Below are 144,179 nucleotides of genomic sequence, written 5' to 3' on the forward strand. Positions count from 1 at the left end.
TTTCTTGATTTGAATTTTATTTAAGACTTTCAATATTAAATTAAAGTTCAATTAATTAAAATTATTAAAAACTTTTTAATAATTTAGCATTACTCGCTCGTTAGATTATAATATAAAGATATTTTAATGTGATATTTAATGTTAATTAAACAACAAACAAAGCAAACGATTAGGAAGCCTTTTGATGAATCCGAGCTTTTTAATTAATATAATATCCATATTATATAAGGTTATAATACTTATAATAATATTTAATGTTTTTTTAGAGTCTAAAGGTACTTCGAAAGTTATAATACCAATTAATTTTTAACATTTTAGAAATTAGTAACCTTGTTATGGAACGTTACTTATAAAAAATACTAATTTATGAACTTAATTGTTGTGTTTCATTAATTTTAAATTTTAAAGTCGATGTGGTAATTATTACCGTCTTTATGTAATTATTTTGGTGAAATGATTTTTTTTTAAACTTTTCTATCTGAAGCATTTAAAAAAAGCAGTTAGGCATTTAGGAGGAAGAGCAGGAAGATTTTTTGCTTTGTAGTGAGGTTTTTCACCGTGCCAATATTCCCGGGATAAATACATATTCCACACAAAACTTGTGGAAAAAGAAATAATCTGAACTTTAAGAAGAATGAAGCAAATTGTATAAAAAACTTCCTAAAAATCGACCTCAATATGTCAAAATAAACATTGTATACAACGATGAAGATACATCTGTTTATGGAATCTCACAAGGTACGGTACTGGGTCCAATACTATTCATCTTATATATAATCCAATACTATTCATCTTATAATTATCTTATATGTTAACGGGATATTTTCTTAATCACTTCATGATAGTACCTCTTATGCTGACGTACAGTAAAAATCTGGCAACTTCCCAAGGGCGTCACAGTTGAAAAGAGTTTGGGAAACCCTGGATTATACTATGTAAATTGATTAATTATTGAATAAAGTAATAAAAAATCAACATAATGCATATGTCGACAGGTGTGTTGGTCAAACATGGTATTACATATATTTATAAGTTATTTTAAACTTCCAGAAATGTTGATTTTGGATACTAATTACGATAAATCTTTGCCGTTGATGGTCCCTACGAGTGTATTAAAAAAAAATAACCAGTAATTATTGTACATATTGTTGATTGAACAATTTAATCCCAGAGGAAAACCCGGGTTTTTAGGTCTGGTCATTATCATTAGCCACAGTCTGTTCATTGACAATAAATAATTTTAATTTTATACATTTTTTCTTATAGGTACAGCAACCATAAAAGTATGAATTCTCTGTAATTGAAACTTTGAGGGAATTATATAAATGATGCAAGAGAATTGCTTTTGAAATATTTCAAAATTAATGTGAGCCGATCTTCCTAGCTGAACCACGATTTATGGGAAAGGAACGAAGAAATCGCAAATAGCCCAAAATGCCGTTAGCGGCGTTTCGCATTATGTATTCATTGCCCACAAGAAGCCCTCCTGGAATTGCAAGCAATTACAAATGGCGCAAAATGCCGCTAGCGGCGTTTCGCGTCATTTGCGTTTGCTTCGTTCCTTTCCCGTAATTCATGGTTCTGCTCGCACGTTTTTATCATCTATATGCAGAATAAGAGATTCATGCTTCCAAATGAGCATTTTATTTTTTTGTACAATTTGTATAAGTGCAGTAAGATGGATGTAAACTATTTTTTTGGAAATTGGATGCATCGCGCGTTAGGAATCTCAAAAGTTACACATTCAAATACTGACAACGTCAAAATGTATAAACAAAAACAAACTGTGTTTTAAACTGTGTTAGAAATCTGAGTTTTCAAAATAGATCATCTAAAAAAACGTGTTTACCCAAACTAGATCAATAATTATTTACAGATTAACGTCTGTAATAATGAAATTATTCAATTTACTATTTGTATTTCTTCTTTGTATTTGGGAACTCTTTTTAATGGAAGCCGGCGATTAGAAATTGAAAGAAAAACCTATAAACCCATACAGTTTGCCACACGTGTTTTGTCAATCTGCTAAACATGAATATTGTGGAAAAATTGTTATTACGTCATAAAATTTTCGGAAAATAATTCGAATATTTCCATATTCAAGAATTTTTATGATATCAAAAGCAGTGTTATTCTGATAATTAAAATTATAAATAAATATAATACATAAATAAAAATAAAATATCAAAGTTATTTAACTCAACTTTCGGCAACTCAGTGACAACGTAAACTTTAAAAAAATCTCTTTAATTTAACTGTCCACCCTAATGTAAAACTGTTATACCTGAAGCCACCACATATGAACAATTACAGTTTTTAATTCTTCGTCTTACTTCGTATAAATTCTTAGTTTTATTTTTGAACTAATTTTTCCCTAGCGTGCCACTAGCAATAAAAACTTGTTTTGTTATTACGAATTGGTTAATTATCCACAAAAGCATTTGTATTAAATATGAAATATAAGACACTGAATTTTTTTATGAATTTTGATGCAGTTTAATCAATTTTGGTCTTCGCTCTCTTGTTTATTACATTTTTTAGCTTTTGACATAATATTATAATGGTAGCCTACGGAATATATTGTGCACGAAGAAAAAGATTTGATTTGAATAATATGCATAAGAAAATAAAATAATCTTTTGAAATTTGCCGTTCTGTTAATCATAGAATAATCGTAAATTAATCATCTCACTAACTGAAACAACGACAATAAATAACAGACATTTTAATTTTATTTTTAATTTTTTATTATGAAGAGAGGGAAAATGAATTTATATATTAATTTTGTTTAAATGGGCACATTTAAAAACATATGGAAGATTGGAGTCGAGTTCAGACATAAAAAGATATGAAATGATGAATGGAGGGGTGGCAGAATAGAAGAGAGAATATTTTTACAACCAAAGAATATGTGATCTAAAATTCCCACTTCCAGACCACAGGATGTACAAACTGAGAAGTCAAACATATGAATTTTATAAAAGTGAAAAGAAACGGAACAATATCCAATTCTCAATCGAATAATCAATTGATAATTTGTAATATATTGCTAATAAATAGTTAATCACATCTAACTAGATACCTAACTAAAATTATCGCTGAAGCGATGAAACGACTTTTACAGTAAATTTGAGAGTTGTTTTTCAAACTATTAAATAAATTTTATCACTGAACCAAACATTTTTAAATACGTGGGTTTTGGGTAAATTTTAAAACGGGACTCCTGGATTATTATAATGCAAAATGTAGGGATTAACAATTATTTCTACTTCTATTTTGACATCGTGTCACAGCTACACAATTAAACGTACATTTTTAAGTACATAATACTTTATAAACTTAAGCGATTATCAAAAAATCCATACAAGTTGTGAAACCGTAGCTCAAGAAAGAATAGGATAATTGACACGGCTCAAAACCCCAACAATCAACCATTTTCACGAAAAATAACACCCCGACCACCGAACAAAAAATCCCTATAAGCGTCATTTATACCGATTTGAAAGAAAATGTTAGCAATTTTGTATGGGACCTTTGAACTCAGACGGGCCAACGCAAATGATTAGCTGTTTTACAATTTCACCTAACAGTGAAATTTTACTTACCTTGGACACACAAATAAATTATACATAATTTAATATTTTATATTATTATAAGTGTGATTTCTTACCTAGCATCTTATACTGTTCGGTATTATTCGTATCTAATGCCCATGAAATAATCACAAGTACGATTGCACCAATTCAATTTATTTTTACGTTTCTTTGATTCACGATAATTGATCATAAATACAGAATATTCATCTGTACCCAGCCTAAGGTTAACATGAACTCGTAAGCGGGTTAACCACAAACGACATTACTTCTATGAAATAGCTTCAACGAATATCGAGAATATAATTAGCTGTGTTGTAACAAAAGACTAGAAACAATTTCGAGTGGGACGTACCGGACTCAATAAGTTAATTATGGTAAGACTGATGATAGAGGTGAGTTTGATGTAAATATTATTTTATAGCCTTCAAATAATTATAACAATAAACGTGTTGTGGGCCGATCCATGTGTCCGAAGTTTGATCAATATTTCCTGACCGTGCTGAAATGGTCAAAATTTTTCTAAAGTTACAATTATTTTATGAACAAAAAATCAATTTCAAATTTTATGTTTCCATGTAAAATAGATGTCAAAAATTCTTATGTAAATTGACGACCCCAGTTTTCATTCAAATCTATGTATATCAAGCTTGTAGGAAGTTTTACTCAATTGTGACACGTACTTGAAAATACTACATAAAAAAATTATAATAATTTTTTTTTAATTTGTAAAAAAATTATTAACATCAAGTATTTAACCCCTCAGGCCAATTTTTTTCGCTTTTGGGAACCGCTCATATGGTCTCACAGAAAACGTTGTGTCTCACTTACTGTTATGATGAGAAATATCATTAACGGTATATTAGAAAGAGAAAACACCAAGCTTTATATTCAAATCTAGAAGTTAACCACAGAAGAAATAAAATGTACAACTCGAGGAAAAAATATGAAAAAAGTGAAGTGACAATGATGTTTATAACGATGTTGTATTATAAAACGTGTGTTTTATTAGACAAATTCGTTATGTTTTTTGCTATCACTAATTTTAGTTCAGAGTTTAAACGAAAAAATGTACCGTGAGCCCTTTTCAAAACTTTTTATATTTGCGTAGAAATTTTTTATATTTAATATTATATGTTTGTTTATAATCAAAAAATTGTAAGCGATTTCCGTGAACTTTTAAAGCAGTTTTTAGTTTTCAGATACATTCAGAAATACTCCATTTATTTGTATTTTATTGAATGCAGAAATATCTTCTCACAGAATATGCCAGAGACCTGAGAGGTTGAATATGTATGAAATAAACAATTTATTTTTTACAGTGCCTTGTTATTTAGTTATTTTGTGATGGAAAGTATTAAATTATGTCCTTTTAGGAATATTCCTCCAAGGATATAAAATGATGACAATAACACCCTTTTTTCCACAACTTAGTTTGAGTTTATAGTTTATGCAAATTGAATAGGTCATTTTCACTGTTTTTTTTATTCTAGAAAAAAATTGCGAAACTGGAGGCACAAATACTTTATGGTCATTTATTTGCAATAAAAGTTTATTCGTATATTGATTAAATTGGACCTTATAAACAAACATAAATTATTTAAAATTTATTTTTTGTCCGTGCACGGAGAAAAATGAGTATGGGTGATTGATTAAAATTATGTTTAAAACGTGATGGCAAGCCATTTCCTACAAAAATATTAGTACATTCAGAATATATCGGAACAAATAACGTCATTTTATGCAGCTGCTCTTATCCTGATAAAAAATATTTATTTATTAATTTTCGGGAAATCAACAGTTTAAATTTATTTCAGTTTAAACATAAGTATTATAAAGCCAAAATAAAACCAATTATGGATTTCCTTCTTGTGACTTTACTTCTACTGAGACAGCGTAATAAGGAATAAGTAAGTAATAAGTAAATTAAATTTGAAGGAAAGGAATATGAATTGTAAAAATTTATACAAAACAAAAGATTACATAAAACGAAAAATTTACAAAACAAAACATTTAAAGCCATGGAGAGAGGTTGTAGATGTACATCAAACATAATAGAAATATAAACAATAGAGACACAACATTAATATTCTTTTATGGACCTCTTGTATTTGGTAAGTTCGCAGCTGAAAATACCATCATGGATAATACGCTATTGTAGTTATTGCATAGTCTGTTCAGGCAAGAATTCTGCTTAGAGTTCGTTTTGCATTGATCCACCCTGAACAGGACTTTTTGAATTGAATCTTATTTAGCAACTCTGGGCATTGAATATTATTGTTGACAAATGACAAATTGCGACAATATTACAATTTTTATGAACACATGTTCCGACATCCTCATAATACTTTCGTGTTATACTGATTTGTTAGGACATCTGTCAATGCATTCGTTAAAGGCCCGCAGTCTCGTTTTTAACAGGAGTGCGAATAATTTGACTAGATGTTTAATAAATTAGTAATATTTAATACGTGTAAGTTTTCTCCGTATAGGTAGTTGAAAGCAGGTTACATGCGCAACCTCAGAGTTGAATACTAAAAGATTTCCAGTCCCCTCACTTATTCGGGTTTTGTGCATTACCAGCACCTTAGGCAAAGAAATGACCAATTGACGAGCATTTAGAAATGCGTGACCATGGCAAATTTCTTCATATGACTGAGTTTGCGTCTGTAAACGTTCACAGGCCCTTTAAAAGTTTTGGTCCGTTCAATCTGGTCTACATATACCAAGAAACGGTAGCACGTGTCTTGGTATATAAACAGTTCCATGAAAAACGAACACTTTTGAAAATTTATATAAATTCATAAAAAAGTTAAAAAAACCTAACATAAATTTGTAAACTTTTCTATAACTTTGTATCACCTTTGAAAAGTGTTCTGATTTGGCACTGTTCTGATTTTTCCGGTTACCAAATAAACATAAGATCTGCACGTAACGCTAAATAAGCGTTTCTTCAAAAGGAGAAGGAAATACAACATGAATTTATCACCCCACATACCTAAAGCTTTCAAACTAACAATAAAAGAACGATTCAAGAAATTTGTATAAATATGTCGTAAATTAGTTTTTAGATATCTCCAAAAATGTAGAAGTTTATGATCTTTCAAAATGAACATTTGTAAAATGTATGCAATTGTGTTTCGTGACGTCACACACAGTACAACTCGTAATTCGAATCGCATTGCTGCATTACCACCGCACGTGTATGTACCTTGATGTCACATTTTTCGGACGGCCAAAAAATCTGTAGGTATATATCTTCGGTACCATTCTGTATTTTCCAAAAACCTAAAAGTTCTTACCTCAGAAATTATATAACATGTTAAATTTGCAAATAAGTAGGAGATAGGATTTTAAAAAGCTCCGTAGCTCATGGTGGAAATACGTACTTTAATAAACTTTTGCGTTAACTTAAACAACCGGATAGAAAAAAAAACTGTTTATATTTCAGGCAGCCAAATTTATAAGCGTTCTGGGTTATTTATATTGATTCACGTGCAGTTACCGGAACGTAGTAAATAAAATAAAATATATATGTATACAATTAAACCATTGTATGGGCTTCCAATAATGGGCCCTTCACGTCACCTACTCTGTGTAGGCCCGCCCAAGAATAATGTATAAACGTACTGGGTTATTTAGATTGAGGCGCGTGCAGTTAACGGAACGTAGTAAATAATATAAAATATATATGTATACAATTAAACCATTGTATGGGCTTCCAATAATGGGCCCTTCACGTCACCTACTCTGTGTAGGCCCGCCCAAGCCTAATGTATAAGAGTGCTGGGTTATTTAAATTGATGCGCGTTCAGTTAACGGAACGTAGTAAATAAAATAACATATATATTTATACAATTAAACCGTTGTATGGGCTTCCAATAACGGGCCCTTCACGTCACCTACTCTGTGTAGGCCCGCCCAAGCCTACGACACTGCAATGTATAAGAGTGCTGGGTTATTTAAATTGATGCGCGTTCAGTTAACGGAACGTAGTAAATAAAATAAAAAATATATTTATACAATTAAACCGTTGTATGGGCTTCCAATAACGGGCCCTTCACGTTACCTACTCTGTGTAGGCCCGCCCAAGCATAATTAATAATACGAAATTCGTCGAGGTTCGAACAAAGAGCCCGTATCATTCATATTAGAGAGAGTGAGATTAAGATATGTATAATTTGCCCTAAAAACTTGCAAAACTTGATATTCAACGGGTTCATGTGCTTTACTACTAGTAGAATTATGAACCTAGGAGAAAACCATTACTAAACGTTGTTGAATCGAGTTCACATTTAATATAAGATCAAGATTTTGAGTGAAATCAAACAAGCCACCGCAGTAAATATAACTGCTGGGCTATAGTTAAAGATATGATAATATAAGCGACGCTTGTTGTGCCTAATTTCACTTTTAAACCGCCCAGAATCACTACTACACCATTTGTCAAGTGGGTAATGGAAGATACCAAGATAACACAGTACAATCGCAAACTATTATCAAAATCAAGTTCAATAAAACCAGTTTTCAAATGCAGGAAATTAGTTAGTAGCCAGTGGCCATGTACAATGTACATGTACAATGCATATTCAGCACGACCTATAAAACACAATTACAACGTATAAACAACACAACAATCTACCAGTTCATGATTAAATTCAGTCCTTAATCCTTGTGTGAAGATCAACGTTGATCAGACAAGTTCAATTATATAGCTAACAGCCATGTACACTACAAATAAGTTTATTGGTGTGAACTGTTAAATGTTTACCCATCTTCGCTAGTTTTAGCGTTCATATAAAATACATTTATTTTGCTTTTGTTACATTATTGCGTAAGTAAACAAAATAGATCTTTTCAATCCTCAAAATGGTGCGAAATCCCGAATGACCCGGATATTTGAAAATCATTCATGTAGAAGAATTAATGACAGTTCTTTTTTTGTTAATGATAAACTGATGTTTATAAGACAAGGTTATTCATATGATTTAAGATTTTCAGGGCCAATGTATAGTATTTTTGTTATTTGTTTTTGGGGTGCTTTGCCGTGTTGCGCTAACCCCTTCTTTAGCCAACGTTTCGGATAGCATTTCAGTGTTCATCATCAGGGCAGATGTGTTATTTTATAGATGTGTTATAACACATCTGCCCTGATGATGGACACGGCATGACACCCCAAAAACAAATAACAAAAAAAAGGTTTTTCATGCATAGCACAAAGAATAACAAATTATTATAAGCAATAATTAGTCGCTCAAAAAATCCATACAAATTGAGAATATCTCCCGAGTAAAAATAAATGCCGCCGACGGGAATTGAAGCAGTAATTGTTGATTGAAGTCAAGAGCATCTGACCGGACATCAGAAGGTGCTGGTATAATTCTCGTCGGCGGCATTTATTTTAAATCGGGAGATATTTTCAATTTGTATGGATATTTCGTGCTTTTAATAATTTGTTACTCGCAACAGTTCGTTAATTGTAAATAAATTTATGATTGGTTTTATTTTTTGCTAATCGCTTTGATGGTTTCTTGAAGCTGTTATGGACGCTTGACACATCTAGATCCCCTTTTGCTCATCGAAATAATGCGTCTCCTAAGGTTTTCGGTCACTCAAACTTTTTTGAATTGGAAAAGTCTGCTATATTTGCTGTTCTAATCTTTTACTTGGTAGCGGTTTGGTACTTAGTAATAATGAGATTTGAATGCCTTTGCTTGGCTCTGGACGTCGGTTCGTGAAGTACAGATGTGCCTCTGAAGAACTGGTGAAGTGAACGTTTTTCAACAGGGCGTTCCGTAGATTGTACTTCCACGTTCACATTTACCCAATACAGACTCCTCCAAACTGTCTGTGGAACATGAATATCACAATAAACACATTATAAAGTGTTGAATTAACACGCATGGGAATGAATTCAACTTTATATAGATTGCGAAAATTGTAAAAATCTCCATGGGTTGGCCAAAACTCTTCACGATTCCATACTGTTATTGGTCATCTGCGTACGCTTACATATGATAAATTCATCGTTTATTTATATATTCAATGTGTGTGGCTAAATAACTAGCAATGTGCTGGCAATGATCTTGCCATACGATGCGGTAATGAGAACATGAGTATGGAAGGAGTGTCTCATGTCTGCCTTGCGTCTACAGAGCTGGGATAAGATTTTTTGACGCCTTTGGCAATCATATAAAATCACTCATCAGAAAACCTTTATTGTGCTTTCTTATTTTTTCAAATAAGAACAACTATTAAAATATCTTCCAGCCTCTCAGTGCACATACATGCCTTATGTTATCGAGATAATTACCAATTAGGCTTCGGCATGATGCTTTGCAAAGCTATACGGTCACGACTTCAAATAGATATTTATTTATTAATTGTTTATTTGCGCAAAACCGTGATTTCAGTAACAATTGGGAATGTTACTGTTTTTTTGCAGGGCTTTTAGAATGCTTGGATTTGTGCTATGTAACTCCAGGCATTTCTGCAGTTCTGCTGTGGTTCGTTTGCTATATTTTAGCTTAGTACGTAGTATTTTGGAAAGTGGCTCAATAATATGGGGACCCGGGGTTGCTACGTACACTACAATGGTGGAGAAAGTACAACAGAATTTTCTACGTTATCTTTATCTTAGAGACTTCGGGTACTATCCCTGGCTATACAAATCGATATCGATAGTCTAGTCAACAGGCGGAAAGCTGCGTTGCTGATGATGGCCTATAACTTGTTGAACGGTCACATCAACAATCTAGAAAACTTGAAAAAAAAAATATTTTACGTCCCTGATAACTTCGCAAGAGCGCGTAGGCACAAACCATTCATTCTTCCGAGATGTAGGACTAACTTACCATTAGCAATGCCTCTCGGAAGAATGATAGTCCTTCTAAACTCACTAGCCTCTGATATCAACATTTTCCACCTGAGCATTAATAAATTTAAATCGCCAATTAGGCAATTATGATTTTGTATTTGTATAATGTATATGTATAATCTTTGTTATTGGAATTTTTTATTTTGTAAAAATGCATTTAAAATATAAATATAAACAAATAAATTTATCATTAATAATACACATAAGAGTACATAAATCAATTACATATTATGTTATGAATAAGGTGTTATAAATATTTATTTTATATTTCAAACCGGCGCGCGCCGCCTTTAGGCTAGACTTAGGTTATGCTGTGTAAAAAATATATCTAATTAGCTTTTTAGTTTTTCATTTCCTTTTACTGTCGATTTTTTCTCTTTAACAATCGTTTCTTCGATCTTGTGCCGGTTCTGCTGTCTATGAACTACCGTTCGTGTCAATACGTTATTGGTAATAAATACATTCCTCAAATACGTTGTTGTAAATCTCAAGTATGTTTACATCGAGCATGCATGTCATCGGAGCTAGTTGATGTTGGTATTTATTTACTTTTATTACATAATGCAAATCATTTACGTCATAAGCACGTGTATCCCACATAATTAACAATGACCATCGACTGAGCAATACCTTCTTCCTTAGATAAACGCATCAGTGTATTTACCATTTGTTAATAATAATGTATTAATCCGCTTATTAGATTATAAACAATTACAAACAAATAAATTGTTTATAAAAAAATCAATAACCAACAGATGTCATTCTGAAAAATTCTCGCAATATTATCGGGAGCTTAGGATCACAGAAACCTAACTAAAAAACGGGTGTTTTGAGTTAAACTTGGTTTCGGTAATGCTGTAATGATATGGTATCACTAATATTTATTAGCTCTATCTCGTACATACAGCCGCTTAAGAGATACAGTTGGGTATATGAGCATTCCAATCTTTATTTTCGTTTATTTCAGAACCATGTTTTTGTAGATAGACCCATGTGATCCTAAGCCCCCAAATTTTATGTCTGAAGAGCTGCAAATACCTTTGCAAAGAGCCGCGGTCTGTTGACCCTTGTTTTATCAATGTTTTTTTCTCAATTAAATCCACCTTTCAAAGCTTGTCAAAGTGACTTCTGTGCTGCGGTTTGTTTACATTAAAAGGAACACATGTAAGTAATGAGGAAAACTTACAAAAAAAACCTCGAGAAATTCGAAGCTGTTGAACTCCAGTGGTTCTCAACAAATAACGGGAATTTTATTAGGATCATCATCCGCAATAGATTACGGACATTATCCATGCCAACGTCTGTAAAAAACATCTTAATTAGCATATTATCTAAATAAAATTAGGTAGGTAAGGAAGTTAGTGATTATATTCAGAAGACGAAAATAACTTTGGTTCTGAGCTCGGAAGTTACAGGATAAAAATCGTGGAATTTATCGTGTAAATTACATCAGTAAACTGACTTGTTTTTGTTTTTGTTTGTGGAATAATACCTACTCTTAGTAATCTGATACCTATACAAACAAATGGTAAATATCAATGGCTATAAATAGCTTTGGGTAATTATTTATTTATTAATTTAAAAAAAAAACATTACATATTACATATTGCAGTGATCTTTGGCTGTCCAACTAGGAGATTAACCTGTTTTAGGACAGTCAGAAAAAGGCAGATTTATTAAATGCGATTCTTGTTTTGTCTAGTAAGTGTATTGACTTTTACTTAATTATTGCACTTTATAAATAATTAAAAAGTTTTCTTGGTTGACACAAGAAGTTGCTAACTATATATTTTTAATGTTATAAACGTAGAAAATAGACTAAAAGAATATTCAAATATGATAATTCAAAAATAGCAATATAGTAAAAAATTATTGACATGTGAGTTTATCAAATTGAAATTTTACTTTTTATTTAGATGAAATTAATAAGCTAGAGAATCAAAAATAGATAAAAGAAAGAAAGGAAATTAAAAGAAAATAGAGAATAAAAATAAGCAAAAAAATAAAAATAGGGAATTAAAAAATATGCGAAAAAGAAAAGAGTTTATGTATATATAAATATAAATATTAAAAAAAAGAAACTGTAAGCTTTTCAACCATTCTGCGAAATCTTACTTTTGATTTGGTGAAATTGATGCGCCAGAGAATCAAAAATATATAAAAAAGAAAAGAAATTGAAAGGAATTGTAGAAATAGATAGAAGATTAAACAATAAATTAATATTTAAAAACATGTCTGCTTTTTCTCCATTCCATGAAATTTTGTTTTGATTTTGTTGAATTAATGCTCTAGACTCTAGAGAATCAATATATATATAAAAAAAAGTTATTATATCTGATATTGTACCCAGCTACCTAAGACTAAACCTCCCCCTTCCATTGTCCCTGCTATGTGTTTTTCCAATCTTTTTCTTAAAATTTCTATTATTAACTAACTAACTAACTAACCATCACACCGTTTCCCCGTAGGGGGAGTCAGAGAGGACGGACCGTCAAACAACTCGGTCTTGGCAGACACTTCTTGCCTCATTCACATTAATACATACTCTTCTACTGTTCTGACTCTGACATGGCCTGCCTCAAGTATCTGATTCACTTGATAGTGCCATATCTTCCTCTGGCGTCCCCGAAATCTGGTATCATTCACATTTGCGTCATATATTCTCCTTACTCTCCTTTCTTCGCTCATTCGCTCTACATTCCCAAACCATCTAAGCTTCCCTTTCTTAATTTTACTCATTACGCTTACATCAGCCTTGCATTATTTGCGGATCAACACATTTCTCAGACGATCATATATGGTTTTACCACACATACGCCTAAAGGATCTCATTTCTATAGCACTCACTCCACTTTCATCCTTTCTCTGCCAGTTCCATGCCTCACTGCCATACATCAGGGTAGGTACCAGCACCCCATCGCGGACTGCTAGCTTCGCTTCTTTGGACAATTTTTTTTAGCGCCAACTGTGTTCAGTCCTCCATCAATGGATTTACCTGCATTTACCTTTCTTTCAATATCTCTTTCAGCCTTCCCATCTCTCGTAAACATACTTCCCAAATACATAAACTCACCCACCTGCTCCAAGTATTCCTCATTCGCAACTATATTGCACATTGTTTTCGCACTCTCTCTTTCAAACACCATGATTTTAGACTTATTCTCGATTATTGACATAACTATAATCCAACTTTTTGTTCTCTTGGTTTGCCTGTATTTTGAAAATTTACCATACATTTGGTTAATTTATTATTTCACCGAAATATTTGCTCTTTAGCAAAAGATCGCTCATTTCCATTTCACCAACTTTGTAGGTATCATATTAATACAAAATGTCAGTCAGAGTAACTGACACTTTAAAATATTTTAACTATACTTAATAGGAATATTTTTAAGTTTCACTTTACACACTGGATGCATAAATCACATTGCTTACATCTTGAATCGCACAGCAACCCACACAAATTCACACAGATCCGTTAACAAAAAAACATCACTTTTGTATCGCAGAGGGATAAATTTATAATTGTTTCAAGTCTATTCCAAGCCACCTTGATTATACGATATGAGCAAAATTTTAACTAAGTGGTTGCACAGTTTGATTGGAGAAAGCGGCAGCTAAAGACTTATAATTTAGAAGTCAATACTTAAATTTAAAACAAAATAAATAGATTTGAACTTGAAATCAAATCGTCATTTTGAGCAAGTTTTAGGTACAAGATGTTCGCTGGAAATGATTTTTATATGTATAATCGCCGCATATATCCCGATATATTGAAATACACCATCATCAATTTAACCTGACGGAAGGTAGTGGAATCGATTTATGACAAAAGAACTACCGAAGACGTGTTTCGGTTTGTGAAGCCTTCTTTTATATGGAATTAACCATGTTTTTGACCCTTAAAATCATAATAATTTTATAAAAATTTCATAAATCCCAGCTTTTCAAAAACTGATTCAATTAGTATTTTTAAATGATAAAGTAACGTTTATATGACAAGGTTTTATGCATAGCATAAAGGATAACAAATAATTATAAGCAATAATTAGTCATACAAAATACTATTACAAATATATATTCACCCTCCATAATACAGGGTCATCCCTAGCATGGAGGGTGAAATATCACAAAAACCATATGTACCCTATAAGTCTTGTATTAATAAAATAAAAATAAATTGAAAATATCTTCCGAGTAAAAATAAATGCCACCATCGGGAATTGAACCCTTGGAAAAATAATAATAATATTTGACAAGTCAAAAATATTTCACCAATAAATGAAAATATCATATATCTCGACGCCATCTAGTGAGAAATTTAGCACTAACAAAGCCTTTCCTACAAAAAAATAAAGTTGGTTGTTTACAGGTGAAAAAATATAATAAGCAGTAATTGTTGATTGAGGTACTAGTACATATTGAATCATTTGGCGGGTTGGAAATAAGCCGACATAGCTCAGTGGATACAGAGCACCTGACCGGACATCAGAAGGCACGGGTTCAATTCCCGTTGGCGGCATTTATTTTTACTCGGAAGATATTTTCAATTTGTATTAGTATTTCGGATGACTAATTATTGCTTATAATTATTTGTTATGCTGCTTCAATTAGATTTATAATTCTTTTCCGATTGATTGTTTTTGAGTAAATTGAACTTATGTCACACAACAAACATAAATTTTGGCAAGCCTATTTTAGTCCTCTGACCTACTTGTCGACTATATATAACAAGATAGAGTGAGCTGAAGTTCTATTATGTTTTGCTGATTCAGACATTTTCTTCGATATTTTATGCAGATTCAGATAAAACGTTCTGCACTTGCTCAAAAATATATTTAGCTAACTATATTATGTATCACTTATGTTTCTCTTTATCTCCCTTGTAACTCTCTTTGTGTCTCTTGTATCTCTTGTGTCTCTTGTACATCTTGTGTCACTCTTTACGTCTCTTGTGTCTTTTGTGTCTCTTTTGTCTTTTGTGTCTCTTTTGTCTCTTGTGTCTCTCGTGTCTCTCTCCTCTCTTTATATTATTTGTCGTTTAAGTGAGATTTTATTTAATTTTATATTTAGATATTATGTATTCTTTGACTGAGAAGGTTTTTGTTATTTTATGTACATATTTGTATATTAACTAAGTTTTTGTAACAGTATTGTTCTCATGTATGTGAGAACATCTGTAAAACCCTGTATAAATAAATAAATATATTTTAAAATACATTTTTTACATTGCATTCGATATTGAGATTTTCGGAGATACACAAAATATGTCGATTAAGGCAAGGAATAAAATAACTTTTTTTTTGCCTCAAGCTAAAAAGCATAATTAAATTTAATAATTTTATAAACTCTCAATGAAAATATGAAAATAGAATTAGAAAATAAAAAAGATAACGGTAGCAAATGGGACCCGAACCCAGATCCTCTTGTCTTATCGGATCCAACTTTCTATCAATTGAACCACTGAGACCGAATTAAAATCGGTCATTTTCATTTATATCATATTTTAAAGATTCCATATTTTTGTACGAAAAAAAAAATAAAAACTCTCAAATATATTGCCAAGCTTTCTCTGAGTGTTATTGATATTGTTTTAATTAATAAAGATTTCAATGAGTTTATTCCTACTAATAATTAAAGTACTATAATAAAATGCTTTGTGTACATCACTATTTAATAAAAATAATCGACATGTTGTTTTCCAAATATGTCGATTATTTTCATTACAAAGTATTTTACTGTCGTAAAATTAAAATGATTCCACAAAGTGAATGTGCGATCATTGAAGAAAATAATAATTTATTTTGCTTAGTTTTTTTTTTGCAAGAACTCTTTTATGAATGATTGGTTAGTATTTGTATAAGGATGAACAAGGCGTAGAATTAGAGTGATCAACAATTTTGAGAATAGAGGTAAGGCGACATCTATCAAATTTTGTTTTGCACCTCTCCTTTTGTATAATCTTGTATGGGATTTAAGGCCAGCATCCGATTTCACGACTTACCCCATACCAAGTGCTTCAGTCGACAAACAGACCCTGCGTGGTACGGTCTATTCCTCCGTAGCTTCTAGCGGACCACCTGTCGTATACTCGAATGTGAGATCACCGCACTCTACAGTTCACGTTATCTCTATTATACGAGTAATTATATCAGTGAGAGGTACTACAGTATACACAGTGCATCGTACATCACTCGCTGACCGCTTCCAGACCCCGTGTAGAACCTAACACGCTCTGGGGTGAGTTGAGTAGTTCGCGTGGACCTTACTGATTTCGTTTTAACTTGATTCAAAGGTAAATAAAGCTAATTTGTGTTTTAAGGTGTTGGTTAAATCGATTAAAAATATACATTATTTAATACGCATTTTTAAATGTGCAAATTTATTGACTTGAATTCAGGGTTTTTTCTGCTATTTAAAAATATGCAGAATTAATGAATTCTACATTAAAGTTAAAGTTATAAAAGTGATAATCAGTGTTACGAGAAAACTAAAAAATAAAAAAAATACTATCTATAATGCATGTTTCTTCATACATTAACTTCTGCTATTAGAAAAGAAGTAAGTAGAAGTAAAAATAAAAATATCCAATGAAAACATAAATAATATTTCGATTTTACTCCTAAGAAATATTATTTTATTATTAAAAGGAACTCATTTTATTGTAAACTGTTATTATCGTAGTTTCCATGTATGTGCCTATCCCACTTGGTAAAAACATTTTTTGTTAAAAAAAATCAAATAATACAACAAAAAATATGAAGGTTTTCATCAAATATCCAAAAATTTACCGTTACTCATTAACTAACTAATGTTTTTTTACTAACGGTAAAATAGTAAAAAAACTTCACAAAACCTGCTGTGCATTTTTTTACTGGAAGAACGAAAAGCATTTAGTTTGAATTTTAATTGGAGGAATTTCAACCATAAGCAAGTTATTATACGTTTCAAAGTTTTTAGGTTTGTATAGATAGATGATTAATACCCATGTGGGTAGAACTCTTGATTGATGGATAGACAAATGTTTGAACTTCGCAACGGTAACATGTCAGTAATATCTCATCAGAATATACTAATCCTCAGGGTCAACAATCTCCAGTGGGCTTTATGTGGAAATGATTTTGGTCTGGGTGGTAATAATGTTAATGATGAATGAATATTGTTGATGATTCGTAAGATCATTGAACGTACAAGCGAACGATGGATTACTGTAATTACTTCTTAACTAATTGTTTTATAATTTTGACTTGAGCATTATTCAATCAAAGTTTATTTTACATATCTGTATATTGCAGTTGGTATTTTTAAATGAAAAACTCATTTAAATTTGAAAAAAGAATTTGTTCAGAAACAAAAAGTTCATGTTGAAATCAAATTCAATGTCATAATATTTCAAATGAATTACAAAGATGTTGCGAAATAATTTAAACGTAAATTCATCATCTAATTAACACCGCCAACAGTTGCGAAATAATCAATTATTACTGAAAATGTACATTGCACTTATATTGCACTTATGTCGACGAAAATGAAACTTTGAACCACACACCCACTTTACTCAAGGTCATTCAAAATTGTCGAATTGGCGCACGAAGGGCATTAAATAATTCCTAATTTAAATTATACAAAGAAAAATAATAGACAATCATAAGCAGATGATTATAAAATATAATTATATTTTGTTCGACGATGTATAGTGAGTTCAAATTTAATAACCATGACAAAGCCATATTTAAAAAAAAAATAATTTCCACAGTGAGAAAATTGAGTATTACTAATTTATTAACAATCTCTTCAAATTATTGGTAATCTGGTTAAAAATTGGTTTGCAGAGCGTTTCCTGATTCTTTTAGTAAATTCCTAATACAGACCTCGTGATAATACATTCGAATTTTACTAAAAGTTTATCAGGAAACTTATAAATTCATTCGTTAATTTGAAGAGATTCTTAATAAATTAGCGACACTAATTTTTCTCCATGTAATGTAAATTAGTTCAATGATCTTTAAGAAACTTTTTCCTTACGTTTTTAAAAATTACTTTTGAGGTATTTTTCCAGTTATATTGGTTATTAACTGTTTAAACTCGATCTGTCTGCACAGTTTTATTTTACGTTTCGGTTTCGGTTCAAGATGGTTTTAATGGTTCAGTAAAGATTCTTTTTTCAAATATAAAGTCGTCGTGTTTTATTTAATTACTGATTTACAAATCTTATGATTTCAGAAGAAATTTAGGTTTTTATTTAAAACAAGAAAATTAGAAACATTATTTTTTGGATGCAAATGCACTGTACACATAACTACTACCTATTAAATAAGATGGATATATCTTTTGGATTATTTCTAAAAATTTGCATTCAAATGAATAATATTTTTGCAAATAAAAGTAAACAAGTAGTAATCATATTACCACAAACATTTGTAAATCGGCAAAATAACTTGTCAACGTCGCTATAATAAACAACGCAAAACAATAACGACTAGCATAAATATCAGCTGTGAAGAGGCGGAAGATAATTTTATAAATTATTATGAATACATTCACGTTTATGTTCTCCAACAAACGTAAGTTAGAAATAGAAATCATATCCAAAAGTTGTTGTTCCACAAAAATAATAAAAGTGGTTTTGTGTGAATTGCCACGAGTGCCAGGAGCGCATAATCAATCAAAGGTAAGCGAAAGTAAGTCTTATACACGTGTTATAGGACTGCCTACATAACGTTGAATAAAGTGCGCCGGAACACTTTCATAAACAAGCCTTGAGCGTTGAGCTACATTCTTCGGATGCTCGATCTATTCAACATTTCAACGTCTTCGTGAACTTGCGCTTGAAAAATGTGCGTTTCCGACTGTTTCGGTTGTGCAACCACTCCCGTAGATCAAGTTCCTTACCTCGAGATGCTGCAGAGATTGTGACGGTGGATTTCGGCTCACTTACCTCATTTCTCGTTCAATTTAAGTGAAAATGAAGATTTTTTTATTAGAAAAATATGCGTATTTTAAAATGTTAATTCACAACATTTTACGGTTTTTCTGTTTTCATTTGTAAACTTTTAACGCATAGGAATTTGATTTATAAGACAGACAATAATTACGTATATGAACAGTATACATATAGATGTAATTTATTCTCGTTAAGTTTGTTACTTTAGTTTAAGAGTGAGATTTTGATTTTTAAATATTTCTTGTTATCAAATTTTATTCTTACACGCAATCCTGCATATTTTATAATAATAGTTCCATTTTAAATTATTGGGGTATGTTGCGAGGTTGAAGGTAATGTGGAGAGGAAGGAGACGGGGAAGACGAATGTGAACAAGTACCTGGCTATGACGATCAGGTCACCAAACACTGCTATAGCCATTTCAAGCAACGTTTCGCTTATGAATGGTGGTCTTTTTCTAGGGCGATACTGAAAGTATATAGAACGTGCCGCAAATATACGATGTACCATTTTGATGTCGTGATTTGAACCCGCGACCTATGGATTTGTAGCCAAGCATCGGAACTAAACCACGGAGGCCAAAAAGAGACCAATTATTATGATTGTTATAATTATTTTTTAATGCATTTATGTTAACATAACTAGATCTAGAAAAACGTTATGCATAGAAAATAATATTTTTCTTTTTCTCATTTTACAGTGCCACCAAGTGTTTTTCCATGACTGCAAGTTTCCTATATTTTCGTTTTTTATTTTATGGCGGCACAATTCAAGCTGCCATCTTTGATACCTAATACCGTAGATTGAACTATACTAAACTATAAAGCCTCCAACTAATTGTATTACCTACCCATTGATTTGCACTCATTACAGTTAATAAAACGCAAAAAATTACGAAGGGGTGAGAAAAGTTATTAACAATTTTATTTTATATATAAAAAAATGTATATTATACTGTTAAAATATATTTATACAATTTTTTTTAAAAATATATGTATCTGGATATTAATTAATACATCCCTAATTGAGAATAACTCAACTCAGGTTTAGGGGATAGTATTACCACGAGTTGAACACACATGTATAGAACAACAGATATGTTTATTATTACAAAAAAATATATTTTCATGTAAAAATGGTATATGTAAATTATACTTAAATATATTACATATATATTTTATGGTGACCGGATAAATCATCAAAATGATAATTCATCACATCTTTAAAAAATTGTATAAAGTCATGGAAAGTGATGAAACAAAAACTCGGTTAAGTAGGTTAGGTTGGGTTAGGTTAATTTTTTTAAATAATTTTTTAATGACTTTATATCACTTTTTAAAGGAGTGTTGAATAGTCACTGAGTTAGCATGGAACCATATTTTATCTATGGACTTTTTCAAAAACATAAAATATTACATCATACAACGAAATTAGTTTGAAATTAAGTGTATTTTAAGGTTATACTTAAATTTTTCATATTTTTCTCAATTTGTATTTCTTTAGGGAATTCGTTAAAACATTTAATGGCTGAGTTTGTGTAATGGTGTTGCGCCGTTGTTGTATTGATTTTTATTTATCCTGTGGTTCTCGGTCTGGTACTCAATGACTCTTTTGACAGATTTTCTTAGTAATGCATTTTTGATAGATTTATTTTAATTGTAAAACTTAAAATTCGTTCGATATTCTTATTTGATTTTGGAATTCTTTTAGTGAGTCTTCTTTGGACGATTTTCAGTGGGGTTGGTTTTACATGATCCACTCCAGCCTATTATTCCATATTGTAGAATTGATTGAGCTAATACGTATAATGGGTTTCTGATGAATATTTCTTAGTTTGAGGAAAATGTAATAAAGTTTATGATACTTTTAATAGTTTTTGCAATACGTTCTGTTCATTTAATGTGTTTATCTATTATTTATGCCTAAATATTTAATATGATTTGTATTACATCGTATAAATATTGTTATCTTTCAGGTTTCATCCGAGCAGGAGTAGAATCTACAAGAATCCAAGATGGTCACAATCATGGACTCATATCGGCAATTCATGGAGACGAAAAGTGGTCAGTATTTAATTTTCAGTATATAACTTTAGATTACGATATTTAGTATATTATATAAGACTGAAGATACTTATTATCAGTGTAGGTAATTATTAAAAAGCCAGAGTTATAATCACCGATAGATCAGCTTTTCAAGGGAGAAACTAATTATTTGATTGTATACTTAACTAAACAGCCTCCTTAATAATCATGTAAACGTCATAAAAGAGCTATCGTTGTTTGAAAATTGTAAATCGATACATATAAAGCGTATAATATGGAAGTGGATATTTAATTGAACCAAATATTTGATTTCAATTATAATAATCATTTATGTCGCTATTTTCTAACATGAACTTAACCTACAATTTCATTTCTCGAAAAATACAGAAACTTTTACAGCAGAACCGGATTATGATTCATTTTAGTTGTACTGCGCAATCACATTTTTAACCGTACAATTACAAAAACATATCGCCCGCAGTGGCGTGGCCGGCGTGGCGACCTACTCCCGCCCTCCCGGCGTTATTCATAAATTTTGCTCAGATATTTAAAATAAATCTAAATAACTTACGAAATAAGTTTATTTAATTATTACATGAAGCGGACACGCATTTTGTAGGTATTTTATAATCACATTTATCCAACTATCATATTTTATTTAGTAATGACAATTCTGATTTTGACGGTCGTTGTTGTCGGGATGGAGAAATTAACTTTCACCATCAATTGCTGGAAATTAACGTAGAATTTGCTATATTAAACGATTCGAATTACGCTAAACAAATTATGGGTATTGGTTGAAAGTTATAATAAAATTCATATTCCACAATCGAACTTCATAACCGTGTGACGGAAGGTTGCAGAAATAGCTTAGTGCAAACATATTTTCGGTTACATGTGTCGTGAATGTTTTCATTTCACATTTTATGGGTACTGCCAGATTGTTTATTGTTGTCAGTTTATAATTCGACAACCCTTTAAAATCTAATAAAAGTCAACTTGTGATGATTAAACATTTTAACTCAACTCCCATATCTCTTACATGAAGGTTACCCCAAGGATGAACGTCTGGGACCACTTTTATCTGATGTATTTATGAATGGATTTGTCTCTTTGCTTCCCTGTATTTTTTTGCTATACGCCGATATCCTTAAATAATATTATCGCATCAAAAAACTAATGACTGTCTAACGTTACAAAGATATATTAACTTGATTAACATGATACAGTCCATTGTAACAAAAATGGAGCTGAACATTAGAAAAATATGCCACTTTATAAGTAAACATATAATAAACAAAAATCAAGAGTTCTGCGAATCACCTTAAATTCTAATCTCATGTTCCGTCTACACCCTCAAGAAATAACGAAGAAAGTAAATGAATATTATCTTATAACTAGAATAACGAAACTAATTTAAAATTTTTAGAGGTATTTATTATTATTATGTAACCCTGGTCGTAGTACACTAGAATATGGTTCCCCGATCTAGTTCCTTCATTATACCGACATGTTGTAAGCACTTTGTATAAGCATACGAAGTACTAAAAAATACACAATCGAATCAGAACTAATGTCTAAAATAAGTCGCAATGTAAAAACCAGGCCACACACAAAATATTATGATATATTTAGATTAGATACATTCAATAGCAAAATAGCATTTTTCAACCCTCTCTTTCGCGTGCGTCGTCTTTAAAACAAAAATGGTATAATCAACAAAATTGACATATTCTCCAACTCACCTATTTAATTTAAATAAATCTTATAAAAAATGTTTTTTTTTAATGTAATTATTACTCTTGATTTTACTCTCGTTACTATTATTTTATTTTTATTCTACTATATTGTAATATTTATTTTATTTTTGTATCCAATACTCATGCATGATGAGAACATTGGTAAATGGATTGATGACCATACTTATATCAAAATAAAAATTATTTATCATCACTCTGTTAAATGTTCCTATTTAACAATAAATAAATATATACTATATTAATGTAACATTACGTCTCTTTTGAAAAGTGATTGAATTTTTGTTTAACTGGTCATCCTGACCCATGTCGTCGTGCGGTTACGTGGGCTGTCCAGGCAGTAGCCACGCCACTGCTTAGTAGTAATTTTAACATTAGTATTCATTGATTATAATACGGCAACACTCCATAAAACATAGTGGTTTATGTCTAGAATTTTGTTGTTTGTCTTAACATACACGTTTGGCAAAGTTAGATTTTTGCTATAAAATATAATGTTATAAACGTTGTTGAATTTTGACCCTTGGGGGTATATTTTTGCAATACGACGCGACGTGTATTGCGTCGGAATCTATTGAATCGAGAAAATTTATCAGCATCAGCATCAGAAAACAAAATAAAAGCCTACCAAATTATTGGATGAATTTTTGAAAGATTTTTTCCTTATAACATTAATTATAGTTATATGTATTCGATTCTCGCTGCAACGCAAATAATTAATTAAGAAAATTATGTTTATTTTATTTTATTTATACACACTGCTTGTACACGGAAAAAAATGAATTGCTAATTTATTAAAAATCCCGTTAAAAAGCGGACAGCAAACCGTTTCCAAATAAAATTTTAGTACTGTGTTCATGCACTTGCGCTTTCCGTGTTATTAATGCGAGATATAATGATTTTTATGAGCTCCAATAAATACGTTCCCTTTTTACCAAAAGTGTTGCATGAAACCTATCTATTATGGACTTAAATAAAACAGTTTAACGGCTACCGTCACAACAAATAAATTCATTAATCTAAGCATTTGAAAGGAGTTTTGTTAAATGTGTTATAATCTTACAAACATACAGTAGGCCAGCTAGGGCGAAGCCTTGTTGCAGCCACTAATAATATAATTATTAGTAAACACAATATGTTATTTGCTGCAATTAACTTAAAAATATTAAATAATTTCCGGTATCCCTCGGTAAACTAATTTAAGTAATCAATTATTATATATTGGGGTGTAATGCGCAATACAATTTAAATAATCCTTAAGGCCATCTGGAAAACCACATGCCTACAATTTATTAGTCATCTCTAATTAGCCGTCAGCCGCGAACCGTTTAATCTCTTATGAATGCATGGCGAATCAATACTCAGTACGTAATAATGTAGTTTGTAAGTAATGATGTAGTGTTCGTACGTAATAATGCAGTACTTTATCAAGGTGTGCGTGATTCACACGTGTGCTTGTGGAATACTCGTGTTGTTGTTGAACACAAACACCAGGAGTAGATATAATAATTTTATAAATTACAGTATTGTTATTGAAGAAAAGTCCTTACGACAGATACAATTGAAGAAATCGTAACACATAATATATAAAAGTAATGAATTGGACTTTGTATTCCACACTTTATTTGAGATATAGCTGAGTTTTTTACACTACTTCAGGGCAATTTAGAAATAACGTAAAAACACAGCTGATCTACCCATGTGTTTGAAATAATTCAAATTGGTGGTTTGGTTTGAAAATTTTGTCGCCTAGAAATGTTTCAGATGCTTAAATTAAATACTGCGAGTAGAATACATCTTGGCCTTTGAAATAATCGAGTATTTTTTAGATTTTTAGATAAGTCTTTTTATAATCCCAGAAAAAAATAATGTATAAGGCCTATGAAAACTGCTTTAAAGTTCAAAATCTCCTACTTACGAACCCATTTTTGGTTATAATTTTATTGTATAATCTGGCAAATGAAGTTATTTAAAAATTTAAACATTAATGCCTGAACATCCACAAAATAAAATAAAAGGCACTCTTTGGCCATGTTTTTTTCTTGCATAAATCTAAACAGGCGGATGGTGTTAAGCGGGAATTTAAACCTTATCGCCATCTACGTAAGGGTTGTTATTGATAGCGGTTCAATTTAAAATATTACACGCCTTAATAATAATTACATAATTATAATTATTATTACACCACAAAGTAGGTATTTACAAAAAACAATGCTTTACAAACATAAATCAATTTCTGAGATCTTATAATTGTAAAAATATTTTTTCTTCCAATAAGTTATTATGAAACATTTGCGTTCGAAGTAATCCAAAATCTGCTTTTAACATTTAACACTCATTTCAACGACGTTGTTTATTTTGTCTGTCGATATTTTTCAAAAAGTTAAAAAAATTCTTTCCTCAGTATGCTCTAATTAATACAATACATTTGTAAAAAAACATAATATATTTTTTTAGGAGAAGACCTCATTTTTTCATGGGTTTCAAAGTAAACCTAATAATGCTTCTTACGAAAATTATCCACGATACATTTATTGTAAAAATTTAAAAACTCAAAATTGGCCAAAGTTGCCACATTGTACGTTACTCGTTGATACGCCGTTTAATAATAAATAATTGAAAAATACTTATTTAAATTTGTAACACTTCCTTCTTACTATATTTAGAAACGTCATCTACTTGAGCATTATCAATGATTATGAACAATTATTTATTACAATAAATAGATACGTACCTGAGATATATCACTCATTAGTTATTACTTTTATGCATAACTTCAGAAGGTAATAATGGAAAACTACGTTTAATGCATGATTAATAAAACTTCAGTCAATTTCAAACATGTAAATTGTAAGTGATACATAAATTAAGAAATACTTCGAAGGTATAAATAATATTTTCACTTATTTCACCTTGCAAACTTGGTACTCAATAAATATTCAGCAAGATAAACATAGCGAATTAACAATTCCGGAAGGCTATACACTATAACAGAGATAACTGGATCAGGTGGTGTCCTTGACCAGATGACCAGACTGGTCAGTGCAATCTTGTCTGTCCAAGTACCTCCTCGCAGTGTCATTACCTTAACCGGTATCCATTGTAGAAAGGGTAAGTGGGGTACCACAAACCACCTACCACCCCTCGCCCACAGCAGAACTTGAAATAGATACAATTACGAGCTTCGAAAGTGTATAATTACGGTTTCATCCGAACCGATTATCAATAATAAAAAAGTTGGTCCACTTAAAATTAAGACTGTCAGAAGATTTGATATTAACTATCAGAGATTATTATATTTATGTCCATTAGTATGTGGTCGAAACCTTGTTCTGCTATGAGATACGGATACACGCGTTGTTTTGTCTCTTTGAATAATGCAGTAGTTGTAACCACATTTCGTATTGATAAAAATTGATGGATGGGCATAATCGACGTATTCGTTTCCAATGTATTATATTAATTGAACGATCATTAAAAAAACAATAAGAGCAATCAATATCTGTGTCTAAAAATGAAGGTAATTTTGGCTTCTGCAAATCTATGCCCGCGATTTTTGTTAATATGGACAGAAAGAACTGTCTTCGATACCCCGAGCAATGTACCTAAAGTTTTGGACTGATCCAATATTTGTAGGCATCTGAGTATCTCTTTAAACGGACTTTAAAATTACTTTTTGGAGGTGGGTATGGGTATCGTCACCTTGGGAACCATTTATTAGATGACCAACACCCCTGCTATAGGTAACGCCAAGTGGTTCGCTACGTTTGGTGACTTAGCAGGGGTGGGAGTGAGTTTAGTCTAAGTCTTGGCGGCGCTTACTGCCCGAATAGGGAGAGAGTGGTTGAGGGAGAACTTTTGACCTCTCCAGCCGAACTCTCTCGAACCGTCGCCTTGCACTGCAGTAGGAGGGATGAATTCATACGTCCGTCACTCCTGGCCATTGTCATTGACCGCAGATTCCTACCCATCCCTCGTAACTTTTGTTTAAATCTTTTCCTCTCCTTCCTTTCCATAAAATGACCCTGCACACAGCATCCCCAAAGATGATATAGGCCCTAAGAGATTTTATAAAATTTTAAAAACTATTTCCAAAAAAAATCAGAAACTTTCAATACTATCGGTGTGCACAAATCGATTCAAACGTTTCCTCTTTTACATTATTTGACCGTAATATGTTAATTTTCCGAATACCGTCCCCATACCTAAATTTTTACATTTTAAGTTGATATATTAAAAAAAAGTCTGCGATGTCCGTGTCCGAGAATAAATTTTTACTACTTATTTTAAATTTGCTTGGCTTGACTGAAGTTAATAATAATATTTTGATGATTTTGATAGTGCCGTTTTTGTGCAAAATCACCCCAAGGGCGCTCAAGTTCTTCAAGAGACTTGACTGAAGTTCTTCAAGAGGCTTGCCTTAGGTCCTTCAAGAGACTTGACTGAAGTTCTTTGAGATTTGACTGAAGTTTTCCAAGACGTTTGACTGAAGTTATTTAAGAGAATTGACTGAAGTTCTTTCAGAGACTTGACTGAAGTTCTTTAAGAGACTTGACTGAAGTTATTCAAGAGGCTTGCCTGAAGTTTTTTAAGAGACTTGACTGAAGTTCATCAAGAGGCTTGACTGTTCAACAAGTTGAACAAGTTCTAAAGAGACTTCAGTCAAGCTTATAAAATGTTACTTATTGGCTTAAATATTTTTGCTATATATATTGATTGATTTCTAAAGAAGGTTTCATTGTTTGTTCTAATGTCTCTCTAATTGTGACAAACATAAAGTTAATTTGGCATAAAAAGCAATAGTGCACTCTCTTAACTACCGAAAATGTTGAAAATAGTGTACCAGGTACCTATCAGTCAATGAATAATGTTCAATATTTCTTTTTTTCCTTGCGAATAAAAAAATATAAAAAATAAAAAAATACAGTGTGTGGCAAGCCTACGCACGACGGAAGTGAAACTTTTAGTGTTCTGCTCTCTCTCTTTTCATTTCATTCACTCTTTTTTCTGTCTATTGACATATTTATAAGTAGCATGTGATAAAAAAAAATTAAAAGTTATAAAAATATGGGATTCGAACCCGGGTCCTGCATAACGAGTGTCGAACGCTCTGCCTCTAGACCGCGAGGAGAGGTATCTCGCGCGACGAGAACCGCGTATACAAAGTGTACTCCTCAATTGACTTGATAAATTTTCGTTTTCAAACACGGCAAATGAATATTATCACATAACGTCTCGTTAACGCTTTATATAGGGTTGAATCGAAGATATATCGGCAGTGTGAAGTCATATCTGTCGTTTTTCAAAATATTTCCGTATATTTGTCCGTTTTGGAAAAGATCTATCGTGTTTTAACAGTCTCATACCCGTATGGAGTTTGAATTTGAAAAACATTTCTAAATTTCGAAAAACTCACTTACGGCTGTGTTTTTTACTAAAAAAACTTGTCACGCACGTCTGCGAGGGTAATTAGTCGCGTTATTTGCCTTGATTAGTAATTTTAATGATTCAAAATAAAAATAATTAGTCAAAATACCGAGCGACTCTATCGGCTCGATTTGTAAGCTATATTTCGACCTAAATATCATATAGTCAAAATATCTAAAAGTCACAGCACGAGAGCATTTTATCACTTTTCCTCGTATTAAAAAAATCACAAAAAGAAAAAAAAAATTAGTTAAAGCGGGGATCGAACCTCGGTTCTTCACGACGATAGTCGGGCGCTCTGCCTCTAGACCGCGAAGCTGAGTTTGGAGAGTGACCTAAACTAGGTATATAATATTAGCTAGGCTTCTATAGCGAAATGATCACGGTTTTTCGTGACGGTCATGAGTCGGTTTTACTCCGGTCCTCGAAAATGCATAACGCGCGTAAAGAAGTTTCACTTCAAAAATATATAAGAATAAAAACTGTATTAAAAACTTACAAATAGTAGGTAATTACGTATATGATATTACTGCTTACTCTTTTACCGACATAACGAACACAGATAAATCTTACTGATATAAAATCTTGCTAATTTGTAAAAAATCTGGACAAATTATTCGTATTCCTGTAAGCGGGACGAATGAATTGACATATTTCATTACAAATTATCAGTAAAACACGAATGTGTTATGATAATGTCGCAACACGTGTTAATAAAATTTTTAATATTGTCGCATTTCCACATTACATTTATCGGGAAAAACTTGTTACTCATTTTTCTCCGTGTATAAACCGAATGCTTTTCATAAATCATTCCACGATGTGTCAGCAACTTAATTTCAAGAATTTGTATGAAGAAGAAAATTCACATAATATGAGAAAAAATTAAAAAGGTCATAAAATGTAGTATTGCACGTAATTAATACATTATCATCACACGTACAATACACTGTGGGACTCTTTTAAATCTTGTGTAATACAGTGTTAAAATATACCGAGAAGAATTATGTATCTTTTCATGCTGTTCGTACTTTTCGTGTGATTTGAACAAACAAAGGAATGAACTGCATAAATTTTCATTTACAAATTGTAGAAATTCTCATAAGTATTGAAGTATTGCTTTCATGGTATAAAAAGTTAAGTAGTAAATATCCAACCGACATTCGTCAGGTTTTTTAGAAATTACAAATGGTTTCATGCTTAATATAAAAGAATACGGATTTATTATGTGCGTAATCTGAATAAAAAACATTTATAAAAATCAGATTGGTTACTTAACAACGGGCAAGTTGTTTTACAGACTTAGACAATTTCGACGGCCTCCGTGGTCGAGGTGTAAGGCTCTCGACTACCAAACCGAAGATAGCGGGTTCAAATCCAAGAAAGCTTAAATTTTGTTTGATGAATTTGTATTATTTCACAATTTATTAATTAAAAAATATATATAGTATACTCACCGCACGTTCAATAGTGGAAAATACTCTCAGTATCGCCCTGGTGTAAGACCACCATTCAGAATTGAAAAAATGCTTGAAATGGCTTTGGTCGTGTTTGGTGACCAAATCTGAATAGCCAGGTACTTACCCACCCTCTTCCTCATCTCCTTCCCTTCCACACTACCTACAGGCTTACAACATACCCCGATTGGGGATGCCTTGGTTTCAATTGGGACTCTTGTGCGGTATTCACATTAAAAAATAATAATTAAACTTAATATTTAAGTTCTGTTGTTATTCCATTATGGATCAGCTGATTCACAGAACATTATTTCAAAAGCTTGAAAAGAACTTTCACAGAGCTTAAACATATTTAAAATTATATTATTATTATTATATTATATTTAAAATTAAATATGTTTTAACATGATTTGAAAGATGTGCTATTTTAAAAGTTTCCAAAGAATCTGAACTTTCCTCAACGAGAAGCTTAACACCTAGAACATTTGGGAATACATGTGTACCTAGATGCAACACGACAGCTGCACAGCACCATTATAAATAATTAGGCCCTAATCTATTCAATGATATATCCGATATAACAAAAAGTGAAAAAAACTATTTAAAATTTAAAAAACAACTGACATTACTTTTTACAGAAAATCTACACAACGATCGATGATTTTCAGATATACACTGTTGCAATTTATTTATGTATTCTTATTTTTTTACTTTTTCCTTTTAATTTTTTTGTTGTAATAACGATGCCTACTATTTATGACCACCTTAACTATTTAGAAATATTATGTATTTAATTAGTAAATAGACAAGCTCCCCGGTTAGACCCGAGATTTCTCTACTAATTGGGTAATTGAAATGTACAATGAATATCATGTATAGTAAAAATTAACCTGTTTTACTTTCAATAAAAAACAAATAAATAAGATAAAAATACATAATTATATACTTTAAATTTGATGAGTTGTTTAAGTTCAGTGAAAAACGTCACTAACAACTGGCCATAAGTGACAGGGTGTAAAATATAGACTTTTTTAAATCTCCATTATTTTATATCTCGGTACGTGCATCTAAAAAAGTCATATTTTGTTTTCGATATAATAATGTTACATAACTTTAATAACAAGAAGCATTAGCGCAAAGTTGAAATTTTTAGTGAAAATATTACACAGGTCTGCAAATTGACATTTTTGAATTTTTTTTAAATGGTAATGGTTGAATTATATGTATTTTGGAATGCTGAATTCGAGAATGCCATCCATTTTGACCCATCACGTAGGGATTTTCCGCAAAGTGGAAATTAAAATATAGGCAAAACCCGCCTTACACTACTTCTGTAGGGAATGTTTAAAAGAAAAAATCATAAAATTATACAAATTCAATTAATTTTAAGTCATAATATATTTTATTTACATCATATGCAATTATAAATCTTTATAAAATATGCTTTTTTAGTTTGGAAGCTTCGTTTTGTGCTTTTTCGTTTGTGGGACGTTATATTTTCCCTATGCAGCATCCAGCAGTAGTCGCCCATCATATTTATATCCCATCGACCTTGATACCTTCTCTCCATTTCCTTGATATCTTGGTGAAACCTTTCACCTTGCTTCTCACTAACTGCACCAAGATTTTAAATCTCGGATCAGGTCATTTAATTCAGCTTGAGAAAATTGTTGAGGTCCACTGGAGTCGCCTACTTGAAACTCGTCACTAGAACTTTCTTCTGATTCACTTTCTGATGATGGCAAATCGTCCAGGCTTTGGGGTTCTTGTGGTGTAGGAATGTCAGGTCCGTGAGGGACTGAGCGGAGTGCTGAATCTATGTTTGGGTAGCGAATTTGTTTTTTTATTTTTGGTATTATACCCTTGCACATTGCACGAACAAAAGTAGCAGTCATCGCTGTGGTTTCGAGGCTCTCTCCCAATATATATGATTCAAAGCTGACTAATTTTATCGTCATGAGTTACTAAATGTTTTGTTTCAGTATATAAAACTTAATATTATCTTATAATAAGTTGTAAATAATAAAAAAATATATATTTCCGCAATAAACCCCGTTTTGCGACTTAAGATAGGCAATCCCACAGTATTTTGCGTTTTGCGGAAAAACCTTACGTGATGGAATTTTTTTGATAATTTTCCCGAATTCAGCAACCAAAAATACATGGGAATTACCTCTTATTTCAAAGAAAAAAAAAAACGTTGCAGACCTGTTATTATTCTCGTTTCTGATATCCAGTGAATCAAAGCTTTCGTAAAACTTATCAGGGGCTTCTAAAAATGTTTGGAATTTAATTTTTAAAAGGCAGTCAGATGTGAGCATATATGTAGAAAAAATTTATCGTGTTTTATAGATTGACTAGTTTAGTAGTGACCGGAAGTCGCAGGTGTTAAACATAAGTTGACTAACGTAACTGGAGCGAGTGTCAAAGGTTAATGGATTTATTCGCTTATCTTTGAATAATTATTGTGTAATTTTTATTTCTAAGGTATATTAACCGAATGAATTCAATGCAATGAATGGTTACCGCTGCCGGGTATGGTTACCGCTGCCCCGGGAGTCATTTATTGGATAACCAACACCCCTGGTGCCTGAGACCATGCAGGGGTGCCCAGGTTCATGGAGTGAAGTTTGTCTATGTTTTGGCGGCGGATGCATTTGCCCACCTTCTGCGGGCCGGATCGGGAGAGTCTGTTTGACGGAGACCTTTTGACCTCTCCAGCCGGACTCTCTCGACTCATCACCTTGGGAGGGATGGATTCATATGTCCGTCACTCCTTAACACATTGACTTCCAGATTCTTACCCACGTCATACATTTTCCGTACCAGAACTTCCTCTCTTCCTTTCCCTAAAAATACCCTCCATACAGCATCCCCAAAGACGACATAGGCCCTGAGGGATTTTTTTGTGTATTTTAAATGCGCTGTATATTTAATTTTTTTTTCATTTTCCGTAAAAACAAAAACTGTTTTAAAAACTTGATAAAATTATCTTTCATGCATTTAAAAAAAATTGAAAAATATTGTCAAAAACGCTAACCACATTTTTACTTAAATTTTTACTCCAATCATAGAAAAATTGAGAGAACTCGATATTTCGAAAACGCAATCGTTTTGTTCGGGAAATTTGAAAAAAATAATTGTACCTTCGCTTTTATCTCGTTCACATAATAAAAAAATACTAAATTATATTTAAAGTTAAGCCGATTGTTGCGGTAGCGGCGCGAAATATGATTTTTTTTTATTTTGGCTATTCTTAGGAATTTATTAATGGATTCCAGTATAAATATTTGAGACAAACCGGAAAGAATTATTATTTCTCTTTTGCGTAAATACTTAACTTCGAAAAGTATTTACTTAATACTTAAATATTAATAATAAACATCCCAAAATATAATTCCAAAAGAGTAACGAGTACTTTATGATTGTTTTTTAGTTTTCTCAGACGTTTTATCGAAATAATTATATTTTTGAAAATCACTTGATTGTAGGATTTGTAAAGCTGAAAAAAAATTGCCTTCAAAAGGAGAAATTGACATCTCGAGTACATGTAAATTTTATGATTCATATCTGAACCTGAAAAATTACGACTTCCTTCCTATTTTACGCACGTTGTATTTATACTAATATTACTAATAATGTACCACCGGTCATGAAAAGGATACCCATTCAAAGAATATGTATATCAACTTATAACCAGGCCTCTAAAGTATTTCCACTGGACCCAATCCACGCGCGTAATAATATTATTAAAGAATGATTAATTTGTAAAATAATTTTGGTACCTACATATGATATGTATAACAATATTGTACGTAGTTTCAATTTTGAAAATTAAATGTTCATCGAACTTGAAATTATCGCATTACGCAGGTATATTTGACATTACTTATTTACCCATGCACCAACAATCTAAGTTAGCATTAGCAATTCTAGGTATTTGGAAAGAGTAGGTTGTATTTTCAATTAAGTTTTAATATGTCTTATATATTTAGCACCCTTTATCTGCCTATTTAAATAATAATAATAATAGTATTTGGATAATTTTTATACTGCCGTTTTTGTGCAAAATCACCTCGCATAGTTAGCATTGTTAAATAATTCCATCGATCTTACCATAATTTGAAATCAACTGAAGGTTTACTATGATGTATGAAAATACCGTTATCCAATCTGAAAACAGGTTTTGGTAAAATATACTATGTTGTATGAATAAACCCAATTCCAATCTCAAAACAGGTGTAATTTCACTATACTATGTATAAATAAACCGTTATCCAATCTGAAATCTAATAAATACAATTTTTCACTTGTAGCAAACACTTTGTGGGTATACATAATTATAATAATTAAAATAAAATAACTTTGTTTGAATACCACTTTATTGTATATATTTATAACCCTATAAATGTATTAATTTATAAGGGTTATAAATATATACAATAAAGTGGTATTCAAACAAAGTTATTTTATTTTAATTATTATAAATACAATTTTGTTTGAATGTACCCTAATCCAATCTGAAAACTGGTGTACGTACCTACACTTTACTATGACGTATGAATATACTGTTATCTAATCTGAAAACGGGTACTGGTAAACAATACTATGTTGTATGAATATACCCTCATACAATCTGAAAACAGGTGTAGGTTTACTACACGACGTATGAATAAATATCCAATCCAATCTATCTATCCGTTATCCAATCTGAAAACTAGTAAAAATTCTATGTTGTATTAATGTACCCTTATCCAATCTGAAAACTGGTTTAAGTACCTACACTTTACTACGATGTATGAATATACCACTATCCAATCCAAAATAAGTGTTGGTAAACTATACCTACTGTGTTATATGAATATACCCTAGTCCATTCTGAAAACAGGTGTAGGTACACGCCTCTGCCTGTTTCTTTTCTTTGGTTTCACCGAATTATATTATTTTATTATCCATGTCTATTATTCTTATGTTATTCCCTGACATTGATACTTAAATGAGTTTTATTACTAAATTATCTACCGGTTTACTTTTATCACAATGAAAAATTGTAATTACTTACTAATGCGTAATAGTGCGATCTTTTTCTGTAACATACAGTATAGAGATCATATCTACGTACACAAACATACCACAGGATTTAAAGAAGGAAAGGGCCTAAAAACTCCTCGAATATTAAATAAATATGGAAGCCGCACTCTTGAATATATAATTCCAGTAATTTTCAATAAAATCAATACAAAATTTAAATTTAAAAAAAATAAGAGACTATACCCTAAAATGGTAAAGCTGTGGTTAATGAATGAAAATGTTATGTATTCTTGAATGTTTTTAATGTATCTGCCTACATATCTTGTCTTTAGTAGAATGTTTAATTGGTAGAACGTACAGACAAGCTGCCATGTGACAGGTTTGTGGGACTACCCTAAATTTATACAAATTGTTTTTAATGTACTTCTTCTTCTTCTTTCGTATGGTGGGGGGTCAGAGGGGGACATCTAGATCTGCGAGCCATTTTAGGGCCTCAGGCGTCGCCATGTGGACCTCATCAATCCCGCCGGGGAATGAATGGAGCGGGCATTCGTTGACCACATGTTCGGTAGTCTGCACCGCACCACATTCACACATCGCCGACTCTTTAAGGCCCCATCTGTGCATCATGTGGGCACAGCGGCTATGGGAGCACCTTAACCTATTGATGGCGGACCAGGTTTTGCGAGGCAGTGAGAACCCAGGCTGTCTCTCGGTGGGTCCTGTATGAGATGGGCATTTCCCACGTTGGCCGTTTGCCACTCAAGTTTCCACCTATCTTCTGGGGTGAGAGGTAGTCGATTTATGTACTTAATAAATATTTTTAAAAAAAGTCCAAGTCCGTTATCAAAGAGCAGGTCGCGTCCGCGCTAGTTCGGTGATAACGCCGCAGCGCAGGAATTCGATGTAATTAGGAACGGCCACAATACGTAATACGGCAACAATTTAAAGTATTAATTACTGATGCATTATAAATAAATTAATGTGACATTAAATAGTCTATTTACACGTCAAAAGTTAAACATAAATAACTAGATTCTAATACAGGTTAATAAAATAATCTTGTAATTGTGAGGAATTGAATGACTACCTACGTCTAAAACAGGTATACAAATTATTTACATGTAAATTAGTTATTTATCAAACAATTACATCATTATTTTCTAGAGTTTTCACCAATTTCTCGTTTTACAGGAAGAGACACACCTTTATTAGCCTTTATTAGCCTTTAAGTCTAGCCTTTATTATGTTTCAAGGAATATTAGCAATAGATGTTAATGAAGCATTAACTTATTGTTTCAAGTTAACATGCAAATCTAACAATCTTTTCTGATATCGCATGATATAGCAGCACTTGTTGCCTTGTGTTTATAATATATTTGTAATACTAGTTTTGTTACCCTGCTTCGCCTGGAATTAGATCATTGAGTACTTGGGTGTTTTCGTCAGAATTTATACATTGCTTTTCTGTCATGTTCCACAATTTTGATTAGTACGTATTGTAGAATATTAGCAAGTCATATATTTTTAATATAACATATTAGTTTAAGTTATTTAGTCAGTTAAATACAACTGTCGAATTGTATAAATTTTTCAGTAATTATTTAGATTAAAAGGAAGTGTGTGTTGGAACATGTCGCATTTCATGTTTAATTTTAATGTACGTAAAGTTTATTTGTGTTGTGTTAAATAGCTTGCATAATATATTTATTAAAAATACACAGTTTTAACACATCAGGCAAAGAATCCATTAGTTTCATTCTGTATCGGCATTTATTTACTTTTACCACTCTTTTTAGAGCTTTTTATATAGGAATAGTTTATAAAATCATATGCAATTATATTACTGTTAAAATTACTTTTTTTATGTTTACATATCGATCAGTAAAGTGCCACACAAATTTTAGAGCAACGATTCAAGTATATAAATATTTAATTATAATAATTTCAGATCCCCGCACGGGAGACTGGTGGATGATGTCAGGACCGGCGCCCCTGATCACGGTGCTCATCAGCTATGTGTACTTCTCCGTTTCGGTGGGCCCCCGTTACATGCGCGACAAGAAGCCCTACGACCTCAAGTACCTGCTCATCGTCTACAACGCCGTGCAGGTCCTAATGAGCGCCTACCTGGTCTATGAGGTGAGCCCTTCGAGATTTCATTCATCCCACTGCCGACCTCTGGTTAACACTTCTTGCTAGTAGTCCCACTTTTCTCATCTTGGAAGTTCAATTTATAATTGAATTCTAGCTAGGAACCTCTTGTTCTCTATTGCGTCCGTGGTACACTACATTGCATTCATGTTTATCTCTGACTAGTAGATTTATTTTTCTCCACTAACCTAGGCAGTACATCTCACCGTTGGAATACGTTGTTGCATTCAGTCAACCCACCTCTGACTAGTAGCCCTCCTTTCCTCTTCTAACCTCCGTGAATAAATATGTACTGAAGGTTAGTAGATGAAAGAGGCAATAGAGCTAAATACTCTATACATCATACGACTAGTCTGACGTACGAAGTAAAGCCTTGTTGCTTTGATATATTATGTCCAGTCAGTAGTGGAAAAATGAACTACTAGCCGTAGGTACCTAATAATTTGCTGCCTGTATTATCGTCCTGTTATTATTGTAAACCTGTGTTAAATCTGCTGTATGAGGTGAAGCCTCGTTGATTCATTAATATTCACCGAGGTCAATGAAGATCGAACTCCGTGGCTTTGGAGACTATAACAGGTAGCGGCGCCAGTGAAAACCTATGCGTCCTTTTGACTTTGCTTTTGCAAAGAATAGCAGATGTTAAACTCTAAAAGAGGGAGTAAGGTTCGTTTTAACCGGTTCAGTGCTATCACTCCTATGGGCGGACCAATATATAATTTTATGGTAACATAAACACCTGGCAGCGAATGAGTTAAGTCTCCGTTTAAAAGTTTTCTCTGATATTTTTTGTCTTCATTTAAATACGCCAAAGTTAAGCTGCACCACGCATCGTCTGTTTTCGTGCCAGGGTGTTGGGTACTTCTTGCTATCTTTACTGTCGACCGAGTATTTAAAAAAAGGCAAGGGATAAGTTAAGGCTAAGGTATGAGTCATAAAAAGTCAAGGGACAGTTTCATAAAGCACACATTTAGTTGCCAAACCAGTGAATATTTTTGGTTTCTTGAGTGGCCATCCCAAAATGCCAAATCTAAAAAGGAATAAAATGACTTGGCTAATGAGATGGACATTTGTGCAAGTTTGTAGCATCTTTTTCTCGGATAAGTTTATAGCATTTAAGCAACATTCTTTTTTGGATACATTTTAATGGCATTACCGAATCGAAATGGGTATATTAAATACTAAAATACTCTTTTTATATGTTTGGGTTTGATAATAACAACGTAATTTCAGAAAAATATGTACTTGTTTGGGTGTTGCATCATCATTGAATATCATTTAGTGGCTTTACGAACTAAGTTTAGGTTTAAAAACACATTTAAATATTATTTTAATGGGAATCGTCAACCATCTGTTACATTATGTAGACGCTTGTCATGATTTTGTCAATCTATTAATTAAGTTCTCTGTCTATATCTATCTTTTTGTTTCTTCTCACTTTAACAGGAGCCTAGTCAGTGTATTTATTTATGTACCCTATGGCCGAAGATATAGATAACTCCCGGTCGCGGAAACGGAAATTCATTCGTTTAAGGCCTGCAATCCCATTTTTAACCAAATTACCAATATTTTAAAGAGATTCATAATAAATTAGCAGTACTATTTTTCTTGGTGTAGCAGCCTCCCGCTGTACGAAAAGAAGATTGCGAAAAAGAGTTTCAACTTGTTCGTGTACAGTAAAAAATTATCCTTACACATTGCTTCATTTATATTGTAAGGGAAAAAAAGTCGGATATTTTATATATATCTTATAATATGGCGTGACATTAAAATTAGAGACGTCTGATATTTTTGATGTGAAACTTGTTTAAAATTTAAAACCGACTCTTGAATAGCAAGTGTGGCAAGACGGGACGACGCTGTTGCATGCGACGACGCTTCGTTCGGCCAGCCTCTTGACTCGCTGATTCTTTCAAAGCTTGAAAATTAATATATTCTAAATGATGATATTTTTGAAGTGAAACTTCTTTACGCGCGTCATGCAATTTCGAGGAGTAAAACCAACTCATGACCGAAACGAAAATGCGGGACCGATTAAAGTTCATTTGATGTAGTAAAAGTTTTGAAGTAAAATATAAATGCTTCTTAGCTCATCTCGACAACTGGCGTTGGTGGTGTAATGGTCAGCATAGTTGCTTTCGAAGCAGTTGATCCGAGTTCGATTCTCGGCCATGGAATATTATTTTTTTGTTTTTAAGGAATTTTTTTTTTTTAATGGTTGACCATAATATCAATCCACTAAGTAATATTTTAGGCCTGTAGCATAATTGAAAAGTTAAAGAATGATATAAAATTTTTTATGATGTTAACGATAAAAAAATGAAAAAAAACATAAAATTAAAATAAAAAATGGGCCAACGGCACGCGGTGTTCCCAAGCGGTCACCCATCCAAGTACTGACCGCGCCCAATGTTGCTTAACTTCGGTGATCGGACGAGAACCGGTGTGTTCAAAATGGTATGGTCGTTGGCAAAAGTTAAACAATATTAATTTCTATTCTACCTGCCAATAAATATATGAAAATTAGTATAAAAAAGCCCTAATAATATTGAAAAAATTAGCAAGGTGTGTGCGAGGTTGATAAAAATAATCATTACATACGCGCTTGAAAAAGATCGTAATTACATTAATAAGTTTGTAGGAATTTTTTTTTTCAATGGTTGACCATAATATCAATCCACTAAGTAATATTTTAGGCCTGTAGCATACTTGAAAAGTTAAAGAATTTTATGATATTATTAATTATAGTAATGATAAAAAAAAAAAAAAAACATGAAATTAAAATAAAAAATAGGCCAACGGCACGCGGTGTTCCCAAGCGGTCACCCATCCAAGTACTGACCGCGCCCAATGTTGCTTAACTTCGGTGATCGGACGAGAACCGGTGTGTTCAACATGGTATGGTCGTTGGCAAACGCTAAACAATATTAATTTCTACTCTACCTGCCAATAAATATATGAAAATTAGTATAAAAAAGCCCTAATAATACTGAAAACATTAGCAAGGTGTAAATATTATATACCTAGTTTAACTCACTCTCCTAACTCATCTTCGCTGTCTACAGGCAGAGCGCACGACTGTGGTCGTGAAGAACCGAGGTTCGATCCCCGCTTTAACTAATTTTTTTTTTCTTTTTTTATAACTTTTAATTTTTTTTATCACATGCTACTTATAAATATGTCAATAGACAGAAAAAAAGAGAGAATGAAATGAAAAGAGAGAGAGAGAAGAATACTAGAAGTTTCACTTCTGTCTTGCGTAGGCTTGACACACCCATTTTTTTTATTTATTTTTGATATACATTTATTTTTGTACATTTTAATAACAGTAAAATAATTCGTTTTTTATCAAAAATTAAAATACATGCTTACTTGCATTTTCACTGCCTTAAATAAAAATCAATTTCTGTAAAATCTGCCAGGCGTCCTGTGACGGCTATTTTTTCTAGAATTAATATTTTTTTCTTCAATACCAACTATCTGATGAAGTTTTGAGAAAACTAAAAACTTAATCTTTTATGTAGAATGATGTGCGCATAATTTCTTAGCAATTCAATTACGCATGGGAATGCCTTAAAAAGATTAACATGCGAATCTTCTTTAAAATGAAGCACGAAGGTCCACTTGCTCACCAAACGGTGAAGTCGTATATTTCACATTAAAACATAAGTCCCTCCAAATTATTAACGCAAATAAATGTTTTATATAAATGGGTACGCGTGTAAATGTACGCGCGATTAACCCAATTAGAAATGGGTCTAAAGAAATGCGCGATGAAATTGGCTATGTGAAAATTTGTGTCCAACAATGACTTACATATTTGTTATTATAAATAGGTTGTGAACTGATAATAGTTGCGGTGAAATAGAAACTACGGTTGTGAAATTTTATCGACGCCGGAGCCCACCTTTCTGGTATTTTTACTGCTTCAAAAAGAAACGAAATAGTTCTTTTTACTGGTTTTTGTGCAATATATTATATTTAAAAGCATTTTTTTGTTTATAGGGTCTAATGGGAGGATGGATGGGAGAGTACAGCTTTACCTGCCAACCAGTCGATTATTCCAACAGTACCACAGGAAAAAGAGTAAGTACCTACTTTACCTGCAACACAGTCGATCATTCCAATAGTACCACAGGAAAACGAGTAAATACCTACTTTACCTGAAAACCAGTCGATTATTTCAACAGTAATTCGGGAAAAATATTAAGAACTTTACCTGCAAATCAATAGATTATTCCAATAGTACCACAGGAACAATAGTAAGTACTTATTTTACCTGCATATCAATCGATTTATTTAAAAGTACCACAGGAAAAATAGTAAGTTTTCACTTTACCTACCAACCAGTCGATTTTTCCAGCAGTACCACCCAAAAAAGAGTAAGTAGTTGCTTTTTTCTGTCAACCAGTCAAATTTTCCAACTGTACCACAGGAAAAAGCGTGTACCTACACTATGTTGTTCTACGATTTTTTAATTCTCATTTTGTATTCAAAGTAAGACCTTAATTATTCATGACATTCCGACAGAATATGACGACTAAATCCTCTTTACAGTTTCCACCGAAAGCTAAGGTGTTGCGTTAGTTTCAGAAATATGTAAAATATCTTTCGGTGAAATTGGTTACATTCTATCCCCATTTATCTTCCACCTCACAGCATATCCTAAATGGGAGAGTCGTAGTCTCTCGCAACAAAATTAAAGAAATAATGGATAATTTGAATGATGTCAATTATTTGTGAGGGTCATGTTACAAAGATTTAGTTCGCCAAAATAATCATGAAATATTGTGAATTACAGATGGCGGCCGCAGTTTGGTGGTATTTTGTCGCTAAAATAATTGAACTTCTGGACACTGTCTTCTTTGTGCTGCGGAAAAAGAACAACCAAATTACCTTCCTTCACGTATACCATCACACTTTGATGCCAATCTGCGCTTTTATTGGCGTCAAATTCCTGCCAGGTAAAAAAATACTCATCAAATTTTATTATTGTCACATGATGTTGTTATGGCTATCAACAGCACGTCATTTTATAGGCTGCATTTAAATTGTACGAAATTTGTATACGATCGACCAATGTAAAATAAAGAAAACAACTGAGTAACGTAGGTGGGATGTAGCTACCTACTATTAAAAATTGCTGGTCTTTACGATTGGAGTTTTTGGCACTTGATTTTTAATGGGATTAAAATTAAGGTGAGATGAAGGAAGACTAGATTTGCGTGATTTTCATCACCAAAAATGCTTTATTGTTAGCGTAAACAGTTCAATTACAGTTTCTGTAGTCCATTTTGTTCCCTTCTAATTAAGATCGTTTTGCTTGGCACTCTTTCCCGGTTTTGTGTTCCCGATAAAAGGCTTCAATAAATTACAATATTAGATGAACGGCTGCTCGGCATTTTCGTAAAAAACCTAATTTTAGATTTGAGGCCAAAATATCCATCCAAACTGAATATATATTTAAAGAATTAAAAGTATAGCAATTATTTAACACGTAAATATCTAATCTCAGAACTTATGTCGTCTAGTGAGGCGGGTAACGTATTTAGCGTATTACATCATCCCGAGTTGCCGCCAATTCATAAATAAATGACATATTTTTTTAATGATTTGTCTCTACCTACCAAGTAAATATGATGAAATAATACTATATAAATAAATAAAAAAGATTCAGGACCGGTTTTTTAACAGAATTTGAACGATTCATCAAGTTTCAACGTGAATTTTCATGTTCTGTGAAAGTCATATGTCTGTTATAATAATATAATAACAAAACTTCAAAAGAATTTCACAGGACTTGAAAACTAACAATGATATTTGATAAATTTTTCAAATTTCTGTTAAACAACGCGTGCCTAAAAAAACATTTTGATTGACCTAAATATATACATAATAAACCACTGCTTTACATTGGAATTCAAATATATCGAAAATAATTTAAAATTAAGACTCGGAATGACGTTTTATTATCATTTTTTGTTACATTTTATTCATTATATTAACATAACTGGATGGATCGGTCTATTTAAAAATATTTTCTTTAAAATAAATAAAAAAAATACTAATATTTTTTTTATTTAATAATTTATTTTTTTTCATTAAATAAAAAAAACTAACAAAAAAAATAAAAATCGATAAATAGCTCTCTTCCATACTAGAAATTTGTTTACCTTTAGATTAAAACAATATTTAGTCAGTTACCTCAAATGTAAATATTTTTAAATGAAAAAGCCTCACAGTCTTTCCTCGACGGCGCTACGTATAATAATAAGTTTTCCACAATTTTCTGCCTCCGTCAATAATATCACCTAGTAAGATTACACAGGTAATTTACATTTACTAGTAGCACTAATGTATTTATATATTAGTGGTACTAGTCCAACCGAAAGGCAACCAATTATAACTATATATGTAATTACTCAAACACTGATAACAGTGTTAAAAGGTACAACATTATAATAACTATTTGATGCTCTTATCAGCCTTTTATAGGAGTTTCACATTCATATTTTCATGAGGTTTTTTTATTATTTATTTTTTATTTCGAAACTTTAAACGCCCAACAATAAATGGCCTTATAAGTGATTTTTTAAAGATTTTGTTTTATAAACTAATAACCAAGCGGGCAGTCAATTAATTTATTTATTTATTTACGAAAACCAACAGATGTTTGTACATCTATATATAATAAACTTATAAACAATCCAAATAAAATCTAATGACAGATTTTCACATAAACATCAAATTATAACAAAAAACTAAGGGTCCAGTACCCGTGGGCTAAAATATTTAAAAAAATCAAAATTATTAATGTTAGATCTTCCTATTATTACAATATGCTAGGTGAAGTATATTCGGCGTTGATAGGGGTTATCAATAGTTCGGAGTAATATTTTGAGATTGTGAATTTTAGAAACTGAGTATAGTGATGAAATAATATTTTTGTTATGAATTGAAAGGCTTATTTTTTAAAGCTTATTTATACATTTGATCCTGTCACGTCTTCCCCGAGCGTCCCCGATTTTTCTACCAACCACTTCCACGTCATAATTCAATATCCTTATCAGCTAAACAGACTTCCGGAGAACAAAAAAGATCACGCACTTCAAATATTCACAAGCTATTCAAAAACATTAATATTATCGCGATCGTAGCACGGAACTCTAAATTTGAATTTGTTGGGACTGATAGCCAGTGTTCTAATTTTATGCCCAGTATTTTTGCCATTTTATAAAAGCTTATTTAACATTATGCTGCCTACGCTAACCTTGGGGGTCGAGTTGAAATATACCACGTCTACAATTACACAAAGGCTTTCGATTGCAATATTAGGGGAAGAGCTGTGCAGCCTTTTAATATTGGATTTGAGACTAAAATACTCAACCAAACTTTATGAGGCCAGGACAATTGGTTATAGAAGTAGACAATCCCGTAGAAAGAAGAATGGATAAGATTTGTGACGATTTTGACGCAGACACTTTAGACAGAAAACCGGAGAAACTTAAAATACACTGTTATATTCAGATGAATTACAGTGAACCAAACTCAAAGAGTATTAACAAGTTATTCTTGAAATCTGCTGGCAGTTTTAAAACCAAATCTTTAACTGGATTTGAAGATTGTACAAACGAAAAAGGATTCTCCCAAAGTTTTCTTGACTTGAGGAACAATCGCCCATCACACGAAGTCATCACAAATTTAACTTACAAATTGGTTCCGTATTCCAAATCAAATAGTAGCAGGAACAGCACATTTTCAGATAAACTAGATGTCAATTATGAAAACTGTGTTGTGAATCCTGAAAGTAAAAATACAAAAAGTTTACGATCTTTGAAAACCAAACCAAACACAAGAGCATTGTCTCTTTATGGTGAGGAAAGGCTATAATTTATATTGTTTTATATCTTGTTAATATCCTGTATTAATCTATGTAAAAAAAAATATTTTTTTCAAATATTAAATAAAAAAAAAAAAAAATTGAGTTAAATATTCCTAGAACGCAAGGAAGAAGTCAAGCCTTCTCTTCCCCCTAAAACAGTTGTTGGGAAACAAAACAATTGCCTATGGAATACTCAAAATACATACAGAGTGCATTTGCCTAGCAGATATCATCAAAACAGTAACTAGAATAACAATAAAGTCTTAAGTACTGCAGGAATGAATTTTAGAATAACGAGATCAGAACCACCGCCTCATATTATATATTTTTTTAAATCAAAATGTGTAGCAAATATCTAGTACGGATGATAACTATATTTTATTTGTGTTTTAAATTATAAAATATAGGCCATTGAATATCGCCTTGTTACCGTAGATAAAATAAATGTTTTCGATTTTAATTCGACTCTGTATCTCATTCTAGTGCCAAGATAATGGGCAATAACGAAAGAACGTTACAAACAACTATCTTTACGAATTTTGAGATATTTGTCAGATTTTAATTAATAATGTATGTTGCTTGGTTTGGTTTCAGGTGGTCACGGGACACTGTTGGGAGTCATAAATTCTTTCATCCACATCATTATGTACTCCTATTACCTGTTGGCTGGACTTGGTCCGCAGTACCAGAAGTTCCTGTGGTGGAAAAAATATGTCACCAGGCTGCAACTGGTAAATATAACCTTCATTTTTTACTTTCAACAAAAGTGGATTTGTTCAGGGAAACATACACGAAAAATACGTTAGGTATCTAATCTATTATTTCTCTTGTCATCGTCAGTATGGTCACCCTACGATTGTTTTCTCAAAATCACAGTTTTTTTAATTATTATTTTTTTAAGTATTTTCATAATTCATCCACTTAAAATAGATAACATAAAAAAACATTTTGAATTATACTATTATTGTTACAATAATACATAGTAAATGGAATAAGAACAAATAGTGAAATACATGTATTTAGTATTTCTACATCAATGAAGAGAACTAGCTCTTCAGTTTTGTGTAAATTTAATTATATTAATATCAACATAATCCTATGATTGTGTCTTAGAAATTAATGAAAGTTTTTTTTTTAAATTATAGCCATGAGCCGAAACATTTATTTAAAATTTGAAATCAGAATCTATCCGTCTACCAAAGCAGCATCCTGGAATAAAACATAATGTGATCATCGCTGAATGCTACTTTTTAATTTATGAAAAATAATGAGAGCTCTCAAGGGCAATACTTTTCTTTTTCTTTTATTTAAAAAAATACAAAAATTCCCGGGTTATGAATAACCTGCACATATTTGTATATCTCCAACTACCACCACAGTAAACGGAAAATGAAGCATGTATTGTGATGGAGAACTTAGAAAGCCGAGGAATTGAACACACGACGCCTGGGTGGAACACAAACTCGACCGGTCATTATGTATCCAATATATCCTATATTCATTTATATTAATTTTCATCCGATTTGTGTACATTAGTCTCCTGTACGTAAGTCATCGATTCTTCCCTCCTACACGTCATTTATGAAAACTGAAAAGAAAAGAGATACTGGAATGATGACGTCACGTGTGACCTCTCTCTGGAACTACTATACCAACGAATTTATTCGTGTTTGATGAGGTCAAAGAGGAATAATTAAAACAAAGCTCATCAACTTCTTCTAACAAAAATGTGGGCATGAAAGGAATGGCAGATTCAATCTTTAATGTATTTTGTTATTTTCAGGTCCAGTTCATGATCATCTTCGTGCACAGCGCGCAGGTCCTGCCCAGGACTTGCAACTATCCCAAGCCCATCGCGGTTCTTCTGACCCTCAACGCAGTCCTATTCATCTACATGTTCGGGGCTTTCTACGTCAGGACCTACAGAAAGGAAAATAAAAGGAGAATCAACGACATCAAAGACAAGACTGAAGGAGACGCGACCCTTTCTAATGGAAACAGTTCAATCAAAGAAGCCATTTCCTCAAATGGAACGTACTCTTGTGAAAAGGTTCAAACTATGGTAGAATCTTCGATTCACTGTAAACCAAGTGAACTACACGACAAATTAAAAGAAATCTAAAATTTATTTAAGTGCAAGAAGTTGCATGGTGCTAAATTAAGGTTTATTTTTTATATTGAATGATTTGTACATAATTTTCCTAATTTTATTATTATCTATATTATATTTACTATTAAAGAAAACTGTTTTTAATATTAATATGCATTATTTTAAAAGTTGAGATTTATAGTCACAGTTATTTAGAAGACGCACTGCATTTTAAGACATAAAAAAGCCGAAATAAATAATGATATGGAGATATTTAAAATTTTGATAAAATTGGAAAGCATGCGGACAAATATAACAGTGTACTACACTGATATTAAAAGTGTTTGAAAAAAATAACATCGACGAAGGAGTGTCACCCTGTATAAAAGTAATATTAATTCTTTATTCCGGGCTACATTCAGGGGTTGCGCAATGCAACTTAGTCAACATTATTTATTAATTAAAGAGTTTGAAAATAACAATATCGACGAAAGAGTGTCGCCCTATAATAATAATAACAATTCTTTATTCCGGGCTACATTCAGGGGTTGCGCAATGCAATGAAATCAATATTATTTATTAGCACAACATCTAAATATACAAAAATGTTTGTTTGTTGGTTTATTGCTTTGTTTCCGTATACACTCAAAACTACTCGACCGATTTCTCTGAAAATTTCAAAGATTGTTCTTATTATTGTCGGAAGTGTTCAGGGAGTGGTTTGAATGTTAAAAGAAGTCGGGGACGCCCGCTGAAGACTTCGCACTATCTCTGCACTGGAATGAGATACGGAGTAGAATAAAATTCGATATAATGTTTTTTTTTAAATAGTAACAATCTGGTATACAGTTTTGAATGGTGGAAGTCGGACATACTCGAGGAAGACGTGGCTCGATCAAGTGAAACAAAAACTTATGAAAAGAAAACTTTTCAATTATTTAGATTAATATTATCTCCACCTTGAAAATAGACCCATTTTTCAAGTACACTAGAATGAACAATTTCAAAACTTTACTCCAAACCATTCATAACCCCGAGCAACCCCGGGTAACGTCAGCTAGAAGTATATAAAAAAATCACTTATGTATAAATTCTAATACATCCAAAATGTTGATCTGCGGAGTTATTTCTTAACTTATTTAGTACCAACATTAAATGAGTATCAAATACTTTTTAGAAAGAGTATGACACTTTAAAGAAATTATAATGTTATATTTTCGTGAGTTACATATTGATGCTAGCAACTTATTTATTTTAGATACGTAAGGTCCTAAAGACATGGAAACATTTCTTACGAGCAACCACTGTAAAAAAACCTACAAATTTCTAAATTTGAAAATATATGAAAAAGGCTTCGTGAAATTATTTTCTGAAAAAATTAAATTTAAGAGTCTTTAATTATTATAAAAATACAATGATTAAAAGATATACCTAAAAGTGAAATTATTTTCTTTTTATTTGGAATTTGTATTTAGAAAAATAAGAATGAATAATTTAAAACAAAATATTATGATTTTTCAGAATTTTTTATTTCTAACATATAAGCGATATTTTTTTTACTATATTTTCCTTTAACCAGTTTCTACAGGGTGCGGTGCGGAACTTCATGATTTAAAAAATCATGAAACAAAAAGTATTGAAGAGAGGAAGTTCTGGGAAGAAAAAAAAGATACGAGGGGTAGGAAGCTAGGGATCAGTGTATCCAGGAGTGACGGACGAATGAATAAATCTCTTCCACTGTGGCGCAAGCCTGACCAGTTGGAGAGATCAATTGGTCTCCCCAACCCAGCCTCTTCCGATCTGGCACTCCAAGCAGATGTTCTCAGGCACATTCTGAACACACCTCACCCGACGAACCCCGGCACACTTGCTAAATCACCAAAAGTAGCGAATAACTTGGGGTGACCTATGGCAGAAGTTTTTTGTTTTTTTTTTTTACATTAACTCCACACAGGAGGCCCTGAAGAAAATAATTTCCCTCGGGGCCTATGTCATCTTTGGGGATGCTGTGTTGAGGGTCTTTTTGCGGAGAGGAAGGAGTGAACATGGGTCTTGAAGAGTCCCATGTTGTATTAGGGAGGAAACACAGAGGCCGGCAGTTCGTTCCACAGCCGAGCTGTTGAACTTAAGAACGAATCGTAGAAGCGACCCGTTCTCATGTGACAAATGTCAACCGTGTACAAATGTTGGGCGCGCGTTTGGCGTGTATCCCGACTACGCACCGGTGCCGAAGGGATCAATGACGCTAGTTCCTCAGAGCATCTTCCATTGTAATACCGATAGAACAAGGACAGCATACCTACCTGACGCCTGTGCTCTAAAGATTGCAGTCCGTTTGTTAAGATTGGGGAATCTATCAAACGGACCGCCCGTTTTTGCACAGAGTCAAGGGTTTTTTTCAGGTATTTAGGGGCTCCGGACCAGAGATGGCTGCCAAATTCGACAGTAAGGCGCTAGAAGTGTTGCAAAGCAACAAAGTTGATATTAATATTTAAAATATCTTGACAAACGTATTGAAATTACTGATTTTTACAATCCAGATTGACTTTTTATCCATTTCTTACACTGAAAACAGTTTCAAGATTCTGTATTAATTGAATAACTTGGATTAGTCTTTTTAACCATTTTTTCGCCTAATTACGATTTTGATAAGAATTATGATACTATCCGAAAAAAAAATTGGACTTGAATCCTTTTATCCAAGGTTGGTTAATAAATGAATGAGAAACAATAGAATTGGTTGAAAACGAGTGGAATTTGCCCAAACACAATGCAATAATGAAACACTTGAGCTTTAAAATCTAAATCAGGTTACGAGTTCGTATAATTATTTCAAATATAAATATTTATTAAGTTAGATAGATACTTATCGTTAACCTATTTCACCAGTTTTTGATAATTAATCCTGAAATATTCACATCACTTGCGTAACGAAAATGTAGCTTACGTAAATATTTTCTGTATTAAATTTTCATTTGAAACAAAAATATTATTGAATTTGTGAACAAGAAACGAAAGCAATTCGAAAAAGTTTATTTAACCACAGGTAGATGGCGGTAATAACGACAAAATTATAAGCTGCATATCTTCTATATATATAAATAAAAATGTAAATGATCATTTGTTCAAAATCTTAAATATCCGAAAGATCTTCAACCTTGCTTTTAAATTTGGACACAATGTTGCATTCGAATGTTCGTGCGTTTTTATATACCTATATTATATAGATAAAAGTCTCTATCTGTTGGACGTATAAGCAACACGCGCTATTTCTTCTCAATCTGCACACAAAGGCTGAGCCATAGCAACGTGTTGCGTGGTAAAACTTTTTTTTGTATATAAATTTATAATGTTTTTGAAATCCATATATATATTTATTTATTATTTTATTTACGGTACAAGATGATACCTTAAATACAAATAATTTACAAAGAAAGGATGAGAATTTTTCACTACCTACATACAAAAAAATATTTTTATAATTTTAATAACTATTACTTTTACTAGTTATTAACTTAAATTTACAATCAGGCTGTACGAAACGAAATGTAAACTAAAAACTGTTTTTAAATAAATACGTGAAATGATTTTTTGTAAGTTCTTTCAGTGCTATTAAAAATATTTTCAACATTTGCTTATTAGTTTACCTAAACTACACATCTTAGTTACATGGCGTTGTGGGAGTATAAAAACGAATAGTAATAAGTATATCATATTTTTGTGATATACAGATGGTAATATTACTTTGAAATAAAAATAAAAATTACACAGGCTGTCGTCAAAAAACACTATATACCTTTATAATGAGAGTTGTATCACTTTGTAGATTGAGAAAAACTGTATTGATTTAGTACCGGAGTTTTAGATTCGGATACTTATTTTTTATTGATGATCACAGTGATTACAAAGACCAATGCTTATTGTTGGGAAGTAAGAGCTTCATATAATGCACGCACAGATTGCAGTGCATAGAGCTTGCGTGAAAGTCTGCAAGATGGAGCCAGTGGCCAGTAGTCGCCAGGGCCAGAGCAAAGGCTCTCAGAGAAACTGTTTCAGATTCCAATTAGCCAGCTTCTAGTAAGGGCGACTATCGAGTCACCATTATAATACGCGGAGTAATAATAAATCCCTGATTAATCTAAAAGAACCTATTATTTATAAACTCCTTCCAAGACGAGTTGGAGTCCTGTTTGTACGAACACAACAAGTGTTAGTAGGTTTTGTTGTTGTAGTAAATAAAATTTAAAAAAAATTCGCTTTTAATTATTTTTCCTTCTAATCGCCTTTGGTGTATTACTTTAGTACCTACATAAATTAATAAAAAACATATATTTTTAAATTTACAATTTGATAATACGTATAAAACAAAAGCCATTAATGTCATGATTAGTTTTTTAGAACAGGCACTGCCTAGTTAGTAACTAATGTTGACTGTACCACGAATTATAGAAATAAAAAATTTAAATTTAAAATTTAAATTATTACCACGTACAATAGAAACAATAGATCTCATGGTCAAAAATTTATCAAACAAATAACTACTAATACAACTTATGGGCAAAAAAGCTTTTTATATCATAGTATTAAACTCTAAAATAAAATACCACTCTCACTCAAAAACCTCAACATTATAACATTTAAATCTCAAATAAAAAGCTGGATTCTTAATATAGGGAGATCTGAAATAGAAAATATACTGATATCAAACACAGACTAAAACCGAATCTACAAAACTGAACCATACAAAAAAACACTATCTTACTTATTTTAAAATTATTAAAAAAAAAAATTATACTGCATGATTTATGTTTATAATTAAATCAATGTGTTACTTTATGGTAATATTAATTTCTTATAATTAAATTATAATATGTAAATGACATCCTCAGCACGGGAGATCCCAGTGAGGATATCATTATATCTATATGTTACTAAGAAAAGAAGACAATAAATCATTATTATTATTAATTATTCACGGCTGTATTGCACCTTATCCTCGAATTATTTTGTACTTTTCTTTTTGTTACGTGCATTGTGCACATATACAATATCCAATATCCTATAACATTATTTGGCCTAATATGTTACTAATAAATTTTCTGTATCAAATTTACAGTAATAAATAAAAAATACATTTTATACGGGTTGTCCGGGGAAAAGAGCATCAAATTCGGGGGGTGATTACACAATAATTTGAGAGGTGATTCCACACTATATGAGGTGATTCTTCACTAATTCGGAAGGTGATTTACACTACATGACATTAGGTACCTACAAGTAAAAAGGTAAGTAACGTATTTTCGAAATTCCAACTTTTTGGTAGTTTTCAGGTAAGAATTTGAACACCCTGAACACTCTTGTAAGGGAAGAGTTTTACTGATTAATTATACACAATAATTACACAATAGGGTAACACAAATAAGTAGACAATATTATTTTTTTACGAAATAATATTAAATATATTAAAAATTTAGGCGTATTAGATCCATAAAAAAATTTACATATAAAAATGCAAAAATCAGTCATTTTAAATACATTTACGATTACAAAAGATTTTTTTTAAATTTATGCTGAGGGAGCAGTAGGATTTATAGGCCCTGTTAGGAGTTCTACCGAGCCGAACCCTCTGATATGAAAATATCTGGAGTCGGTGTATTATTTTCCCATTTGATCTGGTGAGTTGACGTGTTTTTTTTATTTTTTTATTTTTTATTTAATAGGCTAATGCCCGTGTTGTGGTAGTTATACATGAAATAATAATAAATATAACATAAAAGAACAAAAATATTATTTTATAGAAACATAAGTATGCAAGTATGAATCATACATGAAATAATAATAATAATATTGTAGTTCTTGTATTATTTTGTATTTATTTCGCTTACATAATGCACTTGCATAATGTTGATTGACTAGATGATCATTTGTGGAAGGGCTTAGTTTTTCCTATGGGGAAGATTTAACCCGGACATAAAGTCGGAAAAAAACTTATGAAGTAGGTACCTAGAAAATTAAACAAAAAATACACCATGTACTGTTTGCGCATTTCCTGAAAGTATATTATTAAAATAAAAATGAAATCTCAATACGGTATTTTCACTGTTGTTATTTTTATGTTCATAAATAAATTTTCTCTTTATCGCCAAAAGACATTTGTTTTTTATGATAATGGCTTTGTTGACGGAACACCGGGCAACATCGGTGACAGCCGACTTACCACCCAGCAGCGTTTTCTACGTCATAATGACGCGGTAGTCACTGGAAACTATTGGAACTGTTTCTGCAGTTTTGTACCGCTTTTAAAATTGCACACTTACTTACACAGTACGATGATGAGAATCAAAAAAATAAAATTTACATTTAAGCATGTTTGAACGGTATTCACAGTTCATCAAAATAACGATATTCGTTAATAAATTATTAATGAAATACATTTTCCAATTCAGCATTCATTCTCAAGCTTCATTTGAATGTCAATATCGTCATTAAATCCAACGTTAGTTCAGAAATAAAATTGTGTTTTAGATCCTATTATTACTAATAATAACCTGATAAGTTCTATACAATTTATATATTTATTTTCAAAAAATACTACAAGTTGGCTGTTCTAAGGAGAACCGGATTCCATGTTACACATTATATATTGTATTTATTAATTCGTTTTATCATACTGTATAATTATAATATCGTTACAGAGCATTAAAGGTATAGGTGTTGCACATGTTGACATTTGTCGAACAATATTATCGTCAAAACGCAGCTGCGGCTGATCATTGACGTAAAACATGAATAAAATGCATATAAAATAAAATGAAAGCACGTGGCCTTGATGTGAGTAAAACATTATGGAAAATAATATTGTTTACCTGGTTATTACCTGTGACGCAACATGACCCGGATAACTAATGTGAAATCACGTGTTTTCTCATAGTTTTAAAATATTTAGTTAAAAAATACTCTCTATAGACTGGAAAATAATTTGGTTTCCATTTTTTTATTTTCCCTGTAGCGCAATATGACTGGATAACGGATGTTGATACTGATAACGATAATGATAGATTGATAACTTAGGGCTTTTTGTATGAAACAAATTGGAACTAAAAAACCATAGATATGCCAATATATAGAAAATAACATTCTCATTCGGAGCTTATAGTATGCACAAATGAAAAACTTTGAATGATTATTTCATAGATTTTCCAGAGTTTTTCATTGGCGGATATACTCGTAGCTAGGCAAACATATGACGTCACAATATTTCGGTTCAAATTTTCGATCGGAGTTATACCCCCCTGACTTATTGGCTGGTTTGGTGGCTGGACCTGTGGCTGGTTTATTAATGGTATTGAGAAAGTACGTCCTGTACGCATCCCCATTTGCACTGTTTGCAAGCACATACAAATATATATATAGACCGGTGGGTTCTTGGTATACCGTACTTAGTTTTTTGTTGATTGTTTACAACAATATGCGAGGAGCGGCCCTGATATGTTGGACAGAATTGCGACTGAATCTACAAAAGATCTATTAAATAAAGTGGGAATCTTAACGACATAAGTGATGTGTAAAAACAGATTTTCCTAGACCTAAAGAAAGCGTTTGACACGGTCAACCATAAAATTCTATGAAAGAAAATCTCTAACGTTGGTATCAAAAACAAAAGTCTCATGCTATTAAAAAGCTACATATTAAATCGCCAACAATCCACAAAAATAGGATCAACTTTAAGCGCTTACGATCTAGTAAAACATAGTGTTCCACAAGTAACTGTCTTAGGGCCACTACTCTTTCTAATCTACATCAATGACCTATGCAACATTATTTTATTATAATTATTTCTGATGAACGTATTATTTAAATGTCAAATGTTTCTAGAGGACCCTTCGAGAAGTTACTAATTCATCGTCTAGAAAAATAAAATCTGGTGCTTACCGCTCATTTCATAGTTGAAATACGTTTTATAAAACTTTGAACCGTTTTACGTAAAACATTTGAATGATAAGATCCTGTTAAAAATAAGTAACTTACATCCGAAGGGATCCCTCTACAAATATTAGAGATGTTAGTAATACATTCATCAGAAATAATTAAAATGTTAGCGTCGAACAAACCCCCGTTATTAGAGCCTTATGTCGCCTTTTCTGTTTTGGTTTTTATGACGAATATTCAATGTAATAACAACTTTATGAAATGCATTCGAGAGTTTTTTTGTTACGATAGTTTGCTTATATACGGTACGATATTACCTCATTTCACAGTTCTTCGCAAGAGGCCACAAAAAAATTCACAAAATATTGTCTTGAATGTCCAGGGCACCATGCACTATGAATAGTATTAACAATAATAATTTATAATTCCAACTTCATTGCATACCGGTTTCCCGCAGAATGCACATCGCACGAGTATTATATAAAACACGTGCCTCACAAGTGTCAATATTCGATTAGTGCTGCAGCGTTCGCTTTTCAGTTCTTTATTTCCGGGGAAGTTTTCTTCAGTTGTAGTTTGTTCGTAATCCAGAATTAAACATTTGTTTCGAGGTTACAACAAGCCATAGTTACTTGTGAATATTCATTAGCTGAAAAAGGCATTGTTCGAAATTTCGGCCGGCGATTTAATAAAGCGTAAGCATTTTTTTTCGGCGGTCGACCAATGAATCGTTTTCATCGAGTCAGTCAGTTGGCTAGTGAACTGGAGCTGGTTACAAGGCAGTGTTCAATAGGAGAGTTGAGCTTTGAGCGAGTGTGATTTATGTGGTTATAGTGCTTGTGTAGAGTGGTTGGCTGGTCGGTCTGCTGACAACAAGTGAAGTTCTGTGTGTCTGACTTACTGTTCTATACACAATTCACTGAAGATGGCAGTGTTGCTTAGAAAGATATTTGAAGGATACGACTTGCTTTTTAATGAATGGAGCGGTGAGTACCTAAAACCCCCAAATCATCATTTATAATTTTTTTGTAATGTTAAGGTACTTAATAACGGGTAACTTCTTACGCAAATTGTTTTATTGGAAAAAAATTAAGACTAGCATTTCCAGATACGTACAATGTAAAAATATTTGAATTATGTGTCCTACCATATTTCAAATCCTCAAATGTACTTGTGCTATGTGGATGAATTTAGTTTGCAATACAGAAAACCCGTGACGACATTGACAACAACGACACAGTGGGTAGCCTATAAAAACTGAATAATTTAATTACTGTAGTAGGTTACTTTAAAAAATATTTAAAATTCATTAGCAGAACCAACTATGCGATACGGAATAACCATTTGGGGAACCCCTTGCAAAACTAATTTTAATTTCTTGTGTACAATTAGTACAAAATTTTGTGCTTAAAGTACTAGTTACATTTTTTTTGATTTCATCGTTGTATAAGCATTTAATTCTCTTGCCGGTGCAGGTTTTATTATGGTGTAGAATATTGATTGAGGTTAATATATCTGACTTCAAATATTAGAGGAAAGTGCAGCACAATACTAGATTTACAAATAATGAACGAACGAACCATGGAGTTGGTTTAACATGCCTAAAAAGTTTAAGATATTACTAAGAAATATATTAAAAAAAATGGGTGTGTCAAGCCTACGCAAGACAGAAGTGAAACTTCTAGTATTCTTCTCTCTCTCTCTTTTCATTTCATTCTCTCTTTTTTTCTGTCTATTGACATATTTATAAGTAGCATGTGATAAAAAAAATTAAAAGTTATAAAAAAAGAAAAAAAAAATTAGTTAAAGCGGGGATCGAACCTCGGTTCTTCACGACCACAGTCGTGCGCTCTGCCTGTAGACAGCGAAGATGAGTTAGGAGAGTGAGTTAAACTAGGTATATAATATTTACACCTTGCTAATGTTTTCAGTATTATTAGGGCTTTTTTATACTAATTTTCATATATTTATTGGCAGGTAGAGTAGAAATTAATATTGTTTAGCGTTTGCCAACGACCATACCATGTTGAACACACCGGTTCTCGTCCGATCACCGAAGTTAAGCAACATTGGGCGCGGTCAGTACTTGGATGGGTGACCGCTTGGGAACACCGCGTGCCGTTGGCCTATTTTTTATTTTAATTTCATGTTTTTTTTTTTTTTTTATCATTACTATAATTAATAATATCATAAAATTCTTTAACTTTTCAAGTATGCTACAGGCCTAAAATATTACTTAGTGGATTGATATTATGGTCAACCATTGAAAAAAAAAATTCCTACAAACTTATTAATGTAATTACGATCTTTTTCAAGCGCGTATGTAATGATTATTTTTATCAACCTCGCACACACCTTGCTAATTTTTTCAATATTATTAGGGCTTTTTTATACTAATTTTCATATATTTATTGGCAGGTAGAATAGAAATTAATATTGTTTAACTTTTGCCAACGACCATACCATTTTGAACACACCGGTTCTCGTCCGATCACCGAAGTTAAGCAACATTGGGCGCGGTCAGTACTTGGATGGGTGACCGCTTGGGAACACCGCGTGCCGTTGGCCCATTTTTTATTTTAATTTTATGTTTTTTTTCATTTTTTTATCGTTAACATCATAAAAAATTTTATATCATTCTTTAACTTTTCAATTATGCTACAGGCCTAAAATATTACTTAGTGGATTGATATTATGGTCAACCATTAAAAAAAAAAAATTCCTTAAAAACAAAAAAATAATATTCCATGGCCGAGAATCGAACTCGGATCAACTGCTTCGAAAGCAACTATGCTGACCATTACACCACCAACGCCAGTTGTCGAGATGAGCTAAGAAGCATTTATATTTTACTTCAAAACTTTTACTACATCAAATGAACTTTAATCGGTCCCGCATTTTCGTTTCGGTCATGAGTTGGTTTTACTCCTCGAAATTGCATGACGCGCGTAAAGAAGTTTCACTTCAAAAATAAATTATAATTAGATTCAAATTTAACTATGCTAAAAACCGTTCCGTGATAACTCAACCCACCTTTAAAAAGTGATTTTAAGTCATGAATTTTAGACGATGAAAAAGCTAAACTAAACTTATCCTGCGTAGGTATGATTTGAGATTTTCACGGCCAAAAGTATTATAGTGATTTGTTTTTGGGGTATTATGCCGTGTTGCGCTACCTCCTTCTTTAGCCAACATTTCTGACAGCATTGCAGTGTCTCTCATCAGATGAGGAGGTAGCGCAACACGGCATAATATCCCAAAAACAAATCACTAACCTGCGTAACTGATTTAAGATATGGTAAACTTGTAGAATTCCGCTGCATGCAAAGGCTCTTTAAAAATACAACTTGACACTTGATTTCAGGTTAAATATCGAATGGATTAAAGTAAATATGTCGGGGTTTAAGTCGCACATGCATGTTTTTAGGGTTTGCTTTGGTTTAATTTAATAATTTGTGCGTATTTCTTAACCTGAGAACTTTAATCTGATCGAGATAAAATAGAACTTTAATGCATCTTTGTCCAGTTACCGCTAAGATTATAGCTCCGTAATAGAAGAAATAATTTATCCTAGGCGATTAAATAAAGCTGCAGTTTTAATCGATGTGTCATGTAAGTCGTATGTGTAGTCATAAAATAATTTTTTAAAAAATTTATTAGTTATGTCAATAATAATAATCTGTTTATCCCTAAATAGTATCAAACAATGTGGCAAACCGCGACTGTCGGTTTGTGCCCTTACATACCCTTACAGCAGATGTTTAGTAATCAAGTGTAAAAAAAAATATTTTTGGGCACTTACATTTGCTAACGCTGGCTAAACCTTATGAGATACATCAAAATAATGTACAACGGAATTGTATAACTTCAAAAGGTCTACATAAACGCCCAGCATAGTATATGTCTATCTCCTAAGGATGGGTCCCATAAACGCCGGGTACAGGTCAACTAGTTATTTATAATCAGTGTAATAATACGTATGGTTGTATTTCTACTGTAATTGAATGTTCTGTTGACAAACAGTTTGCTTTATGTTGTTGCTTTATTACAGTTTAACAAGATGATAGTATATATAATATTATACAATTTAAATCTCAATTAAAAAAAGTTGGATACAAAACATAAGGAGATCAGAAATATAAATATACTGCACAAAAAATACAATATAATATTTTACAATTATTTCAAAGTTTTCATTCTACTACTAAATTTTAATAAAATTTAAATTAAGTCGTCATCACGGGATATGATTATCTCTATTTGTTACATAAAAAGTAAAAATTAAACTTATTATTATTAGTACTTTTATTTTTGGAATAACTTAATGATTAACATATCATAATATCAATTATTTTTATAAGCAATAATTGTTCGCCTGAAACACTCATCCACATTGAAAAAATCTCCTGATAAAAAATACATGACGCCAACGGGACTCGAACCCGTGTCCGAGTCCCGTTGGCGTCATGTATTTTTTATCAGGAGATTTTTTCAATGTGGATGAGTGTTTCAGGCGAACAATTATTGCTTATAAAAATAATTGTTATTCTTTGTGCTATGCATAAATAAAATCTTGTCTTAAAAACATTAATTTATCAAAAAAAAATAATAATTAATATCATAATATAGTATTTAATCATTGAAGACAATATAAGCGATTCTCAAACAATAAAATCAGAAAAGGATACAGAAATATATCTAAGAGTTGATGCAACCGTGTCTTTTTCTGTTTCAAATTTTCGTATCAGAATCGCTATTAATATCGTCTTTAAATTATTGTTACTTTTGAAGAACAATAAAAACATAAAAAACAAAACAAGACACAACAAGGTATTTAAAAAAAAATTAATACGAAGAAGAGTTTTCTTTCAGCGAGAGAAAGCAGAGTTGTTTTCTTTTTTATTAGAGCCATTTAGAGCCGAGAGTCATCAATATTTTTGATTCAAAGTGCTTTGCAATGTTTATGAATCTCGTAACAATAAAATACTGTATTAGTTGGATATATTTATGCTTAGGTTAGGTCAATCAGAAGTTATGTTTTCTCTAATATTTAACCCTTAGGATACGACCAACTACAATAGCAGTTCAGTAAAATCTACTTTAAAAAAAACTAAACTAACTAACTTCTACTTAAAACTTCTACCTTAAATCGACTACCTTCAGGTGCACTGCAATGTGCAGTGTTTGGAGCTACGCTTAGAAGTTTTGAATGCATTTTAATATTTCAAAATTCCTAAATAAAATATTAACATTTTAGATGCCTGTCAATTAGTTAAAATATAATTATCAATACTTTATTTGGCTTTGAGATATTTACAAAATATTAGTCGTCTTCTAAGGGTTAACATAAAATGTATGTATATTGCAAACAATTTTCTTTCGTAATCTGTAGTGTTCCGTCACGCCGTTTGCTTTTGACAGGCCGTGAGCTAACCAATAGTATGGTCAGAATTTGAAGTGTGTAGTTTAAATTCACACACGTCAGCTATAACCACGGAGGGCCGTGAGCCGCACAATCGCACAAAAAACGTTCGTCCTGTCAAAACCAATGTGTATACCATCGCCGGTTATTTATCGGAATAATCCCTTAAACGTATTTTATCGCAATCCAATTCCAAATAACGAGTGGTACCGTACAACGATCACCGTTCCAGTGCTGACAGTTGATTCTCGAGATGCAGATTTCATTCGCCACCCGGTAAGCTGACTGTGAATTAACCTTACGAATTGTGTTTTCGCATTCGCCTGTCATAAGCCATAGACTTCATCCATGCTTTATCTGTGTGGAATAGCCCTTTAAAATACGGCTATCCCAACCCTTGTTCGTTCCTCGAACATGTAGAATAATTGTTATTACTAATTTCCACAGATATTTTACTACCGCCAGAGATAGGTGAACGCAATAATGAATGGAGAGTGGAATGATCCAAAATTCCCTTCCAAAAGTTTATTTACTTTTATATGTTTTCCTTGTCGGTGAATGGTAGTTATTTATGTCAAAATTACGCGACGGAATAGCCAAAAAAGTCTTAGAACAGGTTTCACACTTAGACACGCGTTGATCTACGTAAAATTAGAAAACATATTTGTCATGAGAGGATTAAATCTAATGAATATCATAGTAATAGGCATCAGATTCTCTTTTGGGAAACGTATCAATGAATCAATCGATGGTTTCTTTCAAAGGGCGTAGGAATGCGGTAGCTATGAAATAAAATATACAATGAATGGTACCTATAATACGTGTTGGAATAATACAGCATTCATATTTTATACGGAATTTTGATCAATTCTTAGTCAGTGGAATTCAACGAAATACTATATTTTTATACTACTACACTAGCTGATTTGTACCGGTGTTCCTTAGGGTTATCCTTTTTAAGATATACAATTGCACATTACAGTATTTTGATGTATCTCATGAGGTTTAGCCAGCGTTCGCAATGTAATTCCCGAAAATATATCTTTACGACTTGATTATAACACATGAGAGATAGACTTTATTTTATGCTCTGGAGATTCATAATATAAAATATCTTCTGTACCTACCTATTCGTATGCTATCCGAGGCCAAATAAAGAAAAATCTTTAGATTATACACCATGTTCCACGCTCATACAGCGAAACTTCGGGGGGTTCTTGATAATCATGATAAACAAAGCAATTCTAATTACAAAATAAAAATTGTCTAGTGTAATAGTAAATTTACTTTTGAGAGTAATCCACGCGTCTTTATAACAAAATATCGAATAGCTGACCGAGTGGGAAGAAATTATCATTATAAAGATATGTTTAAACGAACGCTTTGTAAACCTTGCAAAAATATATATGATAACTTTTTTTATTTGGGCACTAACAAAAATAAAATACATTTATAACTAAGTTTTGCGAATAACCACCCTCCAAGTGTCGCGGTAGGGGCGTGGATCACGATGTGTGTGTAAATATTCCTTTTTTTTAGTTCAGTGACGAGTGTATATAGATTTTAAAACAGACTAGACAGATTTAACATAGTTAATAAAAAACATTTCATAAATACAGATATACAGAAGTTAGAAAGTTTACAGCGCCTTTGAGGTGATTTTGCACTAAAACGGCGCTATAAAAATCATCCAAATATCATTATTATTTTTAAAGATTATTTCACTGGTTAAAAAAGGCTACTGAGAAAATATATTTAAAGAGCTTTTGACTATGTTTTTTTTGTTTGTTACTTTTGTGATTTTAGGTTACAAACTTACTGATATGATATACTGTTAATTTATTAAAAATCTAGTCGAATCGGACTGCAGTTTTAAAGTGAATGAATTGAAACAGTTCGTAACAAAGTATCAGTCAAAAAAAAATGATAGTTTGACTGACTAATATTTTATCAAGAAGTTAGCATGCTGTCACTTTTTTAACAAGATCATTTTATTCCGTGTGCTAGTAATGTGTTGTATTCAGAAATGTGCAAAATGAGTACCCAAAACCATTTGAAATGCAAAATGGAAATGGGTCAAAACTTTTCCATTTGAAAATGCAAAATGGGTTTTAGAAAAGCATTTCAAATGCAAAATACCTATTTTCAAAATGCATTGAAAATGCAAAATGGTTTCTTAGGTCAAACAATTAAAATAATTATAGAATTTTTAAAAAATTTTGTCATTTAATAATGGACATCAATGTAGAACAAACATATTAAATGATGGTAAATCCAAAAACACCACGACTACAGATTGTGAAACCACGAAAAATTGGCGCGGGACTAATGTTGCCAACGTAAAAGCATAGAAACTGATATCTCAAGTGTCAAGTGGTGTTGGGATTTACGGGACCTTTTCAACCGAGGATGTCTGCATGGAGGACAGATAAGCCATATTTTGTTTAAAGTTTTTGTCTTTGTTTTTATTTTCTGTTTTTGTTTATGTATTTTGTTACAGATGACACTCATAAACTTCACTTTGACTTTGGTTCAAGATTTTGCTTATGATAGCCTGCGATAAGCGAGCCCTAAGGGTCTGAGACAGAGGTGTGAAATCGTCGGATCACGACAATAGAAAGAATGTATTGGAGCCAGGAAGGAGTCTGAAAGGGTCGAGAGGATGCACTAGGTGGCATGAAAGGCTGGGAGGTGACTGGAGAGACTAAGGTAAACTAGGATGAGGTGATTTTGCACAGCGGTGCTGCCAAGGTCTGTTATCTATGTGAGGATATTGTGTCGGCGCTCTTTATTGGCAGCAGACACATGTCAGCGCTATATTAGCGGCGGACACATGCCTGAACGGATGACGAGCCTCGTGCTGGCACAGTTGGTGGACGGGGTAGTCTCTCTCCCTGCAGCAGCTGGTACAGTTCCTTCGCTACCTAGGACTCTTGCAGCAGAGTCTCCATCTTCTGTCTTCGTCGAGCGTCACAGCGGTGCTGCCAAGGTTTGTTGTCTATGTGAGGATGTTGTGTCAGCGCTCTTTGTTGGCAGCAGATACATGTCAGCGCTATATTGGCGGCAGACACATGCCTGAACGGATGACGAACCTCGTGCTGGCACAGTTGGTCTAAATAACAAATGTAGATCCTAGGAAATAAATTGTACAGCGCCCTTGAGGTGATTTTTCACAAAAACGGCGCTATACAAATTATCCAATTATTATTATTATTATTATTATTATTATTATTATTTACGGATCTAATAAATGATTTTGAATACCGGTGGCAAAGTATGAAAAAAAAATAATATCAGCAACACACGCCTAGCATATACACACAAAATTTTATAAACTTTCGATTCGAAATCATCAATAAAATGAAAAATTTAAAATAGCTTTGTGTGGACCGATATTTTAACACAAATTTGCTTAGTTCTAAGTTAAACCCAAAAGTCTTTGAATGTGAATAAAATTATTTAAACATTAAGGACAAGTTTATATGCCGATTGAGTAATGATGAATAAGATTAAAGCGGAATGTCTAAGGTGCGAATAATATTATTAATAGATTCTGTGACGCCACAGTAATAAAGGATAACACATTTTATCGTGTTTTACCATAAAATAAAGTTTTCATCGCTTTACTTGTCCAAAGGGAATTTGTAAATATTAGTTTATTTATACATAACTCGAAATGCTTTACAGAATAAAAATATACGCAACTTTTGATTGAATCTGAAAATTGAGTTTTCCTATATTTATTCAATAATATTATTTGAATTTATAAAAATCAGTTTATATTAATATTTTCTGCTGTGTAATTATCTATTATTATGTGTTTTGCCTTCTGAAGGCATTATCAATCATCTTAATTATTATTACCGCCTTCAGAAGGTGAAACAACTGTCAAGTAATAATAATTACACAGTTTAGAAACTAGTAACGAATGTTTAGAAATAAATAAATTTTTAAATTGAATAATGTGAACATATAAAAGAAAAACTTTAAATTATTGCGGAGTCCTACAAAATAAGCTTAAAGATAAAAATAAAACTCAAAATTACGATTAAATTAAACCAAATTTGCAAATAAACAAGAGTTAACATATTAGCACAGCAATAATATTTCGAAATTCTTTGAAATATTAATCCCTTTCTAAAATATGGTGAGAATAGTGACAGATAGAAAGCGTTTACATTAAATTTGAATGATTTAAAACAAACTATCTCTAATAAGTATATACTTTTATATTGGGAAACCGATTAAATAATGGTTTAATCTAGTTAGGCATGCACAAACACACCTATTAGACCGAATATACAGCTGACGAATAAAGTATCTGAATCATCAAACTATCTGGTTGACATATTAAATAAAATTCAGAGCAGTGATAATAATAACAGCGGCAAAAGCAGCTTGCTTCATAGGCGAATTTGAAAGAGTTGACAACCCCGTAGGACATTATAAGGCTGTAACGTAATAAGGCTGCAAGGGATGAGGGCATGTTGAGGAATTAACTTATAACGATTTAACGATTCTTACCCGTTGCGTTGGTTGGTTCAAGAACTATGAAATAGATATGTCAGACCTGAACTTTTTATGTGAACAGAGAGATAAAAGTCCTTCGTCTAGCATAGATACCACGACACACCTTGTTAAATACTATTAGTTAGATTTTTTTCTTGTTTGAATGAATGAATGGATGAATTAGAATCTTGGAAGTGGAAATCGACCTAAAACTCCGCAGATAGACTAGTTGTCGATGACAATGAATTCTATCAATCTCTACATATTGGTGGCAAACACTATTTTGAGAGAAAGGTTCAATCCACAGTTAAACCAAAAACAGATATCTTTTTTACTAATTTGAGCGTTATGAAGTGAGAAATCGCAAAATGCTAATAAAACAAATCCTTTCACATTAATGCCGATGGTATCCTTTAATATGTGTCTTGTTTCGCGAAATTGCGATGAATTTGCCAAACAGTTGTTTTTATTACTTTTGTGGGGAAGTAATCGAGTCCAAATGAGCAACAGTTTCTCTCGGGGTAATTTCAAACTTCGTCCCGTTTTAAAAAGGAATTATTAAATTTATGCCAGTAAACAGCGCCCGAATTTTCCCCACGGTTTTCGACGTTCCGGATTCGACACGTGTCCGTAAACGGGATCATAATATTTCAGAGACTAATCATTAATTTCCTATCTAAGTGAATCAAATGTTGTTTTAGGAGAAGAATATAACTCATCCTGGGCTCCAAGAATGTATCTCAAAAACTCAAATACGAGAGTGCAAATTTTTTGCAATTTGAAAATTTCACGATTATCTTAAAATGTAGAGATATTGATTTAGTTACAAATGAAATGGATATTGCATGATTCCGAGTCCGACACAATCAATTTACACTTTTTTTCACCATTATTAAAAAACGGTTTCGGTTCAGCTTGAACCTTGTGTACGTATTGTGTATGTATTTATTTGTACAGTCCCGAAAAAGGTGCAAGCTGATACGAAACAGGTTTGTGTTTTATATTTGTTTATATATCTACTCAAAATTAAATCACTACTTAAATAAAAATTATAATTTTGTTTAACCCTAAAGTGATTGTTACCTGTGAAAGGTATATATAATATTTTAATAATGCATAGGGCGATCTAAATATCTTATTTATATGCACAGCATATTATTTTTTAAATACATATGAATTAACTAACCGACCAACGATTACACCGTTGTGCAGAGATGATAGACCGCCAAACGAATCGATGTTGGCACACACTCCTTGCTTCATTCACATTCATACATATCCTTCTATTATTCTGACTTATGACATGGCCCGACTCAAGTGTTATATTCGCGCCAGATATTCTCTTCACATTCATTTCTTCGTTCATCTGCCCAAACCAGCTAAACGTCCCAATCTTAATCTTAATCAGTACGCTTACATCAGCCGTGAATTCTTTGCGAATCACCACATTTCTCACACATGGTTTTACCACACATACACCTCAGGGATCTCATTTATACAGCATGAAATCTACTTTCATCTTTCCTCTGCCAGTTCCACGTTTCATTGCCATACTTCAGAGTAGGACAATTTTTTTAGGACGCTTATTTGGAATCATTCACAACTATATTGCATACCTAGTGTTCTTTCTCTATGTAAATTTGTAGGGGTTTTTAGAAACAATATTTTCCCTACCCAAAAACAGAAGATCTTAGCCAGATAATTAATATTTTTAATACCCACGCGATGCTACAATTGTGAGGTACAAAGAACGCCGTTCTATTTATTTAGAACAAGTAGAATTAAATTCAGTACATTTAAACGATTCCCTACTTCATGTATAATCTAAGAAAATGAAAAAATTATTTATTTATTTTTATTTATTTATTTATTAGATACAAATAATTACATACATATTAAGGAAGCTTTGGCTGTCCAACTAGGAAATTTTCCCGTTTTAGGACAGCCAAATTGCCTAGTTTAGTTAACATTTGTACACGCTGCTGTTATGAATTATGTTTCCATACTTTACATTAATAGTTATGCTAGTAATATAGTCTATATACATATATATTTATCAAAGTAATCAAAATAAAAACTTTTTCAGACATATTTGTACACCCGCATATTAGTTTTTTTAATGAAAACACCTGATAAATTTTATCAAGGTATATCTAATAATATGCAATTAAGGAACACTGTATCAGGGTACATGATAACATATTGGATTAATTCAATTTATAGTTACAATATAAGAAAAATATTAGGTGGGTTTCTTAATTTCATCGCTGTTACTGTGCTGTGTATTAATTTACATAATCAAGGTACATATAATATAATATACATAATCAAGAAAAATATAAACAAGGTACATGAAAACATATTGTATAAACATTATCAATCACAAAAAAATAATGATCCATTTCAAACCCCAGGACTTTATACTAACTTAAATATTATTACTTTATTGTGTATAACTTCGTTCAAAGTTAATCATCTGATTTCAAATTAATATCTTACAAAAATAAATAATAAAAATAGGGAAAATTAAATAACTATGAAAGATTGCATCAGAATTTATCATTTTTTTATGTGAATACCGCACTGTAGTCACCATTCCTAATGCCCGGAGCTACTGGGATTATAGCATCCCCAATCAATCAAGTTTCATATGCAGAGATTTACCTATAAAGCGTCACTAAATAAAAGTTGTTTTGAATTTCTCAATATTGCGACATTGCTTATCGTTCAAACATGCGTTGATTTGCATATTCATTTTATAAACATATCCCGGTCTGCCCAGCCGGTGACACGGCAGTACTTAATGCTAATAGCATTAGGGCTAATGCACTTAAAACATTTGTGGATTACGTTAAAATGTATCAAATGGAATACGTGGATATAAAATAATTATATCTATATCACGTTGTAGATATACTGCTAATATGTCCCTCTTCCTCACAATTGACTTTATTTTTAAAATTTAACGATATGAAAATAACATATTTTTGAATACCTGATCCGAAGTAGGAATATTTCATTAAAACCTATTAATATATTGCATGTATTGTTGCATATATAAAGTTACCGGAAAATAATAATAATAACAGTACATAGTTTCTAGGTATTCTAATTTACAATTTGATATTGACGATTTGAAGTATGCATTTTTTATTAATAGCTGTTCATATATTACATGTATTGTTGCATATACAAAGTTTCCGGAAAATAATAATAATAACAATACTTACTTTGTAGTTATTCTAATTTAGAAATGTTGACGATCTGAAGTGGGCATATTTTATTAATACCTATTCATATATTGCATGTAAGCCGTTGCATATACAGAGTTTCTGGTAAATGATGGATAACATTTCAACTATAATATCATGATTACATTCCTTCGGTTTCGAGTCACTTGTATTTTTTTTCTTATATTGACATATTAGCCAATTGACCACCAAGGCCTCCATTAAAATCAAGAGAACTCAAACTTATGAAAATAATCGAAAATAAATTAGTTTCAGACTTTTTTCCAAAAAAACTAGAGAGTTAAAAAAACACAGGAAATTTTCTCAATTTGTGACCATGGCACCGATGAGAGTGAGCTAGAGTGTTAATTTTAGAAAATATCCAAAAAGTAATTAATTAAAAAAAACTTCTGCACTTGACTACACATAATGCTTAATTTTTGGAAAAACCTTGGAGTCATAAATCCACAGTTTTAACAAAAACATTGTGCAATTAAAAACAAAATAAACACCTGAAAATAATAAAATCAGGTCAAATAATAACAAATGTTGTCTTGAATGTACTGCCGAAGCGATGACGCTGCATTTGTTCACGTGAACGCTTTGTTATTGTTTGCAAAGTGTTTAGATCAGCAACAAAGGAACGATTTACGTATAGTTATTGTGCACTTTTTAATGAACTATATGTAAAACGCGTCAAAACATATTTAAGTAAAAGCGTTTTCGTATTTAATAGATTCCCATATTACATCTAATTTCTGACAGTTTCTTGGCTTTGTGTAGATTTGTCTGTTACGTTAGGACAAACCTTCTATCGCTGCACAATGCAGCGGTCCCATGCAGGGCTTATAACAAAATTAACTTAAAATAAAAATCAGGAAATTCGTAAAAATAATTTACATTTGTTCAGGATGGCTGAAAACTGCGTGGCGCTCATTTGCCAAAGAAATATTTGAATCACACGTAACAACGAACAAGGTGATTAAATAATATAATATTTTCTTTATATTATTGGTAAGGGTTTTAAAAAAAAGTTTTTTTCCCTACTGAGAAAGAAGACCTCGAAGATTATAATAGGCAGGTAACACCGTGAACACCCGTATTAGGTAAAAATTGTAAGGAGCGAATAATCAAGTAGTTCTATTTATGCAATGAACAGTAAATTTAAATTAAGAAATTTTAAATGATTCATCGCTTGTTCTTTTCATATATTGAACAGTAAATATAAATTCAGAAAATTTATATGATTTGTCACAAAAGTGCCACCAAACAATCGTTTTGTAAAACCTAGGATGGGTTGTTTCAAAGAATTTGAACAATTTATCAAATTTCAACGTTCATTTTCGGGTTCTGTGAGAGTCCTATTCAAGTTCTGTTATTGTATCATTATAGGATAGTTGCTTGAAAGAACTTAAATAATAACAGAACATGAATAAATCTTTCATAGAACTTGAAAATTAACTTAAAAATTCTCTGGAGTAACCCGTCCTTAGAACATATACATCGTTTGTAAATAATATCTAGTTTTTTGTTTTTTTTTTTTTTTTAATTTTTTTTATTTATTTATTTATTTAGACGCCGTAAAAGGCTTTTACAATATACATGATTTATGTTTACAGTGGTTCACGTTTTCGATTGTAAAGGCTACAAATCAAGGAATGTACACTATTTTCACACCAGTACATGTTCTAAAATAAAATAAAAAAATTAAAATAGGACATTGCCAAAAATTGAGTGTGAAACAATATTTTTTTAAGTAAGGATTTTTACTAGGCTTCTTACTAAAAGGATGTAAAAATTTAGGTCCGGAAGCCTTTGCCATGGACAGTTACACAAAACAATTGATAAAAAAAATCCTTTTTTTTTATAGTTTTTAAATTTTTTATATATTCAATATTATTGCTATTGAATATATAAAAAATAAAAATTAAAATGGAGTTCTACAAATTAAACTTAATAGCAATAAATAAATGAAAAAAATCATCGCTCAAAAAAATGTACATACCTCAGACTCTTTACTAGAAACAAATACAAAAAATAAATATTTACTATTCTTACACTCGGAGCTTTGCAAAACAACTTATTGAAGTTTCACTTTTCCAACTAAATAATCCATCATGTCCTATAACTTTGTTCATCGATACATGGCAGGCTATTTACTAAAAAAATATTAGTACATTTAGAATATATTGGAACATAAGTTCATATCATATATATTATCCTGATAAATAAAATGACGAAATGCGAAAATATTTTAATTTTTATTAATACGTGTCCCAACATCCTCAGAACACATTCGTGTTTTACTGATAGTTTTTTAGGAAATCTGTCGATTCTTTCGTTAAAGTTCTGCAGTCCCGGATTTAACATATAAAATGTGTATTTAATATTTTATATCACTTAGTTTTCGAGCCGGTATTTCACTACTTACTCAGGAATGTTATGAGTAGAATTAGGTTGTCATGAAACCTACCAGATTTAAGAGAGGAAATACCTCCATATTAAGCTGAGCTAATATTTATATAAGTCCTTCATGTTGTAACAACAACAAAAACTACTGTATCAGAAATATATCTAAAATCGTAAATTTTGTAAGTGCCCCAGGATAACACATTAAGACCTGAGCCTAAAATATAATTTTGTTACCCTTATTGACGACCAGTCTAAAATATTTGTCGCATGTACTTGAAATACAGTACAGGTACAAATGGTTTGATAAATGACAAAATTCGTTCATTCATCAGACTTTGGTCATACTTCTCGACAGTATAAATTAAAGTCTTCAGATTCCACCCAAAAAAATTATACTTCACTCGACCTACTTTGTAAACATGTATATTTCAAAAATGCCTTTTCCCCTCCCCCTAGAGGGGTGTTTCGGGCGCACTCTACAGATTTTCATTTCTGCGCCAAGATGAAGGTATTACCAAAGCTTCATTGGAAGCACAATTTTTTTCATTTAATGTGAGCATTTCGATACTATTTTTCTTTCATCAAAATGTTAGGTATTCCCATAAAATGCTGCACATTCCTCCAGAATAAATTGGCTAGTTAAAGAAAAATTATACGTACAGACATAAAGTTATTTTTATGAAATTTCAATGAATCATTTTACTTAGTTTGTATACTGTTTTCAAATTCAAAATTCGCCTCTTAAACCACTATGTTTTGATGCTAAAATAAAGGGACCCTAAGATATTATGTCTTTGAATAAAATTTTGAAAATGTTTATTTTCAGATCCCAGAACTGCATCATGGCCGCTTATTGGATCCCCGATTCCGATAGTCATCATCCTTGGTCTTTATTTATATTTCGTCAATAACCTCGGGCCCAAAATGATGAAAGACAGAAAACCCTTCCAACTCCGGGAACTTATGCTGCTATATAACGCCGGACAAGTTTTCATCTGCAGCTATATCGTGTATAAGGTTAGTCCAAAGATCCTATATCCTATGATCAATAAATTTAATAGAACCTGTTAATAATACCTGTCCTATTATTCACTGTAAAATACATACTTAACCTACCTAATCATTTACGATTATTGTGTAAGGTATGCATTTTATGATTATTATGGTTGATGTCGATAACAAAATATTACATAACCTTGAGGGGGGATTTCAGCGTCCTCTTTATTGTATATCCGTGCGATAACGTATATTTTCGATTTAATTATTAATAAAGTTTAATTTACTATTCCGTACTCGAACCAATGCATGGTGGGTATATATCGGATAGGTTAGCCGAGTTTTTTACCTACATATTGTGAGTATTTATTTGTTTACATTACGTGATAACCTATGGATAAGTTGAAATACCCCCTGCGTGCTGTGAAGGTGGTGGCGATTATATAATCTAGGCGCACTTAGGAAATACATATTTCATCAAAGCGACATCTATTGGTAAAGGTCGGAATAATTTTAACATAGTCCGATGCTTTGAGCGCGGTGGGTATATTTTACGTACAAAGTTTGCATAGAGGGCTCGGTTGGAGAAATAACTCAAAATTAATAATACCTATTAAATTGTATACTTTAATTAGATCAATTAGAATCTAATAGAACCTTTATCTAATCATCACTTAAATCTAACTTTAGTAATTCATCGCAATGATGAGCTTGTGCAGGAAGAAAATAATTTTCAGATCTTACCACGGTAATCATTCACCCTGGAATGTAGCTACTATGTGATATTTTTCTATTTGTAGTCCGTCTGCTTTACTTAGCCAGGAGACATGGATTGGTATAAAAGTAGTTGGAAAGTAATATTCAAAAATGTATATTATTTATGAAATAGTCAATTTAATGTGTTATTTCTTTCTTTTACAGTCCTTCCAGTTGGCATGGGGAGGACACTACCGGCTGGTATGCGAACCTATTGACTATTCCTACGATAAACGTGCTATGGACATAGCGAGCTGCGTCAACCTGTACATGTACATCAAGCTGACTGATTTATTAGATACGGTGAGGAAATTACCATAGCGAAAATTAGATCAATAAAGATTGTTGAAAGTGGTAGAAGGTATTTACCACGGTAGTATAGAAATTATATGTTGTAGTGTTACAAGGAAGCTATAATTTTCCAACTCCCCCTCCCACTAGCATTTACTAGGGGGTAGTGGGAGAGTATGGAATATATTTTATTTTTACGGGATCTGTCACTTTGACAGCAGACAGCCGTGTAATCACGGCAGCGCGCTAAATCACCTGACATCTGATATAATCGTTTTTAATTATCGTTTGGCTAGCAGATCATTTGCATATCATATAGGCCACGCCCACACGTAAAATAACTATATTATCTGTCTCGTGTGACATGTCTGTTTGGGATTCTACGGTGATTGATATAGTGATATAGGACACGCCTAAATAACGCTTTGACAGTATAGCGTCGTGTACCATTAGCAGTTCCCTAATAATTTATTCATAATCTATCCAATCACCCCGTGAACGTTTGATAAAAAAAACCTTGTTCAGAAGGGAGTCAAATTGGTTTTGAGCTTTGGGGCCGTTCAAGTATTATGTAAGCACTATAGGGGGGCAGGGGGGTCTTTGCTTTGCTTATTTTTGATGACATGGGGGGTGGGGGGGTCGAGATTGTGATTACGTCAGCACTGCTCAGCAGTAGTTATTTTTTTTTACACATTGTCTATGTTTGAAAACCGAATACATATTCGGGGATTCCCACAAATAATTAATACGTTTAGGTACTCGCTTAAAAAACAGAATACATTAACAGAAAAATGCATATAGGTACCAATTTTTACGTAAGCATGGGAGAGGGGGGGTAAGAGCTTTGCTTACTTTTGGTGACAAGGGGGAAGAGGGGGTAAATAATTGTAATAAATCTGCTTACGTAATACTTGAACGGCCCCTTTTAGCAAATTTAGTCTACCTTGAAAACGTACAAGATGGTTATAATCGAAAATTAGTTTTTACGTTTTGTGGTTTTTTTGATTTTTGACAATGTTGCGTTCGGCGCTCAAGGTCCGTAACTTGGATTATTCATTGGGCCAACTCATAAACAACTCAACAAAAAATCAGAAATACCACATCTGACGCAAGGCAACCCCCCTTTCAGGCGACAAGGTTACTGGACTAAACTGGTCTCTCGACCCATCGCCTTGCGCCGCAGCGGGAGGGATATGATCCCTGATCCCTAAATTCCTACCCACCCCTCAAACATGTTTCCTTCCCAGAACCACACAGCATCCCTAAAGATGACATACAGCTATATATACGGTGTTTAAATAATTAATTTGCGACCATTCAAAACTGAAACACAGTTGGACAAAATAATTATTAATACACTAGCTGTACCCTGCCATGCGTTGCTGTGGCTTCGTCTGTCTGTGCAGATAGATAAATAATTGCTTTTATGTCCAACAGATGGCGCTGTTTAAAAAAAACATGTTTATCCAACAGATTACGATGTTTTCAAAAAAAATGTTTTTTCCTGTCACAGGTGACATCTATATAATATAGGTATATAAAAACACACGCGTATTCGAATGCAACGTTATGTCAACATTTCAGAGCAATCATTTAAGAACTTTTGTAGATTTAAGATTTTGAACAAACGAAGATTTACATGTTTATAGATAAAATTTAAAAAAAAATTTCATCCATTTTGAATAAATTGGCCTTTCCTTCGCTTCACTTAAGACGGGTTGTTTTACAGAATTTGAACAATTCATCAAATTTTAAAGTTGATACTAAAGTTTTATGAAGGTTCCATTCGAGTTCTCAAATTATTTCAGTTTTGTAAAACAACTGGTCAATAATGATATAATAACAAAACTTGAATAGAACTTTCACGGAACTTCAACCTTGAAATTCGATGAATTGATCAAATTCTGCGAAACAACTCGTCCTCAGTGTTCATTGAAGGAGAAGTAGAAGTTCCCTTGAAGAGAGAGACACGTATGTATAATTAAGTAGTAAGGAAGAAAATCCGTGTGTTCTTCGTTGCAATATTTTGGGTTTTCCACTAATGCAATACAAATAATGCATCATTCTTACTCAAATCGTATAGACGTTACCTTGATATTATTAGAAAGGCATTATTTTTGTTAGAAAAACCCGACAGATTACAGCAATATTTGTACCTACTGTCCATAAAAAAAATAATGACTGGCATAATGTTTTGTAATAAACTAGTTTTTTGTACTTACAGAATATTAATGACATAATATTATTGATATTGATACATTGCTATATTTTATGAATGATTTTTGGAAAAAGAAGATTATTTTGAAAAGTTATAACACTAGGAAATACTCAAAATTATTTGTTTCAATATTACTACATGTTAAATACGACCGCTCTCAAAATTAACAATTTTAACAAAACAAAATCGAAGTTTAAACATATTCAAACAAATCTTTCATATTAAAATATTATTTCTGAAAATTTTATATTCTTAGCCCTAATGTAAAAAAAATTGTAACCAAATATATCCAACGTGAATGCCCCATATAATATGTATATACTAATCTTTGTTTTATGTGTGCTGTTGTTCTGATAGATTCCTACAAGAAGTTTTTCTAATTGATATTATTATAGGTCAATAACCACCAAAGGTTTCAATAATGTGAGAATATTCCTTTTTGCCATTTCTTCTATTGCATACTTGGTTAAATAACAAATCAAAGATATATATTTTTTTATTAGGTATGTTTAAACTATGAATTCATCTGTTTGTATCCTAAAATAATAATAAAAAATTGCTAATTTTATCCATCTATTATATGGCTAGTGGATGTATAGCAATCTTGCAAATAGTAATGGTCTACAACCCCACTAAATCTGTGTTGCTAGTATTCAAGTCGGACGCAGGCACTTCAAAAGTATTACCCGTCAGCCTAAAAGACACGAATAACAGAAAAAAAATAAACAGTTCAAAGATGATTCGGATATTGAGCTACAGATAAGATCACTGGAAATTAGGGCAAATATCGTGGGGTTAATACCGAAAATTGGTAACTTACGTTATTATAATATTTTTATTGTCTATTAAATACAAAAATGAAGTTTCAATGTTGTATAAAAAAATGTTGTTGAAAACCTACTTACCGATATAAGAGGGGACCCAAACTTATTCCAGACACAGATTATAGTACATAAACATTAAAATCATCGCTAATTGATAAAACCTGAAAAAACGTAGTTACGTCCTTTTGGAAGTAACCCCACGATATGATTTCTCAAAGATTTAACAAGTGTAGCCTAGATGCAAAAAGGCAACTTTTTAACACATACTGCACCAGCTTGTACGAGTATACCGTAGATCTGTGGACCAACTACAATACTGCATCTCAAAAAAGATTGGAAGTCCGATACAACAACGCGTACCGAATACAATACAACAACGCGTACCGATTATGGTACTGCAGTGCCACTGAGATGGTCGAAGAAGGGCTTGGAATCCAGGAAAGAGCCCTTGGTCCGAGAAGGGTTCGTTCCCGGATCCCTAGCCCTAATAAGAAAATGCTCTTGTGATGGCAGCACCCCACTTCTGGCAGGGTCCCATTTACAAGAGATGGAGCCAATTCCTGATGTCACAGAAGTCTAAAAGTTTAACTTAATTTTAATTTTTTTACTATGATTATAAATTTTTTTCTTTTGTATGAAATATTTTTTTTACAATATGTTTATTTTTACTTTATATTCTCTGTATTATATAGATTGTTCCACCCTCCACGAGACCTGCAATAAACAAGACAAAACAAAAGAATAATGAGACAATTATTCATTTTTAAACTTTGTGCTTTACGATTACGTTTCTCCAATATGACCTCATCAAATATAATTATTTTTTAAACTCTTATTTGCAGGTATTCTTCGTATTCAGGAAGAAAAACAGCCACATAACATTTCTGCATGTTTACCACCACACAGGGATGGTCGTGCTTACCTGGTCTTCCACGAAGTACTTGGCAGGTAAAAACACTTAACATCCTCATACTCATAACTCCGTCTAACTACGTCTTCTCAAACAAACATACTTAACACCATTTTCCGGTGCAGGATCCAGGTAAATATCACATGTTTGAGGTCCGTGCTCATCAAATAAGAGCTCATGATCATAATAAGTGAACAGTGACGGTGAGATTGGCTTTAAAACATCGTGTCTATTCGTTTATGTATTCAGAATAAAGGATCAACTATATTCGTAAATTTATTGTTATTAAGTTTAATTTGTAGAACTCCATTTTATTTTTTTATTTTGAAGTGAAACTTCTTTAGGCGCGTAATTCGGGGACGGAGTAAAACCGAGTCAGGATCGACACGAAAATGCGGGTACCCCCACCACCGCTCACCGTTCACTGTCCCTCTCTCACCATATGCGCTTGTTGAGGTGGGGGAGCCGCTCACGAACGTTCTCTCCCGACACGGGACAACAATCGATGCAGTTTTTGCACGATTCATTAAGGATTTAAGTGCTCATGTATATATCTCGCACTTTAGTTACCATAACCCAATTATCACGACATTAGGAAATGATATTCATGAAATTGACAATGAAAATGGCACATGATTGGTAAATTGTCATTGTAATTTCTTTGTAATTTTTAATTGTAATATTGTTATTTATGTAATATTGTATACTTGTGAATAAATTGAAAATTTTTGGAACTATACATTAATCGAACGTCATTCATCTATAAGAAAATATTAGAAAAAGCAAATCCATGCTTCGTCGTTGAATTATTTAACCTCTAATTTTCAAACTAACCTAAGAGAGAAAATAGAGATGATGAAATGAAAATAGAGAGAGAGGAATACTAGAAGTTTCACTTCTGTCTTGCGTAGGCTTGACACACCCACTTTTTTTTATATATACAATAATATTATTATTGGGTTTATAAAAACAGTTTATTTTTAAACAAGTTCTGCTGTGTAATTATTATTACGCGTGACAGCTGTTTCTGAAAGAGAGTGTAATAATAAAATTAATTTTTTAGACCTAACTATCGGTAGAGAAAATAATAAACATACGTTTGAAATTTTCCGTAAGCCTACGTTTACAGATACGACCATTAATTATAAATCTTTACACCCATGGTCACATAAATTATCTGCCTACCACTCAATGGTACATAGGCTTACTAATATCCCACTTGACAAGAAAGCATACGAGAAGGAAAAAAATACAATCCTAACTATTGCTAAAAATAATGGCTTCAAGGGTAGAGACATTGAAAAAATAATTAATAATAACAAACACAAAAATAACCTTAAATTAATTTACCCAACGACTAATAATAAGACGAATAATAAATTCGGGTGTTTAGAATTCATCGGACAGACATCTAATAAAATTGCCAAAGTCCTCAAAAAGTGTGGTTTAGATATTGCCTTCCGCACAAATAACAACTTAGGATCATCTCTTAAAAACTCAAAAAGTAAGGTACTCAAATTACAAAATAGTGGCATTTATAAACTCCAGTGTGACGAATGCAACGCTGTTTATGTTGGACAAACGGGCCGGTCCTTTAACACTAGGTTTAAAGAACATATAAGATCTTTTAAAAATAATAATAAAATACAATCTCAATTTGCCAAACATCTCCTAGATGAAAATCACTCACTTAATGATAATAATAAACCAACTCCGTTACACATACAAAATAAAGGCCGTAAACTGAATCTTTTAGAGCAGTTAGAAATTAACAAAAACTCTAATAATCCAAAAGCTATTCTAATTAATGAACAAACAAATATAATTCGTTCACCCCTACTAGATATCTTCAAACCTAATGCAAATATGAGTGCACTATGAAGTACTTAATTATGCTATTAAAATAACCCTATGAGTCATCGTTTGGGAATAACTAACATAAAGACATTCAGTCAAATTTAAACATTACACTAATTGGGGAAACTTTGCTGGGGTAATAACCATTAATAATTTTTGATATTTTACTTAGAAATCAATTAAGAAATCAGTAAATGAAATTAAAATACCTACCTAGAAATAATATAAATTTATCGTCTGTAAGTGGGCTACCCACAGTTTGATAATGCCTTCAGAGGGCGAAACAGCTGTCACGCGTAATAATAATTACACAGCAGAACTTGTTTAAAAATAAACTGTTTTTATAAACCCAATAATAATATTATTGTATATATAAAAAAATAAAAAAATATATTCGTAAAAATCTTTGTTTACGAATAAATCGTACGGTGAGTTCTAACTAAGGTCGACAGATATTTGAAGGTATAACAATGTGCATTATGTCGATGTGCGTAACGGAACTATTGCATGATAGTAAAATAATGTTGATCACAAACTCTGGCCCCCGCATACCCGATTTCTACAGATTTATAGCAAATTTCTCTATTTTAGTTTTTAATTAACTATTTAAGTTTTTAATTTAAAAAAAAGAAGTTAGTTTTGAAGATAATATCCATACATTTGTTGTGCCGAAACGTTATTTATATGAAATTCCCTCGATAGAAAAAAAATACAAAAAAACACGTTGTTATAATATTCAATATGTTATAGCCATGAAAAAATTCACAGTGTATCTTTAAATGCAACTAAAGCATTCGTCGAGAGGTTTTTGCTATATTTAAAATGAGTCGTGTTTTATTAAATATTTTCATCATTTTCACTTAATTATTATCGTTTTTTTAATATTGGCGCTCTCCTTCTATCATTCATATTTACATATCTCCTTTTCAGTTCCATGATAAATCAACACAGTGACAATTCAACACACTTTTAAAAAGTGATATAAAGTCATTAGAAACGATGAAAAAAAATAAAATTTAAACCTAACCTAAATACTTAACCCAGTTAATAAAGTTTTTGTTTCATCACTTTCCATGACTTTATATAACTTTTTAAAGATGTGACGAATTATTATTTTGATGATTTATCCGGTCACCCTCCTTTTCATACCATCTTTGAACGATTACTACGGGGTCTTAAGCTATGGAATATTATTTTACTAGCCAAAGTACGATAATTAAAAAATTTGTTATGGTGTTTTGTTCCATGTACATAAAAAAATTATTTTTGAGACTCGTGAGGATGCTTAGAGGTAAAACTAGTTGAACGATGAAGTCGAAGTAATATTTCTTTGTTTTAAGTGTATGATTTCCTATATCTAGCACGAATTTATTTATGAAAGTATAGATAGACAATTATAATGACCCTGAACTAATTCATTATAATTGCATAGTACTGTAGGTCTAGGTCAGTGATGGGCAAAGTACGGCCCGCGGGCCAAGTCCGGCCCGCCAGGATAGTCAATCCGGCCCGCGACATTGTTTTGAATAACCCTACCACAATTTACCAATTGAACAAAATGTATTTTCTACGTAGATAGAATAGAATACTTAACGGTTTCCTTCTCATTGTGTTTTAAGTACGGTATTATTGCATCTAATATTAGTTTGCACACAACCTCGCGCTTTGCAGATCGGTAGCATGGCGAATGCATGGCGATGTGAAGTGCAATGCGTGTGTTGCTCGGCTAAGTTCGGGACGAATCGGGCGCTACCATGTTCGTTTCCTCTGTTGTCAAGGTCAGTGTTCAATCGTTCAATGTTCATCAGTGTAGTTCGGACAGTCACGACGCGATTTTCCGGCCCGCCTAGATAATTTTTTATTTTATCTGGCCCTTTCCTTAAAAAGTTTGCCCAAATCTGGTCTAGGTACACGGAGAAAAATGACTTAATTAGGACCTCATCAAATTATTGCTAACCCAGTTAAAAACGGGATTGCAGTCCATTTCCTTATAAACTTTTAGCAAATTAGTAATAATATCGGCACACGTATCATGCATGCTGGTGTGTTTGTCTTGATAATATATAATGTCCATATCCAAAATGTAAGGATTTTTATGGACACGTGTTCCGACATCGTGAAAATACATATCAGGAAACTTAGGTTTAGGAATAATTTAAAGAGATTCTTAATAAATTAGCAATATTTCTCCGTGTAGGTACCTACCAATAGTTAATTTATAATTTGAAATCATTTGAAACGTTTAATGCAAAAAAATCCCATTTAACTGTTCATTCAGTTTACCAGTACGTACCTTTTAAAAATACGACAATATAATTAATTAGTGTGACAAATTATAGGTAATGGTGCCATACGCCGTGTGGTGATATTTTATTAATCGCATTATAATATGAAGGTATTGGAAATAATCATGAATGTACGATATAGCCTGTGACAGACAATACTATAAGCGCGCTATATACCACACATTCCCATTGGTATGTATGTATTGTATGGCTAACGATATGCTGAAATAGACCAAGCCATGATGCGTATAGCGTGATATATCGCCTACGTTAGGTATGGTACATATAAAGCTTTTAGCATGGGTTGTTCTATAGAATTTGAATAATTCATCAAATTTCAACGTTCATTTTCGGGTTCAGTGAAAGTCCTATTCAAGTTCGGTTATTATATCATTACAGCCCAGTTACTTGACAGAACTGAAATAATAACATTCAAGTAATGAAAAGAACTTTCATGGAACTTAAATATAAACTTTGAAATTTGAAGAATTGTTCAAATTCTCTGAAACAACCCGTCCTTATAAATGGGAAAAAAATTAGCTTAGCTATTAGGGTAGCTGACTCGCAATTTAGATTTTTTTTCTCGGGCGCCCCCGACTTCTTCTAATACTAATACAATCAAACTCGAATATTTCGGCGATATCGGTTGACCGCTTTTCGAATTTTTTTTTCGAGAATTTTTATAAATTCAATTTGTAATATTTCACAATTTGTTTATTAATATATGGTATGTTTGCGGCTCGTTCCAGAGTGGTACATACTTTCAGTGTTGCCCTGGTGACCGGATCTGAATAGCCAGGTGCTTCATCGTCTTTTTTCCCATCTCAGTCCACTCTCCACTACCTTCAGCCTTACAACATGTCCCAATTGGAGATGCCATATACTCACTGGCTCTAGATGGTTAAGAGCAGTTAGGTCTCTTGTGCGGAACTCAAACATATTTTTTTAAAGAATTTAATTTTCAGACCGTTTAAGATGGCGTGACGAATCCTTTGTGTTTTCCTTAGTTTTTTTATAAGTCCGAAAACTTTGTCAATATCTTTTTCTGAGGATTATATTTTGAATATCAATGACTAAAGAAGGCACTAATCTAAATTTAACAATAAAGCAATGACACAAAACGCAGATAATTTTTTGGGTTTTTTTTTTCTTCATTTGTTTGCCGGTTATTCACATGAACAAAGTGATGGATGCAACAAACTTCAAGTATTTACAGGAAAATTATTTTATTTCGGGACCCTAGTTTTTATGGTGTACTCGATGGATATAAATAGGTAATTTTGTTTTTGTTAGGAAGGTGAAGAATGAAACAAATAAAACTTTGATTAAAATTAAATTTATAAACGTCACCACACACCTAGCATCGTTGGGCTTTCGCGGGTAAGAGGGGACTGCGGGTGAGTGTTTCTTAATCAACTAAGAACTAATTCTAAATTTTTTTGAATCTTTGGATACTATCGGCGTGGACGAATAAAATGACTCTGTATAAGTAAAATAAAGGACTAGTAAAGTACTAAATTACTTAAACACACAATTTGATAAAAGGATTATTTCCCTGACGACATTCGTGGTATTTTAGTTCCTCGTGTTATATATGTAATAAGTTCATTAATTTCAAATTTCAAATTTGAAAATATTGTAAGACATGCTTGTCGAATTATTTCTCCACACATTTTTTATCATAACATATTGCTTATAATATATATTCTTCAGTTAACATACATTGTGAACCGTTCTCACACCAAGCGAAATTACCAAGATATTGTTTAGGATCTATGTTAAGGTACGGATACATCTGCAAGCCGAAACGCGAATACGCAGCATAACATGAATTTTAACCGTTCGTAATATAATATATCTTAATACTTTTTCATAATGTACTGTGTATGTCCAAATACGTTAGTAAATAAATCAATAAGCAAAGACACTATATTTGCCTTAATATACTGTGTTTTTGTTTAAGATACTCGGAACCCTGTCTTATTGCCTAGTATTACTGCCGTTTTTGTGAAAAAATAAAAACAGTACGACATTAAAGACTAAAATAAATGTTATACTGCCATTTGCTTTAATAAAATATACAAGGGGTTAAGAAATAGAGAAAATTTCCTCATATTTACTTTACGTCATATAGCTGCCTTTTGTACCTTCCTGTAACAATAATAAGGTAAAATATATAAATGAATACTTAAAATAATAATATTGTAAGAGAATGGTCCCCGTCTCGATAGAACAAGGGAAATAAAAAAGATTATTCTTATCGTGTTATTTCGCAATGGCGTTAATGAGAGTATCAATCACTGTGGAAGTATCAAATGGAATTATTTTTTACATTAGTACATTAGTACTGATGCTCAAAGCGATTTGTAGTTAATCAACATAACTACACAAATTCGTTTAATATTAATCGTAATAACAGATAGCTACTGTCACTTTAGTAATATTCCCAAACATATCAATACTCAGTACGGAACTGTGCCAGCTTGTATCCCTGGGCCTTCGACTCACAAACACGGTGATTTCTAATACCCTTACATTGAGGTATATAGAGTTTATATTCCTTGCAAAATCATTGTAAAATATTGTTCCCGTGCGGGAAGTAGGAAGGGGAGTGTGGCGGCGGCTGTCGATGTCGCCCGAATCCCTCCGATCGCGAACGAACTAAACAAACGGAGTGGCCTTCCTCCCGCACGTAACGTTTGGGTTAACGGCGCGCTAACTTCAAGCCAAAAAGCCAACTTAAACGACTGCTGAATATTGTAAAACCTTATCTACGATGAAAGGTTTTAAACCATTGCTTCCCTTTCCTTTACAGTACGACTTGTACAATATTTCAGCGTTTTTGTTGGCATTTCAAGTTATCGCCAGGGACTTGTGCCCGGCGAGTGCTTGTAACCAACTGAAGCCGGTGATACCTCACAGCAGACAATGAACCGATGTAAGTGGCCCATACTTCGAACTCCAATGCTGGCTCTATCTATGTTCCTCAATGTACATATACGAGATTCATGCATTGCTAAGTCCACCAACTACGAGCACATAAAAAAGGTATTTAATTGATGCTGCCTCATCAGTCTCAGGTGGCCATCTTAAAGTTGTTATTCTAGTTGTAATTTTTTTATTTATGAGATGAATGGGTCACTTTTTATGCGGATCCGTAAACATTAAACTGTCAAATGGGAGCGCCACGCCCGAACCGCAAAGCACTTTTAAGAAAGTATAAAGTTACCGTGCAAAGTCCAACGAGAGGTCCGTTAATGTCTTTTGGGGCATTTGTTTTGGCTAACTATTGATGGACTATTGAAGTTATTTATGATAGGTAACATATCATTTAAAAAAATTACATATCTACTCGTTAATATTTAAATTTTAGAAAACATTGACTTTGTTTTTAAATATTACGATATTTTATAGGTTCTTATATGTGTAATGTGTAGGTATCATGGCGATTAATAAATTATTAGCACACCTTAACCCTTCAGGTTTTAAAATAATTTTACCAGCAAAAGTCCCAACGACATGGTGACTTTCACGGAATTTCGAAATGCTCCCCAGGTAACTAAAATATGCTATATATTGCTCATTATTAAAGGTGTCGTTAAAAGAAATATCATTTTAGAAACTGGATAAAATTATCTTTGCATTGTTTGTATGTGAAATAAACATTGATAGTTATAGCAAATATTTTTTTAATATCACACATGAAAATGTTAACAAAAAACTATCCGAGACATGTTGACTCGGAACGTCCATAATTTTAATCTGTGATCTAAGATCTAGAAATCTGTGATCTAAGGTCTAGAAATCTGTAATCTAAAGAATAGGAATCTGTGATCTAAGGTCTATGAATCTATGATCTAAGATCTAGGAATCTGTTATGTAAGGTCTAGGAATCTGTGATCTAAGGTCTAGAAATCTGTGATCAAAGGGTCAGAATACGACAAATAAAAATGTGACGATCCTCAAGAAAACAATTGAAAATGTTATTTTAATCAATTTGAATGGGATAACTTTTGAAGGTTATACCTATCAGTGTTACATATCATTGAAGAAGAAGGTAACACTAATAAATCTAAAAGAAACATGAAACAGAACAAGACACAAAAAAACGGTATCAAGGATCTCTATCTTTCCGGGACAACGCCTCTAACATTGGCCACATATTTATTTTATTGTTTGCCGTGAAAACCCTTGGAAAATTTTCTGCGAAGAAAGAAACGTCAAAATCAAAGCTCACAGCACCTAATTGATTCAACTTGTATGTATGTATATGTTCCAATTGATTCTACTTGTATGTATATGTACAAATTTAATTTATAGATAAATGTGAACTTTCACAAAATCAATGTCCTAATTCAAAAATAACTACAATACACTTATTTCTTCAGAACTGGAAATTTACATCTAATAATGTTAGTTTTTCGTAGAAAACTTCGTGGTTAGTAAATATATTTGAAATAAAACACCTGTGAATGAATCAATAAATTATTAAAATATTTGTCATTCACTAATAACGTTTAACCTATTTTTAACTAACGGTAAATCGATGTTTTCAATCAAATCATTTCGATTTAAAAAACTTTATTTTTATTCTAAAAAATAATTACAATGACATACATTAATTGGGTTTGCAAGAAAAAATGAAAACCTGCATTATAAACAAACACATGAAACTAGGAAAATAAATGAAATAAGACTACCCTTCAGAAAAAGAAATACAGAATCAAAAGTCTTTGAAGTACGAAGCGTTGAAGATATTTGTCAAATTACCAAAAGAAATAATATTAGACAAATTAAATTTAAATTTGTGAAAATATGTGATTGATTTATATTTTTTTTTAAATAATTCATTGAGGATTGTATTAGGACACAGATGACTATGTAAGTATTTAAAATATGACGATTATATAAATATTTTATTTCATAGTATAAATATATTTTTATAAAAATTTATGGCCTTGCTAATAAACGTGTTTTAAATTTTACGCAACTGATAAGCAACCCTTAATGTAGGGTAAATGGTTTTTTTTATCAGCTGTGTAAAATTTAAAACGCGTTTATTAGTAGGATCGTTAGTTTTTCAAGGAAAGGTATAATTGGTAATTTGGCAGACGGGTTTTTGCTTCAACGACGTATAATATCGTCTATTTAATAAAAATTAAACTGATCATAGATTAGTAATAACCTTCTTATCTTTATAGTGGGATTACGATTTTCAGAAAACCGGAAGATTTAGTAATATAATCATCAAAGCTGCGTAGAGTCGAATGACGCACTGGAAAAATTAAATGATGACGGACGTTCAGTATTTCACGTATTCGATATTCGTGTTACGTAGACGGATAATCAATCGTAATCCTCATTCAACGATCCTTCAATGATTTGTCTGTAAAACAATAGGTACCGGTGGGATCCTGTCATCCTGTGGTAATGACGATCGAAGTGACGTTAAATCATTAGAAATTCGCGGCACATTATTTGACGTTATTGATATTATCGATTGTTATTTATTTTATATGTCTACTTGCCTTTTTGGGTGAAATGAAAATTATTATATGTATTGTAGTTATGTAGCTTTTTGAATCTTGTTCTTTTCTGAGTCTTTGTCTTTATAATTTTGTTTGACAACTTACAAAACCATTGGAATAAACGATGACGTTCCTGATCGTGGATCCTTAAATAAGAATCCATAGGGCGATTACGGTTTTGCGAAGACGGTATTGTCCTTATCCTTTAAATAAACGACTTTTTTGTTGTCATCAGAGAGTACTGGAATTATAGGTAACGAAAAAGTCTTTAATTTTAAAGGTTAAGTCGAAGCTTAATACTAAATCACTATTTTGATTAATCTTTATAACGAATTGGTGTACATTATCAATACCAAAAATATGCTTTAGATAAATTGAAGGTTTTCCTATATTATTTATTTACAAAATAAATAAAAACCAGTTTTGTGCTTGATATCGAACGTTCCTAGACTCCGTTTGTCAAGCAATTTTAATGCCTATACCTACAATATAAGGTATACCTAGAATATACACATTTTTGGCTTGTAGCTTCCTCTTAAAAACAATTCTGCTGTCATACGAGAGAACTGAAACTGTGAAAAATCATGTTTTCAAATAAATAAATAAATTCTACGTAATCAAATAGTGTTACGTAAAAATTATATTTATTTTACGTCAGTACCGCGATTATTTTGATTATACAGGGTGTCCCGGGTAAAGTGCGCTAACTTCGGGAGGTGGTTCTACGAGATGGTAGAAGTAAAAAGAAAAATAACTTTTGTAGAAATTCCAATGTTTTTTTCCCATATAAAAATACCTTTTCACAGAAGAATATTTATTTTTACAAAAAAATCAACCTTTTAACCTAAAAACTACCTTTAAGCGTCGGAATTACGAAAAAAGTTTTTATCTTTTTTACTTGTACTATCATAGAATCACCCCTAGAAGTTAACGCATTTTGCCCCCTTTATGACTTCGAAATTTAAATGTTTTGATGTAGTTTTCAGGTACAAAAGTTGAATTGTTTGCATGGAAAAAAAAAATATTCATCCACGGAAAAATATTATTGTATGGAATAAAAAAGGAAAAATTTCTATAAAAGTTATTTATCTTTTTGGCTTCTACCTCATCTCCTTCCCTTCCCAATCCCTTCAACCTCGACACATAACCCGATTATTGGGGACACTATATTCAATAACTAGTAGTCACTGGCTACAAACATTTGGTGCTCTCACGAGGTGTCAAAAAGAAAAAAGAGGAAAAATACGTAGTACAGCGTTGTATTCCTGTGAAAGAATTGTTTGATTTCGTCATATCTGTAGTGTATTTCCTAGTTCAACTAATGTATTATATATCACTGATAGACAACTATTATCAATTGATATGCCAAAAGTGTAGCGCACGGACATCCTTACTCATTCATTCCAAAACGGGATGGTTCCATCGATAAATTATTCATCCATAACATAAGGATCCAATGTGTCTCACATGTTAATGGCGTCTCTTTATCTCAGAAAACCATGAATATATCGCTTCCATGAATTAATCACGTCACAGCGGTAGTTCTGTGGTTTGTTTAAGCTATAACAGACATTAAATTTTCTCTGCAGATTTGCCAACAATTTAAAGATTGATTGTAAGCCTGCACAAATAACAATACGAATACAGGGGATACATATTATCCATTTTGTTATTTCTTTTGGTTCTATTCATTCAAATTTTTTCCTAAATATAATCTAGTGGGTATGATGCGGAAAAAATATTGAAGAGGTGGCAATTATGATATATTTTCTGATATGTTACCCCTTTCATTATTTCAAAATTCAAAGGAATATTTTTATTATTTAATTTTTATTATACTGATGTGCACGAATATTTACAGAACTTTGGTATTTCAACTAGAGATTATAATTGTAACCAAAATTTGTAAGATGTGGATTTTTTTTTTTTAAACAAAATAATAATTAAATAATTTGAGTACGGATCATTGCCTTTCTAAAACAAACATTCTCAGTTTTAGAGACGATCGAAAATATCTCTTTCAAATAACACCGTTTATAAAGTTAAAAATTACGACATCTTTCAAACATTTAAACAAAAGAAATACACATTTAATATATAGAATTAATTTAATTGGTACCCACTTTATCGCGTGTCCGACTTGTTCCTACAAACAGTTACAATATTGAAAACGACAAAACAAATCATACTTCGAGAGTTCAATGTATTAAAGTTACAGACAGAATGACAACCGAAATTAGTATTTTTTAATGATTTGAGAGTAAAAATATTTTATGGGTTAGCTGGCCGACTGAAAAAGGTTGCTCTTTAACTGTAGGTATATTGCCTGTAGGCTTTTTTATGAATAATTTGTGGCGTAGGTATTATAGGTAGTGACAAACTTTCGGCCTACGTGACTGATTGTAAATCAGGTCCAAAGGAAAAAATCATATTTATTTTACGTCAACATCTGGATAAGGCGTAATAAAAAATGTTAAAAAAGTTAATTAGTCTCAAACATTAGTAATTTTATTAAAGTAATTGAGTTTCAAAGGGAAAAAATACGCAGCAAGTAAAAAAATGGCTCTTTCTCTTTCTTTTGGTATTTAGCAGGGAAAATTAGTCGCTCCACGTGGTATTGCTGTTTGACTTCTAATTAAAACATAAATTATTATACCATTAAAATTATTACAAATGACAACTTGCGGTTAGTTTTCTTAATTGTCATGATATCAAAATGCACGTGAATTAATTTAGCAATGGTTACATTTGTTAATGGTTTACTGTGACTCATGGGGAAGGAAACACAACATTACATTCCATTATTAAAAAAATATTTAAAAGTCTTTCTGCATTGTATTGTACTAACATCTCAGTGACTAATATTGCCCGCTTGGTATTTTTAACTAAGGGTTCAGAAATTCAGGATCAGATATATTTAATCAATGTACTTACAGTTGTTGTCCTTTGTTGAATCGCCAAATACAGCTCCAGTCACATAATTTACGTACATACGAGAGGGGTACTTATTATAATGTTTTTAAATCACTTAACACTCGACACAATTACTAGATAACGAGCAATGTTTTAGAGGAATTCTTTATTGTTTTTCAAACAGTAAGACAAACAGTGTCATCGGCGAAACTAACAATTTTCCCCTGAATATTTAAAAAAAAAATATTATGGTACAATATTTTAGATTTTATAGAAAAATCCAGTAATGTTGGCCTCACTGGGTGGCTTCCCCGTGCTGAGGCCTCTTACCCGTGCTGATGTTGCATTAGTCGTTAATGTACAACAGGAACAAAGACGGTCCTAATATGCTTCCTTGTGGAAGTAGTTAGTTGAGCAATGGTCGCTAAGTATGTCATTTATTTTAACATGTTGCTTGCGTACATTTAGGTGGCTTTTAAAAAGTTAAGTGCGTTTCCCGCACTACCGATTTTTCAAGTTTATTTATTAATTTACTATGTGATATTGTATCTAATATTGTATGTACCATCATTGTCAATTTTTTAAATCATTATTCAAAGTGTTCATCTAGATTTATGTAATTTACTTCTTTATACTAATGTAAATGTCCAACGGGTGTCTGGTGTCCATAAATATCATTAACAAACCAATTAAATGAACATGTGATCTATCTTGATAAACAAATAATACTAGTGTCAGAATGAAATAGTTCTGCTGTTGCAATCAGTGATGAAGTTGAAAAGGCGGAGACTATAAATTGATAAGAGTCAGAAGTTCCGTTAAATTTGGATTAACTTTTAAGAAATTGGTGATTACTTCTGAAAACGGTGTTACTGTGTTCGGTTTTATAATTAGAAAGATATACCGTGCTCCTCATAAAACTTACATTGAGTTACATGCAGTGGCGTCACAACCTCTTGGGCACTTTGTTTTTACTGTCGGGGGTCCTGCCCTTCTAAAAGTAAAAACAAAATGATTTTTCTTCAATTCCGTCAATAAGTTAAGCTGACGTGAATGCGTACACGTTTAGATAATTTATTATAAATTTACTTTAATTTTCGCAAATACAGGTATTAAGAGAAGCAAATTTACAAAAAGTAGTTAACATCATTTATTGCAAAAGATCTAATGAACAATCAAAAAATTAAGAATTGGAAGTGAAAGTGAACCATTAGGAAGATCAAAAAAATATCAGTTATCCATGCTACCTTGGACAGCAAGAAAAACTGAGGTAGTCATAATATTCGCTGTGGTTTGTTTTCTTGCAACGTATACCGACAAATATTATGCTGAATAAAATACACGCTTAGTCAAAAACTAGAAACTGGTAACTCAAAACGGAGGGGAGTAATCGATGTTGACCGGAAAATCAATATCCATATATATGATAGTCCATGGCACATCTTGCTTATCATGCGAGGTATTATGGGGAACTGTGTCTGCTGAATTATAGAATATATTTTTAAATTTTTTGTTTTTTTTTTACACTTTTTTATTTTGGATCGTTACCGGTTTCAGCCCATCGCGGCCATATAACATCGCGGCGGTATAATTTTTCCACTGTGCTATATGCAGGGTGTTAAGAGACGTACTTTGTTTAACCAGTGATTCCAGAAATTATTTAAATTGTAAAAATTATTAAAAAAATTTAAATGAAATTTAAGTCTCCTATGATTTTTTTCAAAAATTTTTTTTTTTTTTAAATCTTTCACATGTCGTCACTGGTCGCTTAGTCGAGTAACCGTCCAGCCCCTCATATCGGACATAGCTGTCTAATTTCTTATGATTTTTTGAGAATTTTTCAAAAATTTAATTGACATTTTTTACTCCAAAGAGTGTCAGGAATCACTGGTTAAAGTAAGTCAAGTACGTCCCTTAACATCTTGTAAACACTAAATTTGGGAGAGGGGTTCTTCGGGGTCATTTTATATATCGATGCGTGGAGGTTACTATCTTCAGCATTAATAGAACGGCTGTAAATATGTTGGTTTCGTCTTTCTTAGTGCCCATGGAATTTCACGCCACACCACTGGCTCCATGGTGGCTCGAAGATATAATATTATGTAATTGTGTCGGCCGCTTTGACTGTTAAATACATAATTTATAGCCGAAATAATAACCTACGAATTTTACTACTACCGTTTAGTACCACTGGATCACTCTTTATGAAACTTCATTTTTCGTGTTGAATGATTATTAAATATACGATGGAAACTGTAATTTTGTACCAAGCACTATTTTGATTTTGTCTAAAGCCAATGAATAAGATCGTGCCTTTTTGAAGGCAGTTATAAATACCCCACTTTAATAATGCATACATTTGCCTTGAAGAAGGCGAATTTATGTACTGGCCAAAAGAAAGTAGAGTTTGTGTTCACAATTTAAGGCACTATTAAAAAATAACTTTTCTTCATATAAAAAATGAAAAGGAGAGGATAAACTTGTCAGGAAGTAACGGATATTTTTGTTAAGATTTAGGCCATGTGAAACTAAAAAAAACATCCTACGATAGTTCAATGTAATATTTTGATTTGCTTTCTAAATAAGCAGCTATTCCTAGTCTGGGAGGAGGTATCTAAATCATTTTGAATGAAATGAGTAATTAATCTTTAAATCTTGGGTGCTAATTCTTTTGACATCATTGAATATTTCTGAGGGATTTTTCTTTTATCTCGATGAAGGAATGTCAGAAGAAGACTGAATTATAATAAATATGCGCAAACTAATAACACCCATTTGAAGGTAATAATGGTTTCAGAAATATTTTACTAACGCACAGTAATATATGAATTATCAGTTTCCAAGACATTAAAAAACCTTTTAAATAAAATTTTAATATTTTAAAGACAATTAAATGTACACCTATTAATGAAAAAAATATTATTAATGAAGGTCATCGGAGTAAAATCAAAGGACGGTGTCAAAGATTAATATTTTTGGACAGTTTATTCGTTGGTGAATAATTTGGCAGTTTTTAATGCTTTAGATAACATATTGATTATAAAAGTCTTTATTATAGGTTAAGTCTTTAAAGAATATTTTTTGTGATTTAAATCTTAGCTATGGTTGTATTGAGCATTTTCACCAAAGTTTGTACATTGCTTTTTTGTCCCCACGAATTTGATGGGTTTTTCATACTTATACGTATTATATAATATTTGTAATATATTTTTACCTGGCACATTTTTAATTTAGGTATTTAGTCAGTTAAACACAGCTGTCGAACCTGGGTATATTTTAATCGATTATTTATATCGAAAGGTTGTGAGTTTTTTCCATTGTATTCAATTAAACAAAGTCTGATTTTGTAATTAGTTATCATCATATTCAATAAAACAAAATGTGAGTTGATAATTAGTTGTCATTGTAATCAATTAAACAAAGTCTGTTTTCGTAATTAGTTATCATCGTATTCAATTAAACAAAGTCTGTTTTCGTAATAAGTTATCATTGTATTCAATTAAATAAAATCTGATTTCACAATTAGTTCCCATTGTATTCAATTAAAAAAAGACTGATTTCGTAATTAGTTTTAGGTTAGTAATAGTGGAAAATCTACAGTGCTTACTTAAATTTGGACGAACATTGAAAAAACCATAGAATTCGTTACTTCCATTCCGTGATCATATTTATTTATTTATTAACGCCTTATAAAAATATATACAGGCTTCTATGTAAAAATTACAAACATTTATTATTAATACTATAAGTTTTTTTTAAATTTATACACAACCGAATCGCCCCAGCAACAATCCTTTGTATTTTATTTAATTGTAGAGAAGTTTAATAAATAAGAGAATAAATTTATAAATAAGAGTAAGTTTAAGAAGCGCACTTACTCGGAATAATTTTTACCCTCATTTAGTATTCTAGGCAATGAGGAGTACATAATATGGTAGTTATTTCCAAAATTTCTGCACCGAAAATAAATCCCGACTTCTAGTATTTGTATCGAATCTGCTATTGGTGGAAACATAAAGTATAAGTGAAATGTAAGGTAACGGAAATAGAATCCGTAAAAATAATAAAACATTTACAAACTTTGGCGAAAACGTCTATTTATTTATTTATGCTGGGTTTTTACAGACGATCTCACTTACGTGAGATCAATCCAGTTATAAAAACTCAGTTAAAATACAAATACACATACAAAGGCACATTAATTCTCATATACCTAAATAAAGATTAAAATATAAAACAAATAAAAATAAAAATTTAAAAAATAAATATGAAATACAAATATTACAGAAAAGTAAGAGCCGCAAGTAACACATAATATTAATCAGTGCAACATATTATTCAACAATAGCAGTTTTTTTTCTGAATCCATACAAATTATCGACAAAAAAATCTACTTTATATCTAGCACACTCAATTTTATTGTACAGTCTACACATTTGGGTCAGAGGGCTAAAATAGGCGATATTATTTTTGAAAATATTCAGGTGAAAAATGCTATGGTGTCTTAAACAATGGGAATTGGGGACATTTATTTCAATATTGCTAAGACATAATGAGGTATCAAGATGGCCGTCGATAATTTTATGCAAACATATTAGGTCAGTCAATTGCCTTCTTATTTTAAGTGTATTAATCTTAAAGTTTTTTTTTTTTTTATGATTTGTTTTTGGGGTGTTATGCCGTGTTGCGCTAACTCCTTCTTTAGCCAACGTTTCGGACAGCATTGCAGTGTCCATCATCAGGGCAGATGTGTTATTTGAGGTTGTTTTTTTTTTTTTTTTCATTTTCTAGATTCTTATATTCCATGAAGTGGTGAATCATTTAAATTTACTGAATTTAAAGTTAATGTTCTTTATACAAATAGAACGGCGTCATATGCGCCTCACAATTTTTACCTCATATGGGTTTATTCAAATATTACCTGGCTTTTATAGACTTAGAGGCCTTGTATTTTCTCGGTAGGGAAAAAATTTGTTACCTAAAAACCCTACTAAAATTGCATGTATCATCATCCAGCATCAGCACCAGCAGCGACCTACAGCGGCCATATACTACATACGTGTCTGTTTGTGTTGTGTTGGGAAGGGGGAGGAAATTTTGGCTGCGCCCTTTTGTTGGAATCCTTCCGCATTTGCCGTTGGGAGTAAGGAAAATCGCAGAAAACCTTACCCAGGAAGGAGCGGCCGAACGTCAACTTGAAACGTTTGCGGCCTTCAGTAACATCGGTATATGATGTCCTGCATTTTTGAGATGTGTGTGTGTGTGTCTGTTTTTATGTAAATATATACTTATGGGAAAATAGAAAATAAACATACATATACATACAAATTATAAAATATTATATAAATATATAAATAGATATATAAACGTTATATATTTAGGAAGGGAGTCGGGAGTTCAGGAAATACCTACTGCTCGCTATTCGTCCGCGTCTAATTCTGGTATGTGCCATATGTGGTCATGGTCCATGAGGATGTGTTTCGGTAGTCTATGTGTGTATCTGAATGTCAAGTCGCTCGGAGCATTGTATTGTCCTATGTCTCGTATAAGTTGATTTTTACTAAGTGTGAGTGATTTGTAAAAGCGTTCAGTCAGTCTGTGTGTGAATTCGTATAGAGTTGGAATTTGTTCTCGTTCGTGTAATCTCTTCAAGTTTGTTCTGAGTCTTGTGTTGTATGTGATTTTAATGCAGAGATTTTGAAGTGTCTGTAGATTCTTGTGGTCTGAGTGTGAGATGCTGCTCCATACGGGAATCGCATAAGAGAGTACTGGACGAATGAGCGAGTAGTAGACGAGGAGTTTGGTTTTGGGAAGTAGCGGACTCCGTCTATTGAAAATTGGCTTCATCATGCCGATCGCTTGTCGCGTGCGCGTGTGTATCTTCGCTTGGTGAGATTTCCAGTTGAGGCGGGAGTCCATGGTCAGGCCCAGATATGTCACTTCATCTTTCCATTCTATGCTGTGTCCTCCCATTTCGATGTTAAAGTCAGGTGTTCTGTTTACACGTTTTCTCGTGAACATGATGGCTTCAGTTTTCGCCTCGTTCAGTTTCAGGCGCCATTTTTTGTAGTATTCTACGAGCGCATCGAGCGCCCTCTGTAGGTAAATAGCGGCCATATTCGCTTTCAGCGAGGAAACGTATAGTTTGACGTCATCAGCGTAGATAGACAGATTGCATCTCTCGTCTCGGGGGATGTCGAAGGTAAACAGAATGAAGAGAAATGGTCCAAGTAAACTTCCTTGCGGCACGCCTTTTGGAATCTCACGCATTGAAGATAGCACGTTCCTTATGAACACTCTGAACGATCTATTCTTTAGGTATTCCTGTATCAGTCTCGTTAGGTATATGGGCGTGTTAGTGCGGTGCAGTTTATGCACGAGCCCGTCAATCCATACTGTGTCGAATGCCTTCTCTAGGTCGATGAGCGCAGCGGCGGTGAAGCGATGTTCGTTAAATTTTCTTGCGATAAATTCCGCTACTCTGGTGAGTTGATGGGTCGTGGAGTGCCTCTTTCTGAAGCCGAACTGCTCGTCTGGCAACGTTTTGTTGTCGTCGTGGTGTGGTACAAGCCTGTTGAGTATAATTTGTTCAAATACCTTGCTCAGCGTAGATAATAGGCTAATCGGCCGGTAACTTGTCGGCTGCGTTCTATCTTTATTCGGCTTTGCGAAAGGCAGCACGGTCGCCGATTTCCAAATCTGGGGGAAATGCCCGGTCATGAGGCAGGCATTGAACAATTTTGTTGTGTAGATGATGGCTTTTTGAGGGAGATGTTTGAGTAAAATGTTATGAATTTGATCGCTTCCCGGCGCCTTGTTTGTTCTCAATCGCCTGATTGTGACTGCAATCTCGCTTGGCGTAGCAAAGTGAATATCTTCAGCGTTTGTTTGCTCTGCTTCCCTCAAGTCTCGTAGAGAGTCTTCTACGATCCGGTCTGTAGCCGGGTCGGAAAGGCCGTCTGTAGCGGCGTAGGCTCTCTCGAACCCGTCGGCGAGTGTTTCAGCTTTTTCTTGTAGCGAAAGCGCCGTCCCGGGGCCGTTCAATTTCTGTAGCGGGGGGATTGTGAAGTCTTTATGTCGCAGCGCGCTTGCCATTTTCCATAGGGAATTATCCTTCGGCGTGAGTGATGCGACTTTTTTGTCCCAAAGTTCGCGCTTGAGTTCTGCGATTTCGGTCTTGATTTCCCTCTGCAGGCAGTTATACGCTGTCTTGAAATATTCGTCGCGTGTGCGGTGAAACATGCGTCGCAGGCGATTTTTCTCCTTGATGAGCGATAGAACGTACTCGGGAAGCTTGATCGTGTATGGGTGTATTTCTTTGAGAGGAATGTGTGTATCTTGTGCTGTTTGAAGAATCTCTGTGAGAGTGCTTGTAGCTGCGTCGATTTCTTGTGGCGTGCGCAGAGTTCCCGAAGTGAGATGAATTCGTTCGTTGACTTCTTTTTTGAATCCTTCCCAGTTCGCATCCTTGTAATTGCGCTGTTTTCTGGGGGTCCTTGAAGTTGTGCCGCCTATAGTAAAGCTCACGGGCAGGTGGTCCGAAGACAGTTCGTCTAGTGTGCGCAGTGGAGATATTGTCTTGACATTTTTCTCGAGTACTATGTCCAGTGTACTCGGATATCTAGATCGTTGCGAGTAGTACGTAGGTCTGTCGGGCGCCATTATCGAATAGGTATTTGTCTGCATGTGTGTAAAGAGCGTATTTCCGTTCGCATTTCCTCTGTAGTTATTCCAATAGTTGTGTTTGGCGTTCAAGTCGCCTCCCATCACAACAATCGGTCCCAGATTGAGCAATTTATTGAGATCTTCTCTCACTAGGTTACTTTGGGTGCAGTATACGGAGATGATGGTATGCGCTCTACCCTCTATGGTGACTTCGATAATCGTGGCTTCAGCGTGCTTCAACTTCGGAGTAGGTATTCTTGTGGACGTCATAGATTGCCGAACGAATATTGCGGTTCCTCCGCCTGATCTTCCTTGTCGATCGTCACGATAAATCTCGAAACCTTGCACTCTCAGCGGTACGCTTGGATTCAAGTGAGATTCTGATAGGAGAATAATGTCGGTGTGTAATTCGTTTGCCAAAGCGAGCAGTTCGTCTGTCTTGTTGCGCACGCTAAATGCGTTCCATACGAGGACTTTCACCGTCTCGGTATTAGGCATCGAGGGTGTCTAGGAGCTCAATCAGGATGACGAGCTTGTCTGCTCTTGTTGCGCAGCGGGCGAGCTGTGATCGCATCCTCAGGAGGCCTTGGAGTAGGGCCATCAAGTCCAGGTTATCTTCAGAAGAGGTGGACGCGCGCACGGGCTCCTGCTGTGGGCGGGGTTGTGGGGGCGGCGCGGTCTCGCGCTGCTCTTGGGCGGGGGCGGTGCCTCCGGCTACGTTGGCCCATGTGCGTCCATCCGTCCTCGGCTGAGGAGGTGGCCTGCTCGGGTTCTGTTCTGCCGGCGGTCGTTGGGCCCTTCTGGCAGGTCGCTGCTGTATTGAGGCGACGTACGCTACCCGCTTGGGGCAGCCTCTGTAGTTGGCGGGATGCGGGCCTGAGCAGTTGCAGCATGCGGCGGGCTCATCTCTCGTCTTCTTGGGGCATTCTGCCGAAGCATGCTCCAGTAAGCATTTTACGCACCTTGCTGTGTGCGAGCAGTTCCGGGACCCATGCCCGAAGTCTTGGCACCTGTAGCACTGGGTGCCGTGCTGTAAATGGTTGCTCCTGTGCTTCTGGAGGCGAATGCGGCAGTGGCACAGGTATTTGACGGCCGCGCGCAGCTGTCCCATGTTAACTTCCTTGTTGAAGTGTGCTAAGTATAAGGGATACTCGATTGAGGCTGTCATCTTGACCACCTTCACAGCTGGGAATCCCTGCGACTCCAGATCCGCCGCGATGTCTTCCACTTCGACGAGCGGCAGGCCCTTGATGACGGCCTTTTTCATCTTTTCTGCTTCGGCCGTGAATGTATGGAAGCCGCGAGCCTCCGCCCGCAGTCCATTGGTGAGGGCGCGATGGTCCTCCATCGTGCGCACGAAGATGTTGGCCGTGCCGCCCCTGTTATACCTGAAAGTAAAATGCTTACCAGCCCCCAGATGTCCTTGCACCGCAGCTGTGATCTGCGCGTGCGTCATGTTCCCCAGGGTCATCACAACCGGGGGAACGCGGTCTCTCCTGCCGGTACCTGCGGGAGAGAAATTATTATTAGTATTGGCACGCTTTATACGCGGCGCGCCGGCGCCTTCGCTTACCTCGGGCAACTCATTAAATCGGTTGCCACACTGGAGCGGTTGTGGTCCCCGTGGGGACATGGGCCTCTTCACGGGGTTGGACGGCCTCGTCCAGCCTCCATCCTGGGGGGCAGCCGTCTCCATCGGCTGCTGCGGTCTCGGGGGCGCCACGTAGGCCGACGCTGGGCCTATCGGGGGGCGCGTGGGGGCAGGACTGGGTCCTGCTGCCCTAGAGGGGCCTGCTACGGGCTCCGTCATCTCCGTTTCATCGGGCGTGGTGGCAGTCGTGGTGGTGGATGGTCTCCGGGTCCTTGGGTCCTCGGGGCGGGGCTGTGGTGCGGGGACCGTATAGCGCACGGTCCCGGTCTTCTTACGCAGCGCAATTTGATGGGCGCCGGGCGGTACCACGACCGGGGAGTCCTCGTGGTCAGCGGGGAGCATCCTCGTCGGGAACATCTTGATTGGTGGTAGTCGGTGCCTCCTTTTAAAAAGGGAGCACGTCTCGGGTGCTTGCGGGCGGTTTGCGGGGGCCAGCGTGGATCTGCGTTGGTTGAGTGTTTTTTGCGTGAAAAGTGTTGCCTTGAAAAAGGCAGTTGGGGGCGCGAGCGCCTGCTCGGGGGGGGGCGGCGGGATTCCTCCGGCCGGCAAAAGTAGCGGGGCCTGGCTGTGAGCTCACAAGCCAGACAAAAAGACTTTCGTGGTTATGTCACAAACCACAAAAAACTCGGATCTATCTCTCTCTCTATCTCCTCTATCTCTCTCTCTATCTCCTCCCTCCATTTAAAATGTGAGCTTATGTATGAGGTTGTGATACCGTGTTGCCAGCTCCAACCCTCTGAGCTAACATTAACGTATCATTTTATATTTAAATCATATTTAATCTTAAAGTATTCACGACGTGCGTCGTACGATCTAAGATGGTCATGTAGTCCACATTTGAAAGATAATAGTCTAAAAATTTTTTTGAACCGATTCTATAATGTTTTCATACTTTCAATAATGTGGATTCCAAATAGTGCTTCCATATTCAAGTTTACTTCTAATTAAGACATAGTAAGGCTAAGGACTCACGCAGCGATTTTTACCCGAGCCCGCTGCGATGGCGGAATGGAGTTTTATTTTCAAAACTCACGAGACCGGAGTTTTGTGCGGTTACGCAGCCATCGCGGTTGCGGTTATCGCTCGCAATCTTGGCGGTTGATTATCGCAAGACGGGCGGTAAGCAAGACGGCCCACTGTGGTCGCCCGGCAACCGATCGCAGAGCGCGCGGGTGCAACTCGCCGCGGCTGCGGGACCGCGACCCGCGCCCGCCTGTACAAGATGACCGCCGTTGCAGCGGGACCCGCAAACAATCGCACACGCCGCGGGCGTAAAACGCGTCGTGAAATGTGCTTTAATTTTTTACATAAATATCTGCATTCTACAAAGGCTGCGGGCCCGCAACCGCGGCGGACGCGGGTGAAAATCGCTCCGTGAGTCCTTAGCCTAAAGGGTTAGAATTGATTGAGGATCTTTGAAAGGTTTAGTTAGTCTATGTTTAGTATTTGTTTTGTGTACGAGTGCGAGTTGAGTATGTAGGTTTATACAGGGTGTCCGGAAACTCGTAGTACAAGCGGGAAACTGGTGAATCTACATCACATTTGGAGTCGATTTTGTAGTATATTTTTTTTTATTTGAGCTTTCGTTATCGAGTAAATCGAGTTTGAAGTTGATTTTTTTTATTTTTATTTTTTTTTTAATCAAATTCTTATAAATTATTACTGAAGATCAAAGTACCCAACTAATTAAAACTATTTGAAAGTAAAACAAATGAAGAAACTCGGATTTGAAGCATTATTTTGAAATCACCCTTCATTTAACCCGGTGTAATCATAAAATATTTCTGCTCTGCAGGGTTAAAACATCTGTTATTCAACCCTAAACACCAGAAAAAACTTTAACCCTAAAATAGACGAAAAATATTTTTTTTTGGTTTTTTTTTTTTTTGAATATGCTCAAATCAAAAAACTTTATGTTTTTTTGGGTTCCCCATGTGGTGTAGATTCTCCAGTTTCCCGCTTGTACTACGAGTTTCCGGACACCGTGTATAATTCGTTTTCCGAACTTTAATCGCCCTTGAGAAAATTGTTGAATACCCATCTACATCACCAGAATTCTATAAAATATACCAATACACGTAATATTATAAAAAATCGCCAATATTAATACTTTTACGGCCATCACTAATTTTATGAACTGTCCGAATTTCTGCCCAAGAAGTAAGTAAGACAACACCTGTTCAATCAAATTGATTTTTAAATTATGAAGCTGTAATTAAAAAGGTTTTAAAGTAAATTTTATATTTTATTTTATTTTATATGATTATAAAGTACCTACTTAGCATATTTAGACTTCAATAAGGAGTGTGTAACAAAGTAATGTATAGAAATAAAATCATAACATCATTTCCAAAAAAGTAAGTTTCTAATTTTCTCGTATTTAGGTAATAAACCAAAACTAAAATTCCTCCGAAATTATTAGATTTGTCAGTAGATACTTAAATACCTACCTACTTATATACCATGAATATTTATGAAACACTTTTTTTTTAACATAAAATATGGAATTGTTCAAAGAAACGTCACAAACTCAACGACAATATTGTTTTTATTATTATTATTATTGTAAAAAGCAATCACTGTGTGGTTTGATATATTTAATAAAATAAAATAAAATACTTTTTGTTTTAAAACCACCAGTTTTTAATAATTTATATAAACGACCAGTTTCGCTTTACTCAAGCATTCTTAGGGTACAAATTATTATTTTTTTTTTAAACTTTCTGAAGGCTGGTAGGTACCATAATGTTGATTATTTCGATTTGCTAGAGGAACCACGCTTATGTGAACTCTCTCGGGATAAAAATGTAGTATCCAAAACGGCCTTGAGCCGGAAACGGAACGTAAAGAACAAATTTACAGACAGATGAAATGCTAAACGGTAAAAAATAACAATTAAAAGAATATATCTAGCTAGTAAAAATGTTATCATTGAAGAAAATGTGATAAAAAGAATTTGGCATTCTCAGACTATAAAAACATTACCATTTGTTATTTCGGCTACTTGCATTATACCTAGCTCTCTCATTAAAAATTTAAGCGTATTAGATCTATCAAAAAATTTATATATAAAAATGCAAAAATCAGTCATTTTAAATACATGTAGGGTAACGAAAGATTTTTTAAATATTTATGTTGAGGGATCAATAGTATTGATAGGTCCTGTTAAGAGTTCTAACGAGCCGAACCCTCTGATATGAAAATATCTGGAGTCGGTGAATTATTTTCCCATTTGATCTCTGGTGAGTTGACGTGTTGTTCTTGTATTTTTTTGTATTTATTTTGCTTATATAATGCACTTGCATAATGTTGATTGACTAGATGATCATTTGTGGAAAAGTGTGTGGAAGGGTTTAGTTTTTCCTATGGGGAAGATTTAACCCGGACATAAAATCGGAATTATAAAAAAAAAGATGATATTAACAATTATCAAACGAAAACCGTGAAACAGAATCAGGAAAAGATTTGGTCGCATCCAGAAATTGGACCCAGAACCCAAGCTTCGCTGGGGCTTTGATCTGACTACTGAGCTAATACGACTCTTCCTTTGGTCAAATTTAACCATATATCAACTAAGAACTACCAAGATTATTTCCATTTTCTTTGTTAAATATTATACATTCAGATAATGTCGGTAGTTATTAATATTATTTGGAATGATTAAATATTACAATTTGACATTTTAATTAATAAATTTTCCCACTATATATATATATTTCCCACCTATATATAGTATAGGTATATATATATTTTTTTTTTAATATAATTTCATGATGCACATTTATATCATTTTCATTCTTTCAATTTTTATTTTCATACATTTTACACACTGATTTGCTTAAGATTGTTTTAAATGTTTTTATGTTATTTATTTATTTATTTTCGGGAAATGACAGTTTAAATTTATTTCAGTTTTTACATAAGTAGGTATTATATAGCCAAAATAAAACCAATTATGTATTTCCTGCTTGTGACTTTCCCTCTACTGAGACAGCATAATAAGGAATAAGAAAATTAAATTTGTAAGAAAGGAATGTGCATTCAAAAATTTATACAAAACAAAAGATTATATAAACAATTATCTTCTGACGTATGTCACAAAGTAGTGAAACTGACCTTTTTATGTGTTTTGCTATACTTTTTGTCTAATTTGTAATCTTCTCCATAATGTATTGGTGAATAACCGTTTTACGGAGAACATGAAAAATAAATAAATAAATAAATAAATAAAATGAATTATTACGAAACAAATCATTTATCAATACATTTATAGACATGGAGAGAGGTTGTAGATATAAATCAAATCATAATAGAAATATAAACTATAGAGACATAAAATTATTCAAAAACCATCAGAGAACTATTATTTTATGGACCTCTTGCATTTGGTATGTTTGCAACTGAATTATTTTTGTTGATTTTGTGATGATTTTTTGTTGATGAATTATTTTAACGGACTTCATAAAAAACACGTCCGTCATAATACGGGCAGGGATTAAAGTCCACGAAAACCTTTACTAAAAAACTGATCTAAGTTAAAGAAACAAAAAAAAACAAATGTATATAAAACACTGAATTGTATCCGGCCATAAGAACAAGATTATTTTAAGTGGCGTTAGCAAATACGTTTTTCATTTATAAATATTTGACCGGTCATAATGGGGTAAATTGGAGAAGGTTGAAAGTATTTTTTTAAACTTTGTGTAGTGGAGTACCTTTTGTATTTAGAGATGAGATATTTTTACCAATTCCATCAAAATCAATAAGTTCTTAAATACAATTGCAACTTTTAATAATTTTTGGTAACCTCGATAAATGATGTTTTCTTTGATCTTTTTTAAACCCTTGATGTTTTCTTTGATCTAGCAATAGCCTTTGATACTGTCTCACAGCATCCTTCTGAAAAAAACTCTTGCAGGTAGGAATAAAAAGTATTCTCTGCTAGTTTGATGCTAACCTTCTCACCCTTAATAATGATAAGAAAATACTTACTTTTTTCCATACATAAACCCAATGTCCCTTAAAACTGTCATAAGCTCACAGAATTATGCCTTAATCACTTCAAAAAAATTGCTCATGCGATAACCTAAATATATCTTACGAAATTAAGCAGGGATATTATTGAAGATCAACTGCGCTGGGAGACCTATATTTTTTCTATAATTCCTACTCTCTCAGATCAATCCTTAACCTACAAATACTAAGGATGGGTTGTGACATAGAATTTGAAAAATTCATCAAAAGTTCTAATCAAGTTCTGTTATTATGTGTATCATTATAGGTCAGTTACTTGACACAACTGAAATAATAACAGAACCTGAAAAGAACTTTCAAAGAACTTGGAAAATAACTTTGAAATTTGAAGAATTGTTCAAATTCTCTGAAACAACCCATGAGAGAGTGTGATATTTGACCATTAGGGATGCGTTCATTAACAAGAACACATTTGCGTACACTTGCGTTGCGTTTACTAAGATTTTGTCTGTGGTTGGTCGGGATAGCTATTTAAGACACGACAAAATTAATCGTACATATCTAAAATTAAAACGTAATCAGATTTCGTTTAATTGAATGCAGAAATGGGAGATGGTAAAATACACTCCCTTTTTTCTTAAAAAATCATTAAAAATATGTACATAAAATACTGTAAATTAATAAATTTGTACATTAAAATATAAAACTTTCCAATATCCTACAATACGCAACTATGAAAAAAAAAAACAAATCAAAATCATGGGACATAACAAAAGCGGAATGTTGAAAAGTGGGGAGGAAGAATTTTTTTTAAAGCGAGGGTTATGTATACCTTAACCTAGTTTTATCTAGAAAAAGCAACGCAACTATTACCTACGCCAAATTTTAATAATAATACAAATATTCAACATGATCAATGTAATTACTAGGCACACAAACACCATATGGACCGTCAACTGCAAATTCGATGTACTAAATTAATTCGAATAGCTGTAAACCGCGTACTAAGTAAATAATGATAAAAATTTGTCACTATAACACTACCGCTAACCGCAAATGATTGGATTTACTTCGGTGTTTATCATTTGAGGCCCGCCTCAAACTATATAACGCGTGACGATGTCGGCTACCGTTCATTTTGATTGCATATGACTCCCCCACGCCCACTTGAAATCAGCGGTTCTCGGAGGTATGCCCTATCTATCCTCTGCCTCATATCTGTCAGCCTCATTAGCGTATTATTACATCTACTGGGTCGTGTAGCTCGGCGCGTCAATTCGAAAAGATTACTGCTTAAAATTTAAATTTAAATAACTTTAAGGCTTATACAATTAATAAATTGACAATATTTAAGTTCAAGTTTTGCTATATTTTGGATGCATGGATAAGTATATTCTTTTTCTGTTTTCTCATCTTTTTTTTAGGGGAGGCACAACCTCTCCTGCCTCCCTGCACAAACCGCCACTGGTACGAACTTTGGCAAAAATGTCAAAACACTGAAATTCAATAATGTCTCTACGCACAGCTATGTAGCTCGAACGCTACTGACGATGCGACGCCGAGGACAGGCCCCAAACTGTCTGACCATGTGGTGTGCATTCTGTCGTAGTTTTTGAGAAAATCAAGATGTTGTTATCCCCAATCTAAAAGTCTGAAAAGTACCTATCCAGAGAAGTCGAATTATGAACAATAATGTTTTCAAAAAATTAATTGAAAGACAGGATAGATAGGTGTTATGGTGACCAAATAGGAACCAAAGTACTAGGTACCTCATATGAAAATTATCTAGGATAATCGATATTGTGATAATACAGAGAATTCAGGTATTTTATGAATTTCTGAGTCGTTTTCTTGAGATAAAAACGTCATTCTCAAATGGCGCTTACACACTTGCCAGCCGAACCGCAAGCCGAACCACGAACATTTATAACGTAGAAAATCATTTCAATATCGTGATACTACGATTCAAATTTGCGTTGCGTGTGTAGGATAAGTGTGCACCTTGGCATGAGAACGTGGTATTGCATTCATTGCGACTTTAAAATTACCGAAAGATAAAATGTCCGATTAAAATTAATTCTTGCTGCTTAAAAAAAAAATTATAATAAAACATACGTACCTAAAGTCTCCATAAAATTAAGAAAAAAATACACCTTATATGTTATTGACATTGATTTGCGGGTTGAAACCACGTCAGTACTTTTAATAGATAGTTTCTGAATTGAAGGTATAAAAATTGTGGCATAAAACAGGTTCAGAGATGACACTATTTACAGATTACACACAAAATAAACGCCAGAAGTTTTAACCGACCTTAGCTGCTTTTTTACTTTGCGTAATAATACATTCACAAAAATGTCAACACATGGTAATAATTACAAAACTTGACTATGCTACATCATTATTACAACTAACATAGGTTTAATCTGTTGAGTGTTGTGTCATCCTTTATGATATTTAACTTCATTTCTTACTTATCAATTTATGTATTTTCATATTTTTGCTAAAATTTTCTTTCTATAGACCATTTCACCTGACTCGTTTTACCATAATTTTATCTACCTAAAAAAAGGTTTTTTTAAAAATTATTTTTCAATGCTTAAAACGAAAAAATGTCAACTCATGTTTTCAACGAAGTTGTATTGTTATCAATTCTTTATTAATGATTATCACATTATGTATCTAAAAGCCTTACAGTTAACACCATCTCAACTCATTACTAGTTTAACTGAATTTTTATAAGCAACCTTAGGATAGGTTGTTTCACAGAATTTGAACAATTCATCATATTTCAAAGCTGATTTTCAAGTTCTGTGGAGGTTCTATTCAAGTTCTGTTACTATATCATTATTGGTCAGTTGTTTCACAGAACTGAAATAATAACATAACTTGAATTGAACCTTCACAGAACTTGGAAATCAGCTTTTAAATTTGATGAATTATTCAAATTCTGTGAAAAAATCGGTCATAAATAAATAAAAGTGTAAATGTTCGTTTGTTCAAAATCTTAATTTCTCAGAGAGTTCTACATCGATTGATTTGAAATTTTATAGTATACAGATGTCAGGTAAAAACATATTTTTTTAAAACATCGCTATCTGTTGGACGTAAAAGCAACACGCCCTATGGTTTCTTTACCTGTATAGACAGACGGAGGCACAGTAACGCGTGGCGGGGTACTGTTAGTATTTCAATAAATGAATATAACACAAGTGTCAATATTAAAAAAATCTTATTATAGGTTTTCTAAATTTGGCATTTTATTTGAATTTTATTTTAGAAAATAAGAAAAATATCATTTTAAGTAGGTTTTTCCAGATTATATGTTTTTCTTTACATTGTCAAAAGTTATTGCCAAATATTTTTTCCGGGTGTGTGCGAGAGAATATTATATGCCAGAAACTCCTATAAAAGGCTAAAATAAATCCAAAGTAAAATATCCATATAAATCACAAGATTTCTATGTAGGAAATTAAATACCCACCTACTTAATTATAAACCAAGTATTTAATGAATTTTATAATTTGTCTAAAGAAATGTCACTTCTTTTTTCAAGCTTTCTTCAGGCAAGTAGGTACCATAATGTGAAAAAATTCGAAAACGAAAACCAAAAACAAAACATATTAGTTAAAACACGAGTGAAAACAGGACATCGCTTCCCTCAGTCGACAATTAGATATGGAGATTTATTCCATTGCGTACTGATTTTATTAGTGTAAATTTTGATTTCGTTATTTACATAATAAATTTAAGTAGCTGGTTGGTTGTTATTTAAAATTGATGTAAAAATGTGAAAATTTCTGATATGATTTTTAATGACTTTAAATTAAGTTTGTTCACGAAAATTATTAGTCATAAATATTGGATTATATAAATAATTGGTTGTGGATGACGTCCTTTTCAAAGGCAATCTGTCTTAAGTGTTCATTGCCATCATCAACCTATTAAATATGAACCTCTCAATTCATCTTCTTTCTGGGTTTTCTTCTGTCCCTGGCTTGCTTGTGTATAAAAGAAAGTCTAGAGTGGTCGTGTCCGACGACCTTGGGGTATGCCGTACAGGATGTTGCGTTAAGTGATTTTAGCACAGTTTTTTTTTTATCCGGTGTCAAGTGACTTCGTTGAAACTACATATTTCAGAAAGGCACAAGTCATCGTCGAAAAAAAATTGCAAATACGATGTAAGGTCATTTCCATTAAATGTCGTATTCGTTTTTTTAATATAGGCCATTATCATAAGCGTTTGGCGTTCGGGCATCTTAATCTCAATATGTAAAAGTTCATATATACATTTTTTGTTAAATAATTTGCATAATTGTTCAACGACTAACAATTTTTTTTGATCTATTTTACTGATTGCGCTTTCTTTTTTAAAAATGGTTTGTGCCACCAATATTATTCTGATAAAAACGAATAACGGCAATATCATGTTTTACGTATAAGCAATTACGTAGAAATATTCGTCGCTTCCCGTACTCTATGTAAATGACGCAGTCTCTAAATTGGTAGTGGCATTATTTAGCTTGCTGGGCTCTATTATCAACGAATTGAAACTATGTTACCTTTTTTTAAGCTTTCGGTTAAAATAACTTTAACCAGATTGGCTCTAAGTCTTTTTGTATGCGTTAATATTTAAAATATTCCCAAAAAAATATGACGACAAATTTTGACCTAATTACCCATTCATTCGCTTTGTTAGATCGTAGACACGGAATTTCTTTTGACAATGATGTAGGTAGAAAAAGTATTTGATGAACAACACAAAGGCTAATGTGTCGAGTTGTATCTGTCAATTATCGCCTGTGAGAATACATGTGCCATACAAGCATAATAATATAGTGAACAGTGTACATCCGTACAGACACCTGCATATTTGCGGTTTTGAGGATTATTCAATTATGTATCTCGGAGACGTGGATGTTTAGAAGATATGCAAATCTTATTTTTGTTCATATGTTTTCTATTTACAGGTGGGCATGGTACTCTGCTCGGTGTCATCAACTCGATGGTTCACGTGGTGATGTACGCGTATTACTTCCTCACTCTGGTGAACGACAAATACAAGAATTCCATCTGGTGGAAAAAACATATCACGCAGATGCAAATCGTAAGTTATGCAGTGAAATAATACAGAGCTTATTAAATATATTATAAATTAGAATTTGGTCATCTGATTAAAGAAGACCAATGGTCAAAATTCAAAGAGTGGAATAGTGTATTCACTATATGTCAACTTCTGGGTTGAGGATATTACATGCTACTAGACCAAAAAACTTGTTTGTATTAGGCATGTTAATTTGAAAAATAAGTTTAAAACCGCCAGTTATTTTTTATTATTTGTCTTTAACTTGAACGATAGTTATATCCTGCTTTCCGCTGAGCGTAATTTTAAAACGCATTCAAATGGATAAGAAGAGTTTTTTTAAATGTGAACAGAAACACGACACGTCGGGTATCTTCACGAGATATTAAACAAAATAAAGCTCTATTAGTCAGGTAGGTTAAATTATTTAGAAACTTTTCAATCGGCCTCAAAAAAAAATCAAATTCGGCAGACTTTCTATTTCTCACGAGCACCCTAAAGGTAACTAACTCTTCGCGAGAACAACACTATAGACACAACACTCTTGCTTGCTTAAATTATTGTTAATTTTATTTATTTTTTCCCGTCGGTCTCTCTCTTCGTAGGCAATTAGAATGTTCAAGTCCCATTGTTGGGTGTCTTATTGGCTTCATTTTTCAAACAATAGGTACACACCATGAAAGGTGGATGATAATTTATAAAAAATAGACCCAAGAGGCGCGTTCAACTATAAATGTCTATGCAAAAAAATAGACATTACTTGTAACATGAACCAACCAGAAGTAGTACAGTCGGGTTTGGACAGTTTTTACGACTTTATTGCCCTCTCTTATGATGAAATCTGCCTTTCTGTTCGTAGAGCATATCCCATTGCTAGCTCTCCCTTGTCAGTTTCATCCATCATTTAAAAAGTATGGTAATTTGTTTTGGGTTAATTTGTAATGAGTATATTACCTACGCTTCAGTGTAATAATCCACGTTTAATTAATCAATAATATTGAACTTTTGACTTTAAAAACTTTCGTTTCATTTTTCAATCTAATTCATCTATTGTAGAAATAAGGTCTCGACTTTTTTGGAATGAGTGACGGTCACCTCCGGGTCAAATTGACTAATGAGTACCTAGCGATGATTTATTTTAGTAATTGCTCGTTGCGATTGCGTGCGAAAATGTGAATAAAGTGATGTTAAATAAACATATTTTAATTGGATGATTTTCAACAGGAAATTGCGTCGCCAAAGCCTGATACTTTTGATATGTTTTTAATGATTTATTTCGTTTTTCTGAGGTGTTTTCCATACCTTTTTGTTATATTATACAACTTAAGCTCAAAGTTTAAAAGTATGAAATCATGGTAAATAACATTAACCTCTTTTTTCAATTTGCAAAAAATTAAACGTTTATCACGACATCTATGAAAAAACGTATTTTTTTAACAGCGCTTGCTTGTAGTTTTATCGTAAACGGGTAATTATTAACCATAAAACAAATTAGACAAACGATTTAACCAGACGTGCGGCGTAATGCATTTATTATATTTATTGCAATTATATAAGTTTAAGAATCAAAGTTCATATCAGGTCATTGAGGCTGCGTGCATACTTGAACTTAGATGGCATTGCCATTGCAGATGTTGTACGTATTAGAAATTTGATATTAATTTGTATTTAAACTGTCAGTGAGGTCAGTGTATTCCATTTCCCAAAGAACGGAGTCAATGTACCGTTATTCAAATTTTATTTTCATACAACTACTAAGTTCACACTAAGGACGGGTTGTTTCACGGAATTTGAACAATTCAGTTCAATTCAAAGTTGATTTTGCAAATTCTGTTAAGGTTCTATTATTATATTATTATTAGTCAGTTGCTTCACAAAACTGACATCACGACAAAACTTGATAGAACCTTCAAAGAACTTGAAAATCGACTTTGAATTTTGTCCCATCCTTAGGACGGGTTGTTTAACAGAATTTACAGAATTTGAACAAATCACCAAATTCCAAAGGTATTTTTCTGTTATTATTTCTGCTCTTTGAACCATCTGGCCAGTAATGATATAATGATAAAAATTGAATAGTACTTGACAATTTACGTAGAAATACGATGAATTGGTCAGAATTTCAACAATTCGCTAAATTTAAATGTCAAAAATTAAGTTCTATGACAGTTCTGATATTATTTCAGTATGGGCCAATTGTTGAAAACGTACTTGGGTAGTGACAGAACTTGTATAGGACTTTCACAGAAATTAAATATTAACTTTGAAATTTGATGAATTGTTCAAAACCCGTGAAACAATCTGTCCTAAGAGTTCCAGTGTTTGATAGATAATGGACCATTATTATTTTAATATACTCACACATACTATAAAAATATATTACAATATTGAACCAGAAATATGTGCTGGCTGGAATTTCCCATTTATGGTTATACACACACACGCCTCAGGGATTTCATTTTTACAGCAGTCAGTCTACTTTCACCCTAAAATATTTATGAATGCAATTTTAGTTTCCTTTACGTGAATGATGGCTCAATAGAATCATTTTTTTTAATCCACACAGAAGCAGTGAATTGATTGGTTCCCTTTACTCACCGTTGTTTTATATTTCGTGTGTATAATTTTTTTTCTAAAATGTATTTACTTGAAAGTATTGGGAAAAATATATATATATTTTAAAGAAACCCAAGACACTGCGCAGAAAAGTAAGGCTCATGGAATTTCTTGTCGATTTCTATGTCAATTGGTTTCCGATACCGACCCAGTGGGACGACTGCTTTAATGATAAAATTATTGCTATTAGCGGAGCGCAAACTACGATAATAATTCAGGAACAATAAATTTATTTTGCATACCTGTATAATGAATACCTTTCGGAGAACAGATCATGAATAGATTTGGAACAGATTTGCAAACATCTCTATGATGACAATAACAATTATCTTTCATAACACAGTTCTTCAACACATTTGCAAACACCTTTCAGGTGACAAATTTGTTCACACCATGTGTGACGATTATTTTTCAAGGGCAGATTTCCACAAACTTATTTGACTATTCTTTTTCGGAAGACAGATTTGCACACATGTATTTGGTGATTATATGTTATAGGATAAAGTAAATATGAACACACTTCTTTGAAAATTATCTGTCAGAAAACAAATTTGCACAATTTTATTTAATGATTATCTTTTATAGGTTAAAATACGCACAAACTTGTTTTGACAATTATATTTCAGTAAAGAGACGGGTATAGTAACCGCCACCTCGAGAAACATTTATTGGTTAACCAACACACCTGTCATAGGTCACCCTAAGTGGTTCGCTACGTTTGTTGACTTAGCAGCGGCTCCTGGCTTCATGGGGTGAGGTTTGTCTAGGTCTTGTGCGGCGGATGCGTTTGCCCACCTGCTACGTGGTGCACCGGATAGGGAGAGACTAGTTCAGGGAGACTTGTTGACCTCTCCAGCCGGACTCTCTCGACCCTCCGCCTTGCACCGCAGTGGGGGTGATGTATTCATTCGTCGTCACCCCTGGACACATTGACCCCTAGATTCCGACCCACCCCTCATACATTCTCCCTTCGCTGAACTTCCTATCCTTCCTTTCCCTAAAAACACCCTCCACACAGCATCACCAAAGATGACAAAGGGCCTGAAAGATCTTTTTTCTTAGGGCCTCTTGTGTAGAGTTAATGTTAAAAAATTGCACGCCATTTGACGATTATCTTCTATAGGTTAAAGTATGCCCACACTTTTTGACAATTATTATTTGACGATTATCTTTTACAGCTCGGAACATGAACACACTTGTTTGACAATTATATATCAGAGAATTGTAGAAATATGTACATATTTTTGACGATTATCTTTCGGAGGACCACTTCACAAATACATGCATGATGATTATCATTTAGTGGATAACTTCAAAATTACAAGCTTGATGATAATCTTTTAGAAGACAATATCACAAATTCGTGACTATTATCTTTTAGACGACATATATGTATCCCAAGCTTTCTCCTAGTGGCCCTATTACTGTACCTTAACGTTTTCGATATCAATTTTTTTTTTAATATCAGGTCCAATTTTTGATGCTGGTTCTCCACTTCTCCGTGCTGGTGGTGACCCCGAACTGCGCCTATCCGAGGTGGGTGGCCGCCGTGGTTGTCCCACAGAACCTCTTCATGATGCTTCTCTTCTTGGACTTCTACAGAAAAGCGTACCTTAAACCTGCCAAGGCAGTTACTGAAAACGTTACCACTAAAGAAGACAATGCTATTTCCGAAAGTTTAGCGGCCAAAGAAGCCTGTAATGGCAAAAACAGCTTGAATGATCTGAACAAGGTGGAAGGAGAAAAAATGACTTCTAATGGAGTACACAGTCACAATGTTGAAAAACTTAAAGTAAATTAAAAGCGCGACTTCAAATGAATGAAATATTATAGAGTTTATTTATTGTGTTTAGACTTTTGATTTAAAAAAATAAGATTTGATCTGTTAAGCTGATTTAAGGAATAAACGTAAAACACTGTGTTACTTATAATGGAGTTTATAGATTGCCCGATGGTTCGCCCTGCTGCAAGCTTTTCCGGCAGGGTGAATTTTTTTTTAAACTATTTAGTGTGTAAAGGTAATTCAAGTAATTTGATTAGCTTAAGAGATTCCAATATACACGGTGAGAATGACAAATAATGTTTATTTTTTAGTATGACAATCTTAACTGAATCTAATTTGTTTGTACAATATTTTTCAAAATCTTCAGTGAAGAAATGGACAAGGAATCGTGCAGTTCGAGAATAGTGCTTGTTCATTTTTACTGATAGTAATATTATGTAGGTAAGAATATTCTTAAATTAAAAACAACAATAGTTATTGCAACGTTTCATACTAGGTATCTACTTGTACACAAGTATAATCATTTTTATTTCGTTTGGATACATTTTGGTCACCAAATTAATTTTCGCCATTTTTCACATTTCTGTAGGACCCTTTTGATATCAGATATTTATTTTAAATAATATTTTTATGTAACCATGTTGGTTTAGTGTACTTAATAAAAATGCTTGTGTTATAACGAAACTACATACCAGTGTTTTATTTATATATAACAACTAGGGACCCGATTAAATAGAATTCAAGTGACCTTGGGCTATCCTAACCCTATCCGTTTTTTTATCAGGTTTAGTCGCATATGTAGGGGAAAGTGGTCACCATTCGTACGCGGGGCACATTCGTACAGTTAGTATAACAGAAAAACTAAACGGCACACAAACACGCCTTTGCCTGTGTGCATAGACATTCCGGCTGCCATGTTGCTAGCGGAGTGTCGCGTCAGTCGCACTACGGTGTATCAGCTGACAAGATGTAATGTGTTTTTGCGCGCGGTGAGTACAGTTTTTAGTACAAGTTTAGTTCGTAATTGTAAGTAGGATTGCTATGTTTTTGACAAAATGGTGATGATTGATTAATGTTAACATTGTTTATTTTGAGCTTTAATTGTTATATTTCTCAAACTAAATTAGAATTTGTATAAAGTTGTATTTTAATTTTGTGCAAAGGCATGGGGTGCATTCGGACACCCAGAAAGGGGGCACATTCGTACGCGTACGAATGCTCCCCTTTACATTTTATTAACCACCAGTATATCGAAATTCAATTTTTATGAAATAAAATATAGTACCTATTACATTTTAAAATTATTGTGCAGACAGCACAATAACATATTTTTCCTTTTATGACGTATTCTACTTCTAACAAAATGAAATTTATAATTAATATTTTATTGCAGAATCATGGTACGAAAATATAAAAAAGGGTACGCGTACTCAAGAAGTGGATGAAGAGTCCATGAATTTAGCAATTAATGATGTAATACAAGGACGGTTGTCGTATAGGAAAGCCGCGTTAAACAAAACTTCCATATTTCGAACCTTTTACTGCAAAAAATATTACAAGTGTATTTGAAAAGCCAGGTATATGGCCGTTCAATGAAATGGCCTTCAGCAATGAAGATTTCGCTCCCATTGACGTGTACGCTTCAAATAATTCGGTAAATGTGTCACATAATCTGGAAACAATTACTGTCGCTCTAGAACTACAACCTTCCACCAGCGTGTCATCGACTGATATGAATGAGTCAGATATTCGTGCCTTCTTCAGCCTTCTTTGCTCCAAAATCCTCAAGAGATTGTTACCGGAACTGGCGAACCTTCCACCTCTGTGGCCGAGGCACAATCTGAACCGAGTTCTTATCTTCCCATAACACCAAAAGTCATAAGACCTTATCCTACAGCCGTTAGAAATAGAAAACCAATAAAGGAAGAAAACCGAGTAAATCCCGTATATATACAGACACACCTTAAAAAACTGAACTAAAAGAGAGACATAGACGGAAAGAATTGAAAAATAGAACAGGAAAGGAAAGCCAGAGCCAAAGCAGTGAAACGTAGTTTGAAGGAACTTAATTCAAGACAAAAGAAAATAGAAAGGGATGAAGATTCAGAGAAATCTGAAGGATCACAATTTACCTTGCGGGAGAGTTCAACATCTCCAGTTGATTTAGAAATGGACAAAGAGACTGATGATCGTGGTATCAATAATAATTTTAATGTAACACCAGCGAAAATCAAAGATAATTGTAATGTTTTGGTAAAGTTTAAAAAACAGACCTCTGTTGTTTATTACGTCGAAAAAGTTCTGTCATTATTCGGGTACAGAGATGAAAATATCTTATCTTCGGAAGCAACCGGGATTATCATGGTCATTTTTTTCCCTGATATAGAAGACATACACACTCTGTATATCAGCGATGTCGCCATGATCATCCCTTATCCTCAACCACGAACGGGCTGTAAAGTTAGAATGGCTAGACTTTTTACTTTTGCAGTTAATTTAAATAATTATAATGTGCAATAAGTAACAAACAAATGTATAATTACCTACTTTAAGTCAAAATTGTCAAAGACTCTACAACGATGTCATACAAAATGATTGTAAACATCTCATTTAGAGTGATTGTAAAGCTTAGAATTATCAATAATCAAACTAAGGATGAACGAATTTATTTTTTGTTATTTTTCTAAAGAAAGATTTATCGTCTATGAGTCAAGTCACATATTATTAAATTAGTTCTTTGATAAATAAATATTTCTATAATAATAAATAAAAATTTAACGAATTTAATTGGTTTTTTAATTATCCTGTATGAATCTACCCCATGGCGTACGAAGGTACCCCACCTACTGTACGAATGTACCCCGTACGTGGGGTACGTTCGTACAAATATCTTATCGTAGAAAAATGGCTATAACTCTTTAACCTTTTGACATAATAGTTTCGGACTTTTTTGTCACAAACTACAATATATTTGTTACACTTGGGTACATAAATTAGATAAATTCGACAATTAATCACAAAGTAAAAAAATAAAATCTAAAAAGTGTACGAAGGGTGACCACTTTCCCCTAATTTAGATGAAATATTATTTTATTACCACCATAAACAATCTGATAAATTATGCGAAAACAGTTTAATTAAAATTATATATTGCTAAAAAATTATAGTTTCCTGATTTTGGTTGAATTTTGATTGAAAGGGCAAGAAAGGAAACAAAGGATAATATGGGATGTGTAAGGTGCTTTTATGAGTGGAAGGGGGTGCATGGACCAGATTTTCTCATTGCGTATGCTCACCGGGAAGTTCTGGCAAAAAATCAGAAACTTTTCTCTGCCTTTGTAGATCTACAAAAAGCATACGACCGAGTCGACAGACAAAAGCTATGGAAGGTGTTGTTAAAGTATGGAGTGTATATTATTCCCACATAGTCATTTTGCGTCTCTGTATGAGGGAAGCGTTGCATTTATTAGGGTAAATGGTAGTTTTACGGGTGGTTTGATATCACAAAAGATGTTTATCAAGGCTGTGTAATGTCAACGTGATTATTCAATTGAAAGAGATCGGATTAAGCTCGCATTTGAGTAATCTGAAAGTATGTTGCCTGTTGTATGATTGATTGCTAACAGTATGGAAGATCTACAGTTTTTCGTGTCTAGGATGAACGAAGTAGGTGTGTATGAAGAATGAGTTAAGGTTAAACGCAACGCTTGTTGTATTCTACGTGTTCACAGATGGCGTTAATTAATTAATTTTGTTTAAATACGCTTTTGCAAGGTATTGCTTTACAATATTAAGACAAATCATTTGTTTGCGCCCGTATATACGCAATATGAATATGAATCAATGGTTTTGTTCGTTTAAAGACTTAATTCTTTCGAGAAAGGCACACAAATACAATATTTTACCGATGATTCAATCCAATATTGTATTTGTATGCCTTTCTCGATAGAATTGAGTTTTTATATGGACAAAACTATTTATTCATATTCATATTGCGTATATGAGGGCGCAAACAAATAATTTGTCTTAATACTGTAAAGCAATACCTTGCAAAAGCGTATTTAAACAAAATTAATTAATTAACGCCATCTGTGAACACGTACAATACAACGAGCGTTGCGTTTAACCTTAATGATTAATATGAGTATATCTTTATTTTATTTGCTTTTACGCCCAGCTGGTCTTTTCCATGGATTTTAAGAACAGAATATATGTAGTGAGCTATAATTAATTACTATTTACAAATCTGTACAGCCAACTTCGTGACCACAATTGGTAGGCTATCTTGGAGATTTTTAAAATAGAAAATAAAACATTTTTTAACCTATTTTCATTTGTTTATTTTACCAGTACCGGTTTCGTCCTATTATGGACATCTTCAGGCTGGCAATTGAAATTCTTTTGTTACAGAATTTATACAAAATTAGGTACACAATGTCAACGTCATGGTAGGTACATTTTTTTTTTTTGGGTTATTAAATTACAATGGTTCTTTAAGGTTAATATGTCATATTTGACATTTGACATATTCATATTTGACATATTAACCTTAAAGAACCATTGTAATTTAATAACCCAAAAAAAAAAAAAATGTACCTACCTTGACATTGTGTACCTAATTTTGTATAAATTCTGTAACAAAAGAATTTCAATTGCCAGCCTGAAGATGTCCATAATAGGACGAAACCGGTACTGGTAAAATAAACAAGTGGAAATAAGTTAAAAAATGTTTTATTTTCTATTTTAATACTATATAATTCCACCACGTATAACAGTGTAATAAATAAACTCATTGGAGATTTTTGATGTTGACGAGGCAGTTAAATACTTCTACCATTCCTTTTACGCGTATTTTGATGAATGTATTCTTAGAAAAAAAATGAAAACTATCCTTAATACCTAAAACTATACTTAACTTATTTACGCCCACTCGTAGATGTTTTTCACGCGAGATTATCATGGACATGGAGATCAAGTTCATACACCATCGGCGGTGGATACGATCAAGTTTGGAATGTGAACACAAGTTATTCAAATTTTATCGTACTAGAGTTAAACATAATATTTGAATAGCCCACAACTATATTTTGAATGTAGAAAACAATGTGGAATATGAGTCATTTTGGAAATATACTAACAAGAAATGTGACAGTTCTTAAGTCACATTAGCTTCAATGATTGCACACATAAAGAAACCGAGATACCGGAATATTTCGCAAAGTATTTCCAATTTGTCTTGTCAAAGTTAAATTTGGATCTAATATGCCAGGACAATTTCTCAAAACATTGCAATTTAAAACGTCGAAACCGAGGATATCAGTTTCGAAGTAAAACATTGAAACCAAAAACATCATTTAGTTCGGATTCAATTCCACCCTTTGCAATTAGGGGATGTTCTGAACCTTTATCCAAGCCAATTAAACGTTTAACTTTAAAATCCACTAAAAAATGGAAAATTACGAAAGTCACCCCTTTCATTCTCCAAAAAAATTCCCCCCCGCCTTTTTGAATGGTGAGCTTCTGAAAACAGTAGAAACCACAAAATATCTAGGACATGTCATTAACAATAAGCTAACGGATTGAGTCAAATGTAACATGCTCAGTAGAATATTTCGGCTCTGTAGTCCACGAGTGAGAATGATGCTCTTCATAGCCTTTTGCATCATCCTGTACACATGCGAGCTCTGGGCAAACTTCAAAAAAAGAACAATGGAAAGGCTTCGGGTGCAATATAATAACGCATACAGATTGATGTTCGGACTTCCCAGGCACTGCAGTGCCTCCTCAAAGTTAACAGAAGGGTGATTTCCCACAATCTTAGATCCGATGGATTCCCATACTTCTCTGCTTTAATCTCATTTTCAATTTTTATTTTTATGTTTAATCTATTTTTTTTATTTTCCTATAATGTAAATATTATCTATACTTATACCCTCTACAGGATGTGTGGGATTGCACTCACCTCCCCGCAACCTGGAATAAAGATTTTATTATTTATTATTTACACAAACATCAAGAAATCAACCACCGACCCATAGCGATTTTTTCCGCACCTACTAAGTTATTGGAAATAGTTATCCATAAATATGATAAAGTTGAACCATTCATGATCGAACAACAATATGGATTTTGACATGGCCGAATTAGAAAATAGAAATTTACTGGTATTTACAGATTGCATAGCGAAGCACCGGTGTGCCACAGGGATCCAATTTAGGACCCTTTTTGTTTTAATTTTTGTAAACAACATAAATAAAATTTTATTTTTCCCTGATGTCATTAAACTTTTCTTGAGAATAAGTTCATTAGAAGACTGCAAAAAGCTCCAGGAAGATATAAATACAGTTATAATTGATAATAAACTCTGGGTTATCTTCCAATGTGTTGAGTTATGTGGTTTACGTGGTAACACAAGACCACATATTTTAATTAAAAAATGAAAAATCTCATCTCTGAAGCACATGGCGACCTAGGAATTGTGTAAGACGCTTAAAATTGCTTAAAATTTCATGCTCATATTGAAACGATCTGTAGATCAGCCACAAAGATGTTGGGTTTTGTCATACACAATTCAAAGGAGTTGACCAACCTTGCAGTTATAAGACTGTTTTACTTTAGCTTAGTGCGTAGCATTCTGTATGTAGATCTCGGGTATGGAGGCCAGAGGACACTTTTACGATTAATAAAAATAACTGTTTTATTTATTTATTAACATGAAAGTTCGGTCTTTATCCATGGCTGTTTACAACAGCATTTGTCTCAGGAATGTTGGGTATCTGTCGCCTGAATTGATGTTGCATTACACCTGATGGTATAAGCTTCTGAACGGTTTATTATGAATACCAGACATGTCCCGTATGATTTCACGCGAGGCCACCAACACAGGCTTTTGATTCTTCCTTAGGTGCAGAACTAACTTACCAATAGTGATGCCCCTGGGAAGACTTACAATGTTAATTAACTGCTTCGCAGGAAATACCGATGTTTTCCACATATTATACAACCAATTCAAGCAAGACGTATTATTTAATCTCCTGTTTGTATATGTCGTATGTTTATTATTCCAAATATCTCTTTTGCTATATAGTGGTTTGTATACTGTTTTTGTAAAATAAAATAAATAAATAAATGAAACAGAACCCTTCGGCAGCCCACTATAAATAGCAGCAGTCAAGAGGAGCAAGTGCAGGAAGCATAACAATAACATGAAAAATCACTATGATCATAACCTACATATGTGTTGATTTAAAAAAAATGTTTATTCAATATTATTCCCATTGTACCCATATAATGAATGGCAATTGTACCATAGAAACAATTCTTTCTCTGGTATCATTTGACTTCAGAAGACATGTATTTTATTTTCTTATGTCACATTCAATAATACTATGATGCTCGTCAAATTTCTAGTTTCTCTACAGAAGCATGTGAAAAATGTCGTCTTTTCAATTTTTTGTATATCCTTTTACAAAAATATTAATAAGTCGTCCTTAAATTCGCTTTCAGAAGTACAAGACATGACAAAGCTACGAATTGCGTCTGCAGATAAGTGAAACACGTAAACATAACCTAAAAAAATAACGTCAAATCAGCTGACGTAAGAACTAGAGACAATAACTTGTCACGTGGTCACACGCTACGCATGCGTAGGACCAGTGTACACGTCGACCCGAGAAGTAGTATTGCGTGCATTGCATGCGTGGGCCCAGTGTGTCATTAAAACCCCGCATTCCCAATTTCTAGCTATTTATAACATATTTATCTTGAACACTTTAAGTTCTTAAGTTTATAAAAAATAAGCACTGCTTATGAAGATAATATCTGTAGAGCCGAAACGGTAGTTATATGAAATTCCTTAGACAGAAAAAAAATCGAAAAGTATGCTCCGAAAATTATTCAAAACACATTTTGTTATTTAACATGGTAAAGGTATGAAAAAATTTCTCGGTGTATCTTTAAATGCAACTTGTGGTATATTATTATTATTGATTGTGAATAGAAAAGTCAGTAAGTCGTGGCAAATTATTTATTTTTAAAACAAAAATAAATAATTTGCCACGACTTACATGAAATTCATGTCACATTTAATATGGTTTTATTTTTATTACTATTAATATATTACTTGGTCATGTCTGTCACGGTGATGTGTTAGATTTAATTTTATCCGCTCATAATTACATAATTAGCATGTTGTTATGATTAATTCACACGGTTCTTATAATTATTGTGGGTACACTATATAATATCGCACATCTTAGTTTGAACATTTCTTAGACAAAACATTTCCAATTTTATATTCTAAGAATGCAACAATGACGGACTTCGTGGTCGACTGGTAAGAATCTCGACTAGCAATCCGGAGGTCACAGGTTCAAAACCCGGCGTACGCAAGTAAATGTTATTTGATTAATTTGTGTTATTTCACAATTTATTCATTTAAGATAAATAGTACATTTGCATCACGTTCCAAAGTGGAAGACTCTCAGTATCGCCCTGGTGTAAGGCCAGCGTTCAGAATTGAAAATTTGCGTGAAATTATTTAGATGTGAACAGATCTGAATAGCCAGGTTCTTTCCCACCTTCCTCTTCCCTATCTCCTTTCCCCCATCAAACCTTACAATACACCCTGATAGGGGATGCTCTACCTCACTGGCTCCAGACGGTCGGGAGCAAAATTAAGGACGGGTTGTTTCGGAGAATTTGAACGATTATTCAAATTTCAAAGTTAATTTTCAGGTTCTGTGAAAGATTTTTTGTTCTGTTTTTATTTCAGTTCTGTCAAGCAACTAGCCTATAATGATATAATAACAGAACTTAAATAGGACTTTCACAGAACCCGAAAATGAACGTTGAAATTTGATGAATTGTTCAAATTCTACGAAACAACCCGTCCTTAAAGAGCCATTTAATAATCCATTTGATTTTGGAATGGAATATTAATTTGCTAGACTGAAAATCAGATTGCGACAGTAACAGCAACATCATTTGAATATAGTTACTTCACAAAAATAGTGATATATGACGAAACTTACGACATGATCAAAATAATAAAAAAACAACATTTCTAACAACAAAACGAAAAAACAGGTCGTGCTGTTGCACGCGTAGGCAAAATGTTTGTAAGCTATTTTCTCCAAAATCTATATTAATTAGGTACGTCTATTGAGAAATAATTTAAAATTTAAAACAGACATAATAAAGCTAAAAGGGTAAGGCCATTTTTTTAATACAAGAGATTTTGAAAATTACTTTTCCACGAGATTTTTAGTGGCAGAGCAGCCAGTTCCTTGGCTCTTGAACCAAATATTTATTTACAGTAAAAATATATAATTTTTTTAAACAACTTTAATTATTGTAAATTATGGCGAGCCACAAAGTTAGTGCTTATTACAAATATGAAATATTTATTTATTTAATTGTCTCTATTCTCTTACATACTGTTTACAAAATAGGGATCAGTTATAAAAAAATGTTAATAATCAGTATTTGTATAGGTTAGTAGTAGTGTTTTGTGAACACCTCACTAAGATAACCTGTTCTGAGGTGTTCGCATGTTTTAGATAAAGTGTTCCTTGAGATTCTCGGGAAGGATAGCAAGTAAATTAAATTTTATTGTATGTGAAATAAGGTATTTGCATTGATGTCTAATTAGTCTATGGGTATTCGATATGGTATTACGTTTAGGGCAACGAATTGCATTTTTTTCTAATACAGCTGATGAGTCAATAAGGCAGTTTACGATCTTATTAAAAAAACATTACGTCGATATTTTTTCTTCGTTTTATTTTCAAAGCGAATAGACAGATATTTCAATTATAAAAATATTTTCAGTTTTTTTGTTGAAAATAGTTTTTTTTAATAATTATATGTTCGTAAAAGACTATATGGGTGTATAGTATTATAAATTAATTAGATAACGGGATTATAAAATCGGTGCATATTTTTAACCGTAAACACAATTAGTCATTCCCTTTGGGTACAATCAATTTGCAAGTATGACAAGTAGATATGTATAGCAGTTCAAAAGTGTATTTATTTATTTATTGTATAATTTGTATAGTGCCGCTTTTGAGAGATATCACCTCAGGGGCGCTTTACAGTTGATGCAGGCATTGCAAAAAATATACATATTACAAAAATAAAGTGAAGATAAGTTAAGTAAAATGAAGTACAGGAACAGGTGACACGAAGATAGAAGATGGAGACTCTGCAGCAAGAATCCTAGGTGGCGAAGAAACTGGACCAGCTGCTGCACCGAAAGAGTCCACCGCGTCCACCAACAATACCAGCACGAGGTTCGTCATCCGTCCAGGTATGTGTCTGCTGCTAATAAAGTCCTGACACACTATCCTCTCAATAAGCTTTTACAAGCACTTTGGGTTCACTGAGGAAACAGTTTTCACTTGTAAGGGTTTCAATTAGTACTTATCTTTCTGGGTTAGCTGATCTCCAAAGCCAACGATTATAAAGCTGCGCTTGAATCACACCTGCCACAGGTAACCGAATTTAGAAACCTTAACTTTCTAAAGCAAAATATGACCTTTTTCAGTCATCACAACTGTGACATCCCTTTCAAGGATCACACATCTGTAATCCAGAGCGGCGGGGTGAAAAACTAACCAATAGAATCCCTCGCCCTAATTAGTAAGAAACGAAGCGATGAGGGAATGAGAAAGTATTCAATCTAAGAACTGAGCAATGAGCATAATAACGATGGTTTGTTATACTATTAAAGTAATTTATCTACAACGCTGTATCACTTTTATTACAGTAGGTACTCACGAATCGTCGGTGGATGAATATGTTTCTAAAACCACTCGCTAAAAGGTATATAAAGCACGCTTAATTGTTAATCACCTCTTTGATAAAATTTAATAACACATATCTACACAACGGTTTTCAGACACACCAAACATATTGGTAGAGTAAACAAGCAATTTAAAAACCGACTACACACAATCCAAACCAACCAGACGGATGTAGCAGTACCCAGTTCTAGACTATCATGAATATTTATTCGGGACTGCTTCATTAAGTTGCATCATAAGGTTTCGTAAGACGGGCAACGCGATTCTCGTCCCAAGTATCTATTATCCGAGTAGCATCTCCCGAAGATACGTGATAAATATCGCATCAAAGAGGCTGTCTAGAGATTGCGACATGCGCGCGTGCAGAGTGTTGGTTCCTACATGACGGGTTCTTATCATTATAGAATTTTAACGACGGGGAAATAATGAATAAGTTGCTTTCTTTAGAACTTGGTTCAAAGCATGCAAATTGATCGGATATCGATTTTAGTTAGCAATTCTTATGATTGTTATATTGCTGTGCATTGGCCAGGTTTTATCTGGGGGCTATTGATACGATGCGTCAGAAGGGTTTCAATAAGTAACCTAGTAATTTACCTTCTTAATCTAGAGTTCTGTGATCAGTAGTTGACTTCGCGTCCAAAAAAGTGTGTCACTAATTTTCTCTTATTCAATAAATTCGAACAAAAACCTCCTCTGAAATCGTCAGATTTGTAAGTATCGGGTACTTAAATACCTACCTGCTGAACAATGTACATAATGTTTGTGCCCTTAACCTTTGCACGTGTCAATAAAAACATCCACATGCACCGCTTTGCCCTATGACCGGAACCTTAGTAAGCCGTTTGATTCATTGATGTACTTTCTTACAGGTGGTTTCTTTGATCTGTGCCTTGAGAATTCAGATAGTGTTTAAATGACTCTTGGCTTTGTTTTGAGAGCTGTAATAGATTCCAATAATTTAGGAACATTTATTATGTTATCTAAAACCCTTGTCCGATGCCAACTTGAGTATAACTCTTCGTTATGGTCTCCATTTTTCAATATTCATTCAGATAAAATGAAAAGATTCAACATTGATTAAAATTACCTCCTAGATAAAATGTCTCTATTGAAACTTTCAAAAAGAAGAATAATCACAGATTTAATACTGTTACAAAGAATTTTACATTTTAAAATTGACTGTCCGGAATTATTTCAATTTATCAATATTTGGGAACATAGGTTCACAAAAAATCATGTTCACAATTTTAACTATGAACTTTGTTCTGTGTTTTTTTGCAACCTTTTTTGTCATTATTTTGTTGGGTTTTTCATTGTTCATATGGATTTCTGTGTTTTTTTTGCAACCTTTTTTGTCATTATCCTTACATTTTTCTTTATTTTATTAATTTTTAAGTGTTTACTTTGATACAAATAGCTTGTACTTTTTTAAAAGAAGAGCCCACTAGGGCGTGTAATAAATAAATTACAAATATTACATTTTTAAAAGGAGATAAACATTCCCGGGTTAAGAATAACGTGACAATATTTAAAAAAATCTCCTACTACCACCACAGTAAGCGAAAAATATTGCTTGTGTAGTGATGGAGGACTTAGCCAGCCGAGGAATTGCGAACGTGCGACGCCTGGGTGGGACCCAAATGCGATGCCAACTCAGCTACTGGTCGGTCGAATAATAAACTTATTTGAATTACTAAATAACTATAGACTTCTTATGCTGATTAGGCTAAACACATAACATTGATGAGACACGGTATTTTTTTGCCAAGTACATCTACGTAAATTCGACGTACGCTAAATACATATATGCACTGCCGGAATAAAACCTTCGACATCCCGTCTCAAAGTCAAAAGCATAGGTACATATAACATTAATCTTGACTGTACAGGACGTTAGACTACTAAGCGCCCCTCAAAAAGATCTTTATTATAACTGACGAAATTTTATTATCATTTGTTAAAATATACCCTTCTTCAGGATTGTGAGGCCCAGGCTACACGAGCGGTTCTCCCGCGCGCCGCGGGAAACCGCTCGAGAAAGCGACCGCGGACATTATTTGGTTCATTCTTCAAAATGGATCCGCCAATGATCACTGCTCTTGCAGCGCTTATTTTAATAGAGTTATTAAAAAAAAAAACGACGAAGTGTTTGGGTGGCACCAATATTAAGTAATCGTTTAAATTCCGGAATATTTCATTTAATGTTTAGTGTATACCGAGATAATCCTCAAAAGTTCTTCACATACTACAGAATGTCTGTGAACTCGTTTGATGAACTTCTATCAATTGTGAGCCATAGTATTAACAAACAAGATACAAACATGCGACGATCCATCACACCTGCAGAACGCTTGGCTATCACACTCAGGTAAATAAAATCACATAATATTATTTATTATTTTATTTAAAAAAAATTATTAATAAAAAGTAGACCAGAGTAATTTATTGAAGAGGTAGGTAAGATATAATATTATAATAATCATCATTTTCTTGTGATGTGTCAGAAGCAGTCTCATTTTGTGGCGATGCTACTCTGCTTATTGGAGAAAATGCTTCAGAATATGTTCTTGAGCCTGAGCTCCCATCCTGGTTTCTGCGGTAAATAAATTCAGACAAGTTGCTGGGAATATCGGGATTTGTATTTTCATTATTTGCGTAGGTTGTTTGCTTTCTTTGTATATTTCTGAATAAACTGGTGATTTGATATCTGGTTTTCAAAATTTTGGTTATTTGAAGAATTGCATTTTTTTCTTTTTGGTTTTTCTTCATAGAAACTTGTCTTTCTCGAGGTGGTCTCATTAGAACATCTGCTTCTATCTCCTGATTTTGTGTTAAAACCACAGGAGAAATATTAGACTCACGTTCGTCTGAAGTACTGGCAGCAGTAGGGCGTAAAAAGGACAAGAGGTCAAAATAAATATATCTTTTTTTTTGTGCTGATTGTCCCGACACTGTGTTGGTTTCTGACTTTACTTCTTTCATATAACTGTCTTTGATGTTCTTCCACTTCTTCATGAGATCTTTTACTGTAAAAAAAAGAAATATATTATATTTATAATGCATCTATTATTTTTTACGTTGTGGCGAGCTCTGAGACAGGCCTATGTTCAGCAGTAGACAATATTGGCTGATGATGACAATGATTTATTTTTTCAGATATTTGGCTTCAGGAGGAACATTCACAGATTTGGAATACGATTTTCAAATTTCACGAAAAACCATACCATTTATTGTAAAAGAAACATGTCAAGCTATTTGGGAAGAACTGGCACCTTTAGAAATGCCAAAACCAAATAAAGAAAAATGGATCAATATTGCTGAGAAATTTTACAAATAAGCGAACTTCCCTAATTGCGTTGGCGCCATGGACGGCAAACATATTAGAATTATTTGCCCTCCGAAAGGTGGATCTAAATATTTTAATTACAAAAAATACCATTCTCTTATTTTATTTGGAGTGGTGGACGCAGACTACTGTTTTACATCCATTGATATTGGTGCTCCAGGTCGAGAAGCTGACTCATTAATCTTCAAAAGTTCAAATTTTGGGCAAAAGTTAATAATTTCTCAGTTAGATCTATCAGAGCCCGCTTATCTTCCTGACAATATAGGACAACCACCTGTGCCTTTTGTATTTGTAGGTGACGCTGCGTTTGGTCTAAACAAAAATGTTATTAGACCATTTTCTTTACGAAACATAACATTGCCCAAGAAAATTTATAACTATCGATTATCAAGAGCTCGCCGTTTTGTCGAATGTGCGTTTGGTATTCTCAGCGCAAAGTGGAGAATTTTTCATTCAAGCATCATGATCAATCCACCGAGTGCCATACCCATTATAAAAGCAGCTTGTGTGCTACACAACTTTGTAAGACGCAGAGATGGGTATCGATTTGAAGACACGATTGAATGTGATTTCGAAGAATACGATGTAGTTCAGGCAGTTGCAGGCCGATCTACTGGCATTACAGTAAGAGATTCATTTATTCGATACTTCAATGGTCCTGGTGCCGTTCCTTGGCAAAACAGGATGATTCATTAAGACGCTGGTTACTAAGATTAAATTTCAATTATTATAACATTATTATTTAGCGTTTATGATTTAAAAAAAAACTGTATATTCGTAAATGCCATATGGTTACCCTGTGATCCCAAAAATATTGGTGAAACTTTTCAAGATGGAGAAGCGTTCATTATAATCGTCAAATTCGCGCACATTTATTCATACTCACGTTAACTGCATCGCAAAACCAAACAATTTCAAGCATATTTCAATTAATAGGAACTGATCTAGAATGTTCATTATCGATACAAAACCATCCTATAAAGTTTCTCTAACATTTTTGAGGTCACCCTGTATAAGAATAAAAAGTATACTCACTAGATCTGTTTTTATCTTCTGGTCCTAAATCATTCCAATGATCCATCATTTGTTGTCCTATCTCCATCCATAACTTTGCTTTTAATTCTCGATTGGCGTAATCATTTAACTTTACATCATATAAAGCAGGCCGATCTTGTATTTCTATTATGAATCGCTCCGTATCAAACATGTTGTAACATGAATCCTTCACGCGCACGACCGACCAACAACGCTCTCTCGCAGGGAATGAGCAAAAGCGGGGAAACCGCTCGTGTAGTATGAACGTGGCGGTTATCCGCTGCGGGAGAACCTCTGCATGCGGCGGTCGAATTTCTCCCGCCCGTGAACCGCGAGCGGCCGCGGCGGGAGAACCGCTCGTGTAGCCTGGGCCATACAACGTTCATAGTAAATTGTATCTGGAGCGGTTTACAGCGGTTCTCCCGCGGCGGGAGAACCGCTCGTGTAGCCTGGGCCTTAGAAAATAACAACATTTTTGTTATTCGTTAAATCGAGATCCCTGAGGTGTTAAAATCATATTGTAAGCTTCATATTAAGCTTGGATTAATTTATTTTTTTTGTAATGAAAAAAATATTATTACCCACTGAAAATAATAATATTTAATGAAAATGATCCCATTATCAATTGAAAGATGGTGAAAATGGATGAAGAAAGTAAAATAAGAACCAACAGACTGGGTAGGACCACGATGTGCACGTGGGTGGAGGTAAACGGTGATGCCCAAGAATACATGACACTATTAAGTTAATTAAAATAATTCTTCTACATTCAAACATACATTTTTTGTTTAGTTATTCACATCTTTTAAGTATAATCTTGGGTTCTTTTCTTGGAAGACATTCGTTAATAAATTAATTTTTAATTGCTCACATTTAAAAAAAATCAACAAATGTTATTTATTATAAGCAATAATTAGTCGACTGAAATATCCAAATTTGTTATCCTTTGTGCTTTGCATAAAAAACCTTGTCTTATAAGCATTAGTTTATCAGTAAAAAAATTAAAATAATTTGACTCATTTGTACAGGAATATTATTAAAAATTGAATGGCCCTGTATATTAGCACTTAAAAATATTGTTTTTTTATTATTTTTTGTCATTAAAATTAAACATATTAATAAGACAAATTGCAATACTACGCTTGATTTTGAAGCAATAATTGCTTAACTGTATATCATAATTACTTATATTATTAAGTACATTAAATCTAATTTGAAATTCCTTTGACATCATGTCGTCAATTTATAAAATGACAATATTTAATAATTTGCTTGCATTTAGCTCATTTTACATTACGGGCCTTACTAATAAATGTGTGTTAAATTTAAAACACCTTTATTAGTAAGGGGGGGGGGCATCTCTTACCCGTGTATAGGTATAATGGAAGTTGCGCCTTCTAGATTTTCTGTATTACATAGTAGTTATCTGAAATTTAAAATTTCTATATTCCTTGCGAAATCTGTTAAGTCGTTTAGAGCCGTAACTAAAAATGAAGAAAAAAACAGGTCTGCATAGATTTCGCACTTCGTTGGGAGCTTAACTCACTACCTCCCAACTGAGGGTCAGATGCCGAAACTGTTACACCATCAAGGCTATCCAAATAACCTGTTACATGTATTTATATGAATAGAAAATGTTAATGTTCGTTTGTTAAAAATCTTATATCATCGAAAGTTCTTCATCAATTGCTTTGAAATTTTGACACAACGTTTCATTCGAATGCGCGTGTATTTTTATATATTTAGTATTACATAGATGTTACCTGTGACAGGTAAAAATACATTTGTCTTAAAACAGCGCCATCTGTATGACGTAAAAGCAACACACGCTATTATTTCTCTATCGGCACTGACTGAGCCACAGCAGGGCGTGGCGGGGTACAGCTAGTTTAAAATTAAATTAAAAAAATATTGGGTAAGCCTATATTGAAACTCGCAAGAAGTATGTATTAGTTAGACCGCTTCAGATGCCCCGACATGTTATATAATTATGTATGTATTTAATGCCAAAGAAGGAAAGTAATGCAAATGGGCCAGTAAAATAGGCAATGAGTCAATTTACATGGACTACAATGTGCCTACTAATATGCACCAAAGGAAGAGGAAGTTAATGACCTTCTGGTATGCCATACTGATTATTTCAATGTCATAGTCAAAAGACCACAGCAAAGGTATTGTTCTGAAGGTGTCGAAATCTGCGGCCATTGTTCTACGAGTCAACGTTTCATAGAACTGCATTCTTAACTACAGATACTGATTATTTTAATGATTTTATACATCTTAAGACAAAATTTTCCGTCGGCAGAATGTTTATAGGAATATTTAGGGAACAAATATGTCCTAGAAATATAATGATTAAGTAAGTAAGTTCAAATATTTCCTATTATTTGATGAAACAGGTAGGTAGGTAATTAAATTCGTCTACACAGAATACAGTTCGTAATATTTACAGACATTCAAAAAAATATCTTCAGAATATATTGCTTCTTTCTCCTGATGTGGGTAATAACCCAATTACTTTATCTTCAGAATCAATTGCTTCTCTCTCTTTCTTCTGAAATAGAAAATCACCCAATTACTTTATATTCAGAATCTATTGTTTCTCTTTCTTTCTCCTGATGTAGGTAACGACCCAATTACTTTATCTTCAGAATCGATTGCTTCTCTTTCTGTCTCTTGATATAGGTAACGACACAATTACTTTATATTCAGAATCTATTGCGTTTCTTTTTTTCTCCTGATGTAGGTAACGACCCAATTACTTTATAATCAGAATCTATACTAATTAATTTATGTAAATACCTATAGTTAAAAAAAACTCAGAGTGTAGATTACAGATACTCTATCTAATTAGTGAACTATTTAAAATAATAATAAGGTGCATACATTTAAATAGTTTTTTGTATTTTTTTAATTTAATTAAATCTTTAACACTTTTCTTTTACATGAATACGAATACAGCACATGAGTCCCAACTGCTCCTAACTGTCTGGAGCCAGTGAGACTATGGCATCCCCAATATGGATATTTTGTGAAAATGAAGGTAGTGCGGAGGGGAAGGAGGTGAGGAAGAGGAAGGTTGGGGAGTACCTGGCTATTCAGATCGGTCATCAAACACGGCTAAAGCCATTTCAAGCACTTTTTCAATTCTGAATGGTGGTCTTACATCAGAGTGATACTGAGAGTATCTTCCACTCTGAAACGTGCCGCAAGTATACTATGTATTATTTTAGTTTAATAAATTGTGAAAAAAAACAAATTCGTAAAAAAAAAAAGTGGGTGTGTCAAGCCTACGCAAGACAGAAGTGAAACTTCTAGTATTCCTCTCTCTCTATTTTCAAATTTAATTTATTCCTCTCTCTCTATTTTCAAATTAACCGTATGAACCACAATCAATTACGTATTTCACTCGTATTACACTCACGACGCAGTATACTAACCAAGCAGCTGATGCTTGGCGTGGCGCAGTTCGCTGGTGTCTGAGAGAGAGGAAAGAAGAGAAGAGAGAGAACGTTCGTGAGCGGCTCCCCCACCTCAACAAGCGCATATGGTGAGAGAGGGACAGTGAACGGTGAGCGGTGGTGGGGGTACCCGCATTTTCGTGTCGATCCTGACTCGGTTTTACTCCGTCCCAGAAAATCCATTACGCGCCTAAAGAAGTTTCACTTCAAAAATTCCTTGCGAATGATGGAATTTGAACCCGCAACCTTTGAATTGCTAGACGAAAGCCATGCACGTCGACCACGGAGGCCATTTGTCTGTCTATAGCGTAGTTAAATAATGATGAATGAAAGACACCGAGATTTTGTCGAATTGATTACATAAGAAATAGAATGGGGCCGAGATGGCTTCCTTACGGTAGACCACTGGTTGCATAAAATAACTTGAAATACCCATTTAGTATTGACGAACAAGATTCTTTTTTTGTCATCGAGGCTTCTAATGCACATAAATGTTGTAATTTTTTGCCTCATCCGTTTTTAAATTACATTTTTAACATATTGTCATAAAAATCCTAATATTCTTTAAATGATAGCTGGTCGTTTTATGTAAGAATCACTTTGAAATGTTTTAAATTTTCATGATCTAACAAATTTTTTTGTGATGTGACATAGAACCAGTTGAAGCTATTTAATTTGGAACTTCACTCTTTGTTGTTTACATTAAATGGACTTTGTTAACGTGTGTTTGTCATCTTCAATTTATTCACATATTAAGTAAATTGAATAATTAGAGAGACCTATCAAACACAATGTTCCTCCCATAAGTGCGAATTCTAATAATGACGATAACTTCAGTGAACCATGGTGTTTGAAACAGTTCCTTTTGGAGCTATCTAAACAATATTCCCTTATTGGTGGAATGATTATTATTTTAAAGTCTTAAGTAATCATTCCATACAATAATATTTAATAGAACATTTATTTTTTGGCTGTAATCTTTAGCAGCTTTTTTGTTTTTTACATTAACCCCAAACAGGAGACCCAGAGGAAAATAATTTCCCTCAGGGACTATGTCATCTTTTCAGATTCTGTGTGGAGGGTATTTTAAAAAAAAAAAGGAGAGGAAATTCAGGTAAGGTAATAGGTATGAGGGTTAGGTAGGAATCTAGGGATCAGTGTATCTATGAGTGATGAATATATCACTCCCACTGCATTCGAGACACAAGTTGGAGAGGTTAAAGGGTCTTCCCAAACCAGCCTCACCCGACCAAGCTGCGTGGCAGCTGGTGGGTGAGGCTTCCCAAACACCTCACGAGTGATGAAACTGGGTACCTAAGCTAAATCACCAAACGTAGCGAACCACTTGGAGTGTCCTGTGGAAGAGGTGTTGGTTATCCAATAAATAGTTCCCGGGGCGGCGATATCCATACCCGCCTCCCAAATCTGGCGTCCAGTCATACATGTTTCCGTTTACAAAAATGCTTCGTTTGCCAACAATTTCCTTCTTTATTCCCATGTTTTCTTACATGAGATGGAATCCATTGCAAACATATGATATCAACTTTCTACTGTAACCACATTATTTTCTCTACAATATTTTAGGCTATTTTCCTATACGAAACACTTTTTATATGATGAAGCGCACTTTTAGAATCACTTAATATTACAATTTGTTTCCAGTTATTGCATAATCCACCGCTTCTTTGATTGCTATCCAATCGTATTCTTTATAGCACAATTTTTATTCAGTTTTATTTGGTGATTAAAATTATTTTTCATTGACATGAAGGCAGTTTCAACTTTCGGTTTTTTCGATCTATCGATATGCAGCTGATTGAATCCTGAGTATTTCTTAATTAACATATAACTTATGTCATTGCTAATTTCATTCAGTAAGAGTTGTCTTTTTGGGTAGGTACTTGAAATCGTCAATCTCAACCGAATTACATTCTAAATTGATTACTCCTACCCGGGTTACGAAGGAGTACATATCTAGTCATTTATTTTTATTTGTTTTTCAATATTAATTGTTTCCTTACAAATTTATATCAAAATATGTAATGGTTTATTATTCTAGAATCTTTTTTTGTATCAACGATTTTAGTTTGATTTGATGACCTTTAAAACCAGTGAATTATTTTCAGTGTTTCAGCTCTAATTTCTTTATTTATTGGACAATTTGTATAGCGCCGCTTTTGTGAGATATCACCTCAGGGGCGCTTTACAGTTGATTATTACAAAAGTCACAAATTACAAAAAAATAAATATTACAAAAATAAAGTTAAGTTAAGTTAAGTAAAATGAAGTACAGGAACAGGTGACACGAAGATAAAAGATGGAAACTCTGCAGCAAGAATCCTAGGTGATGAAGAAACTGGACCAGCTGCTGCAGCGAGAGAGTTCACCGCGTCCACCAACAGTGCAAGCACGAGGTTCGCTATCCATTCAGGTATGTGTCTGCTGGTAATAAAGCGGTGACACAATATCCTCCCATAGATAACAGACCTTGGCAGCACCGATGTGACGTTCGGCGAGTCATTCATTCATCTCCATGTAATTCTGTTCCTGGTGATTATTGAAGTGGTGCATTCTGCCTGCAATTCGTGATAATAAATTATCCTGGGCTTAGCGAAACACTTGCTAGGGCCTTCAGAGTTTCCGAGAATTCCGTTGAAAACATCTGGGGTACATTTACCGATCGATGTTTGTTCATCGCGAGCGAATGTCGATTATTTTTGAGCTAAACTTCAGAATATTCACTTTTCACACTGCACTCAAATTTCATTACTATTGAGTTTTAATAACTGGTTGTTAAGTTTATTTAAAATGTTGTTTAAAAAATAATTTTAAAGGGAAGATGCCACATTTCCCTTAAGAATATTAAAAATGCACAGAGCGGTTGGAGGACGGGTTCTAGGACGTGTCCGGCTGCCACGAAGGCTACAACAGGTAATCTAAGCCAAAATCTTGAAGCCACTTTCCAGGTTCTTATATGAAATGAAAAGGCACTATTTTCACTTTGTAAACATGTAGAAGAGTTCAGTCCATAAAGCCTCCACTTATTCTTAAAGCTCATGAGTTTATCCTCTCTAATTTTTCAAGATTGTTTTTGGCAGAGTTGTGAAAAGTATACTACCATAGTCTAGCTGACTTCTTATAATGGACGTGTATCCTCTCACAGGAAGTAGGTGAATTCAACCGCTTTTTTCTGACAACACTTTCAAAATATTATTCGGCTGATTCAATTTTATACAGGTATTTTTTTTAAATATGTTTATACCAGGCGAGTCAGTAATCCAACAATACACCAATAAACTTATGATAATCCTCGCTCTATAAGCACAGAGTATATTTTGACATTCAATTTATTTTGCCTCTTTCCTATTGAAAGTATACATATTTTCGTCTTATGGATCAATATTTCAAGTCCTTTTATTTTTACAAAACCTTTTAGTTCTAACAGAGGTTTTTGAATAACATTTTCGCATTTTTTTACTGTGGAACTTGAATAATAAATAACAAAATCATCAACGTACTGTCTGCGTTCCACTTGGGGATAGTTTCCTATACCAGACGTTACAATGTTGAAGATGAGGGCACACATGAGATCTCGTTGTGGTAGTCCTCTCAAGCACATTTATACAGCAAATATGTTAGATTCTCTAATAATAAACATTCTTAGTTATTCGTAAATTCGCTAAAAAGTGAATTATCGAAAAACAAAGAATGATTGTTGATCGCAAAAATTCGCTATAATAAGACCATTTTCATTAGAGGCGGGCTTATTGCCAGGTGGCAATTTCTTCCAACCAACCTCAAGTTAAGTTAATCGATATTGACAGGAGTTTCATTCACTTTGCCTTGTATATACTAGCAAGGCCGTTCCAAATATTTTCTATAAAAAATTGCACTTCACACCACATGGTACGGGGTCAAATCTGCAACCAAAAACGAGTTATACCAGATAAGTTAATTGGTTTAAATGCCTGATTTTTAGGCCAAATAATTGGTGACGCAACGCCAACAACCGTGATTTAAATACCAATCGGATTGGAATAGCCAGGTCTAATATTAACGATCTAATATTCTCGATCTATTCTGGATTCTTTAATAAATCACGTTTCCCCTTTCTCCGGTGGGGTAAAAGCTCGTGAGTCGCATCAACCAGACTTAGGCAGAACGGGCATTTTATTTTTCAAAGAGGCAGGACCAACATACAAATGCTCCTACCCCTGGCTATATAACATCTATTATAACGCTTTTAAAACAAATTCCTTCAGAGATAAGTTTCAGTCAAACCTCAATGAATACAAGATCATAATAAGTATTTTTGAACACGATGATGCATTGCAACTGATTTAATAAATGAATATCTTATATGTAATGGAAGGCATTTGATTAATTGTATTTGTAAATATTGTGAAATGTTATTGGAATCACTGTTTTTCACAAATAAACATTTTTTGTTATATTTATGTGAATACCATAAAAGAGTGCCAAATACCCGTAGAAATGGCGACTGTGGCATCCCCAATTATGGAATGTTGTGAGGCTGACGTGAGTGGGGTGAGGACAGAGATGGGTAAGAGGGAGGTTGTTAAGTACATGTCAATTAAGACTTGGTCACTAAACACAAATTGAAAGTTTCGATTCTGAATGTTGGTATTTCACCAAAGCGATGGACCTGCTACACCGGTTACGATGTATAAATCATAATAATGTCAATAGATACCCAACTACAGGCATTTAGCTCAAATAAATCAATAATTTACTATCTCCTATTATAGGAATGACATTAATAAACACTCACCACATTTCTTGCTGTCAAATAAGCGAGTTCAGTATCAGATTAAGACCAACTTGTGAGATATCGCACCGGTTGATGAAGCAGTGATCCAACATTTCAACTCCTTTGCATAATTGATTGATTGTATTTGTAGCAACACGCAATAATACAAGCAATTAATATTTTTGTACAAGTCAATTAAACCTTGGAAAATTACCGTTAACTAATTCTTACTGTATCGGTAACTTTAAGAAACTAAATTTGTTATAAAAATAGATACAAAATGAAACTTTTCATGACATGTTATTGGGTCGAGTTTTACTTTTTTCATCTTTAATTAAAGTGTAATACAAAAATATTTAAAAAAACATGTATATACTATACATATCTACTATACAAAAATAAACTCGCTATCCGCGTTTATCTATTTGTGCGCTTAGTTCATCTAAACTACGAATTTTGATAGGTTTTCACCATCATATATATATATATATACATATAAATATAATACATGTATAATATATTTATAGAAAGTAGGGTACTCGTCAGCTATCTATCTATAAGCAAAAACTGGTACGAGTACAGTAGTATGAAAACAGCAAAGACTGGATTTAAAAACTTGTCAATTTGGGAGGCGGGTTTGGGTACCGACGCCCCGGGAACCATTTATTGGATAACCTCTGTCACAGGTCACTCCAAGTGATTCGCTACGTTTGGTGATTTAGCAGGGGTGGCCGGGTTCATCGGGTGAGGTGTGTTCAGGATACGCATGTCCACCATCTGCGTGGCGTAACAGATTGGGAGAGGTTTTTGTTTGGGGAGAGCCTTTGACCTCTCCGACTGGTCTCTCGGCCCATCTTCTTGCGCCGCAGTGGAAGGGATATATTCATTCGCCCGTCTCTCCTGGACACACTGATCCCACCCCTCAGACCCCTTTCCTTCCCAGAACTTTCTCTCCTTCATTCCTTAAAAATACCCACCACACAGCATCCCCAAATATGACATAGGTACCGATAAATTGCACCGTACATATAGATTTATGATTAATTACTGTTGTTAAAGATGCCTCGTAATAGTGTATAAATAGAGATTATTATCTGCACTACTCTATTACTAAAAGAAAACAGGAAAATATTATAAATGAAATCATGTTGAATCTGTTTTTTTCTAAATAATAGACCATCGTTAGCCCGCCTCCTTCCGTTACACTATTTCAACTATTTTACTGTGTATTTTTTTAATGTGCAACCGCACAACAGTCCCAACTGCTCCCAACCGCTTGGAGCCAGTGTGACTGAAGGTAGTGTGGAGGGAAGTACCTGGCCGTTCAGATCCGGACATTAAACGCGGTTAGAGCCATATCAGGCTAAACCAGGGCGATTCTGAAAGTGTCTTCAACTGTGAAATAACCCAAATTCAAATTTACTTGCGCACGCCGGGATTCAAACCCGCGACTTCCGACTTGCTATTCTCCTAAACGATAGCCTTATCCCTCGACCACGAAGGCCGTCGAAAACAATGAAATATATATTATTTATTTCTTGCATATTATTAAATTTTTGTCATATTGGTAATTGGTTTCTCATATACCATTTTTTCGAAATATTCCGTAAAATTAGTTTATAGTTATTATTAGTTTATATTATATATTTATTATTTGTATGTGTAGACACATACAAATGTAGATGTCATTTTGATGTTCGAAAATAAATATTTTCAATAAAAAAAACACCTCGTCACTGATCACACTGCAACACATCGCAACGGATCATGTGCTATGTCTCGTCTGTACGGTCGTGCTGGAACGATACCTACTTAGTGCGCGTCATATGACCTGATAGGGAGGCCCAGTGGCGTCGTGTGGTTGATTTTTTCATTGTTGTTTTTAATTGTTAAAATATTTTTGGACGGCAACACGACGTCTACATTTTAAACTCCAAATATGCTTAGGAATCCCTTGTTAAAATCCTTCGGGCACACGGAGAGAGCGAAACCCGGTCGGCATTACGTACAAAAAAACAGAAGTGGTGTTTACTAAGTTATTGTTTTATTTAAAATTATAATCTCAAATCACAAAGTATCTTCTTCATACGAACAAATACAACATATCTATTTAACGAAAACTGCCCAACAGTGTCTGTTTCAATAGCAAAATTGTGCATACAAACTATTCTTTTTTTTCTTAGAAAATGGTTAAAATGGGTTACGCAATATAAAGATACAAAGTTTCTTTGCAATGTTATTTATTAAATGCTTTTTAATAATGCATGAGATTATCAAATAATATGTCAGGAACAAAAAAAATCTGAATTAGGCAATATTCTTGTACTTCTTTAAATATGGGTTCATTAAAAAATGTTTTTACACCAAATCAAATGTTCTTATAGCATACAGGTACCTACTTAACCACAAGCATAACAAAAAGAATAACATAAGAAGTTTCTTGTGGGCGTATTTAAACGGGGATCATATTTAAATATGGCTTCATTAAAAATGTTTTTACACCAAATCACCTCAAATGTTCTTAAAACAGACAGGTTCCTACTTAACCACAAGCATAACAAATAGAATAACATAAGAAGTTTCTTGTGGGCGTATTTAAACGGGGATCATATTTAAATATGGCTTTTTAAAAAAAATTTACTCCAAATCACCTCAAATGTTCTTAAAGTAGACAGGTTCCTACTTAACTAGAAGCATAGCAAAAAATAGTAACATAAGAAGTTCCCTGTGGGTTCGTTTAAACGGGGCCCATATTTAAGGGAGAAGAAGTAAGGGCCAAAGTATTCATGAATGTAAACAACGAATTTAAAATTAGTATGTCAGTGTCAGTAATTAAATATGGAATACCTAATGTTATTGCCAATTTATTGCTAGTTGATTTTTATATCTCAAAGCATCTGATTTATCAGGAATGCAATCGAGAACAGATACCATCTGCAACGATAGATTGAGAATAAAGGGGGTAACAGATTACGCAAAACGCATCAAAGCGTTTTATATAACTCCATCTTTACTCTCCATAAAACCCCATACAGACCAGTCACACCTGACATATGATGTGTTATAAAAGTGGGTGTGGCAACGATGACGCGTCATGATCTGCTAGCCAGGCGATATTTGAAAATTTGCGACCTCCTCTTACGGCAGGAGAGGGGGTCAGATCAATTTACGGAGCCGCGTAATCACGAGGCTGTTATCTGAAATGTTAGATGAAAACGTGGCGGATCCCCAGTTGATCTAACCCCCTTTCCTGAGGAATATTATAGCGTAGTGTGACACCTCAACTTATTATACGTATCAGTCGTACCCATATTAGCGTAACGTGTCTTAGGCTTAAACGTGTGAATTATGATAATATAACATAAATTCATCAAATGAAATTTACTTTCGCTCGCCGGGATTTGTAGTCGAACACGTAAAAGGAAGCTAAAAGCCAAAAATGTGTTAATTTTTGGTATACCTTTTATCGTAGGTAATAGGCATTAAAATCGATTGACAAACGGAGTCTAGAAACGTTCGATTTCAAGCAAAAAACTGGTTTTTATTTATTTTGTGAATAATTTTATATGGAAGTAAAAAAATTAATCAAGTGAAACTGTCACAGATAATCTTAGCTATAATACTGTATTTTAAAAAAGTTGTTTCTTTTATGCGTTCATACATTACTATTGAAAAAAATTTTTTAGTATTTTTCCATTTATATTTTTTATTGATTAATTTATTTTTTTATTTGTATTCTACTCCAGCGAAGCGATAGGAAAACCTTCAATTTATCTAAAGAATATTTGGTGGTATTCATAATGTACACCAATTCGTTATAAAGATTAATCAAAATAGTGATTTGGCATTAAGCTTCGCCTCGATAGTTGCAGTCGTTTAGAGCAGCGAACGGGACAAAAAAGGTTCCCAGTACAAAATCCAGTGGCGGCAATAACCATATCAATCCGTACATATAAGAGTAAAAATAGAAATACGAGCAAAACACATATTGTAGCAAAATTTCTCCTCATTGGGCAAAGTAAAGCACTTTTATGCCAAATACGAAATGATTTCCTGTATTATCATTCGCACGTCATACTGGTTGCGATTCTAAGGAATTGAGGTGAGAGGTCGGGCACGTTGGATTAATTTTTAAACCTTAATTTCAAAACTGACGTCAAATAATAACTGAATTAATATACAAGGACAGTTGTCTGGCTGCTCTATTTTCGTGAACAATACAAGCCGAAAGATAATATATTTTGTCACTAACCGGGCTCAGTTTAACCAACTTAGGGAAGTGAAAATATCAATATTTGCAAATTTGACAAAAACATGTGACCCATGTGGAGCAAAAACCTAATACAGGGATCAGTACAACGTGGACAGTACAATACTAACTTGTATCAGCTCCGGACTCACTCTCCCAGCATAAGTACTAGTACTCTCCTAGAACAGTAGTTTGAAGGACAGTATAGTGAACCAAGACATTGTCCAAGAGATAGACGGGCAAGCTATCTCCGCAGGATAGTGTATTATCTCCACCTCCACGCCCAGCTGCGTTGTCTCTCTGTAAACGCGTTTTGACAAGACAGTAGGACAATAGCCAGTCATTCCTCGCATAGGTACGTATATCGGCTCTCGGCGCTCTCAGCGCTCGGATCTCGAATTTCGCCTTAAAAACTGTCGCGAGGCCGGGTTCCCACTACGCCGGACCGGCAGATCTGCCGGAAATCGGACACCGGACAAGAGTATTCACATTACACCGGAGCCGACAAGAAAATCGGACAGTCAAAGTACTCACCTCAGTTGAATTTGGACCTGTGCGCACAATGGACGACGAAATTGTTGTGCTGTGGTGGTATCTTAATAGAAGGCAAAATAAAAGAAAACATTGGGTGCATCCTATTTTACGGGAAAGATTTTCACTTGGAACATTTGAAATATTAATAGGTGAACTTAGAAGTGACGAATCAAAGTTCTTCAATTATTTTCGAATGACAGCAACCACTTTTGACAATTTACTGGGACGACTTTCAATAGGAGTACTAGATACAAGTTTCAGAGAATGTATTTGGCCAGAACAAAGATTAGCCATATGTCTAAGGTTATGATAATTAAAAATGCAAATAATTTATTTAAGTATTTATCTGTACTCAAAGTTAAAGCTTTTTAAAAATTCTTCAAACTTAAAACCCTTCAAAATTTAAGTATTCTTGGGAGTCTTGGGAATTTCCGGAATGATTACTAGATGCTGTTGGCGAAGCTGGAAACGGATTGGAGGACGAAGATGAAGTTGATGGTATAGGTGTTGTTGCCTGTTGATACGTAGAGTATCCAGAGTGGTGTTGATATTGCGTAGGTGTTGCCTGTTGATTGACGCTTGTGTAGTATTGTCCGGTCATCTGATTAGAATCACGCCAATTCCTATTTTTAATTTTTTGCAACATTGTCAGGACGCTAGCTTGAAATTCTTAAGACTCTTCGATATTTAAAGTATTCAAGATTGGTATAATGCCTTTGAAAAAAGACAGATGATGGTTTTCCTTTTCTGGCTTTATTCTGGAGCACAAGCGGGGCGAGCGGGGACAGCCGGATACCGGCACAAACTCGTTCACATTACTCCGGTCCGGTGGTTCTACCGGCACTTTCGCAGTGACAAAACGCGCGGTAAAAATGCCGGGCTCGGCAAAAATGCCGGACCCGGGATAATGTGATACATATAAATTGTACAGCCACTAGCCCTTCGGCAGTTTTACCGGCCCGGCAGATCTGCCGGTCCGGCGTAGTGGGAACTCAGCCTAAATGGAACACTACAATACATCTTGGTATAAAAGCCCTAATGTTTTTCGCGAACTCATTCATAACGCGCGTCGTCGTGTATCCATTTTCGCACCGTTCCGCGTTTGAACCAACGCAGAATTGTTGTATTGTACCATTTTCCTGTCGAGGCTGTTCACAGAGCAAGTACTGGACAATATTTTATTGTTTCTTGTATTGTCCTCGTGTGATCTCGGCATAACAGAGCTGCTGCGGAAATTACAATTGCTATTAATTGCTATTGTTGATGACAGTAGACAAATCGAAAGAGAAAAGTACGAAAGAAAGTGACAGCTAAGATCGGAATTTCAATGTTCTATATTTTACTAAATTCCATTTTATCAGAAAGGCTATTTTATATCATGTAAAACTATTGATTTATAACCCTCGTTAAGTTGTGTTAACTTAACTTAATCTTAACTGCTTTTGAATTTATATACCATGCTCATCCTGATGATCATTAACTTAAAAAAAATATCTTATAAAGAAGATAAATTTTGGAAAGCTTCGACGTGTTTTAACGTCTTTTTATGAAAAATATGAAGAAGCCTCGTTAAAAAATGACACTGTTTCTAGATTTGTTTTTTCTAATGACGAATAATCCAATCTATTGAATCAAAAATTTATGTAGAAATTTAAAAAATATATGTAGGTAGAATTTAAAATGTTTTTATGTAGAATAACTTTATGTTTCTGATTACTCTTATGTTTGCTTCACTCAAATGTTAATTGTTAACCTCGATACAGGCTTAGTCCTAGTGAGGTTAATTTTTATGTGAAAAAAGTGTTTAATGTATAGTGAGATGCAATAAATAAAAAATGATTTTGATCATTTTTATTTTTCATAAAATAGTATATTTTCATCCCATAAAAAAGCTCCAGATTACGTTTATTATTTAATGAAATCTCAATTCAAAACACTACTTGTATTGTTTAAATTTAACTACCGAATGACCTTGTTGGTTCAAAAGTCAGCAGCTATGTACATGCTAAAAATATGAATTATTCATCCTACTATTTATATGAAATAAATTCAAACGATTACAATCATACGCATTCATTGGCATAAATATGATATTTAAAAATATGTATTTCTTAAATAAATTACATTTTATTGATTACTACGCATTTTATCAAATTATGTGATTATTACCATTTCTTAAAAGATTGAACTGATCTTACGCACGTAATAATGTACGTAGGTACCTACATTGGCGCGCTTTTACAATCAAAACGAAATGGCACGGCACCATTCGTCTTATTTTTAACTATTATTATTTAGTGTGTGTGAGTGAAGACGCTTTTTGACACACTTGCTAATAACAGCTGTTGAACACGAAAAACAATGCCAATGACAGTGATGGAGTGTGAATTTTTTAAATTTATTTTTTGTTTTTAATTGAAAAAGATGTTACCGGAATAGCTGGTTAAAGTTTGTCGGGTACGTGCCGATACACCCTGTATATTAAGTTGTTAACTTTTGCGTCCACTCTGCGTTTGTCGGGAATATAAAGTTGGGTAACGTTCAACTCGTAACGTAGGCCATTGACCGATAGAAGGTCTGGGTTAAGAGTTACGATATTATCGCGTAACATGCTGTTTGCGCTTACATTATCCATTAAAATACAGGTAGGAACTGAACAGGTACTGGACTACCTTTGATTGCAGTTGCCGTAAGTAGGTACTGTGATGGCCCGCGGCGTTGGTTTGGTATTTGACCGCTTACTAATTTTTAGGGAATGTTGCATTGCATTATGCAATGGGGAAATAGATACCACAGCTATGATTGAAAAACTTCACCTCTTATTAACTACCAGATAGGTAATATACGTATAGACCAGATCAAGT

General features: G+C 33.3%; 2 protein-coding genes and 4 non-coding genes across 7 annotated transcripts; 4 read left to right on the forward strand and 2 right to left on the reverse strand.

Annotated features, from left to right (window-relative positions):
• The first annotated feature begins 16,505 nt into the window (after window positions 1–16,505).
• Window positions 16,506–47,406, forward strand: LOC149426712 (very long chain fatty acid elongase AAEL008004-like). 2 transcript variants are annotated; one of them, XM_089633030.1, is made up of 7 exons: window positions 16,506–16,765; window positions 21,390–21,477; window positions 37,083–37,273; window positions 41,291–41,371; window positions 42,087–42,249; window positions 45,762–45,898; window positions 46,951–47,406. In XM_089633030.1, exons 2-7 carry the CDS (start codon window positions 21,429–21,431, stop codon window positions 47,287–47,289), a joined length of 960 nt encoding a protein of 319 aa, XP_089489156.1. In that variant the 5' UTR covers window positions 16,506–16,765; window positions 21,390–21,428; the 3' UTR covers window positions 47,290–47,406. The 2 variants fall into 2 exon arrangements, with proteins under 2 accessions (XP_089489156.1, XP_089489160.1); XM_089633034.1 differs by having other exon boundaries at window positions 16,506–16,710.
• Window positions 39,638–39,756, reverse strand: LOC149426713 (5S ribosomal RNA). The gene has a single exon (XR_016303248.1). It is a non-coding gene; the product is annotated as a 5S ribosomal RNA (ribosomal RNA).
• On the reverse strand, window positions 40,079–40,197 carry LOC149426714 (5S ribosomal RNA). Its single transcript, XR_016303294.1, has one exon. It is a non-coding gene; the product is annotated as a 5S ribosomal RNA (ribosomal RNA).
• An 8,337-nt stretch (window positions 47,407–55,743) lies between the features above and the next one.
• LOC149426715 (very long chain fatty acid elongase 7-like) lies at window positions 55,744–113,757 on the forward strand. The gene is made up of 6 exons (XM_089633022.1): window positions 55,744–56,171; window positions 71,585–71,775; window positions 72,676–72,813; window positions 76,686–76,791; window positions 108,597–108,733; window positions 112,794–113,757. The coding sequence occupies exons 1-6, from the start codon at window positions 56,111–56,113 to the stop codon at window positions 113,124–113,126; spliced, it is 966 nt and encodes a 321-aa protein (XP_089489148.1). The 5' UTR covers window positions 55,744–56,110; the 3' UTR covers window positions 113,127–113,757.
• Window positions 57,194–57,312, forward strand: LOC149426716 (5S ribosomal RNA). Its single transcript, XR_016303297.1, has one exon. It is a non-coding gene; the product is annotated as a 5S ribosomal RNA (ribosomal RNA).
• LOC149426717 (5S ribosomal RNA) lies at window positions 57,635–57,753 on the forward strand. Its single transcript, XR_016303251.1, has one exon. It is a non-coding gene; the product is annotated as a 5S ribosomal RNA (ribosomal RNA).
• Window positions 113,758–144,179: the final 30,422 nt, after the last annotated feature.

This window comes from Hesperophylax consimilis, chromosome 1 (genome assembly GCF_061612785.1).
Source record: "Hesperophylax consimilis isolate HC1 chromosome 1, BYU_Hcon_1.0, whole genome shotgun sequence".
NCBI classification, from domain to species: domain Eukaryota; kingdom Metazoa; phylum Arthropoda; class Insecta; order Trichoptera; family Limnephilidae; genus Hesperophylax; species Hesperophylax consimilis.

Bases quoted from the DNA above. Each gene is read 5' to 3' on its own strand.
- LOC149426712 (XM_089633030.1), top strand. From the start codon at position 21,429: ATGGTCACAATCATGGACTCATATCGGCAATTCATGGAGACGAAAAGT. The intron at 41,372-42,086 runs GTAAGTACCTAC...TGTGAATTACAG, and splicing joins ACAGTACCACAGGAAAAAGA to ATGGCGGCCGCAGTTTGGTG. The intron at 42,250-45,761 runs GTAAAAAAATAC...GTTTGGTTTCAG, and splicing joins TGGCGTCAAATTCCTGCCAG to GTGGTCACGGGACACTGTTG.
- LOC149426715 (XM_089633022.1), top strand. From the start codon at position 56,111: ATGGCAGTGTTGCTTAGAAAGATATTTGAAGGATACGACTTGCTTTTT. The intron at 56,172-71,584 runs GTGAGTACCTAA...GTTTATTTTCAG, and splicing joins GCTTTTTAATGAATGGAGCG to ATCCCAGAACTGCATCATGG. The intron at 76,792-108,596 runs GTAAAAACACTT...TTCTATTTACAG, and splicing joins TTCCACGAAGTACTTGGCAG to GTGGGCATGGTACTCTGCTC.